Source organism: Somniosus microcephalus, chromosome 3, assembly GCF_052327205.1.
Source record: "Somniosus microcephalus isolate GS21.2 chromosome 3, FLI_Smic_1.0, whole genome shotgun sequence".
Lineage (NCBI taxonomy): Eukaryota > Metazoa > Chordata > Chondrichthyes > Squaliformes > Somniosidae > Somniosus > Somniosus microcephalus.
Genome location: NC_140989.1, coordinates 346,908,318 through 347,052,496, shown reverse-complemented (window position 1 = coordinate 347,052,496; position 144,179 = coordinate 346,908,318). Strand labels below are relative to the sequence as shown.

Sequence of the window (144,179 nt, the reverse complement as noted above, 5' to 3'; positions counted from 1 at the left end):
TCCCGAGGCTCTTCCCCCCCCCCCGCGATTTCCCGAGGCTCTCCCCCCCCCCCCCGCGATTTCCCGAGGCTCTCCCCCCCCCCCCCCCGCGATTTCCCGAGGCTCTTCCCCCCCCCCGCGATTTCCCGAGGCGCTCTCCCCCCCCCCCCCGCGATTTCCCGAGGCTCTTCCCCCCCCCCGCGATTTCCCGAGGCTCTTCCCCCCCCCCCCCCCGCGATTTCCCGAGGCTCTTCCCCCCCCGCGATTTCCCGAGGCTCTCCCCCCCCCCCCCCCCGCGATTTTCCGAGGCTCTCCCCCCCCCCCCCCCCCACCCGGCGATTTTCCGAGGCTCTCCCCCGCGATTTCCCGAGGCTCTCCCCCCCGCGATTTCCTGAGCTCTCTTTCCCCCCCCCCCCCCCGCGCGATTTCCCGAGGCTCGCCCCCCGCGATTTCCCCAGGCGCTCTCCACCCCGCCCCCGCGATTTCCCGAGGCTCTCCCCCCCCCCCCCCCGCGATTTCCCGAGGCTCCCCCCCCCCCCCGCGATTTCCCGAGGCTCTTCCCCCCCCCGCGATTTCCCGAGGCTCTCTCCCCCGCCCCCCGCGATTTCCCGAGGCTCTCCCCCCGCGATTTCCCGAGGCTCTCTCCACCCCGCCCCCCGCGATTTCCCGCGGCTCTTTTCCCCCCCCCCGCGATTTCCCGCGGCTCTTCCCCCCCCCGATTTCCCGAGGCTCTTCCCCCCCCCCCCCGCGATTTCCCGAGGCTCTTCCCCCGCGATTTCCCGAGGCTCTTCCCCCCCCCCCGCGATTTCCCGAGGCTCTTCCCCCCCCCCCGCGATTTCCCGGGGCTCTTCCCCCCCCCCGCGATTTCCCGGGGCTCTTCCCCCCCCCCCGCGATTTCCCGAGGCTCTTCCCCCCCCCCCGCGATTTCCCGAGGCTCTTCCCCCCCCCCCCCGCGATTTCCCGAGGCTCTTCCCCCCCCGCGATTTCCCGAGGCTCTTCCCCCCCCCCCGCGATTTCCCGAGGCTCTTCCCCCCCCGCGATTTCCCGAGGCTCTTCCCCCCCCCCGCGATTTCCCGAGGCTCTTCCCCCCCCCCCCGCGATTTCCCGAGGCTCTCCCCCCGCGATTTCCTGAGGCTCTCTTTCCCCCCCCCCCCCGCGCGATTTCCCGAGGCTCGCCCCCCCGCGATTTCCCCAGGCGCTCTCCACCCCGCCCCCGCGATTTCCCGAGGCTCTCCCCCCCCCCCCCCCCGCGATTTCCCGAGGCTCCCCCCCCCCCCGCGATTTCCCGAGGCTCTTCCCCCCCCCGCGATTTCCCGAGGCTCTCTCCCCCGCCCCCCGCGATTTCCCGAGGCTCTCCCCCCGCGATTTCCCGAGGCTCTCTCCACCCCGCCCCCCGCGATTTCCCGCGGCTCTTTTCCCCCCCCCCGCGATTTCCCGCGGCTCTTCCCCCCCCCCCGATTTCCCGAGGCTCTTCCCCCCCCCCCCCGCGATTTCCCGAGGCTCTTCCCCCGCGATTTCCCGAGGCTCTTCCCCCCCCCCCGCGATTTCCCGAGGCTCTTCCCCCCCCCGCGATTTCCCGGGGCTCTTCCCCCCCCCCCCGCGATTTCCCGAGGCTCTTCCCCCCCCCGCGATTTCCCGAGGCTCTTCCCCCCCCCCCGCGATTTCCCGAGGCTCTTCCCCCCCGCGATTTCCCGAGGCTCTTCCCCCCCCCCCGCGATTTCCCGAGGCTCTTCCCCCCCCCGCGATTTCCCGAGGCTCTTCCCCCCCCCCGCGATTTCCCGAGGCTCTTCCCCCCCCCCCCGCGATTTCCCGAGGCTCTTCCCCCCCCCCGCGATTTCCGAGGCTCTCCCCCCCCCCCCCGCGATTTCCCGAGGCTCTCCCCCCCCCCCGCGATTTCCCGAGGCTCTTCCCCCCCCCCGCGATTTCCCGAGGCTCTTCCCCCCCCCCCGCGATTTCCCGAGGCTCTTCCCCCCCTCCGCGATTTCCCGAGGCTCTTCCCCCCCCCGCGATTTCCCGAGGCTCTTCCCCCCCCCCCCGCGATTTCCCGAGGCTCTTCCCCCCCCCCGCGATTTCCCGAGGCTCTTCCCCCCCCCCGCGATTTCCCGAGGCTCTTCCCCCCCCCCGCGATTTCCCGAGGCTCTTCCCCCCCCCCCGCGATTTCCCGAGGCTCTTCCCCCCCCCCCCGCGATTTCCCGAGGCTCTTTCCCCCCCCCCGCGATTTCCCGAGGCTCTTTCCCCCCCCGCGATTTCCCGAGGCTCTTTCCCCCCCCCCGCGATTTCCCGAGGCTCTTTTCCCCCCCCCCGCGATTTCCCGAGGCTCTTCCCCCCCCGCGATTTCCCGAGGCTCTTCCCCCCCCCCCCGCGATTTCCCGAGGCTCTTCCCCCCCCCGCGATTTCCCGAGGCTCTTCCCCCCCCCGCGATTTCCCGAGGCTCTTTCCCCCCCCCCGCGATTTCCCGAGGCTCTTTCCCCCCCCCCGCGATTTCCCGAGGCTCTCTTCCCCCCCCCCCGCGATTTCCCGAGGCTCTCTCCCCCCCCCCGCGATTTCCCGAGGCTCTTTCCCCCCCCCCCCCCGCGATTTCCCGAGGCTCTTCCCCCCCCCCCCCCCCCCGCGATTTCCCGAGGCTCTTCCCCCCCCCCCCCCCCCCGCGATTTCCCGAGGCTCTTTCCCCCCCCCCCCCCCCCGCGATTTCCCGAGGCTCTTTCCCCCCCCCCCCCGCGATTTCCCGAGGCTCTTTCCCCCCCCCCCCCGCGATTTCCCGAGGCTCTTTCCCCCCCCCCCCCGCGATTTCCCGAGGCTCTTTCTCTCCCCCCCCCCCGCGATTTCCCGAGGCTCTTTCTCTCCCCCCCCCCCGCGATTTCCCGAGGCTCTTTCTCTCCCCCCCCCCCCCGCGATTTCCCGAGGCTCTTTCTCTCCCCCCCCCCCCGCGATTTCCCGAGGCTCTTTCTCTCCCCCCCCGCGATTTCCCGAGGCTCTTTCTCTCCCCCCCCCCCGCGATTTCCCGAGGCTCTTTCTCCCCCCCCCCGCGATTTCCCGAGGCTCTTTCTCCCCCCCCCCCGCGATTTCCCGAGGCTCTTTCTCCCCCCCCCCCGCGATTTCCCGAGGCTCTCTCCCCCCCCCGCGATTTCCCGAGGCTCTCTCCCCCCCCCCGCGATTTCCCGAGGCTCTCTCCCCCCCCCGCGATTTCCCGAGGCTCGCACCCCCGCGATCTCACGAGGCTGTGTGGTGGCGTCACGGGGGCCGTGCGCATGCGTGCCGGCGTCAAGGCATGCGTGGTTGACGTTTAAAAAAAAAGCCAGAGCGGGCTCTCGCGGGCGGGCGGCGCATGCGCGGTCAGTGCCAGCACCGCGAGGCGGCACGCGGGGAGTAGGCAGGGAAACCCCGCGGGCTGGCGGCCGTTAGAGCGGGGAGTAGGCAGGGAAACCCCGCGGGCTGGCAGCCGTTAGAGCGGCTCACTTCGGGCCCCGACACCGTCAAACCTGAGAGGGGGAAGTAGAGAGGGAAGAGGAGAAGGAGAGAGAGAGAGGGAAGAGATAGAGAAATTTTTGGAGCTTCAGGCCTGCCTGCAGCGGGCCTGGAGACCAGCACCGAGTCCCCCCTGCGCGAGGGTGAGGAGGAGGGAGGGGGGGGGTTGCTAAACACAATATAAAACTGAAATAAATTGTTAATTAATTCCCTAACACATAATTCAAATATTTACGTTAGTTCCCTTACACACAGAAAGTGTGGGGGGAAAAATTGTGGAAAATCAAGATGGCGGCCACTCACCTCGGTTCAGAAGGATAAGGCCCGCCCACACACGCACCGATTGGTCGACCGGTCAGGTCACCCAAGCGTAGGATTGGTCAATCGTCGAGTCACTCGACACTCAACAGTAGGAAGACCTCGACGTCACACGGTCGCTAATGAGCGGAACGCTGAACGTTTTTGGGATACCGCGGGCGGGATTTTTGTCCGGCCGAAAAGTAAATACGCCGATGACCGGTCCGGAATCGCAAGCTTTCTTTTGAGGCGACGCGCGCGTCGGTACGCTCTGTAACTTCCAAACGCATCGAGACCAGGCGGACAGACAGAAAGGCAGACAGACAGAAGAGCCGCTTTATATATATAGATAGATAGATAGACTAGCTGGGGAGCCCTGCGTTGCGAGGGCAATTTTGGGGCGCTTGGGCTCCCTGCCCCTGTGTGTCCCCCCTCTCCCTGTCATGTCCTCTCCCTGTCCTATCCCTCCCTCCCCTCCCCTCCTCTCCCTCCCCTCCCTGTCATGTCCTCTCCCTGTCCTCTCCCTCCCCTCCTCTCCCTCCCCCCCTCCTCCCTCCCCCTGTCTCCCTCCCTCCCCCCGTCTCCCTCCCTCCCCGTCTCCCTCCCTCCCCCTGTCTCCCTCCCTCCCCCTGTCTCCCTCCCTCCCTCCCTCCGCCTGTCTCCCCCCCACCCCTCGCCCACCCCTCCCCCCTCCCCTCGCCCACTCCCCCGCTTCCCTCTCTCCGGCCCCTACCCCTGCCTAGCGCCTGAGGTCCGGAGCTAAGGTCCCCCGCGTATCGCGCGGCTGATGGATGGCCGCTGTGGGCGGGCGGGCGGCGCATGCGTGGTCAGCGCGAGCCCCCCGCGATTTCCCGAGGCGCTCTTTCCCCCCCCCCTGCGATTTCCCGAGGCTCCCCCCCCTATTAAATTGTTATTTAATTCCCTAACGCATCATTAAAATATTTACCTTAGTTCCCTAACACACACACAGTGTGGGGGGAAAAAATTGTGAAAAATCAAGATGGCGGCCACTCACCTCGGTTCAGAAGGAGAAGGCCCGCCCACACACGCACCGATTGGTCGACCGGTCAGGTCACCGAAGCGTCGGATTGGTCAATCGTCGAGTCACTCGACACTCAACTGTAGGAAGGAACCCGCCGTCCGATTGGTGGACCTCGACGTCACACGGTCGCTAATGAGCGGAACGCTGAACATTTTTGGGATACCGCGGGTGGGATTTTTGTCCGGCCGAAACGTAAATACGCCTATGACCGGTCCGGAATCGCAAGCTTTCTTTTGAGGCGACGCGCGCGTCGGTACGCTCTGTAACTTTCAAACGTATACAGAACGGACGGACAGACAGACAGACATCGGGACAGACATACAGAAGAGCTCTTTTATATATGTGGTAGCCACTTGGCAATGTTGTTTGAGGGATCATTTTGTTTTAAGACACCAGGGGAACTTACTGCTCTATTTAAGTAGTGGCATGGGATCTTTTTGTCAACCTGAACAAGCAGTGGGAATTTGGTTTAACGCCTCATCTGCAGAACAGCACCTCCAACAATGCAGCACTCAGCCAGTGCTGAAGTGCCAGCGCCGATTGTGATCAAGTCCTGAAGTGGGACTGGAACCTACAACGTGCTGAGAGGGCTACACATAAAGCAAGCTAATACTTGGCCGTGCAAATCTATTTGAAATTTGAGTAATTTGGTACAAAGCTCCCACCTTTTACTCCTTTGTGGTAAACCACTTTTATCGTTCACTATCGTTACACTATAGTTATCACTGTTCACACTGTTGTATCACTATACGAGGTCGCCTCTTGTCACGCTGCTATACCTGGGCTGACCACTGCTGACTCCGCCCATGACTCCACCTACCTGCCCGGGTATAAAGGTAGTCGACTGGCTGGCATTCCTCCTTGTTGTATCCGATCACCCACGAGGGTGGGCTCTGTTATTTAGCCAATAAAAACCTATAGTTACTTTCTTAACTCGTCGCTTTTCATTGGATGAATTGATAGGTATATCAATTTTATTGGCTAAATTTTAAAATGTCGACACCTGAGCAGTCAAACGACCAGCCAAGCGACCAGCCAGACGCCCAGCTACAACAGCCACAGCAGCCGGCCTGGCTGCGAGCCCTCAGACCACTGTACCTGGATCTAAACCCACAGGCAGCAAACTCAGCCCTCGACTTCGAACACTGGCTGAGCTGCTTCGAAGCCTACCTGGGAGAATCCGGCGTGCCTCAGAAATCCATGCTAAGAGTTCTGAACGCCCAAGTGAGCCCTAAAGCATTCGCACTCATCCGGGACCTTAAAACATACGAGGACGCCATCAACCGGCTGAAAAGACAGTACCAAACCCCGGTAAATTCCATGTATGCCAGACACCTCCTGAGATCCCGCCCGCAACAGCCAGGAGAGCCCGTGGAGGAATTTTTACGGGTGCTACAAGCACTCGGCAGAGACTGTAACTTTAAAGCGGTAACGGCTGCAGAAAATACTGAAGACAATGTCCGCGATGCCTTCGTGAAAGGCCTGCGGTCCGACTACTCACGGCAAAGACTACTGGAAGCAAGGGACCTCGACCTGGACAAAGCTGCAGCCCTCGCTCTCTCTCTAGAGGTGGCCCATCGGGACCTCGAGGCATACTCAAGGTACTGTAACTCGCGACCCTGGGACTTGGGACCGACCGCGATACCCCCCGCAGCAACCCCCCTGGGACCTACCTCAGCGTCGGCGTCCCGGACCCGATCGAGACCGCCACCCCCGGTACCGGCTCCGACATCGGACCCCCGCGATCGGGCCGCCGGCTGCTTCTTCTGCGGCCAGGCGAAACACCCAAGGTCGCGCTGCCCAGCCAGGAACTCTACCTGCTCTAACTGCATGAAGAAAGGCCACTTCGCTAAGGCCTGCAGAGGTGGATCATCAGAGGCCAGCAGTGCCTCATGCGAGCTGTGGGGGCGGCCATCTTCCTTCAAGGCAACAGAGGCCAGCATCCCCACATGTGAGTCATGGGGGTGGCCATCTTTGATACAGGCAACCGACACCTGCAGTGCCTCGTGAGTTATGGGGGCAGCCATCTTCTCCGCCATTTTGTCCAACCTCGTGGGAGACGCCATTTTACCCACCACGCCCGACCGCCACCGTGCCTCTAGACCCGACTACCGCCTCAACCGCAGACTACAACAACTCGCTCAGCTATACACTAGCCTCCGTCACACTGGACCAGGCCCGCCCGCATCACCTGTCCAAGTCGATGATGGACATCAAAGTAAACAGCCACGCCACGACCTGCCTGTTCGACAGCGGAAGCACGGAGAGCTTCATCCACCCAGACACGGCGAGCCACTACTCCCTCCCTGTCCTGCCAACGCGCAACCGGATCTCGATGGCATCGAGGTCACACGCCACAGACATCAGCGGCTACTGTGTTGTGACCCTGTCGGTTAAGGGTACGGAGTATAAAAATTTTACACTCCTCGTCCTGCCCCAGCTATGCGCTGCCGTCCTACTAGGCCTAGACTTCCAATCCCACCTCCAAAGCGTCACGCTAGCATACGGCGGACCCCTCCCCCCACTCACAGTCGACAACCAGCAGATTTTAAACCGCCCACCGCGTAACACCTGCGGCCTATCCACCCTCAAGGTCCCGCCACCTTCCCTGTTCGCTAACCTCACCCCCGACTGCAAACCCGTCGCTACCAAGAGCAGGCGGTACAGCGCCGGGGACAGAGCTTTCATTAGCTCTGAGGTGCAGCGTCTCCTGAAGGAGGGCATCATCGAGGGGAGCACCAGCCCCTGGCGTGCCCAGGTCGTGGTCGTTAAGACCGGCAATAAAAACCGCCTGGTCATCGACTACAGCCAGACCATAAACAGGTACACCCAGCTGGACGCATACCCCCTTCCCCGCATATCTGATACGGTCAATCAGATTGCGCAGTACCGGGTATTCTCCACCATCGACCTTAAGTCGGCCTATCACCAACTCCCTATCCGCCCTGAGGACCGCCAGTATACAGCCTTCGAGGCGAACGGCCGCCTCTACCACTTCCTTAGGGTTCCCTTCGGCGTCACCAACGGGGTTTCAGTCTTCCAAAGGGAGATGGACCGGATGGTTGACCAGAACGGGCTGCACGCCACGTTCCCCTATCTAGATAACGTCACCATCTGCGGCCGCGACCGGCAGGACCACGATGTTAATCTGGAGAGATTCCTCCGTACGGCCCAACGGCTGAACCTCACCTACAATAAGGATAAATGTGTGTTTAACACCTCGCGCCTTGCCATCCTCGGCTGTGTAGTAGAGAACGGAGTCATCGGCCCCGACCCCGAAAGAATGCGCCCCCTCATGGAGCTACACCTCCCCCACTGTCCAAAGGCACTGAAGAGAACCCTGGGGCTCTTCGCCTACTATGCCCAATGGGTGCCCAATTATGCGGACAAAGCCAGACCCCTCATGAAGTCCACATCCTTCCCCCTTACGGAGGAAGCGTGCGCAGCCTTCTCATTAAGGGAGACATTGCCAAGGCCACTATGCACGCAGTGGATGAGTCCATCCCCTTCCAAGTCGAGAGCGATGCATCCGACTTCGCCCTAGCCGCCACCCTTAACCAGGAGGGGAGACCGGTGGCCTTCTTCTCAAGGACCCTACAGGGCCCTGAGATCCGACACTCGTCGGTCGAGAAGGAGGCCCAGGCGATTGTGGAGGCGGTACGACGCTGGAGGCACTACCTGGCAGGCAAACGATTTACCCTCCTTACCGACCAACGTTCGGTCGCTTTTATGTTTAATAACAAGCTGAGGGGCAAAATCAAGAATGACAAGATCTTGAGGTGGAGAATCGAGCTCTCCACCTACGATTATGATATCTTGTACCGGCCAGGTAAGCTGAACGAACCCCCCGATGCTCTGTCACGAATTACATGCGCCAGCGCGCAAAGTGATAGACTTCAGACCCTCCACAACGACCTCTGCCACCCCGGGGTCACCAGACTTTACCACTTCATTAAGGCCCGCAACCTGCCCTACTCCATCGAGGAGGTCAGGACCATGACCAGGAACTGCCAGACCTGTGCCGAGTGCAAACCGCACTTCTTTAGGCCGGACAGAGCAAGCCTGATCAAGGCCACCCGCCCCTTCGAGCGCCTGAGCATCGACTTTAAGGGGCCACTCCCGTCCTCTGACCGTAATGTGTACTTCCTCAACATTGTTGATGAGTACTCCCGTTTCCCCTTTGCCTTCCCCTGCCCAGACATGACCAGTACCACGGTCATTAAATGCCTGAATGACCTCTTCGCCTTGTTCGGGTTCCCAAACTATATACATAGTGACCGGGGCTCCTCCTTCATGAGCGAGGAACTCCGTCAGTTCCTACTAGCGAGAGGTATTGCAGCAAGCAGGACCACCAGCTACAACCCCCGAGGGAACGGCCAGGTAGAAAGAGAGAACGCGACGGTATGGAAGGCCGTCCTCTTAGCCTTAAAGTCTAAGGGCCTCCCAACCTCCCGCTGGCAGGAAGTCCTCCCGGCAGCGCTGCATTCCACCCGGTCACTACTTTGCACTGCCATCAACGCCACCCCCCATGAACGAATGTTTGCTTTCCCCAGGAAGTCGACTACGGGAACCACGCTACCAACCTGGCTGACCTCTCCGGGGCCCGTCTTGCTGCGAAAGCACGTGAGGGCCCATAAAACGGACCCCCTGGTCGAGAGGGTGGACCTCCTGCACGCCAACCCCCAGTACGCCTATGTGGCATACCCAGACGGGTGGGAGGACACAGTCTCCTTACGAGACCTCGCACCCTCGGGCACTCCGGAGACACCGCCTTCACCCCCCCCACCACCCCCCCAACTCCAGACCAGGTAGACGGCATGCCGGAACCCCACGAGCCTTCGCCGACCACGCAGACACCAGCATTAACACCGGATAATGCAACACCGCCGCTGCGACGATCAGAAAGGCTTACGAGGCCTCCGGACAGACTGACATACCAGAACTGGTAGTACACTTCACCCCGCCGGACTCAAATCTAAACAAGGGGTGAATGTGGTAAACCACTTTTATCGTTCACTATCGTTACACTATAGTTATCACTGTTATATCGTTACTCTATGGTTATCACTGTTCACACTGTTGTATCACTATACGAGGTCGCCTCTTGTCACGCTGCTATACCTGGGCTGACCACTGCTGACTCCGCCCATGACTCCACCTACCTGCCCAGGTATAAAGGTAGTCGACTGGCTGGCATTCCTCGTTGTATCCGATCACCCACGAGGGTGGGCTCTGTTATTTAGCCAATAAAAACCTATAGTTACTTTCTTAACTCGTCGCTTTTCATTGGATGAATTGATAGGTATATCATCCTTTAGATTTTTTTAAACTTCCATAATGCTACTTTTTTTAGTATGCTCAGTAATACTCTGCTACTGCGCCCACTGCTCAAGACATGAGACCGTGGCTCAGAATGAGACCAGGAAGAACACTCATGGTAAAGCTGTGTGACTGTTGCTTTCTGCTGTATCATGGGAATTTTCTGATTGCATTTAGAGCTGAAGAACATTCCAGATAAGGAAAACATACCTGGGGTAGGTAATCTAACTTTACACTATTGCATTTTTATTACATTTCACAGTATTCGTGCACATCGCATTTTATAGATCGGATATGGGATTATAAAATACTCGTTACCATCAAGTTCTTTTAGGACCAATGTATAAATAGTTTTTGTGCTTTGGATTCTTGTACAGTGAAGCCCATTTAATGGGGTTTGGGTTCAATGCATGCTTTTTCAGAATCCAGATTCTTTTGTCAGTAGCTCAATGTTAAATATTTTTGTTAACTGGACACTGGTTTGAAGCACATCCTGTTTAAGGGCACAGATTCACACTTCACCATTGCCCCATGCAGACAGGTACGCCGTTTAACATAAAGCATTCAATTGCTGCAGACATACCTTCTTGTATGGTTAATAAGCTGAAGTGGCAGCACACAATAACGTTTCAGTCGCAATGCTTCTAGACAATTGCTTGAGGTGTGGGCACTCATCCTGATGTACTGAAAGCCTGCTTTAAATGCAGACCATGTAAAATTTGAGTGTGCAGATCAACAAAAGGATGAATGACTATTTAAATCTAAGTCATTAAATGTATTCTTTAAACTGTACTAACTTTATATCTGAGATACACATTCTTGTGTATGTTTAACGGCTCAAGTGAGGTGATCTATTCCACTTGATTAACACTGTCTTCCTCTCATCTGCTGTTGCTGAATATGCTGTTTTAATAGCGCGCTTTCTATATCCGGATCTCACCGACATGTCCTGGATACTATCGTATTCCCCCATTTGTATTTGAGCATTTCCTGATAAACACCACATGTTCTTCAGAGTCATCATGGGTGTGACTCTACCAGTAACTGCAGAACGAAAGAACATTCATTTTACCCACAAAACTGAGAGCAAAAAACCTTGAAGTAACTTGTCACGTTACCTTTTTCAGAGTGTGATTTTCATAAGAACAAAAGGTTGGAGCAGGTACTAGCCCTTCTGTCTGTCAAGCCAGCTGAAAATCTGAGTGCCTAGTATGGGTGCTGCTATTTTCCTTGAAATTGAAGTAAATTCACTTACTGAGCACTCACTGATGGCTACTTCTGATGTATTGATTACATGTCGTAGAATAGTAGAAAACCATATCACCTCAACTACCATCAAGACCAACTTACGCTTCTTTCTGTTGCCTTGTAATGTTACTTTGAGATTGGTACCCCTCTGTAGCCAGTAATGTTTATATTGTGTGAATTTATCTGAGCAATCCCATTTTAGTTCTGGGGATATGTACCAATTTTCACAACACTCTTAATAAATCTGCATTTGAAAAAACTATATTTATGCTATGACATGCCAAGAGTGTTGTATGTAAGGTGCATTTATTGGATTTTTTTCTCCAAGCAAAATAAATGTTCTTTCATTCTGCGGTTACCAGCAGAGTCACTCCCCAATGATTTTGTAGAGCATGTGGTGTTCATTAGCAAATGTTCAACTACAAATGCCTAAATATAACAGTAGAATGGATGAGTAGACTGACAAAATGCATATAATGTACAACAGCTTGTCATTTGCAAATCCGAGGGATTTAGGACATGCTGTTATGGGAAAGAATTGCGAACAAATACGTGTTTTTTAATGTATGCGTGAGTTGAGTCATTTCCTTTGACTGTTAAAATGATGCCTTGTCTGTGCCTTACTGTCAAAGCGGTTTATCTGTGTTCTCGCAAGTCTTTCATAGCAAAGCGCTATAGATTATTTAATTACTTTAAAATGTCTGTGCTACAATCTCTGACAATTCTTTTATGGCAGAAGAATCCCAGGAGCCATTGAACTTCTTTGCTTTTGTCGCTGGCCTTTATTAAGAGTACAGAAGAGTGCCTCTTTTCTGAGGTAATGATACAAGTCCAATTTTGTTTTGTCTATTGGATATATTTCAAATATGCGGGAACAGCTTTGAACATTGTAGAGTTTGCATAATAACTTTTTGTTGCTATAGAGTTTTGTGGGTGTGAAAAATGATGGCTCTTTCTATTGGTGTTAACACTGATGAAAGTAGGACACTATTTCAGTTATGATTAAACCTTTTGGAACCAGTCCTAGGCATAGCGGTGTTTGTCCCAGTGTGTGTTGTAGTAATGGCGACTGAACAAACACAAAGGGAGGTCATTTACATGACTTCTAAGTATGTGCTTAAGAGTTTGCATTTTGTTTTTAAAAATGAGCACTTATTTAGCCTTGACACGGTTTTCCAAAAAAATGTAAACTAAATAGACGCATGCATCCATTGGTTTCATACTGATTAGAAGTTGTTGTGCATTGGATTTGGTGACTGACTCAGAAGTGCATCTTTTGGGTTTGTCGTCATCCATGCTACATGCTGAAGGAAATCGATGAGGGAGGCTGCAGTATCTGAATTAGTGTGACTCAAGATGGCGGAGGCTCAGCGTGCCTCCCTTTCTGTTTTGTTGTTTTGAATCAAAACTATATGAATCGGTACGTTGGCAGCTGTTGTAAGCGGTAAAATCAATCTGTAAGCAAGTGCTGGACCTAGGGTAATGTGTTGCGGCATGCAATACATCACTTGGGGCCAGCAGTTTTTTTCCCAGCTACCATCTTTGCTTGTTAATTCAATTGAAGCATGCTAGGAGGAACAACATATTACTGGCTCCTGTTGAAAGTGTTTGAATGACAGAAGTGGAGGCTGGAGATATGTTCTGCTAATGGTCTTCTCCCGATTTGTTGGTGAAATTCAAATGTGATTGTGAATATCTAAGTGGAATAAATACATCTCACCTCAGTGGGATAATTTTTTAAAGTTTGATTCGTACATATCTTAAACCTGTATATGTATTTTAGATTGTGCTTTAAAACAATTTGTTCATAAGCGTTTGCGAATTAGGATGCATTTGTAGCAAATACAGTGCCATGAATTTATTACTTAGATGCTACTACGTGGTATGTGAAGGTGTAATTTGCATCCAAGATTTCTTCTGACAAGAAACCACCCCCAACCCTGAAGATTCAATGGCACCACCATCGCCACGTCTCTTATCACCAACATTCTGGGGTCATCATTGACCATAAGCTTAATTGGACTAGCCACATGAACACCATGGCTACAGGAACAGGGCAGAGGCTGAGTACTCCATGATGAGTGACTCACCTGACCCCTAAAGATTCTCCCTTCCTTATTAGGGTTAAGTCTAGAGTATGATGGAGTACTCGCCACTCGTCTAGATGGGTTCAGCAGCAACAACTCGAAGCTCAATACCTTCCAAGAGGGAGCAGTCTATTTGTCGATGCCCCTGACGCTACACTCTGTATCCACTTCCACCACCACTGGTGCACTGTGGCTGCAGTATATTTATGTACTATATAGAGGATGCACTGCAGCAGCTCACCACACTTGTTTCAACAGCACCTCCAGCCTGTAACACTGAGAAAATATTACAGGAACACCATTAACTCCAACTTCCACTCCAAGTCACACACCATCCTGACTTGAACATGTATTGCTGTTCCTTCATCATTGCTGGGTCAAAATCTGGAATTCTCTAACACTATTATGGGTCCACCATCAACACAGACTACAGTGCTTCAAAGTGGTTTGCTAGAAATAGCAAAACACAAGATATATTTGGAACTGTTTACAATGTTGGAACAACACATTGGAACATAGCAATTGCTAGACAAAAAAACCAAGGTCCATCTAGTTTGCCGTCTTCCATTTTCATAGTCACATGATAGTGATAATGGAGTTGTTGACTAATCATAGCAATCCATCTCTATCAATCATTTTCCCACAGACCCAGCCAGGAGGCGAGGGAAAACTCCAGTGGTGAAGAGATTTGGGAACCCTAGGCCCAAAGTCATCTGTTCCTCCCAAGCATGCTACACTTATCACATGTCATGGCTCAAATTACTCCTACAGTATCCCAAAATGTTGTTTTCTGAAAGAAATCTATCTAATTTGCTTTTGAATGACATGGCGACAAAGGAAATCTTCCAGTGTCTCCTAAATAACGAACTGTGGAACCAGCCAGAGAGATTTATGATATTATTTCTATTATCTGACAGGCTATCTACCTTAAAGGCAAAAACAAACCTAATCTTGCTTGTCTTTCAATAGCTGACAAAGCAATGGGCATGGGATCTGACCCAGTAATACAGGAGTGTCTTACTTTGACTTTCCAGCTGAAGGAGCTGTGGTCATGGATTGAGGAAAAGCTTGTGGTTTCTCCGGGTCCATAGCTGTTGTGCCCACCCCCACCACACTTTTTAATGGAACTGCTCCTAGATGCTCACCCAGTTGGCACTGGCGTCGCCAGGCAGGCAGTGAGATTGTACTCGAGTTTTCATGCTGGAAAGTTCATTGATATTTAAAGTGGGTTTAGCACTTGTTTTTCTAGAAAAAAAAGGTTGAGCTTAGAATTAGAAGATTTTCCTTCTCTAATGAGAGCTAAAAATCTTCAATTTAGAAAAATATTTGGAATGTTAATCTCAAAACATTCAACTAAAAAGTGTGGTATAGATTAAATATCAGACAGCATAGGACTTAAGCATGTTTACCTTGGTGAAGTACAGTACTACCAATTGCAGTTGCACTGATCTCGGCCCATTTGCGATGACATTCATTGTCAAATGCAACTTCCTCTTCTGCCTTTTGAGATTGTCCATGCCTGTGCTACTGTGTCTCTGTTTTTCTACCACACCAAGCTTTCTAGAAGCTAGAGTTTCTGTAGAATTAAATTTTGTATGTTTATTACAAAGCCGTTACACTTGCACAGATGTGATGTGGTTTCAGATGCACATTGATGTGAGTCGGTATAATGGGAGTCGGATCCTGATCACAGAGGTCAGGAGATCTGGGGCTGCTTCTAATTGGCAATCTCAATGTTAGGCTTCGACTGGGTTTGGTACGATTCAAGGCTGGTGTGAAAGCACATTTTTAAATACTAGACTAGACCTCTTGGGTACTTGATATAGTGTCTTTTTTATAGTGGGTAAAAGTGGATGCTCCTGCTGCATTTAAAAATTAGGAGAGGAGCTCTGTGCATGCATGATGATGATTTGTTGTTGGAAGTTACTGCAACAAGCAAACGGCAGTGTAATTCAGGACTGTTGTCGGAACATTGTACAGTGCAGTTACTGGTCCGAGTCCAGTATCTATGGTACATCAGTGGCCTTGTATCAATGAATTTTTTGATATTATATGATGTGCCTCAATAATTCCGAGACTCGAAGTTAGCAGAACAAAAACAAGGCTTTTATTAACTTAGAAAGTAAAACGTAAGAGAGAGAGATGTCTTCCTTCTGGAGACTGAGGCCAGACTGAAGCTAGCTTACAAACGGGGCCAGGTATGGGCGGAGCCCTACACACAGCACATTCCAGTATACAATACAGCACATTCCAGTACACAATACAATGAGGTCTGGGGGAAGGGAAATGACACTGAAACCGATCTCAGTCACAGGCAGTGGTGAATGGAATATTTCATCACATTCACCCCTTCTATAGATTTAGTCTGTTCGGGGGTTTGATAGTCCTCTGCGACCGACGTGGCTGTTGCGGTGCCGCGGGTGTCGGCTGGGTGTCCCCGGTAGCCTCCTGGGTCTCTGCCGGGGGTGCCGCCAGGGTTGTTCGAGGGGTAGTTGGTGGGGGTGCCGTTGGTCGGTGTTCTTCCGGGGGTGATGAAAGAGTAGTGGGTGGGTAAGAGTTGCTGTGATCGTCGCTGCCGCTATTGCCGTGGTTGCTGTCGATGCCGGCTGGGGCGACGTCTTTTATGGACACGGTGTCCTCCCTTCCGTCGGCGTGCCGGACATATGCGTATTGGGGGTTGGCGTGGAGTAGGTGTACTGGCTCCACGAGAGGGTCCGTCTTGTGGCCCCTCACATGCCTTCGCACGAGTACCGGACCTGGGGTGGAGAGCCATGACGGCATGGATACGCCTGAGGTGGATTTCCGGGGAAAGACAAACATTCGTTCATGAGGCGTGGTATTAGTGGCCGTACACAATAGCGACCGTATCGAATGGAGCACATCCGAGAGGACTTCCTGCCAGCGGGAGATAGGGAGGCCCTTGGTCCTTAGAGCTAGAGTGACTGCTTTCCATACTGTCCCGTTCTCTCGCTCCACTTGGCCGTTACCCCGGGGGTTGTAGCTGGTGGTACGGCTCGTGGCGATCCCCTTGGACAGCATGTACTGGCGTAGCTCTTCACTCATGAAGGACACTCCCCTATCCGTATGGATGTAGCTCGGCATACCGAACAGGCAGAACAGGCTGTTGAGGCATTTAATGACCGTGGCGCTGGTCATGTCTGGGCAGGGGAAGGCGAATGGGAACCGGGAGTATTCGTCCACAATGTTCAGGAAGTAAACATTGCGGTCGACGGACGGGAGGGGGCCCTTGAAATCTAAGCTGAGCCGCTCAAAGGGCCGTGTAGCTTTGATTAAGTGGGCTCTATCTGGGCGGTAGAACAGAGGCTTGCACTCAGCGCAAGTGCGGCAGTTCCTGGTCAGAGACCGAACTTCCTCAATCGAGTAGGGTAAGTTACGGGACTTTATGAAGTGGCACAGCCGCGTGACCCCTGGGTGGCAGAGGTCGTTGTGGAGGGTCTGTAGCCGATCCCCGGTGGCGCTGGCACACATCCCTCGTGAGAGGGCGTCAGGGGATTCGTTAAGGGCCCCTGGCCGGTAAATGATGTCGTACTCGAAGGTGGAGAGCTCGATCCGCCACCTAAGAATCTTATCATTTTTAATCTTCCCCCTCTGTTTATTATTGAACATAAACGCTACCGACCGCTGGTCGGTAAGTAGGGTGAAGCGTTTGCCGGCTAGGTAGTGGCGCCAGTGGCGCACTGCCTCCACGATGGCTTGGGCCTCCTTTTCCACGGAGGAGTGTCTGATCTCGGGCCCTTGGAGGGTCCTCGAGAAGAAAGCTACGGGCCGCCCCGCCTGGTTGAGGGTGGCCGCCAAGGCGAAGTCAGACGCATCACTTTCCACTTGAAATGGAGTGTTCTCGTCCACTGCCTGTAGCGTGGCCCGCTCAATATCCTGCTTAATGCTTTTGAAGGCGGCGTGGGCCTCAGCAGAGAGCGGAAAAGAGGATGCTTTCAAGAGGGGGCGGGCTTTGTCGGAGTAGTTGGGGACCCATTGGGAATAATAAGAAAATAACCCCGGCACCTTTTCAGGGCTTTGGGAGTGTTGGGCAGGGGCAGCTCCCGTAGGGGGCGCAATCGGTCGGGGTCTGGTCCGATTTCCCCATTCTCCACCACGCTGCCTAGTATGCAGAGGCGCGTGGTGTTGAAAACGCACTTGTCCTCGTTGTAGGTGAGGTTGAGTTTTTGTGCAGTTTCCAGGAACCTCTCGAGGTTCGAGTCGTGATCCTGCTGATTGTGGCCACAGATGGTGACGTTGTCGAGGTAGGGGAAGGTTGCCTGCAAGTGGTGGTCATCGACCATGCGGTCCATCTCCCTCTGAAAGACCGAGACCCCATTCGTCACCCCAAAGGGGACTCTGAGGAATTGGTAGAGGCGTCCGTTCGCCTCGAAGGCGGTGTACGGGCGGTCCTCTGGTCTGATAGGGAGCTGGTGGTACGCTGACTTGAGGTTGATGGTGGAGAACACCCGGTATTGGGCGATTTGGTTCACCATTTCTGATATGCGGGGTAGCGGGTAGGCGTCTAGTTGGGTGTACCTGTTGATCGTTTGACTATAGTCGATCACCATCCGTTTCTTCTCGCTACCCCTTACCACTACCACTTGGGCGCGCCACGGGCTGTTGCTGCGTTCAATAATGCGCTCTTTCAGGAGCCTGTCTACCTCGGTCGCGATAAACCGCCTGTCCTCCCAGCTGTACCTCCTGCTTTTGGTCGCTATTGGCCGGCAGTTAGGGGTAAGGTTCGCGAATAGCGAAGGCGGCTTTACCTTCAGGGTAGCCAGACCGCACACTGTGAGGGGCGGCTGGGACCCACCGTACTTGAGCGTGATGCTTTGGTGGTTGCACTGGAAATCCAGGCCCAAGATCACGCTCGCACATAGGTTCTTCATGATTAATACTTTAAAATTATCATATACAGTTCCGTTAACGCACAATTGTACCGTGCAGTAACCCAGAATGGTCGATGTCTGGGTTTTGTCAGCCATAGAGATGGTACCCTGAGTAGGGACCACCTTTAGGGAGAGTTGTTGTGCCAGTTCTGGGTGGATAAAGCTCTCCGTGCTTCCACTGTCAATTAAGCATTTAACCCGGCACCCGTTTACCTCGATGTCCACCATTGATCTGGATAGCGGGTGCGGCCTGGTCTGGTCCACTGTGACCGATGCCACTGTAGGGCCCTGATCGATACAAGATGGCGTCCACGCTGTCTGCTCACAAGATGGCGGACCCCACGAGGTCGGGCAAGATGGCGTCCAAGATGGCCGCTCCCACGGCGCACACGCGGCGGTGGCGGGTTTTCCGGCGGTTGGTTTTCCGGCGGGGTTCCCTCTGCACACCTTCCCGAAGTGCCCCTTCTTACCGCACTTAAAGCAGGCGGTGCCTTTCGCCGGGCACAGGTTTCTGGTGTGCTTTGGCTGCCCGCAGAAGTAGCAGTTGGGTCCCTGACGCGTCGCGGCTGTCGTAGGGCTTCTGGGGGGAGAGCGGGGCCCAGCCGGTGTCGGGCTGTCGGGCGGGGAAGATGCCTTCCAAGATGGCGGCGCCCTCGGTGCACACGTGGCGGCGTGGACGGCGCGGGCTGAAGAGTAGGCGTCCGAGTTTCTCTGGGCCACATCCAGGGATCGCGCGGTGTCCGCAGCCTGTTTCAGGTCCAACCCCGTTTTTTCCAGCAGTCTTTGCCGGATGTAAGTGGAGCTGAGGCCTGTGATGAAGGCATCGCGAACAAGCTCGTCAGTGTACACTGCGGCTTTTACATCTCGGCACTTGCAGTCTTTGCCAAGCATTTTCAGGGTGCTTAGGAACTCCTCCACCGATTCCCCAGGTCGCTGTGCGCGGGTAGCGAGCAGGTGCCTAGTATACACCTCATTCGTAGGCTGCTGGTAATGCGCCTTTAAGATGTCGCAGGCGGCCAGGTACGTCTCGGCGTCTTGGATGAGGGGGTAAACCCGGTGGCTTACCCAATTCCGCAGAATTCCGAGTCTCATCCTCGCAGCGTCCGTAGCGTCTTTGACGGCTGCGGAATTGTCCAGGAGGAATTCCATACACTCAAACCAGTGTCCGAAGCGTGCTGATGCGTCCGGAGCATGTTGATCCAAATCCAAACGTTCGGGTTTCAGGAGTTGATCCATAGTGTTGAAAAATAAGTTAATAAAATTGATGTGCCTCAATAATTCCGAGACTCGAAGTTAGCAGAACAAAAACAAGGCTTTTATTAACTTAGAAAGTAACACGTAAGAGAGAGAGATGTCTTCCTTCTGGAGACTGAGGCCAGACTGAAGCTAGCTTACAAACGGGGCCAGGTATGGGCGGAGCCCTACACACAGCACATTCCAGTATACAATACAGCACATTCCAGTACACAATACAATGAGGTCTGGGGGAAGGGAAATGACACTGAAACCGATCTCAGTCACAGGCAGTGGTGAATGGAATATTTCATCACATTATACATGCTGATATTTTTGAAATTTAGGTTATTGGGATAGTAATTAAGTTGCACATTTACTGAGTGAAATTTCAGTAATTGCCAGTGCACTTGCAATATCATATTGCCCTAGATATCCGTATCACAACATGGCATATAGCTAGAGCTTTGTTACCACTGAGCTGTTTGTGTTTTTTTTCATTCTGATGAGCTAATTTGTTCAGAATAGAGAAATCCTATTGTGAACAAATTTTAAAAGCTTACAATTATATTCAAAATACAGTATCTAGTTCATATCAGAATATTTTGTAAGAGCCTTTATTCCATTTTCTGGCAACAAAGAATACACTCCAAAAATACTTCATTGGCTGTCAAGCACCTTGAGACGTCCGGTGGTCGTGAAAGGAGCTATATAAATGTAAATCTGTCTTTCTTTACTTCCTTTTAAACCTTGGGATGGAAACCATCTGGTCCTGGGGATTTGTCACTCTTTAGTGCCATTATTTTCTTCATTATTGTTACTTTGCTTACACTAATTTTGGTGAATCCCCGTCCCTGATTCAATATTATTTTCCTTGGGATGTCGGCATACTACGCTGTTCCTCTACTGTAAATACTGATGCAAAGTAATTATTCAACATGTCCGCTGTTTCATTTTCATTGACTACCACCATAACCAGTTTTCAGGGGGACCACATCGTTTCTGACCACCCTCCTTTTTCCTAATATTGTTTAAAAAAAAAAAAAAAAATTGTGTTGATTTTGATATCCCTTTCAAGTTTCTTTTCATACTCCCTTTTTGTAGCTCTTACTATCTTGTTTTGTCGCCTTTTGTTCTTTGTATCTCTCTGTTGGCAGGATCTGTGCTATTTTTTCCATTTTTGTATGTTTTTTCTTTTCGTTTTATAGAATCATAGAATCTTACCTCTTTAGTCATCCATGGCTGTTTTATTTGGCAAACAAAAGTATGCTGCCTCAGCTTATAGCGCAGACTAATGCATGTTTCAGATGAGCAACATAATCCAAATAGTATTCGCTCAGTTTTTTTCCTTTAGCACATGTAGATCAAAAGCAGTTTGAGGACATAGACCTGGAACTGGATTAGTTACAGCACAGAGAGGAGCTGTATTTTCTATAAAGACTTTTCACCATACTTATTTTTCATTACTCAGGCAGGCTGATAGTGTTAACTGCATCTTCTGGAGTGCAAGTTCAAACAGTTGATTGAAGGAACAGGAATTTTCCTAATTTTGGTCTAGAATTTAAAATTTGTGTTTAAATCCCTCTATTACCTTGCCCCTCACCTACCTGTAATCTCCTCCAGCCCTACCACCCCCATCCCCTCAAACTCTGTGTTCCTCTGACTGGTGTTCCTCTTGTGCATCCCCGTCCCTTTGCTCCACCAGTGGCAGCCGTGTTTTCAGCTTCTTAGGCACTGCACTTTGGAATTCCATAAGAACATAAGAAATAGGAACAGGAATAGGCCACTTGGCCTCTCGAACCTGCTCTGCCATTCAATAAGATCATGGCTGATCTTGGGCTCAAAGCCACTTCCCTGCCCGCTCCCCATAACCCTTCACTCCTTTACCTTGCAAAAATCTGTATCTCCACCTTAAATGTATTTAATGACCCAGCCTCCACAGCCCTCTGGGGCAGAAAATTCCACAGATTTACGACCCTCGGAGAAGAAATTCCTCCTCATTTCAGTTCTAAAAGGGTGACCCTTTATTCTGAAACTATGCCTCTGAGTTCTAGATTTCCCCACAAGGGGAAACATCCTCTCTGCATCTACCCTGTCGAGCCCCCTCAGTATCTTATGTTTCAATAAGATCACCACTCATTCTTCTAAATTCCAATGAGTTTAGGCTCAACCTTTCTTCATAAGTCACCCCCCTCATCTCCGGAATCAACCGAGTGAATCATCTCTGAACTGCCTCCAATGCAAGTATATCCCTCCTTAAATAAGGAGACCAAAACTGTACGCAATACTCAAGGTGTGGTCTCGCCAATACCCTGTACAGTTGTAGCAGGACTTCCCTGCTTTTATACTCCAACCCCCTTGCAATAAAGGCCAACATTCCATTTGCCTTTTTGATTACTTGCTGTACCTACCTGCATGCTAACCTTTTGTGTTTCATGCACAAGGACCCCCAGGTCCCTCTGAACTGTAGCATTTTGTAATCTCTCCATTTAAATAATTTGCTTTTTTATTTTTCCTGCCAAAGTGGATAACTTTGCACTTACCCACATTATACTCCATCTGCCAAATGTTTGCCCACTCACTTAGCCTGTCTATATCCCTTTGCAGATTCTTTGAGTCCTCTGCACAACTTGCTTTCCCACCCATCTTTGTATCATCTGCAAACTTGGCTACATTACACTCGGTCCCTTCATCCAAGTCATTAATGTAGATTGTAAATAGTTGAGGCCCAAGCACCGATCCCTGTGGCACCCCACAAGTTACCGTTTTGCCAACTGGAAAATGACCCATTTATCCCGACTCTCTGCTTTCTGTTAGTTAGCCAATTTTCTATCCAAACTAATATATTACCCCCAACTCTGTGAGCTCTCATTTTATGCAGTAACCTTTTATGTGGCACCTTATCGAATGCCTTCTGGAAATCCAAATACACCACATCCACTGGCTCACCCTTATCCACCCTGCTCCTTACATCCTCAGAGAACTCCAGCAAATTTGTCAAACATGATTTCCCTATCATAAAACCATGCTGACTCTGCTTGACTACATTATGATTTTCCAAATCCCCTGCTACTGCTTCCTTAATGATGGACTCCAGCATTTTCCCAACGACAGATGTTAGACTAACTGGTCTATAGTTTCCTGCTTTCTGTTTCCCTCCTTTCTTAAATAGGGGCGTTACATTTGCGGTTTTCCAATCCACCGGGACCTCTCCAGAGTCCAGGGAATTTTGGTATATAGCAACCAAAGCATCCACTATCTCTGCAGCCACTTCTTTTAAGACCCTGGGATGCAGGCCATCTGGTCCAGGGGACTTGTCGTTTTTTAGTCCCATTATTTTACTAAGTACTTTTTCCTTAGTGATGGTGATTCTCTTTAGTTCCCCTGTGGCCCCTTGATTATCCATTATTGGGATGTTGTTCGTGTCTTCTACCATGAAGACAGATACAAAATATTTGTTCAGAGTCTCTGCCATTTCCCTGTTCCCCATTCTCACCCTCTAAGGGACCAATGTTTACTTTAGCTACTCTCTTCCTTTTTATATACCTGTAGAAGCTCTTACTTTCTGTTTTAATATTTCTTGCCAGTTTACTCTCTCAATTCATCATCTCTCTTATTTTTAGTCATCCTTTGCTGGTTTTTAAAATTTCCTAATCCTCTGGCCTTCCACCAATCTTGGCAACATTGTATGCCTTCGTTTTCAATTTGATATTATCCTTTACTTCCTTAGTTGGCCACGGATAGTGCTCCCTTCTCTTAAAATCTTTCTTTCTCACTGGAATATATTTTTGTTCAGAGTTATGAAATATCTCCTTAAATGTCCACCACTGCATTTCAACTGTCTTACCTTTTAACTTATTTTTCCAGTCCACTTTAGCCAGTTCTGCCCTCATGCCATTGTAATTGCCTTTGTTTAAGATCAGGACACTGGTTTGAGATACAACTTTCTCACCCTCTAACTGAATTTGAAATTCAACCATGTTATGATCACTCTTTCCTAGAGGATCCTTTACTATGAGATCATTTATTAATTCTGTCTCATTACACAGTACCAGATCCAAGATAGCCTGCTCCCTGGTTGGTTCCATTACATACTATTCCAGGAAACCATCCCGGATACACTCTATGAACTCCTCCTCAAGGCTACCATGGCCAATTTGATTTGTCCAATCAATATGGAGATTAAAATCATCCATAATTATTACCGTACCTTTTTTACAGGCCTCCATTATTTGTTGATTTATACTCTGTCCAACAGCATTGTTACTGTTCGGGGGCCTGTAGACTACGCCCACCAGAGACACTTTCCCCTTATTATATTTTATCTCCACCCAAACTGATTCTACATTTTGATCTTCTGAGCCAATATCACTACTCACCACTGCACTGATCCCATCCTTTACCAACAAAGCCACCCCACCTTCCTTTCCTTTCTGTCTATCCTTCCGAATTGTCAAATACCCTGGAATATTCAGTTCCCAGCCCTGGTCACCTTGCAACCACGTCTCTGTAATGGCAATCAGATCACAGCCATTTGTATCTATTTGTGCCATCAACTCATCTATCTTGTTACGAATGCTGCATGCATTCAGATATAGAGCTTTTAACTTTGTCTTTTTACTATTTCTCCTTGTTTTGGCCCCATTTTCTGTTGCACTCTTATTTTTAAACATTCTGTCCCTTCCTGTCACACTCTGGTTATTATTTCCCCCCATCTCTATCCTGCTCTATTTCCATCTCCAAAACCTGTACACCTTTCCAGCTTCCACACTTCCAGACCCTCTTTAAAGCACAAGGGTAACTTTCAACTTTGACGGGATAGAAAACGAGCAGTATCGGATCAGCTGATTGTTATACACCCTACCTGATTGTCGTTTCCTTTCACTTCAATGGAAATAGAAAATCCGGTGGAGTGCATAATGGGTGGATGATCCGATCCTGCCAGTTTTCTGCCCGCGCCGAAGTTGAAAGTTAACCCTCATCTAAGGATGGGCAATAAATGCTGCTCTGCCAGCATCGCCCACATCCCGAGAACAAGAAAAAAGTTGATATTTTAATATCATAGCCGTGAAGCAGCAGAGTAAAAGCTGTTGTGATTGCACTGATATGGTGTTTCTACTCTGTCCACTGCCTTCGGTGAAATTGCTTTACTTGAAGGGACACCTGAAGGATGATATCACCAGTGTGTATAAGACTCTTCCCATTTCTTTCACCCTCTCCATACACACTTTTAGCGCCAACAGAATTTCTATTCTTGTACACACATATATATGGTAATTAGGTAATGTTGGAAACTCAAGAACATTTGGATTTGTGCTGTATATTAACAATTGAGATTTATGAATTAAAAACAAAGTGCTTGTCTTATTGACAAAATTTAGAGGAATGCAACGATTCAGTCAATTGGCTATCTTCGAATATTGTATTTGCATTTTTGTATTTTTAATGGTCCGATTGATTTCTTATATGATCTAGGATGTGTAGATGCTGTTTCATAAAGTTTACAATCTGTTTACCCAAGTACTCAAATCATCAAAATAATTCCAGCCACAGTAATTTCACCATGATGTCAGCAAATTGATGTGAGAAGTCACACAACAACAGGTTATAGTCCAACAGCTTTATTTGAAATCACAAGCTTTCGGAGCGCTGCTCCTTTGTCAGGTGAAGTGAAGAGATGCATATAGGCACAGCATATATAGTCAGAGAACACTGCCAGATGATTACAGGTAATCTTTCTAACTGCCCTTTATTACACCTTGGCCGAGGTGTGATAAAGGGCAGTTAGAAAGATTACCTGTAATCATCTGGCAGTGTTCTCTGACTATATATGCTGTGCCTATATGCATCTCTTCACTTCACCTGACGAAGGAGCAGCGCTCCGAAAGCTTGTGATTTCAAATAAAGCTGTTGGACTATAACCTGGTGTTGTGTGACTTCTCACATTTGTCCACCCCAGTCCAACACCGGCATCTCCACATCAGCAAATTGATCCCAGGCCTCAGTAAGTGAACTGCTTCCCAACAACTTTCTCCCTATGCAGATCCAATTCCTGAATAAATAAGATTGGGGCAAGTATATTGTTTGACCTGGAAAACTAGGCTGGGGGTCTGCTTTGCCTCCAAATATTGGTGTTCAGAGGGATTTGGGTGTCCTTGTACACAAGTCACAGAAAGTTAACATGCAGGTACAGCAAGCAATTCAGAAGCCAAATGGTATGTTGGCCTTTATCACAAGGGGCTTGGAGTATAAGAATAAGGAAGTCTTACTGTAATTATATAGGGCTTTGGTGAGACCACACCTGGAGTATTGTGCACAGTTTTGGTCTCCTTACCTAGGAAGGATATACTTGCCCTAGAGGGAGGGAGTGCAATGAAGGTTTGCTACATTGATTCCTGGGATGAGAGGGCTGTACTATGAGGACAGATTGAATAGAATGGGCCTATAATATCTAGAGTTTAGAAGAATGAGGTGATCTCATTGAAACATATAAAATTCTTAGCGGGCTTGACAGAGTAGATGCTGAGAGGCTGTTTCCACTGGCTGGAGCGTCTAGAACTAGGGGTCACAGTCTCGGGATAAGGGGCCGGCCATTTAGGACTGAGATGAGAAATTTCTTCACTGAGTTATGAATCTTTGGAATTCTCTACCCCAGGGGGCTGCAGATGCTCAGTCGATCAGTATTTTAAAGCCTGCGATCAATAGATATTTGGGCACTAAGGGACTCGAGGGATATGGAGAGAGGCAGGGAAAAGGAGTTGACGTAAAAGCTCAGCCGTGATCTTATTGAAGGCGGAGCAGGCTCAGTGGGCCGTACGGCCTACTCCTGCTTCTGTTTCTTATGTCCTTGTGTGGTATTATCCCAACAATTTACCCGTTTACACTTGAGCAAAACTAGTCGGGCCAAGCTGAACAAACTGTGGGCACTTCACACGGCATTATGATAACTCTGCTAATTTTCTTTTTTGCGGGGGGGAGGGGGTTGGTGAGGGGTGAAGATCTGAGAGAAATGAATCATATGAATAAATAATTTACTGTCATGTGTTGTAAATTGGGCACTCCAATTATACATCAAGCCTGAGGTAGAAGCATATAACCGACTTATTCAATAGTGTTCATACATACTGCAATTTCCCAGAGACCATTGATGGATTTGTTTTTTTGTTAAGCCTTCTGTGATATTTCTGCTATCAGTTGTGGTAAGTTGAGACAAGGGATGTCCCTGAGGTTCTTCTGGCTGAGATCATGTCTTTACTTATTTATGAGCAGCAAGAGAATGGGTTCAATATTAAACTACTGTAGAACATCTTGTCTGGCACAATATGACCTTTGCCTTTCATAGTGTTTCTATAGATCACCTATCAAATATAGTGCAAATAAATTAATCTACTATTACTGTAGTGGATTAGGAAGAAGTCGTGTTGATGGTATTTATTTTTCTTCGAAACCTGTTTGGAAAAAATGAATGTGGTTTATTTGCAAAATAGAGTTGCATCCTGAATAATTAACAATGCAGAAACCTTGTAGCCAATGACTACACAAAGCATACATTACTGGAAATGTGTTTTATTGCACTTTATAAGATACAGACTAAAATACAAGTGCAATACAATGTAAATGTCACACCATAATGCTATAAGATGGTATATTTAACAAATTAGTGGCCAGAAACTTTTTGAAATTGCTGTAGATCTTGTGGAATAAATTGTGATGAAGCTTTGAATGTAAAACTGTAAGCTGAAAATGAAATTTAACTCTTTAACTTGATTTCCTTTAGTCAGAACTGGAAAAGGTCCCATTACTCTTTATGCCTTGCACCATCATCCCTTTTGTCAGTCAATCTCTCCTGCCTTCCAGCCTGTCACAGACCTTCCCTTTGTTCTTTCCTCCTCCTCCCTGCCCCTGTTTAAAAATCTCTCTCTAACCTTTTCCGGTTCTGACGAAGGGTCGTCGATCCGAAACGTTCACTCTGTTTCTCTCTCCTTGATGCTGCCGGACCTGCTGAGTGTTTCCAGCATTTTCTGTTGTTTTAGAGTTGAAACCGAGTTGAAATGGGACCAATTCTCCAAAGTGTAAGTGCTTAACCTTTTGATGCAGGGGTATTAAATTCAATTATCCATCAACTGCATTACCACCGAGACTAGAATGATGCTTTCAGACACAAAAGCATGAGCTCACACTCTACAAATTGAAAGCCTCCATTAGTCAGAAATTAGCACCTCCCTCTGATGGTTTTAGATAGCCTCATAATCCTGCTGTCATTGTCCATGCACAACATATTCATAAAATTAGCTTCATCTTTAGCTTGCAACATCTGCTGTAGTGTAAGTGATATTTGTGTTCCTAAAGACCATACAGTCCTTGCTGAAGCTTGAATTTTAACTCGGTCAGCAGAACAATTTAATTGTGTAATGTAACACCGCATGTTAGCAAATAAAGACAATAAAAGTGAGTAAAACAGCCCTAGAGAGCTTGGTGGTAAAAAAACAAATGTTGCTGTCAGTCAGATTAAAAAGTAGCCATGTCTAGTAAAGGATCGTAAATTGTGTGGTATAACTAATTACCAGCAATGGTATGTTATTTGTAAAAAGAAATGATGCCTGTGAAATGCCCTGATAAGATTAGCTGTCACAGACATAGAATTATTTGAGATTAGAAGATCGGGATTGGATGATGAAATAGGATTTATAATACAGACAGCGCATGTGAAGTTGATTTGCCAGCTAATTACTCGAACCTGAGTAATTGCATCCACTTTGAAACTTTAAACTACAAAATATAGGAAGTTATATACTCCATTATCCAAAATGCAAACACACACGAGATCCTGATTTATTGATTTTTAAATCCAGATATTGCACATTGGAACGCAACTACCAATGAGATTGTGTTGAATAGGATATGCCATACTGAATTAACTTGAAGTTCAGATAAAATGATCAGGATGCCTGTAGAACTGTGAAATAAGCTCACAGGGTGGCTCAGTATGGTTCCAGTGAGTAGCAGCCTTACCAACCAGGAAGATAGGGATATTGTGTTTTTGACACCTAGAGGCAATAACAATTAAAAATCGGTCACTGACATGTGTCAGGAAGTTCAACGTGTTCATATTTTTTTCTACAAACACTGCTTGATCATTATCTGCCCAGCTGAGTGCTATTTGTACTCGAGCTGCTGTGATATGACTCTTATTGGTTAGGCAAATTCTGCATAGTTTGGATTTTAATTAAAAAGCGTGTCTCGAGCTGGCCCATGCTGTATAATGCATGTGGGTTGGATGACTGAAGCATAATTGAGCTCGGCTGTCGTGCCCTTCAGGGTCGTTCTGCATCGAGACTCACTCATGCAGAATGGCCACTTTGGCAAGCTATTGGAGAGCTGCTGGTGCCTGTGGTACCGTACTCCAGCAAGAATCGGTGCCCTTCATAGGGGGCAAAAGGGGAGAAAATTGAAAAGTGCCTTCACTTATTTCCGTCTTCACTCTGGCAAGCTAGGTTTAGTCAGCGTGACTTCCCCTGACCTGACTGCATTTAGTACCTTGAGCCTCTAAATTTGAAATAATTTTAATAAATTATTTCCTAATAAAGAGCTATATATAGTCTCAAAAGGTGGTTGAAAGAGGGGAAAGGGAGAGAAGTAATTCAGACCCCTTCAATAATAATTGCCAACATTATGCCAAAACTTTTCCCTTAAACAGAAATATTTGACCTGCATTTTTGTGTTACTACAAGCACTGAAATGGTGAAATTTAACTGTTCCTTTAAAGTGGACTATTCAATTTGTGTGTTTAGGACTTGAGCACATAAAGCTAGGCTGACACTCCAGTGCAGTGCTGAGCGAGTGCTGCACTGTCGGAGGTGCCGTCTTTCGGATGAGACGTTCAACCGAGGCCCCGTCTGCGCGCTCAGGTGGACATAAAAGATCCCATGGCACTATTTCGAAGGAGAGCAGTGGAGTTATCCCTGGTGTCCTGACCAATAGTTATCCCTCAACCAACATAACAAAAAAAATTATCTGGTCATTATCACATTGCTGTTTGTGGGACCTTGCTGTGTGCAAATTGGCTGCCACGTTTCCTACATTACAACAGTGACTACACTTCAAAAGTGCTTCCTTGGCTGTAAAGCGCTTTGAGATGTCCGTTGGTCATGAAAGGCGCTATATAAATGCAAGTCTTTCTTTAAATGGACTAAATAAACAGTGGTTTCCCCTTGCATCCCAAACTAATGTTCGTATTTCAAGACATCCTGATTGTGGTTTAATCCGCTTATTTGTTTTAGATTTTTAAACCATTTTTTGTGACACTCTCAAATGCTGTTTATGGTGATGGGAAGGGGGGTGGGTGGTGTTTGGAATTTTAATGTATTGTACTTGGTAAAATGAAATGATCCTTTTTCTTGCATGTGGAAATGCACCAGAATTTATGCAGAAAAAATCAGTATTGTGGAGAGCCAAAGAGGTACCCTCAGTACTATTGTCTATCTGTCTGGATCAGGAACTTGTCTGTGGGCATTATGCATGTTTTAACTATTATGTACATTGTATGTCACTGCTAATTGCTGGCTACAGAAATATGCCTTCATCATAGTTGTCAGCTTTAATGTTCTAAGTCTTTAAGCCACAGTAACTTGGTTTCCCTTATCGAAGCTTTTGAAATTGCTGTCCAGTAAAAGGAAACATTTAGATACTATTTGTTGCCTTTTAGATGGATCCTGCTTGAAACACTTGTCTGTTGATACACACAGCATCATGTCAAATATCTTTGAAATTGTTATCTGTTGCATTAGCTCATGCGTCCGTTTAAAGTGTGAAATACATTAATATTTACGTTCCATGTAAAGATCATAGGGACAGCAGTAGGCCATTCATCTCGGGCCTGCTCTGTCATTGAATTAGATTGTGGCTGATCGGCTCCTCCTCTCCATTTATCTGCCTTTGACCCACATCCCTTGATACCCTTACCTAACAAAAATCTATCGATTCTAGTCTTGAAAGCTCCCATTGTCCTAACATCCACAGCCTTTTGGGGGAGAGAATTCCAGATTCCTACTACCCTTTGTGTGAAAAGGTATTTCCTGATTTTGCTCCTAAATGTTCTAATTTTAAAATCATGTCCTTTTAAATTCTTGATTTTCCCCACCAAAGGAAATAGTTGCATCTTTGCATCTACCCTAATGAAAATGGGGAATTATAGACTGGTAAGCCTGACATCGGTAGTGGGGAAAATGCTAGAGTCCATTATAAAAGATGTAATAGCAGAGCACTTGGAAAGCAGTGACAGGATCGGACAAAGTCAACATGGATTTACAAAAGGTAAATCGTGCTTGACTAATCTACTGGAATTTTTTGAGGATGTAACTGGTAGAATAGATAAGGGAGAACCAGTGGATGTGGTGTATTTGGACTTTCAGAAGGCTTTCGATAAGGTCCCGCATAAGAGACTAGCGTGCAAAGTTAAAGCACATGGGATTGAGGGTAAGGTACTGACTTGGATAGAAAACTGATTGGCAGATAGAAAGCAAAGAGTTGGAATAAATGGGTCTTTTTCTGAGTGAAAGGCAGTGACTAGTGGGGCACCGCAGGGATATATTAATGATCTAGACGAGGGAACTAGACGTAATATCTCCAAGTTTGCAGACGACACAAAGCTGGGTGGGCGTGTGTGCTGTGAGGAGGATGCCGAGAAACTCCAGTATGATTTGGACAGGTTGGGCGATTGGGCAGATGCAGTATAATGTGGGTAAATGTGAGGTTATCCACTTTGGTGGCAAAAACAGGAAGGCAGATTATTATCTGAACGGCAATAGATTGGGAAAAGGGGAAGTGCAACGAGACCTGGGTGTCCTTGTGCACCAGTTGCTGAAGGCAAGCATGCAGGTGCAGCAGGCGGTTAGGAAGGCAAATGGTATGCTGGCCTTCATAGCGAGAAGATTCGAGTACAGGAGCAAGGATGTCTTGCTGCAGTTGTACAGGGCCTTGGTGAGACCACATCTTGAGTATTGTGTGCAGTTTTGGTCGCCTTATCTGAGGAAGGATGTTCTTGCCATGGAAGGAGTGCAGCGAAGATTCACCAGACTAATACCTGGGATGGCAGGAATCACGTATGAAGAGAGATTGGGTCGATTAGGCTTATATTCGCCAGAGTTTAGAAGAATGAGAGGGGATCTCATTGAAACATAAAATTCTAACAGGACTAGATGCAGAAAGGCTGTTCCCGATGGCGGGGGAGTCCAGAACCAGGGGGATAAGGAGTAAGCCATTTAGGACTGAAATGAGGAGGAATTTCTTCACCCAGAGTGGTGAACCTCTGGCGTTCTCTACCACAGAAGGCAGTTGAGGTCAATTCATTAAATATATTCAAGAAGGAGTTGGATATATTTCTTAAGGCTAAGGGGATCAAGGGATTTGGGAAGAAAACATGGACAGGGTACTGAATTTGGATGATCAGCCATGATCGCATCGAATGGCGGAGCAGGCTCGAGGGGCCGAATAGCCTACTCCTGCTCCTATCTTCTATGATTCCTTTTGACATTTTAAACACTTTGACCAGATCACCCCTAAATCTTCTATACTTGAGGGAATATAAGCCAAGTTTATGCAACCTGCCCTCATAATTTAACTCTTTCCAACCACGTCTTTGAGACCCTCACCAACCCCACTTCCTTCTGTGTCCGCCCTGGAAAGACAAGTCATTTACAACTGCACTGTCACACTCCCAACTGCCTACCCTTTGGCCTGCCATTTGTCAAGGTAGTTCCGCAGCTGTCAATTTGCTCACATATTCCCTTACCTCCACCTTTGATGCCCTTGTCTTCAGCAAACCCTTTATTCAGTCTCATCTCAGTTGCTCGCCTGGCTTGGCCCCCATCTTCGCTCCCTTAAGTCCAAAGAGCACAGATTTGCATGCACTTGGCGCACAACTGGCTTGAACAGCAGATCTGGATGGACCACAACAAGGGCTATTAGGCTTCACTGTCCTCTGCCAAAACTTCCCACTATACCAGGATCATGCTGGAGAACAAAGCTAATCCCTGGCTTCTCTTCATCACTACCAACTGTGTCCTCAAATCCCTCTCCCCTGTTTCCTCCACTTCAACTTCAGTAACAAATGCAAGAAGCTCATGGGCTTCTTTGTCACTAAATTTGAGACTATCTGTTAGCTGCCTCTCTTCATTTTGCCATCAAGCCTTAGCCCTGAACCCACACCCCTCTCTAGTTTCTCTTCCATCATCCCTCATGCCTTCTGAGTTCTTCTTATCCATGAGTTCCACCTCCTGCTCCCTTGACTTCAATCCCAATAAGCTGATGACTACCCAACATACCTTCCTGGGCTTCATGTTAGCTGACATTGTAAATGATTCTCTGTCCCTAGGTACTGTCCTCCTCTTTCCAAGCCGCTGATATTTCTTCCCCCCCCCCCAACCCCTCCAAAAAAAAAAAACCATCCTTGACCCCTTTGGCCTTGCAAAGACGTGCCTCATCTCTAGCCCCGCTTTCCCCTCCAAAGCCCTTGAATGTGTTTTCGCTTCCTAAATCTTTGCCCCTCTTTTCCCACGATTCCCTTGTTTCAGTCTCCCCAGTGAAGTTTCTATCACTGCCACAGCATCAGAGAGGCCTTAATCAAAGTCACAAATGACATCCTCTGTGATTTGAAACATTATCCTCTTTGGCGTTGTTCCTCTTGCCTATCAATTCGCAGCAACATCGACCATCTCCAGCAACAGCTTCTCTTCCTGCCTCCGCATCATTATCGCTGGTGTCCACCAATGATCTATCCTTGGCTCCTCTTTCTCTTCTACGTGCTACTCCCTGACTATGTCATCTGCATACATGAGGTCAGCTTTGACATTGATGCTGATGACACCTCCCTCTACCTCAACCTAGTCAGCACCTCTCAACCCCTCCACTGTGCCTGTGTTGTCAGACTGCTTATCTATCATCCAGTCTTGGACGAGCCAACATCTTCGGCCCTCACTTCACAGGATCTGTATTATAAATCCCACTTCATCATCCAATCCAGATCTTCTGATTGGTTGAAGAGCCACGTTGTTGCTTTCCCTACTCTCATGCCGCAAATACCCTGTAGAGGGTGCCGTGCTGGATCAGACATCCCATGACAGCAAGTTGCCGCTCAAAAGCCTGCGAAAACTCTGGGAAGCTGTCAGCATAGTGAATGGTGAGCGCTGTTCCTTCGCTGCTGACTGCAGAAATCAGGCCATTGTTTTTTTTTAAATAATGTGATCAACAAGTGAAAGGCCAATAGTCCTATCAAAGCTCATCCTTCTGGTAAGTTATCATGTACATTGTGACATTTATTTCTATTTTTATTGGCCTCTATTATCTTGGTTGATTATTTCAAACATTTATCATTCTATTTTCCATTTATGTCCTCTGGTTCTATTTTCTTGGCTTACTCTAAAGTAATAATGTGGGTTTACCATATCTATCTATCTATTTAATATGCTTTGATAAAGTATAAAGGACATCTTGGTTGAAAATAGAATTATGCATCCCATATGAGAACACAAAATTGCTAATTTGAAGTGAAATACAATTTTTCTAATATAAGAACCACCGTCAATATACAGTGAGATGAATAAATAGGCTAAAGAGACATGCGTATCTTCATTTTCTGAATAGCAGCTATCTCCGGCTGAGAACAATTGAAGAACGATAGTGCTATTTATGATGCTGAAATTGGAAACTCTGAGATGCTGATGTTCATTCTTAAGGTGCTTTATATTGGAACTCTTGCAGTTTGGACCACAGGAGATCGACGTGTCGGGAGTCAATAATTCGGCAGTCTGAATAAAAGAGCTGACTTTAGCAATGTGAAAGCGAGGATCGATGCACAGACAATGCTTTCCTGTGATGCAAATGATAGAACGCCAAACAAAACAGAGACTTTAAAGGGGTAGTCATTTCAAAATCTCCTATGTGGGGAAAAACTCTCTCTTGAATATCTATACCATCAGGAAGTGAACTTAATTTGAATGAGTGCTTCCTATCATGAGTAATTCACCTTTCCATAAAGCCCAAACTAGACAGTCTCTCTGGACTGCAGTCCATTATGATAATGAAACCCTTTTGATGAATAAGAGAAAGCAGTTTGAAGGGATGCACTTGGTATACAAATACTCTTTTTAAGTGGCTTTGAACTTTGCAGGCTTGACAGCAATAGCACGTCCTCTTGAGTAATGCTTGTTACTATGGTGAATGGCTTTACTTTATATAACTGGACCGAGCAAATCTCTTGTTAAATTATTTCATATCTTCAGATACAGACCCATGAGTTGTCACGTATTGAGGAAGAACTTGACTTTATTTCTTTGAATATTTGCACCTCTTGGGTGAAGCCACCTCTGTAATCATGCAGATGTTACAACTGCAAAACCCTCGCTATGTGGAAGATAACCAATTATGTGGATTGTAAGACACATGCATATAGTATTTCAGCACCAATATGGCTAGTTGCATTTCCTTTCTGTAAAATTGTAAGCATTGGTGTTGTATAATTTCTGCCATTTAGCTTCCTCAGTGCCTAATGCCCTTAAAGCAGCTAGTGTGAAGTGGACCAGTCATTCTTTGTTGAACTTTTCCTTCCCTCACTTTACCATGCCTCTGCTCCAGATAGAAATCGGAAGCAAAATCTGCTACCCTCGTATTTTTCATGTATTGTGCTACTATCACTCAAAATGATTCATGCAACTGTCACCTTACTGATGCAGCATTGTTCCCTTGTAAAATAATTCTCCAGACTAAATTGCACGATAAATTGTTGGCGTCATTGGGAGCAGTATTTTATAACTCTTTTTGAAAAACATCCAAGCCTGTTAGTCATCAACATTTATGAGGGTCTTATCCTGGAGTATTCTGTTAATGATTAGGTTCTCTGTGCACTTTCAAGTGGTTTGTGTGCTGGAATAATTCGGAGCTTGCTATTGTCTGTAATTTCACCATCAATGCCTTTGGAAAATCAATGATTGCTCTGTCACATGATAGGATGAGATGATGTAAGAGCACTTATGATGAAAGATGTTATAGTTCTGGAAAATTATGTATCCAATATTCTATTTTTATTGCCTTTTATAGAAGGAAAGAATTTAACTTTCATGAACCCTGGACGTCCTAAATTGCTTCCCTGCCAATTTTGTCCTTTTGAAAGTGTAGTTATGTAAGGAAATGCGACAATCAATCTGTGCACAGCAAGGTCCCACAAACAGCAATGAAATAAATGACCAGATGATCTGTTCTATTCATGTTTGTTGAGAGAGAAATGTTGACCACAGAGGATTCCCCTGTTCTTTGAATAGTGCCATGGTATCTCTGCCATCTACCTGAAAGACCAGATGAGGTCTTGGTTTAATGTTTCATCTGAAAGACGGCGCCTCCGACGATGCCGTACTCCCTCAGTACTGCAATGAAGTGTCTGCATATATTATGTGCTCATATCTCTGGCGTGGGCCTTGAACCCAGAACTTCCAGCAGGGAGAGTGCTACCACTGAGCCAAGGCTGACACCTAATCTTTATCTTTGCTGAGCTAGTCTCATTATTAACGAGCTGTACTTCTGAACTGTGAACTAATGCAACTTACATTTATATATCATCTTTAACATAGTAAAACATCCTAAGGCACTTAACTAATGAACCTAGCACAATTTATCAAAAGTTGTAACATTTGAATAACCGTTGATTGCACCCCATCCTGATTTCAACTCTTGCAGCAGAACCAGGCCCTGACAATTGCTGACAAATGACGTCATAACCGTGGATTAGTTAAAAGCATATGCAGTATAAAACAGTATTTATTCAGTCCTCCTACAGTGAGGCTTATCACTGCCCCCCTTGCTAAAGTGTCTCCATTGAGCAGGTAAGCTATAAACATGTAGTAATACACTGCATTTTTAGTTACTGTCGAGGCACATTCAATTAAAAGCAATTCAAATATTTATTGCAGTTTTAATCAGCATGGCAATATCAGTGTGCTCTATCATAAGGAATTCTGTTTTGTCGTAATGAAGTCTGTGTTTGCCACTGAATTCATTCAGGAGTATAAAAGCATCTCTGCTAAATATTGATTGCTTGTGGGGGAGGGAGTGTGTGGAGGGGAGACTGCTTTTCAGACTACTTGGCTTACTTTGCTGATCTGCAGTTTTCTTGAGGCCAGAAGATAAAAGGATATCTGTGAGCTGGCAGTAGAATCAGTAATTTAGACTTTCCAGTTGATTACAGGAGCAGTTTGTGGTTAAGTGATTTCCTTTCTAGGCAGTCTGTGGGGATGATTTAGATGTCCATGTACAACATGATGGAAACAATTGGTGAGCTGCATTTTTGTATCTGAAATATTACCTTCTGTAACAAAATGCAGTAACAAAACACATAGCTGTATTACATTATAATATTTTAAAATGTAAGATCAGAATAAAAAATTAAAAATATAATTACTTGGTACATCGTGTGTGCTTTAGCAGTTTTCATAGGGGAGAATGAATACTAGGATCACGCATCACCTACGGAAGCAGCCATCCTCTTTGATCATCAAAGGAACAGCGTTGGTGATGGACTTGGAAAGTCTATAGCCCGCACTACTCATCTGAAGACGATTTAAAAAAGAACTTGCGTTTTGTATATTGCCATATTATGGCTTTCAGAAAGATCCCACAGTGCTTCATATACAATTACTTTGTGCAATCATTGTTGTTATGTAGGTCAGTGTAGTAACTATTTTGAGAAAGGCAGTATCTTACAAGCAACAGAGATGAGTGACTTGTGAGTCTATTTTTTGACCTGTTAATCTATTGGTTGAGGGAAGAATGTTGGCCAGGAAAAAGCATAAATCCCCATCTCTCCTTCAAATAGTGCAATAATGCCCACCTGAAGCACCAGAAGAGTGCCATGTTTGACAATATACCTCTCTCTCTCTCTCTCTCTCTCTCTCTCTCTCTACTGCAATGGAACGTCATTTAAATTAAATTTCCTAGTCCCAGCTGTTAACGTGGTTATACCCTTTCTCCGCAATCCCTTTTCCCACTGTTCCCACCTACAGGATCCACCTCCTAATACTCTCGCACCTCCTGAGTGCTCTCGCATTCTGCAACCCCGTCCACACCATCATAGTACTCTTAGTGCTGGAAACTGACCCACCCCCATTACTCCAACACCCCTTTGCTCCTCCCATACGTTATTACCCATCTCCCGCATACCTCACAATAATACCAAAACCCATCTCCCTTACCCCTTCCATGCACCTCTACCTGCCTGCAATCTGGAACATCATCTCTGCTGTGGCATAAAGCATTGAGAGCCATTGAAACAGGTTGTTTCATCAGTGCGCAAACAGTTAACATTACACATAATCTGGGAACTATGGAATGTTTTTCCATATTTCGGGAGTTTATCAGCTGAAGGATTGGAGTTATCATGATGGGAGCTACTTCACTCCTCTTTGCTCCCCATTACCCCAGTCCATTGGACCCTACCCTACTGGCGCGAATTCATGAACTCATTTCCCTTATCTGGAAGGAGGAGAGCATGCCAGGGGATCTCAGCGACGCTGTAATTGTGACCATCTTCAAGAAAGGTGACAAGTCGGAGCTCCGGCATGGCAGGAGAGCCCCAGGTGGGCAGAGGAAACGCTTCAAGGACACCCTCAAAGCCTCCTTGAAAAAGTGCAATATCCCCACTGACCTCTGGGAATTCCTGGCCCAAGACCGCACAAAGTGGAGGAGAAGCATCCGGGAAGGCGCCGAACACCTCGAGTCTCTTCGCCAGGAGCAAGCGGAAGCCAAGTGCAAGGAGCACACATCAACCCAAGCACCCCACCCACCCGCCGTCTGCCCCACCTGTGACAGAGACTGTAGGTCCCGCATTGGACTCATCAGTCACCTGAGAACTCATTTTTAATGTGAAAGCAAGTCATCCTCGGTTCCGAGGGAATGCCTAAGAAGACGACGACCCTATCCTTCAAACGACCATGGATATAATGGCCCAGATATGTGCAGGCGGGGGGGTGGGGAGAGAGATGGCAGGCGGTGGAAGACCCGGGAATGCTGGGAACGCGGAGGTCCTGCTGAATTTAACGGCAGGACCGCATTATCATTTTTTTAACTCCGTTTCCTGCTCGGCAGCTGGACGTGCGGGTCAGCTGCTGGGCGGGAAGGCAGCAGCCGGGGAGTGTTGGGGATGGACCTCGGCAACCTGAAAACATATTTGTTTTGGCGTGTCCGACCAGGAATTGCAGGTTTTTTTTTGGGGGGGTGGGGGCCGGCCGAACGCAGCAGATGATTTGCTTGAGGGGTCGGGGGAAGCGCTCCTCCTGGCCCACAAGCCGTGCTATTAGAAGCCCTTACCTGCTCAATCCGGCTGCTCCCGCTTCACTTTAGTTGCCAGGTTTCCTGAGCTTGGGAAACCTGTGCAGGAGGCATTAAATTCAACTAGCTGACAAAATACCATGAACGAAGCCTCACTTAAATATTATAATTACGGACACGCCTCTCCAGAGCGGGTTAATCAGACGTCTCCAAACCCGCCATGGTTAAAACACAAGCCGGGGCCTTGGGGTCGGGTTTTGCAAATGTATCGTTTTTCTTAACCCACATCCGAACCCCCTCCCGCGTGTCGTGTGGGGGTTTAAAAACACCCCGAATTAGGTTTTAATAAAGATTAAAGCAGACTGTCATTCGTATTGAAATGCGTTATAACAGTGTCATATAAGATTTAACATGGTGTAGGTTATGGTTACAAGTGTTAAAATCTGCAACATATTTTGCAGTTCTTGGAATACATTCGCATTTGGTACTAAATTATCTAAATTTCTAATGCTGAATCTGAGAATTCTATCGACCATAGAACGCCGTAAAATTTTGGAAGGCGGAATAGAAAGTTGAGAGAGGATAATCTAATGCACAGGTTGTTCTAAGTGAACATTGTGAAATGCCAGCTTATGTTAGAGTGGTGAGGGTACTGAATTTGGATGATCAGCCATGATCTCATTAAATGGCGGAGCGGGCTCGAGGGGCCGAATGGCCGCCTCCTGCTCCTAGCTTCTATGTTTCTAAGTTGATAAAATGATAACAAAATTCACTATGATGTGACCCTCTCCGATGAATTGTTATGCAGACATTCATTGTACTGAAAAGCTGTGGCAGTAACTTGTCTTGAGCAGTAGTTTACCTTATTGCCTAAATGGTGCAGTCTGTTTATCTTATTAGATCTGTGTCTTTACTCAAATTTTCCATCAGGTTTTAAAGGCTTATAAGCAAGAAGTATTTTGGTGATGGATCCTGTTCAATCTGCTGGCACCAGTTAATAATAGTGAAAACTATTTCTTTGCACCTGACATCTCTTTAACCAAACATGTTTAGTGTTTCTCCAAGGGTGTAAAAAAAAATGAACATAGTGGATAGTTGCGAAATAACTATATAATATTTCAAATATTAAATGTTTTATTATATTTTAGCTAGTTTAGCTGTTTTACACTGTTGTAAAAAACCTATTTTTATTTATGACCTAAGGAAGGGATCTAAAAATCGCTTTAGTACAAAAATGGGTGAATTTGTTCTGAATTGACTCATTGAAAGGCTTCATTCTGTAACCAAGAATATATTGTCAATCTATTTCTGTCAATATTCTAAATCTGCGTGGAACACTGGGAAATGATTCGGTGGTAGAGGACTTTCAAAGGAATCCTGTTAAATCAGTTCAGTTGAATATGCTAAACGCGTGGTAGCAGTCCGGTTCCAGATTTTTGCAGAAACTTTGTGTTGGCCCTAGACCAAGGCAGCAAAGCCGGAATAAACTGGACAGCGGTGTCATTGTTCTCCTGCTTTACAGATGAAGTCTTTTATATTATTTTGTCCCTTGGCTTCTGATCAAGTGTATCTTACGGGGCAAAGGGTAGATGTTAGTTCAAAATAGTTGAAGTAATTGCACTTGAACTAATTTTATTAATGGTCTAGCTGCCGACACACAACAGTAATGAAAAAATTTGAGACTGAGTCACTGTGGGGTCCTCCCTTGTACCTCCTCGTGATTAGTCACAATGTGGTATTCGTCTTCTTCTTAGGCAGTCCCTCAGAACCGAGGATGACTTAGTGTGGTAGTAATTGTTGTCCTGCCCCCTCATTCGGGTTATGGTGTCTTATCCCCTACAAAGGAAAGAAAATAAACTTTTGTTGGTTATTTTATTTGTGCTAATATTTAGGCATAAATTGATTTTCAAAACATTTTTCTCCCTACAGATTGTGCACGTTGAATATAATTAAAATGTATTTTTCAAGTACAGACCATTATTTTTAAAAGCCTTTTGTGGACAGGATCTGTTGTGTCTTGAATCAAAAGCAAATTCTGCTTGTATAATAATGGTTGCATACCAGAGATGATTTGATTTGTAACAGTAGCAGGGATAAGCATCAAACTGATCAACCTGAAACGAGTGTGCTTCAAAATTTGAAGTTTGAAAGCGAGAATGTGCCTGGAGAGAATTGCTTGACTGTGAGTGAACTCAACTGAGGCTTGTACTCAATACTCTTGTGAAATGACCACTCACGTTATAAATAGGGCATTCCCATTTGAATGTTGCAGTTCAACACAGTCTTATTCTTGTATACATGAGAGAGTGCATTCATCATCAGTACAGTACTGTGATTACATTTTAGAAAACATTGGTTCCTCTCCTAGCACAAGGAAGAGCCCAAAGATTTATCAGTTATGAACTGTGCTTACATTCTGCAAGTAGATCAGATTAAATAGTGAGGTGATGTTATCTGTGAATGGAATTATACAACTAAGGCAAATGCGTAAGTTTATTTTAAGTGATGGTAAATGAACGTCTGATTCATTTTAGAATTTAGTAGTTTCAATTGGGCATTTTAGCACTCAATTTGAGGCTTTTTAACATCTGTAAATATCTGCGTTTTTGAGCTGTTCGAACCATAGAGTCATAGTTATACAGCACAGAAAGAGGCTCTTCGGCCCATCATGTCTGCGCCGGCCATCAAGCCCTATCTATTCTAATCCCATTTTCCAGCACTTGGTCCGTAGCCTTGTATGCTATGGCGTTTCAAGTGCTCATCTAAATGCTTCTTGAATGTTGAGGGTTCCTGCCTCTACCACCCTTTCGGGCAGTGAGTTCTAGATTCCAACCACCCTCCGGGTGAAAAGGTTTTCCTCAAATCCCCATTAAACCTCCTGCCCCTTACCTTGAAACTATGCCCCCTGGTTATTGACCCCTCTACTAAGGGGAAAAGTTCCTTTCTATCTATCCTATCTATGCCCCATATAATTTTGTACACCTCAATCAGGTGCCCCCTCAGTCTTCTCTGCTCGAAGGAAAACAGCCCCAGCCTGTCCAGCCCCTCTTCATAGCTGAAATGCTCCAGCCCAGGTAACATCCTGGTGAATCTCCTCTGTACCCTCTCCAATGCAATCACATCCTTCTTATAGTGTGGCGACCAGAACTGCACACAGTATTCCAGCTGTGGCTTAACTAGCGTTTTGTACAGCTCCATCATAACCTCCCTACTCTTGCCTTCATTAGCCGAGGCATAGAATATAAGTATCCCATATGCCGCCTTAACCACCTTATCTACCTGTCCTGCTGCCTTCATGGATCTATGTAAATGCACACCAAGGTCCCTCTGATCCTCTGTCCTTCCTAGGGTCCTACCATTCATTGTGTATTCCCTTGCCTTGTTAGTCCTCCCAAAATGCATCACCTCACACTTTTCAGGGTTAAATTCCATTTGCCACTCTTCTGCCCATCTGAGTAACCCGTCTATATCATCCAGTAGCCTGAGGCTTCCCTCCTCGCTATTTACCACTCCACCAATTTTCGTGTCATCTGTGAACTTACTGATCATACCTCCTACATTTATATCTAAATCATTAATGTACACTACAAACAGCAAGGAACCCAGCACCGATCCCTGCGGTACACCACTGGACACAGGCTTCCAGTCACAAAAACAATCTTCGATCATCACTCTCTGCCTCCTGCCACTAAGCCAATTTTGGATCCAATGTGCCAAATTGCCCTGGATCCCATGGGCTCTTACCTTCTTGACCAGTCTCCCATGTGGGACTTTGTCAAAAGCCTTACTGAAGTCCATGTAGACTACATCAACTGCACTACCCTCATCCACACACTTAGTCACCCTCTTGAAAAATTCAATCAAATTGGTTAGACATGATCTCCCCTGACAAAGCCATGCTGACTATCCTTGATTAATCCTTGCCTCCCCAAGTGGAGACTAATTCTGTCCCTCAGAATTTTTTCCAATAATTTCCCTACCATTGATATTAGGCTCACTGGCCTGTAATTCCCTGGTTTATCCCTACTACCCTTCTTGAATAATGGTACTACGTTAGCTGTCCTCTGGCACCTCCACTGTGGCCAGAGAGGTTCTGAAAATTTGTGCCAGAGCCCCTGCAATCTCCTCCCTTGCCTCACACAGCAGCCTGGGATACATCTCGCCTGGGCCTGGGGATTTATCCACTTTTAAGCCTGCTAAAACCGCTAGTACCTCCTCACTCAATGCTAATTTGTTCAAATATATCACAATCCCCCTGCTTGATTTCTATGCCTACATCGTCCTTCTCCATAGTGAACATAGATGCAAAATATTCATTTAAAACCTCACCTACAAAATATTCATTTAAAACCTCACCTACATCTTCCGACTCTACACACAGATTGCCACTTTGGTCCCTAATGGGCCCTACTCTTTCCCTGGTTATCCTCTTGCCCTTAATATACTTATAAAACACCTTGGGATTTTCCTTTATTTTGCCCGCCAGTATTTTTTCATGCCCCCTCTTCGCTCTCCTAATTTCTTTTTTAAGTACCCCCCTGCACTTTCTATACTCCTAGGGCTTCCACTGTTTTTAGTCCTTTGTATCTGCCAAAAGCCTCCCTTTTTTTCCTAATCCATTCTTGTATATCCCTTGACATCCAGGGTTCCCTGAACTCGTTGGTCCCACCCTTGACCTTTACGGGAACATGTTGGCGCTTTACTCTCTTTTTGAAAGCCTTCCACTGCTCTGATGTGGATTTTCCTACAAGTAGCTGATCCCAGTCCACTTTGGCCAGATCCTGCCTTATCATATTAAAATCGGCCTTCCCCCAATTTAGAACCTTTATTTCCGGTCCATCTTTGTCCTTTTCCATGACTACCTTAAATCTCACCAAATTATGGTCACTGTCACCAAAATGCTCTCCTGCTGACACTTCTACCACTTGCCCGGCTACATTCCCTAGAATTAGGTCCAGTACCGCCCCCTCTCTTGTAGGACTTTCTACATGCTGGCTCAAAAAGCTCTCTTGGATGCACTTTAATAATTCCACACCCTCTAAGCCTTTCACACTCTGACTATCCCAGTTAATATTGGGGAAGTTGAAATTCCCTACTATTATTACCCTATTATTTGTACACTTCTCTGAGATTTGCCTACGTATCTGTTCTTCTGTCTCCCCCTGACTGTTTGCTGGGAGTGTACTATAGGCCCCCAAAGTGCTTGCCCTCTTTTTGTTTTTATGTTCTACCCATATGGCCTCATTAGAGGAACCTGCAAAGATATCATCCCCCCCCCCCCCATAACTGCAGTAATTGACTCCTTGATTAATATTGCGGCACCCCCTTCTCTTTTACACCCCCCTCTGTCTCGCCTGAAGATTCTATACCACGAAATATTGAGCAGCCAGTCCTGCCCCTCCCTCAACCATGTCTCTGATAGCAACAATATCATGCTCCCATGTGTTCATCAACACCTTCAATTCATCTGCCTTACTTGTAAGACTCCTTGCATTAAAATAAATGCCATCCAACCTTGCCATACTCCCTTGTGCCGTTACATATTTGCTCTGCCTTCCAGACTGACTCGTTTTTTCCTCTATATTTGGCTGTGCATCACCCCCCGCTATAGCTCCACTGCGTATCCCATCCCCCTGCCAAGTTAATTTAAACCCCGCCCAACAGCACTAGCAAACCTCTCCGCAAGGATGTTGGCCCCGTTCCGGTTCAGGTGCAACCCGTCCGACTTGTACAGGTCCCACCTTCCCCAGAAACAGACCCAGTGATCCAGAAAACGAAAGCCCTCCCTCCTGCACCAACTCTTTAGCCACGCTAATCCTGATCCTGAACACTCACGCTTGGTGTTGACTTCTGCTTGCTGAGTAGAAGATTGCTCCGTGTTAGTTTTTAAATGTTCAATGTGAAGCATTTAATTTTAGGTTCTATTTGTTATTGAGGATGCAATGGTCAGGCTGAAGGTTTAGTTATATACTCCATTTTGCGAAGAATTAAGGAAAATTTAAGGGAAAAGTAGTGTCAGTCAAATAATACAAGTAAATTTGTTTATAGGTGCGTTTTTTTATGCTGAGTGTACTATTGATGTCTGCATTGACCATTCCACGGTCAATTATTTCTACTAAAGGTGAGAATTGGCTGCAGCAATTTTCCTTACTGTATGTCAACAGCCACTTGAAACTGTGTACTGATGTACCTGTCTAAAATCATTTTGTTTTATTTCAAGAGTTTCTTGCTGTTTGTGTTGAAGTGATGCGGTGCTGTTTGTGTTGTAGTGATTTGGTACTACAGGTTGAGCGTCCCAAATCCGGAATCCGGACTCCGGGACGATTGGTGGCAGGGGTCCGGAATCCGTAAAATGCTCCAGAATCCGGACACCCTGAGGGAGGCTTACCAAAAACGCAACCTGGGCCCAGGCATTTCCGGACTCGGCACGTGGTTCTGATGTCCGAAGTCCGGAAATATCGCAACCTGGGCTCGGGTGTTTCCGGACTTCAGACATCAGAAACACGTTCCAAAGTTCAGAAAACTGGCTCAGCCTCGGTCCCGAGGTTGCCGGATTCGGGACACTCAACCTGTATCTAAGCATTTGGTTTTTTTATATTTGAGATTTGTCAGCGTTGCACAGCACCAATTTTTTTTTTCCTTTTTCCCCCTCTTACTAGCAATTACTTCTCTGAAAAGACAAAAGCATATCATACAATGTTGCCACATAGTACAATGAAAAATATATAGTTATCTTGCCCTTTCTTAATCTCATACAGTGGTCTCTAAATGCAGTGGCGAACATTAAAAACTTGAGGACAGCAAAGTAAAATTGCAAACCCGAATTGCAAAATTTAGGATAGATTTTTATTTTTGCTGTCTGGGCAGTAAGCCGGTGGAGCAGATCACTTGCCCTATATAGAACCTGCCTGATTTTCATTCCATTGATTTCAATGGCGGGTTCTATAAAGGGTGGATCTGCTCTGCCAGATTACTGCCCAAAGTAGTGAGGATGAAAATCTACCCACTTGATGGCTATAACTGAAGAAACAACCCAGTGATTTGAGGGGTTTTTCATTTATGTCTCTGTGAAGTTCCATGGAATGTTTTTCTATTGAAGGTGCTATATAAATGCATGCAAGTTGTTGTTCCATTGGTGCTGTGTTTGTTTTCTGCTTAGTTTTAATAGTGATTTCTGAAGACTTTATGCTGGTAATTTGCTGGATGGGTTACTGTGCCTGGCTATGTAAAATTAAAGTATGACGGTCGCAATGATAAGATTTCTGAAGATAACCTGAGTTAATTCCCATCTGCGGTCTATTTACAAGAGGTATTTGATGAGGAATTAGGTATATTTACACTGCATGTTAAAACTTGCCCCTCTTAAAAGCAGTTTCCTGGATTTAGCTGCTGATGACTTGCATCCCTGTTTATTTTCCAATGTATTAGGGCACAAACCAGCTTATGTATAATAGGAGCTATTTGAAAGATCCATGAGCAGTTTGGGCTATTGGGGACCTATGAGTTTCTAAAATGTGCAAGGTTTTTTTGGTGCAAATTCAAGCTTTGTACGTTGGAGGAAAAAAAACTGACCGTTTAAAACTTGTACTAGGTACAGGAAACTTTTTTTATGCGGGACCGGCGTGGTTTATCAAAGTCCGGATTACAGAGAGGTATAGTGAAAGGTACGAGAGCTCCGTACACAGCAACAAATCCAGGCTTCCCTGTTGCTTAGCAACAGGTGCAGGAACCCCAGTTACACAGCCACAGATCCAGGAATGGCCACTAATATGAAGTAAAACTTAGCTGAACCTACTCCTGAATTTTGCCGGTTAAGAGATTTCTGGTTATTTAGGTGCCGGTAAATTGAGAGTTTCCTTATAGGGCTATTTTATGCTTGTGCTCATCATTAAATCTGTCTGACTCGTGTCCTGTGGTAAACTTGAACATTCTTGTGCAATGCATAAATGGAAACCGAAGCGGTTTCCAAATCGGCAACATATTACTGTATGCTGTACGTTACTACTCCCCACTGTGTCGCCAGAAGAATCCTCCAAGTAGAACTGCAGCAAATTGTACTGTTGAATAGGATCAGCTGTACCTACTGACGTGACTACATATTCTTAAACTATTAATATTATTGTATTCTGCTGCAGAAAGACTGGATTTTACTGCAGTCCACTGTTAATTTCTGAAGACATTCGAGATCAGTAGCACTCAGTTTTACATTAAGGCTCACAGTGATGACATGGCCAGTGAATGACCTTACTGTATCACTGCAGGTTAATAAGTAATACTGGCAGCCTCTGTTGACACTGCCTTTTCTTTTTGTTTGTACTGAACTACAGTAAGAAACGGCTTCTGCAGTTGTCCCCTTTCCAAGTCTGTGCTATGTTTCTTAGCCAGGAGGAGGGCGAGTCAGGCGAGTCATTTCTATTAGTGAACTTCAACAAGATGTCGGAGTGGCGAGGGAGGGGCCACCAAACAACCAATGTGCTTCAGTATACTTGTAACCGCTCTACTTGACGATAGACGTTTCTGATAATTGTTCAGTGTCTATCTAAAATATTTGACATCTCTATCATGGAAATATTTATCATTAGAAATGGATAGGGCTTTTAAATAATTGCTGTTCAAATTTGTGATACTACTGATGCAACACATTTGAAAAAAATACTTTGTATGTGCCACCTGGTGTTCCTTACTGGAACTTGAAGCTGTTCGATGTGTTTTTGGCACAGATGAGTATAAAATTTAAAGTGAACTAGTCTACTGCTGTGAATGTTTGCCTCTTAAATTTACCTTTCCATTTGCCAAAAACCCATCCTTGGCCCCACAATGTATCCTTTTGGCATAGATTTATGGTAGTGGATGTTTTGGGGCATGCATTAAACATACAAAATTTATCCAATGATTGGAGTAGGTGAATAATTGCAAAAAAAAAAGCCAAGCGAGGTGACCAAGCAAGAAATTTGTGCTGGTAATCAACTCCATATAGGTGCAGTGTAATGATGCTGCATAATATGGGAGGAGTCATCTACCAATGTACAGGAAACTCTCGTTTAAATGGCACCTAAATATCCGGAGTTCTCTATTAACTGGCAAAATGCTCACTCCGAAAACAACACCTCAATAACCGGCAATGTTGCCGAGTCCGAGTCTCCCGCGGTGGCCGAGTTAGTCAGTGGGGGTAGTTCTCCAAACTGACACTACTCGGCTTGGTGAAGTCGGAACACCTCAATACCCCTGTAACAGGAGTCGGACTCTCCTGCGCTGCCGATAGTCTCTTCTGATCCGCCATTTTACAGGGGTACTGTGTGTCTCCCACGCTGCTGGTCGTCATTGCATTACCCTCAACTGGCAGTACTGTACTTGAGCATCTTCCACCATCCATTTAACACAACATTCTGTAGGTGAGTACCCAATTACTGTATACTGCACATTTCTTGCTATTTTTAACAAACAAAAATAAAAAAATCCTCGGTACATAACCCTCTCTGTCATCCGGAATTTTTGATCAACCGGCAACACGCCGGTCGCGTTGGTGCCGGATACCAAAGCGTTTCCTGTAAATTGTTCTCCAGTAACTCTGATCCTATTATCTGCTGCAGTCCAAGTGGTGGCATAAAGAGGAAGTAATTAAATCCATTGCTTCCTGTTCCACATCACAATGGCAAATAAAATGCTTCACACACACTGCTCAATATGAACTGGGGAAAGAAATTGACCAAAACCCCAACCCTTTTTAGTTTTTCCAAGCAGCAATTAACTCTAACTGACGTTGCGCTGTTGTACATGATCAGCATAAGAGGATGACCGCTTTAGAAAAACTAGCTTAAATAACAGTTTATATACATGTTCTTATGGATAATTAATCATATCCAGAGCTTAGATTCAGTTGCAGTATACTTATTGTGGGGTGGGGGGAAGTGGATCTATTGGTCTGTATCTTTGACTGACCCAGCAGAACAATACCTTTCTCATGCATGCACTTGGCAGCTGGAATAAAAAGGTGAAGAATAAACATTGGCTAACCCAGTCCAGCAAACCATTAGAAACTTTATGTAGCTAGGAACTGCTAACTGTGTTGTGGGGTTTAATATTTCTGAAGTTTTATGATTTGAGTCTTCTCTGGTACTGGTAACTAAAAGTTAAATAATATTCATCAGATAATCTTGGAGAAAGATGGTGTATGCTTGTTGATTGGTGAGATAGGAGTACCTGAACTTTAAATGTGCTCCTGATTGCACCATACAATGTACTTTAAAAAAAAAAAAAGTTCTCTGCCTCACAAGTCTTGACTGCCTTTGCCTTCTTTCAGATTGGATAGTCCACATTCTCTCCTTCTCCTTCACCCAGTGCAGCACATGATCACTCTGTTGTTGAGCAAAGCAGTGAGAAGGTCTTGGGTACTGCTCCTCTAGGGAAAAATCAGTGTTTTCGTTTCAAATTGAATGTTGAATTTGAATCAAAGTAAAGTATTATTTTGATGTTTTAGCTTTCAGGATGGATTATAATTCTCCGAATAGCAACTTTGGGGTATTTTTATTTTTACAATTTCAAATCCTGACTCCTATTTTCTGATAAACACTAAATATTTTCTTGGCTAATATCTCTGATTAGATCCCTTTGGCCAGTACTATAATGTAGGCTTGGTTCAGGTCGTTCTGCAGAGGTTTACTGTGATGGTAAAGTGTAACTTTTTAAAATAGTTGTTCCCTCATCTTCCAGTGGAACTCCCTCAAATCTGTGCTAAAAGAAAGTTACTTTTGGGAGATACAGGAAAGTTTTGCATTCAATCAACTTTTAGTCACATTTTAATGCGAGACTTGTTATTTCACGTTTTATTCAGTCCCTAATATAAAAGAAGAAACTGTAAACATTACAAAAAGTTTGATAAATAATGGCACTGATTTTTTTTTAATGACTTTTTTACTTGATGCTGGGTTTGTTGGGGAGCTCCTAGACTTTGTAATGGTCTCTAACTGGTGAGAAATTTTTCATTTTCAATTGTCAGGACGATCAAGAGTTAAAGTCTTGAGTGAAAGTCTGTTTTACTATGCTTGATCTTAACCAAAAGGCCAAGACACAATGTTTTAGACCAGTATAGAACTGGCCATTGCCCTTAAGTGTTTGTTGATTAGCCTACTATGCTTAATGTGTATGTACAAATTGGAAATAAGTAGCACAAATTTAATGCATTATTATCAGTAATGTAAAAAATGGTGCATGATTTTTGATAGAAATTTGATATCAACAGTGTTACTACTTTCCAGTCCGGCCCATTGCTCTGTTGCCTGGATACAGCAAAAGTAGGGTACAATTTGTCACTGCTCAGCAGAATATAGTATATTTTAGATACCTTACATTGACTTTGCTAGTGACAAGTGTGAATAATGTTAAATGTACACTTGTTGCTTCTTTCCACATTATATTTTCCTGGCTGTTCAAAATCTGAATATATGCTTTGATTCACTAAATGATTTTTTAAATTCACATTTGGCAAAGCTGAGAACATGTATATGAATCTAATCCATTTATTATATAATGACTAATACCTCTCTCTTTCTTATAGGATCAGTTTGACAATATAGAGAAACACACACAGTGGGGAATTGACTTCTTGGAAAAATATACTAAATTTGTGAAAGAGAGACTAGACATAGAACAAAGCTATGCAAAACAATTAAGGTAAGACGGTCTGCTTAGAAACCAAACAATTTTGTCATCCTTCGTCACGTAGGCCAAAATATTTCTAAAGTAACCTTCATAGGTATTTGGTATTTGTAGTTTTAGTATTTTCAAAAATCAGTTTTTAGTTTTTAAGTATTTTAATCTTTTGATCATAAGAACATAAGAAATAGGAGCAGGAGTCGGCCATCTGGCCCTTCGAGCCTGCTCCGCCATTCAATAAGATCATGGCTGATCTTCTGCCTCATCTCCACTTTCCTGCATTATCCTCATCCCTTGATTCCCTTAATACAGGAAACTCTCTTGGAAACTCTCTTTTAACCGGCACCTAAATAACCGGAAATCTCTGTTAACCGGCAAAATTCAGGAGTAGGTTCAGGTAAGTTTTACTTCATATTAGTGGCAGTTCCTGGATCTGTGGCTGTGTAACTGGGGTTCGTGCACTTGTTGCTAAGCAACAGGGACGCTTGGTCTGTGGCCGGAGTTCCTGCACATGTTGCTAAGCAACAGGGAAGCCTGGATTTGTTGCTGTGTACGGAGCTCTCGTACCTTTTAAACAATACCTCTCTAATACGGACTTTTTGATAAACCGGCACCACGCCGGTCCCGTTGGTGGTGGATAATAAAGAGTTTCCTGTATTGAAAAATCTATCGATCTCTGTCTTGATCCATATAGACACATTTGATATTTGGCTGCACTGTTGAGTGCTTTCTTTGTACAATTTTCCAAAAAAAAAAAAAAAAAAATTGCAGTACAAACCCAAACACTAATAAAACTAGAAAGGAAAAAACATTAGTAATATTAAGGCGGCAAATCCATTAGATGCACTGCCTCTTTATGAAAGTCATTATTGAAAATGATTCAAGTTTAAAATTGAGGATGTAGGTGGGCGGACAGTATGATTGGTGTCTGGAGAGCTGGTTAGACTGGTAGTTGGCAACAAAGGTGGTTTATTACAACAATGCAGAAATGTGAGTAATTGATACAAGATTGACTGTGTAGGTGCAGATGCAACAGGACCACCTTTTGTGAAGTTGGAAAACCTGACATTAAGCCTAAAGAAGGGCTTTAGGGAGAGCATGAACTGGGGTTAAAGATGGAAATCCAGGGGAAATAGATGATGCATGCACTGCGGGATAGGCTAGGGGTTCGCCCAGATCGGAGAGGCGAAACGCAACTTTCTTGGTGTTGTCCCCACAGAGCTAATTCCTGCATTTTGCAGAAATCTATAAGTGAGAGCAAGATAGAATGGAGCCCTGGCCCAGGAGATGGGAGAAGTGTATAAATGCGTTTGCATACAATCCCGGAAACCACCTCCCTCCAATGTGAGATTCATCATTTGTGCCATAGAAATGAGTTTGGAGAAAGGACCACTCGGATGTTGAACAATAAATCTCCCATAGCATCTTCACTGATGCTTCTGATGAGATTATAGGCTGTTTGGACTGGACTGCTGTAGAAGAAGGAAATGCGACCCTTCTGCTCAGGGAAATAGGTCCTTTCTATCCACTTTATCTAGGCCCCTCATAATTTTATACACCTCAATAAGGTCTCCCCTCAGCCTCATCTGTTCCAAGGAAAACAAACCCAGCCTATCCAGTCTTTCCTCATAGCTAAGATTCTCTACTCCCGGCAACATCCTTGTAAATCTCCTCCGTACTCTCTCTAGTGCAGTCACATCTTTCCTGTAATGTGGTGACCAGAACTGCATGCAGTACTCTAGCTGAGGCCTAACTAGTGTTTTATACAGTTGAAGCATAACCCCCCCTGCTCTTGTATTCTATGCCACAGCTAATAAAGGCAAGCATTCCGTATGCCTTCTTAACCACCTTATCTACTTGGCCTGCTACCTTCAGGGATCTGTGGACATGCACTCCAAGGTCCCTTTGTTCCTCTACATTACTCAGTGTCCTACCATTTAATGTGTATTCCCTTTCCTTGTTAGCCCTCCCTAAATGCATTACCTCACACTTCTCCGGATTGAATTCCATTTGCCACTGTTCTGCCCACCTGACCAATTTATTGATATCTTCCTGCAGTCTACAGCTTCCTTCTTCAGTATCAACCACACAGCCGATTTTGGTATCATCTGCAAACTTCTTAATCATACCCCCTATATTCAAGTCTAGATCATTGATATGTACCACAAAAAGCAAGGGACCTAGTACTGAGCCCTGCAGAACCCCACTGGAAACAGCCTTCCAGTCACAAAAACACCCATCAACCATTACCCTCTGCTTCCTGCCTCTGAGCCAGTTTTGAATCCAACTTGACACTTTGCCCTGGATCCCATGGGCTTTTAACTTCATGACCAGTCTGCCATGTGGAACCTTATCAAAAGCCTTGCTAAAGTCCATATACACTCCTGATGCATTCCTGATCTGGAAACAGCAACAGAACTCGAGAGCAAGAAAGCAGCTTTACAGACGCCTGAAGGCCGAGGTCCAACAAAAAACTCTCAACCTAAAGAAAGATGGTGGGTGGAGAAAGCGCAGGAGATCCAGCAGCTAGCCGACAACCACGACGTGTGTGGATTCTTCACAGTCAAGACCATCTATGGCCCAAGCACCCAAGGTCCTACGCCACTGCGGGCCAAGGACAGAGAGGCAGTCAGTGCCCACTGGAAGGAGCACTTCGAAGATCTCCTTAACCGAGACTCTGTCTTCGATGCGAGTGTCCTCAACTCCATCCCGCAGCATGCTACCTGCCACCATTTCAGTACAACCCCAGCCCGGCATGAGGTTGAAAAGGCAATCCGACAACTGAAGAACAACAAGGCCTCAGGAGCAGATGGAATCCCCACCGAGGCACTAAAGCATAGCGGAGAAGCACTACTGGCGCGAATTCAAGAACTAATTTCTCTTATCTGGAAGGAGGAGAACAAGCCAGGGGATCTCAGAGATGCCGTAATTGTGACCATCTTCAAGAAAGGTGACCAGTCTGATTGCGGTAATTATAGAGGAGTCTCCCTGCTGTCTGCCATAGGGAAAGTCATCGCAAGAATCCTCAATCGCCTTCTCCCAGTGGCCGAAGAGCTCCTCCCAGAGTCGCAATGTGGATTCCGCCCACTAAGGGGCACAATGGACATGATCTTTGCTGCAGTTACAAGAGAAATGCAGGTAACAGCACCAACCGCTGTACATGGCCGCCTTTGATCTCACAAAGGCCTTCGACACTGTCAACTGTGAGGGATTATGGAGTGTCCTCCTCAAATTCAGCTGCCCTCAAATGATTGTCACCATCTTCCGCCTGCTTCACGACGACATGCAAGCCGTGATCCTGACCAACGGTTCCACCACAGACCCAATTCACGTATGGGCCGGGGTCAAGCAAGGCTGTGTCATCGCACCAACACTCTTCTAGATCTTCCTTGCTGCATTGATCCATCTCGCCCTCCGTAAACTCCCCGCTGGAGTGGAGCTAATATACAGAACAAACAGGAAACTGTTCAAGCTCCGTCGCCTCCAGTCCAGATCCAAGGTCGTCCCATCCTCTGTCGTCAAATGACAGTATGCAGACGACGCTTATTGTCTGTGCTCACTCTGAGGTTGAACTCCAAACCATCGTCAACACCCTCATCGAAGCATACGCGAGCATAGGCCTTACACTAAACATCTGTAAGACAAAGGTCCTCTACCAACCTGCCCCCGCCACACAGTACTGCCCCCCGATGATCAAAATCCACGACAAGACCTTGGACAACGTGGACCACTTTCCATACCTCGGGAGCCTACTGTCAACAAGGGCAGACGTCGACGACGAAGTCCAACACCGCCTTCAGTGTGCCAGTGCAGCCTTCGGTCGCCTGAGGAAGAGAGTGTTTGAAGACCAGGACCTCAAACCTGGCACTAAGCTCATGGTCTACAGAGCAGCAGTGATGCCCGCCCTGTTGTATGCCTCGGAGACATGGACCATGTACAGCAGGCACCTCAAAGCACTGGAGAGGTACCGCCAACACTGCCTCCGCAAGATCCTGCAAATCCATTGGCAGGATAGGCACACCAACGTCTGTGTTCTTGCTCAGGCCAACATACCCAGCATCGAAGCTTTGACCACGCTCGATCAGCTCCGATGGACGGGTCACATCGTCTGCATGCCTGATATGAGACTCCCAAAACAAGCGCTCTACTCGGAGCTCCGGCACGGCAAGAGAGCCCCAGGTGGGCAGAGGAAACGCTTCAAGGACACCCTCAAAGTCTCCTTGAAAAAGTGCAACATCCCCACCGACACCTGGGAATCCCTGGCCCAAGACTGCACAAAGTGGAGGAGAAGCATCCGGGAAGGCGCCGAACACCTCGAGTCTCTTTGCCGGGAGCAAGCGGAAGCCAAGCGCAAGGAGCGCACGTCAACCCAAGCACCCCACCCACCCACCCCTTCAACCACCGTCTGCCCCACCTGTGACAGAGACTGTAGGTCCCGCATTGGACTCATCAGTCACCTGCGAACTCATTTTTAGCGTGGAAGCAAGTCATCCTCGGTTCCCGAGGGACTGCTTAAGAGAAGACACTACATCAAACGCACTACCCTCATCTACCCTCCTTGTTACCTCCTCAAAAAATTCAATCAAGTTTGTCAGACGCGACCTTCCCTTAACAAATCAGTGTTGACTATCCTTTATTAATCCGTGTCTTTCTAAATGAAGATTTATCCTGTCCTTCAGAATTCTTTCCAATAATTTTCCCACCACCGAGGTTAGGCTGACTGGCCTGTAATTACTCGGTCTATCTTTTTCTTCCTTTTTAAACAAGGGTACCGCATTAGCAGTCCTCCGGCACCACACCTGAAGCCAGAGAGGATTGAAAAATGATGGTCAGGGCCTCTGCTATTTCCTCTTTTGCTTCACTTAACAGCCTGGGATACGTTTCATCCGGGCCTGGGGATTTATCCACTTTTAAAGCTGCTAAACCCCTTAATACTTCCTCTCTCACTGTTTATTTCATCTAATATTTCACACTCCTCCTCCCTGAAGGCAATGTCTGCTTCACCCCTCCCCTTTGTGAAAACAGATGCAAAGTATTCATTAAGAACCCTACCGACGTCTCCCGCCCCCACACACAGATTACCCTCATGATCTCTAATAGGCCCTACTCTTTCTCTTACTCTTGATATATTTATAAAACATCTTTGGGTTTTCCTTGATTTTACTTGCCAAGACTTTTTCATGCTCTTTGCTTTCCCAATATCCTTTTTAATTGCACCCCTGCACTTTCTGTACTCCTCCAAAGATTCTGGAGTATTTAGCCCTCGGTATCTGTCATACGCCTCCCTTTTTTTCTTTATCCTACCCTGTATGTCCCTAGACATCCAGGGGGCTCTAGATTTGTTAGTCCCACCTTTTTTCTTTAAGGGCACATGTTTGGTCTGAACCCTCCGGATCTCCTCCTTGAATGCCTCCCACTGCTCTGACACTGATTTACCTTCAAGTAGCTGTTTCCAGTCCACTATGACTAAATCCCCTCTGAGCTTAGCAAAATTTGCTTTTCCCCCAATTTACAATACTTATTCCTGGTCTATCCTTGTCCTTTTCCATAACTACCTTAAATCTAACTGAGTAAGGAGCCTAGTTGGCTGAAGGCTTGGCCACCAGTAATTGGGCAAAAGAGGGTACAAAGTCAGAAGCACGGAGAGTTTGGGGGTTTGTACAGCTGATGGAGGTTACAGACATGGGGAGGGGTCAGACTATGGAGGGATTAAAATACAAGGATGAGAATTTAAAATTTGAGGTGTTGGGGGACTGGGAAGTCAATGTAGGTCATTACGACAGGGCTGATGGTGGGTGGAACTTGGTGCAGGATAGGATATGGCCAGCAGAGTTTTGGATGAGCTGAAGTGTACAATGGGTGGAGGATGGTTTAATCAAGTTTGGAGGTGACAAAAGCATGGCTGAGGGTTTGAGCAGCAGATGGACTGAGGTAGGGACAGAGGCGACAGATGTTATGGAGGTGGAAGCAGATGGTCTTTGATGGAGAAGAAATCGGCGGAACAACAGATGAGATAGCTGAGACTACAAAAAGATGAGTGCTGCTGAGTTCTCATGAGGGGTCCACAAGTGATGGCCTTAGACAAAAGCTGGATGAGAGGAGGAGATGGTTTTGTACATGGAATGTGTTACTTAGATATCCTGTTGTGGCTTAATTGTTGAGTTCCTCCTGGAGACTGTTGCTTTGACACTTAATTTTCCCTCTAAGAAGGAAGCCCTCATTTATTGTATGAATTCCAGTAGGGTTAAGTATAAATAATGTTATAGTAATCTTCATGCTTAATTAATCGTCCAACCCACCTCCACCCACTCAAAGCTGCAGTGCAGCTATGATCAGAAAATCAGGCCTGCTCCAATGCTGTGGCGGCACATGTTGATGTAAAGCATGGTCACACCACAAAGATCCTTCGTAGTCAATTCATAAAACTGTTTGATCTGTGCACTCTTTTTATCAGCCCAGACTACAAAAGCTGCTGGGGAAGGCATTAATAAATGTGTTTTATCTCTTGTTTTAGATAAAATGGGTGTTATGAATGTTGGTGGATGAAAAACGTTGAGTTAAAATCCAGCAGTTCTATAAACGGTAACAGATTGAGAGATGGAGATTTCCGAGGCTGCATACAGTCAGTAGTTCTGGAAAGTGGATAGTTGCCTAGTTACAGAATAGTTTAGTGCCTGTAGATGCAGCGCTATGCAACTGAATTGGGCTTTGTTTTTATTGGTGTGAAAGAAAAACTGACTTGAATACAAATGTGGGAAAAAGATAATAAATTTTGTAGAGAGAAAAATAAAGGTGCCACATAGGATTTCTCAAAGGAATACTATCTCAAACATCGTTCGTCTTGAAGATTGATTCAAATAGCAAAGGTTTGGGCGAAATGGTTATAAACAGTCAACCATTTGAGGACTAACCATTGCAACCACTTCATTTCTATAGTGATTAAATGTGCAAAAAAAGTTAATTACAGAATAAAAACTGCAGATCGGACTGGATCTTGCAGGAAAAATAATGGCGCGTTAACGACACACGGCGTTATTAACGCACAAATTGGCCAGCAGGTTCAGGGAATTAAGAGATACGCCATGAGTTCTGAATCTCCAGAACTTACTGGTCAATTTACGCCGCTCCGCTGTTTGCTTCACACAAACGGCATCTCGCCCTTAGCCTCCCTGTTATTTTTAAGAACCTGCTGGATTTGCACATTAATTGCCCATTACACTCGCATATAAAGAGTGTAAGTATCACATTTTAAATGTTTGAATTTTTTCTTACTTTTCCGTCTCCAATCTTTCTTTCCCTCTCTCTCTTTCTGTACCTGATTTGACTCTAATTCACCCTCCTTCTCTGTCGTTTCTGTTTCTTTCTCAATCTTTAAATCTTATTGGTTCAGGAGATTCACTGGTCCTGCCGTTCACTGAGGTCCCAGGTGCCTCGTTACCCTCAACACTTCTTTATCAGCTGGCACTTCCAGCAAGTTGTGGCACATACATTTCTTGATCTGAAGGGTGCAGAAAATATTTTAACCCCTATTTGCTCTATACTTTGGTGCCAGAGATAACTTAGCAAAAGTATGATCCTATAAAGCTGTCAAATGTGATCTCGGTGAGATTGCCTGAAGGTGCACTGGTAGTGATGCACCCTAATTACAGTATTAGTGCAGAGGGAGTTTCTTCCTATATTGGCCATACATTTTTACTGTCTTTGTCCCCTCTCTCCCAAGAGACTGTGACTGATGGGGCAGATTGATAATGTATAAAGCTGCACCATATGTGGAAGAGGTGGGCTGGATGGACCAAAGTGGTCTTTTCCTATCCTTCATATGTTTGTATGTAACTGCACAGTGTAATCATTATCACGGCACTAAGAAATTGAAATATTCTCCGTTATTTTGCAAGGAATATTCATCAAACTGTGACAGAAATCCACCACCTGGTAAATGTGCTGTTTGATTTATACATATATAATATGCTAAATGAGAATATGATGAGTGCACTTGTTGATTACATAACTTTTGGGACCCCAATCCCCTGAAAGTGTGGGCAAGTAGTATAAATGCACATTGTCCATATGCAATGCTATCAAATCTTTAATGTGGTGGTTGTAAAATATACCATTCTGGGTGGTGGTATTTGTTAAAAGTCGAATACTCTATTGATACCTTTTGCCCAGTCCAAAATTGGACAGAGGTAAGCGCTTAAGCACGGAGATAACTTTTTTTATTGTACTTTTTTCCGTATAAATTTTTTCTTCCACACACACACACACACACACACACACACACACACACACACACACACACACACACACACTCTCTGCCTCTCTTTCTGTTTAGCATCATAAAATAAAGTTCACACATCCCCCCCCCTTTAATATCTTGTATTTTACACCAGTGATTTTCAGCTTGTTCTATATATGGGACCCCCTACACACATTAAGCTTCCCAGGGGCCTCTGCTTTATACTTCATATATATAGTGCCCCTAATTATTAGATAGCAAATTCAAAATTATCTGCAAATTGTCTAACTCTGGTTGCGGTTAATCTATAAACTCCTGTTTGCAAACCTTTTGCAGCTACCCATGCCATCTAAAGAAAGAAAGGACTTGTATAACACTTTTCAAATTTCCAGACATCCGAAAGCACTTCACAGCCAATGAAGCATGTACTGATGTTACATTTTTGTTTGTTTGCAGAAATCTTGTTAAGAAATATGGTCCCAAACGTTCCAGCAAAGATGAAGAACCCAGGTAAGGGCATGACTAAGAGCAGGCTTAATGTGTGATCAAATGATTTGAATGCACAGATGCTTGTTAAAAAAAATAAAAATGTTTGTTTGAACAGAAAGGTATGGAGCCCAACTGTTATTTAAGGTTGAGTCACAGTCCTGGGAATGCCAAGCAAAAGGCAGACACAATTCCACAGAGCAGAGGCAGGAAACATTTGAGGTTATCACCTCTGAAAGCAAGTGGCCTGATTGGAGAAGGAGAAAAGCACTGAAAAAGAGGAGAAAAATATATTTTAAAAGAGAAATATTGAGCTATAGTAATAGACATATTTTATACAATTTTGTCAACCACTTTGGACCTATATTAATTAGATGGCCCAAGTCCTATTCCCAGCCTTGCACCAATGCTGCTTTGACATTGGCTGCCATGAGGTGCATGAGACCTTCCACTTGATGGCATTATGTGGAGGATGACTAACATGAACTCTCACCTCACCAACTGCCTGGGCCAATGTGTTAGGCTCCAATGCAGTGTGTCATTATTTGGCATGATTCAATGTTAAACAATTAATCTTAACTGTCATATTTGTTTTGTACGTGGAATTGTACTATTTTGTTTTATTAGTGGATCTTAAGAAATACAGCTGAATCCTTAGAAAAACATCCCTGCTTTTTCTTTGTTAACTTGCCTGTAGTCACCATTTCCCACGTATATGACCGAGATTAGGACGTTTTGATGTTTTAATTGAAATATTCTAACTTTAATTGGAAAAGCTGCCTTTTAGTGTAATTTATGCAATTGACCAAGTTGTCCTTATTTAGTATAGAAGTACATTTTTAAGTTTAGGGAATAACATTAAACCTATACCAGTGATTCCTATAGACTATTTTTGCAAAGTAAATATGGGGTTGTCAAGTAAATAAGAGAAAATGGGTAAGTTAAAGCTCGCATCATCGAAGTCTGCATTGTTTATCCTAGGAGTGAGAATTAGCCCTTGATCCTTATTTAAGATGTAAAGGAATTAGTTGAACTTTACATCTGTCATAAAGGTTCTTGCAAAGACGTATCCGTGTTAGAAATCCAGTTTGTTTTTACAGATTAGTTTTATTTTTAGCAGCTGCTGCAACTAAAGAGACACAATTTCCTTGTAGAACTGAGACACAAATCAGACACAAACTTAGCGGGAAGGTTACTGGTGGCATTGATGAGGCATTATAATATAAATCAAATTACAATTAACATTGGAGAAGATTTATACTAAGTGGCGCTTTTTACTCCATGCGCCTAATGGAAACTGGGGGGATGGGCAGTTAAAATCGTTACAACAACAACTTGTATTTGTATAACACCTTTAAAGTAGTAAAATGTTCCAAGACGCTGCACAGGAGTATTTTGACACCGATCTACATAAGGATAAATTAGGGCAGGTGACCAAAAGCTTGGTCAAAGAGGTAGGTTTTAAGGGGTGTCTTAAAGGAGGAAAGAGAGGCGGAGAGGTTTAGGCAGGGAATTCCAGCGCTTAGGGTCTAGGCAACAGAAGGCCCAGCCACCAAAGGTTGAGCGATTATAATCGGGGATCCTCAAGAGTTGTGGGTTGTGGAGCTGAAAGAGATTACAGAGATAGGGAGGGGCGAGGCCATGGAGGGATTTGAAAACAAGGATGAGAATTTTGAAATCGAGGCGCTGCTTAACCGGGAGCCAATGTAGGCCAGCGAGCACAGGGGGAATGGGCGAATGGGACTTGGTGCGAGTTAGGACACGGGCAGCCAAGTTTTGGATAACTTCAAGTTTACGTAGAGTAGAATGTGGGAGGCCAGCCAGGAGTGCGTTGGAATAATCAAGTCTAGAGGTAACAAAGGCATGGATGAGGGTTTCAGCAGCAGATGAGCTGGGGCAAGGGCGGAGACAGGCGATGTTTGAGGTGGAAGTAGGTGGTCTTTACTTACCCACCCTGGAGGCTAAAGTTACTTACCCGCCCTGGAACCGCCAGGTGCTGACAAGTTCAGATTTCCACCTGTTCTCCTGAGCAGGCGGCAAGGATACATGCCCAAAGCCAGTGGAGTCCTTTTCAACACATGCACGTTGTGTCCTGATGATGACATTGGGACCCGACTGCAATTTTTACCAGGTGCCATGAGTGGGAGGCGGCAGTGAGTTTCCCACCACGCCAAACCCCGCAACGAAAAAGAGACCCAAAAAGATGAGATCCGGCAGGATGTAAATGAGAACCTGGCTGTTAAAATCAGCATGGCCTCATTCTGCTGCAGGCAGATGGGAAATGAACTCGCCGGCCTGTCAGAAACATGCTGGAAGTTCAAATCCAGGCACTAGATACATTATTCTTTGGGTTTTTTTTGTAACTTATTGTCTCTTATCTGACCTTATACATCCTTCTTGTGAACTTTCTTATATACCAACCTAGAAAACTAGTAAAAGCTGGCCACCAGCTTCAAAATAAGTGACACAACCTATAAAGATTACTGATCCACACAGACTTATTTGGCAGGCCTGGCTTTATTACAAAGAAAACTAATAGATCACAGTGACGGGTAAAACTAACAGATCAAAAAGATTCATACAGAGCAATCCATTGCATCTCCCACCTTGACTTTAACATTTGTTGGACGCTTTTAACTGTAAATAACTACAGATACAGCATAATATACTCCTGTAAGTATATTATGTTTGTTTATGGTATAGCAGAAGTTCCCAAATGGGGGTGGGGGCGGAGGCGTGGTGAGCGCGGAGAGGGCAGGCTGGCCGAGAAGGAGATCCACCAATGCAACCTTGCAAAGCCAGAGGAGGTGCATCAAAACTCTTTTTTTTTAAGTTTTAAAGAAACTTGTAGTGTATGTAACCTGTACCACCTTAAGAGGATACCTTAAGGTGATGGACTACTTTTTTGATGGCTCCTGTACATTGTAGTACCGGTGGTGACCACACCGGTATATAAACCCTGCGGAGCAAAGTTGTATCCCAGTTCAGCCTTGACCCTCAATCACTAAAGACCTGTTTAATTATTTCTGTAGTCTGTGTCCCGTTATTCAGCATAACTACATTTGAAAACACAGACTCAACAGTGGCGACGAGTCTGATCTTACCTAGCGGCAGTTGCATCAAAGGAAGCTTCGCCCTCTGAAACGGGCGTCGAACAAGGACATCCACCCTCAACATCCTGCTGGGCACTGCATCGCACGGGAGGCCATCGGGAACCCGGGTTGGGTTCTGGCCACGAAGTCAAACATCAGTGAACATCCCTTCGACGACAGCGGCGGGTAAGCCCGATCGAGCGGCACGGGGGGGAAGTCGGCCGAGTTGTCAGTAAGAGAAGGGGAGGGTAACGACGAAAAAGGCGGAGAACACGACCACAGCCGGTGTCAGGGGCTGGACTGCAATCGGGGCAGAGACGCGCAGCAGCCAGGGAAGCGTTTATGACCGCGGGAGCGGCGGGGAACAAGAGCAGCAGCGTAGGGGAAAATAAAGGACCGCTGGGAGGCGAGAACGGCAACAGCGCGGTAATCGCCATTTTGAGTCGGCGGGGGAAGAAGACAAGCGCGGGAAAAGCCGCCATTTTGAATTTTTTTTTTTTTAAATAAAATAATAATCATATCCGAAGGAAAGGAAACTCAACAAGGATGCCAAAAACAGGTAACATCACTGCTTTTGATAGCGATGTAGAAGATTGGGCCACTTATGTGGAACGCATCGAAGTTTACTGTACAACGAATGAGGCACCGGAGGGTAAGAAAGCACTAACTCGGTGGGTGCGAAGACGTACGGGTTATTAAGAAACCTTGTAACACCAGATAAACCGGTAGGAAAGAGTTTCGCGGATATTGTTACTATCCTGCAAGAGCATTTAAACGCCACGCCGCTGCTGATAGCGGAACGATTTAAATTCTACAAAAGAATTCAGCTTAAAGAAGAAAGCAACGCTGAATTCTTAACCGAACTGCGCAAGTTATCAAAGTACTGTCAGTTCGGTACAGGACTAGCAGACGCACTGCGAGATAAGTTTGTGTGTGGGCTCCTAAGGGAAGGAACCCAGAAGCGACTGCTAGAGGAAAAGGATCTTACGCTGGACAAAGCTTTCAGCATTGCAGCATCGCACGAGGCAGCAGCACGAGGCGCTGCAGAGATACAGCAAAGGCCATTGGAATTCAGCACCAATGAAATGGCATTGGGCGCAGTAAAGTGCTATCGTTGCGGAAGGACAACGCATGACCAGAACCAGTGCTGGTTCAAAGATAAAGAATGCAGGCAATGTGGCAAACTTGGTCACATAGCGAGAGTATGCCGGTCAGGAAAGAAGACCAGCAGCAAAAAGTCGCCGCAGGAGAAGTACAAAAAAAGTACACAAGGTGACAGAGAACAGTTCGGATGAACAGAAGATGGATTCAGACTCCAGCAGTAAGGAACTGGGTTGTCTAAAAATACATAATGTGGGTAACACAGCAGACCACCAAACTATCTGGGTCATGCTTCGGATAGCAGGAGTCCAAGTGAAGATGGAATTGGACACTGGATCGGCATTAACAGTCATGAATAAGCAAGATTACAAAAGGTTATTCTCGCACATTCCCCTGAGGGATACGGAGATTGTATTGAAAACATACACGGGGCAAATAGTATACCCCAAAGGAAAGATAAAAGTAAATGTGGTCTACAATGGTAAAGAAAGTCAGAACATGGACTTGTATGTGTTACCTGATGGAGGTCCGCCACTACTGGGACGGGAATGGATCCGGAGAATAAATGTGGACTGGCATTCCATACAAGCACTGACTGTAGATGCCTGTAAAGAGGACGACGTCAAACCTAAATGACTGTCCAAAATATTAGACGATGCTAAGGAGGTGTTCCAACAGGGACTGGGAACACTGAAAGGAATTACGGCAAACATCAAGGTTGAAGAACATGCAAACCCAAAATTTTCCTTATGCGATACGACCTGCTGTGGAAGCAGAGCTGGAAGGGCTAGAACGTTCAGGAGTACTGTCCAAGGTGGACTGGAGCGAATGGGCCACACCCATTGTTCCTGTCATGAAGCGTGCGTTGAGCAACAAGCCGGGGGAACCTGGGAAGGTTCGCATCTGTGGCGATTTCAAGATCACTGTTAATCCGGTTCTTCACACTGTGCAATATCCGCTTCCGCGGATTGAAGATATCTTCGCTTCGCTGTCTGGCGGGAAACACTTCACCAAGATAGACCTGGCGCAGGCGTACCTACAGATGGAAGTGGATGAAGCGTCACGCCAGTATCTCACGATCAACACACATAAAGGCTTATATCGGTATAATAGACTGGTTTTTGGAGTGGCATCGGCTCCAGCGATTTGGCAAAGGGCCATGGAACAAGTATTGCAGGGAATTCCAGGCACACAATGCTACCTGGATGACATCCTGATTACAGGAGATGATAAGGATCACCTCGCGAATTTGGAGCAGGTGCTCACCAGATTGAAAGAATATGGGCTCAGAGTTAATCGCCAGAAATGTGAGTTCTTTCAAAAGCGAATCTCGTACTGCGGCCACGTCATTGACCAGGAGGGGCTCCATAAGTCACCTGACAAAATCGAAGCTGTTGTGAAGGCTCCTGCTCCGGAAAATGTATCCCAGTTGAGGTCGTTCCTTGGGTTGGTTAACTATTACCACAAGTTTCTTCCAAATTTATCCACGGTGTTACACCCGCTGAACATTCTTTTGCAAATGGGAATACCATGGAAGTGGAGCGATGATTGTAAGCGGGCTTTTCAAAAGAGCAAGGCACTGATCACCTCTAAGGAAGTGTTGGCTCACTTTAACCCAACGCTGCCTATTCGCTTAGCTTATGATGCTTCTCCATATGGTATCGGGGCAGTGCTCTCACATAAGTTTCCAAATGGCTCGGAAAGGCCAGTCGCGTTCGCATCCAGATCATTGACCTCCGCAGAGCGCAACTATGCTCAGATAGATAGGGAGGCTCTCGGCCTCGTGTGGGGGGTTAAGAAATTTAACCATTACGTGCAAGGCCAAAAATTTACGCTGCTGACAGATCACCAGCCGTTGGCTTCCATTTTCAACCCTAAGAAGGGTGTTCCGGTAATGACGGCGCAGAGGCTTCAGAGATGGTCCCTTTTCCTAGGGGCACATCAATATGATATCGAATTCAAAGGTACAAAGCAACATGGTAATGCTGATGGGCTGTCGCGCCTGCCACTACCTACAGCGGAAGAGGCACCGGCAATTGACCCTGTCGAGATATTTCACTCGACCATCATCGAATGCTTACCAGTCACCAATGCGGGTATTGAGAGAGAGACCCGAAACGACCCGACACTGTCTCGGGTCTACGACTTGACAGTGAAGGGATGGCCAGCACATGGCGACCCACTGTTACCAGCATTCTCAGCCAGACGAGAACAGCTGTCCGTATGTCAAGGAACATTGATGTATGGAACAAGGGTGATTATTCCTCCTAAATTAAGGGAGAGAGTTCTGAAGGAATTGCATGAAGGTCATCTGGGGGGGAGTCAAGATGAAAAGCCTTGCTAGGGCTTATGTGTGGTGGCCAGGTATCGACAAACAAATAGAGGATCTGACTAAAAGCTGCTCAGGGCGCCAAAAAGTTCAAAATGCACCTCCAATTGCACCGCTGCATCCGTGGGAATGGCCTTCAACCCCATGGCAACGTGTGCATATCGACTTTGCAGGTCCATTCATGGATTCCATGTTTTTGATAGCAGTAGACGCACATTCTAAATGGCCAGAAGTGATTAAGATGTCGACCACTACCTCTGAGAAGACGATCGCAGTTCTAAGAACCATATTTGCAAGGAATGGGTTGCCGGAACACAAATGTTCAGACAACGGACCACAGTTCGTGTCAGAAGAATTCCAGAAATTCATGAAAAAGAATGGGGTGAAACACTATACATCTGCCCCATATCATCCGGCTACAAATGGGTTGGCCGAGAGATTTGTTCAAACGTTCAAAAAGGCGATAAAGGCCATGAGCGAAGACCATATTCCACTACAACACAAGGTGGACAATTTCCTGATGGCATATCGAAACGCCACGCATGCAGTGACAAATCAAAGCCCTGCCATAATGTTCTATAACAGGAGGTTGCGGTCCCGGTTGGATTTGTTAAAACCCAATGTGCGAAGGGAAGTCGAAAACAAGCAATTCCAGCACGTAAATAACAAGGCCACTCGGAGTTTCGAAATAGGACAACCAGTGTTGGCCAGGGACTATAGGGATGATAAATGGCAATCCGGAACAATTCGTGCCCGACAAGGACCCTTGATGTACACGGTAGACGTTGGAGAGAACGTAATACGATGTCATGCTGACCAACTCGTGGAATCGAGAACAAGGGTCGACCCCATGTCTACGGCAGAGACACCAGTTGAAGAAGTTATTGAGCCTGTAGCATCTACCTCAGACTCAAACGTACATGATGATGTTCAATCCATAGGAGATCAAATGGATGAGTCACCCCAGCAACGAGAACCAGAGACCCCTGAAAGGCGTTATCCGGCCCGGATCAGGAGGCCTCCTCAGAGACTGAATCTTTGAACAGTTTGTGTGAAAATTGTATATATGTTATCCATGTAATGTTTAATTTGGGGTGTACACTGTTAAGCTAAAAGGGGAGGAATTGTAGTGTATGTAACCTGTACCACCTTAAGAGGATACCTTAAGGTGATGGCTACTTTTTGATGGCTCCTGTACATTGTAGTACCGGTGGTGACCACACCGGTATATAAACCCTGCGGAGCAAAGTTGTATCCCAGTTCAGCCTTGACCCTCAATCACTAAAGACCTGTTTAATTATTTCTGTAGTCTGTGTCCTGTTATTCAGCATAACTACATTTGAAAACACAGACTCAACAAAACTGAGCAAATTTTATTTTAAATTCAAAGAAAGTCTCCGTCGATGCAGCCTTACATAGGGCGATCTCGGCACAGTGCAAGTTAGATTAATCAGAACTGTTTCTGGTGCACGGTAATTGGTTGCTCTGCACCAGAAGCAGCTGTGTTTGGTTTTGGTTCAACTTCAATTTTTAGAAATTGGTGGGAATTCAAACATCCTTACATAATTTAGCGAATAATTTCCTGAAAGAGATGCAAATGAACTGCAGGATTTACCTGGGTTCAAAATCCACCTTTTCCGTAGAAGCCAAGGTTGCTGTGAATTTGAAAATTTGATCGACAATTCTGGTGACTCTGCTTTGAGAATTTTTAAGTCCTGTGTCTTAACCAGCTCTAGCTCTCAATTCTCAGTTCAAAAAGAGCTCCCCGAATTATCCCAAAGAGCAGTTGAAATACTTGTTCAGTTTGACTCAAACTATCTGTGTGAAGTGGGGTTTTCTTCACTTCTTTACATCAAAAACATGCGTAGAAGCAGCTGATTTGCGGTTGAAACTCTCCAGAATCAAACAGAGATTCCCCAGATTGTGCACTAGCAAACAGGCTCATCCTGATCACTGAGATATAGGTGAGTCATCAAATGTTTTTTTATACGAATTAGGAGGAGGAGTAGGCCACTCGGCCCCTCGAGCCTGCTCTGCCATTCAATAAGATCATGGCTAATCTGATTACTCCACATTCCCGCCTACCCCCGATAACCTTTCACCCCCTTGCCCACCAAGAATCTATCTACCTCTGCCTTAAAAAATATTCAAAGACTCTGCTTCCACCACCCTCTGAGGAAGCGTTCCAAAGACTCACGACCCTCTAAGAAAAAATGCCTCCTCATCGCTGTCTTAAATCGGCGACCCCTTATTTTTAAACAGTGACCCCAGTGGCGGGGGAGATGCACCTGGGGCGTCTCCAAGGGAGTGGGGAAGGAGAGCGCAGCAAAAAAAAAAGTTGGAGAACTTTTGTGATAAAGTCTATCATATTATGACTTTAGTTGTCGCCATACAAAATCACTTTGTAACTGAATGATGCATTGGGTTTCATGCACGCAGATTTGTGATATTTTGCACGGACTAACCTTCCTGGATCACGGCTTAATACCTTGGTGTTTTGGGTGTCTGCATCACTATTCTTGGAGTTTAATTTCTGCTTTTGGCACTAACAGCTCTCATTTATGAGACTTCTGCTTCCTTGAGTTAGTGTTCCACCTGTTCTCATCATTGTGTAGGTTGCGTGACAGGTGGATTAGATTGCAGAGCAGCTTTCACTTGCAATGTTATGATGCATCATTGGTTCTGATGTAGTAAAATCTTTAACGCTTTCTGTACCACCTTTCTTCAAAAATTTTAGAAGTTTTGTTGCTGAATCATATTCCTGCGTGAGCTGGTTGTTTTGGAGACACTTGTGCATAGTTTTTGGATCTTTCACTTCTGGCTGGAGCTTTTTGAGATTGGATGTAATGTGATCTGCACATACCTCTCAGCAAGACCATTGGATTATGTATGGTGTACATTGGCACAGTTCCGCAAAGTCTTTGAGCTCAGCGACTGTATTGTGGTCCACTGTCTGCAGTCATTGAATTAAACACACTATGCCTTGCTATGATTACATTCATCCCATTGATGATGGTGATTTCATTATGTCTGCCAAGAGTATCACTTGAAAGTAATGGCTGTAATAACAAATAGGTTATATTGTTACCCATGAACAAATCTGAAGGGAGCATTTGCCACATCCTTTTTGTTTTTTCCTGCAATATCACTCACTCTTTTTTGTGGTTTCTGGTTTTCCTGACTCACTATGCATGACTGTACAACCTCCTGAATGTCTCCACTCATGCCAGGCCCATTGACTCCTGGCCCAGCAATGCTTCAGATTTAAAATGATCATCCTTGTGTTCAAATCTCTCCATGGCCTCGCCCCTCCCTATCTCTGTAACCTCCTCCAGCTCTACAACCCTCCGAGATCTCTGCTGCTCCAATTCTAACCTCTTGTGCCTCCCCAATTTTCTTCACTCCACTATTGGTGGCCGTGCCTTCAGCTGCTTAGGCCCTAAGCTCTGGAATTCCCTCACTAAACCTCTCCGCCTCGCTACCTCTCTCCTTTTAAGACGCTCCTTAAAACCTACCTCTTGGTCAACTGTCCTAATATCTCCTTATGTGGCTTGATGTTGGATTTTGTTTGATAATATGCCTGTGAAGCGCCATGGGATGTTTTACTATGTTAAAGGTGCTATATAAATGCAAGTTGCTGTTTTTCCCTGTTTCATTGTTTAGCTGATAGGTTCTTGAGAGTGAGTCCGTAACTGGAATTTCATTCCCAAGATTTTGCTGGACATCCAAGTTGTGCATTTGAAGTTTAAAGATCACGCTCTACAGTCATGGTGGTGCTGCAGATAATGGCTTTTTCATGATGCTGTCAAGGAGTTTATAGTCTGTTTCCACTAATATGCCTGTGAAGCGCCATGGGATGTTTTACTATGTTAAAGGTGCTATATAAATACAAGTTGCTGTTTTTCCCTGTTTCATTGTTTAGCTGATAGGTTCTTGACCTCGCACAGAACGGTTTGGAGTCCCTCGTCGTCCAGCGCTTGCTGCTTCAGTACAGAACTGAGTAGTTTTCTTACGGTGCGTATCTGTCTTTCCCAGACACCTCCGTGGTGGGATGCAGCCGGAGGATTGAAGATCCACTTAATTCCTGTTTGCATCATGGCTTCCTGTATTTTAAGCTGATTCCAACCTTCAATAGCTTCCCGTAGTTCTCTCTCCGCTCCGACGAAATTAGTGCCATTATCAGAACGCATAATGGACACCTGTCCTCTTCTACAGACAAAGCGCCGCAAGGCGTTAATACAGGAATCAGGGTCAAGCGTGTGTGCCACCTCAATATGAACTGCTCTGATGGTCAAACAAGTGAAAAGCACACCATATCTCTTGACAAGGCTCCGTCCTCGCTTTACCTCGAAAGGCCCGAAATAGTCCACCCCTACGTTTGTAAATGGGGGCTTGTCTGGTAACAAACGGTCTTCAGGCAGGTCTGCCATTTTCTGCTCCCCAGCTCTAGCGTGTAACCGTCTGCAAACAATACATTCAGAGAGTATTTTTCTTACGGAATTAGCTCCTGGAATCCAGTATCTTTGTCTTAGCTTCGCAAGCACGTGATTCCTCCCACTGTGTCCAATACTCTGGTGTATATGCTGAAGAATGAGAGTAGCAACCCGGAGGTCCTTAGAAAGGATAGCAGGATGCTTGGCCTCCTCTGGCATAGCAGATTTGTTTAGTCTCCCTCCCACCCTCAGTACTCCATCTTGCAGTGTAGGGTCCAGCTTGTAGATATGACTACCTTTCTTGATTGGAGTATTTTGCTGTAGAGCTTCGGCTTCTTCTGGGTATCTTTGTCTTTGACTGAAGCAAACTATCTCCTTCTCAGCCTTGGCCAAATCCTCCACGGTCAATGAATTCTTGCTCAATGTGGTCTTGTGCTGATGCATATACTGCTGTAGAGGCATTCTCTGCTTATCAGGGTTACTTTCAGACTGACTGATAGTGGCTCGGTACTCTTTTCTCTTACCGCTCAGGTGTAGCAGCAACTCTTTCAACCTTAGAAACCATGCAACTGCTTTCCTCAACTGGTGCCATCCTGAGAAATGGTTAACAAGCTTGTTCACTGTGTCAAAGTTCTCTTTCGTAGTTATGAAATTTACTGTGACTGATCTCTTGACTTCGACGTCGTCTTCAGTAATCTGACTTGGCATATCTGGTCTTTCTGGCCATGATCTCTCTGTTTCCAGCAGATAACTTGGGCCTTGTATCCAAGTTTCACTCCTCATGAAGTTTTCAGCCTTCAATCCCCGTGAGGCTTGATCTGCTGGGTTTAATGAGGTGTTTACATACCTCCATTGAGATGGTTGTGTAGCTTCTCTAATGGATGAGATTCTGTTTGCTACGAAGGTCTTGAAGCGTATCTTCTCATTCTCTATATACTTCAGCACCGTCGTGCTATCCGTCCAGAAGACAGATTCTTCTAATGGGAGCTGTAACTCTTTACGCATCACCTGGTCAACTTTAACTGCAACAACCGCTGCCATCAATTCCAGTCTCGGGATGGTGACCTGCTTCAGCGGAGCCACCCTGGATTTTCCCATGGGGAAGGCACAATGTTTCTGGCCCTGTTGATTTGTCAGCAAGAGGTAGGTAGCCGTGCCATAGCCGTCCTCACTGGCGTCCGAGAAATGATGTAGTTGAGCCGTCTTTGTAACTCCAAAACTCGCGGGCTTGATGCATCTACTGACGTTGAAGCTAGAAAGTTGTTGCAAATCTGTCAGCCATCTGTGCCATCTCTGAGCTTGACCTTCTGGGATATCTTCATCCCATCCTCTCTTGTCTCTACACAGCTCTCGTAGCATCAGCTTCACCGGCAGAATGAGTGGTGCCAGGAATCCGAGAGGGTCGTAGATGGAACTGACCACGGAGAGAATCCCTCGTCTTGTGGATGGTCTTTCGTTCACCATTATCCTGAAGTTGAACGTGTCTGACTCGATGCACCATTGTACACCAAGAGCTCTCTCGATAGGAAGGACATCGTGGCTCAGGTCCAGATCTTTGACTTCAGTGGCTCTTTCCTTTTCTGGGATAGAAGCTAGAACTGCTCTGCTGTTGCTTATCCACTTAGTCAGATGGAATCCTCCATTCGAACACAGAGTTCTAAGGTCTCTTGACAGTGCAATGGCATCGTCTTCTGTTGACACGGACTTCAGACAGTCATCGACATAAAAGTTTCTGAAGATTTTCTCCACAGCCTCGGATGGTGCTTTGCCCTTGCCATCTTCTGCAGTTTTTCTGAGAGCGTAGCTTGCACAGCTGGGAGATGATGTGGCTCCAAACAGGTGTACGGCCATTCTACATTCCACCATCGCTTCACTAACGTCGCCATCTGACCACCAAAGGAAACGCAGAAGATCAGCATCTTCGTCAGGGATTCTGACTTGGTAGAACATTGATTCTATGTCTGCCATCATGGCAACGAGCTCTTGTCTAAACCTAGTCAAGATGCCAATGAGGGTATTAGTAAGATCAGGACCTTGAAGCAGCTGGTCATTCAATGAAGTTCCTCTGAATGAGGCGGCGCAGTCAAACACTACACGGATCTTTTTCTTCTTTGGGTGATACACCCCGTGATGAGGAATGTACCAGACCCTTCCATCGTCTCTGTTCAACTGTTCTTCGGGCACTTTTACAGCATAGCCTTTCGCTATGATGTTTCTCATGAAGTCTTTGTAGTCTTCGTGAAGGTCGGGGTTCTTGTTCAGCTTTCTCTTTAGATTGATGGCGCGTTGCTCTGCTATGCAGCGATTGTTCGGCATCTTCACGGTCTGTCTTCTCAGTGGCAAACCAATGTGATAGTGGCCATCAATGAACTGTGTAGACCTTGTCATCAAACCCATGAACTGATGGTCTTCTTGTGACATCTCTGTCTTTTCCTCACAGCTGCGTTCTGAGAAGTCTGCGTTGAACTGCTGTATCAACAGCTCTTCAATGCTTGCGATAGAGATGCGATTAACTGTGACGTTTTGTCGTTCCTCCTTGTTCGACTTGTGGCCATCATCTCTCCTTACCGGTCCATTGATTACCCATCCAAGGGCTGTCCTGACGGCGTAGGGTCCGTCATCCTTGCTGTTTATCACCTGCCATGGCTCCATAGTTTTGTAGGCATTGGTTCCAATTAATAGGCCAATTTCTGCTTCAATGTATGGGAGACACACCTTTTCTAGGTAGGGCCATCTATCCACATCCTTCTGCAGGGCTAGGTTCCCTATTCTAACAGGAATCTCCCTCTGTGTGAAAACATTAGGCAGGTCTATGAAGTCCTTCTCTTCAAGTCCACACACTTCTAGGTCTGACAGGATATAGCTTTGCATTGGCTTCTCATGACCCATGGTGCGTAATAGGATTTCTGTTCTTCTGCCTCTAACGTTCAGCTGTCGCATGAGTGATTCTGTGCAGAACGTTGCTGAACTACCTGGATCCATGAAGGCGTAAGTCTCCACAACCTTCTCACTCCTCTTAGACTTGATCCTTACTGGTACGATGGCAAGAATACTGTCACCGGCCCCAGTGAGTCCACAAGTCTCTGGTTCTAGCGACACCAGAGCACTTGAAACAACCTTCTCGTCGGTATTGTTTTCTTCACTCTTCTTAGAGACTTGTTCTTCTTTATGGATATGCAGCAGACTGGGATGTTTCCGAGTGCACTCTCTGCATGTTGTTCTTTGCTTACAGTTTCTACTCGGGTGCCCCTGAGAGAGACATCCAAAACATAGGCCGTTGTACTTCAGGAATTCGATTCTGTCCTTATGTGGCTGTGCTTTGATGTCGCTGCAGAAATCCAATGTATGATTCTTCTGGCAGAATAAGCATGGCTTCTGAAAGGCATTAGCAGGCGTCACTGTGCTGCTCTTTGGGAGATGAGTTCTGGGGCCTTTCTTCCTCGGCCTGAGTGACGATAGTTGCAAAGCTGCTTCCCCTGGAACCACCTTTCCTGAGAGTCTTTGATTCAGCAGGCTTGGCTTTCACTCTTCCATTGGTGGTCGGGCTGACATCCTGGATGTTTCCAAACAATGGGTCCCTAGCAATTTTAGCCTGTTTGTCTATGAAATTCACTAAGTCTGCAAACCTGGCTCTACTTTTCCGTCTCTCCATTATCTCAAAGGCTGTTCTTCTCCATTGTTCTCTCATCCTGTAAGGAAGCTTAGAGATGACGATTCTCATAGTCGTAGGATTGTCCATCTCTTCCATGAATTCAACATCCTCCATGGTGTTGCGACATCCTATGAGGAAGAGAACATATGCGTTCAATGCCTCTCCGTCTTCCGATCTGATCTGTGGTCACTTGGTAGCCTTTTCGATATATGCAGTGGCTATCTTCAGCTCGTTACCATAGTGCTCCTGCAGCAACTTCCTGGCTTCTATGTATCCCCGGTCCGGTCTCATGTGTTCACAGCTTCTGACCAGGTCTTGTGGTTTACCACTGGTGTACTGTCCCAGGTAGTACAACTTATCACTGCTGCTCTCTGTCTTGGAGTCAATGGCTTGTTCAAAGGATCTGATGAAGGGCTTATACTTGAGTGGGTCGCCTTGGAACGCTGGTATGTCTCTTTGAGGGAGTCGAAACAGATTCTGTTGTTTTACAAGCATCTCTGTAATTTCGTTCTGACGTTGCATCACTCGGTATAGGCTTCTCCCTGTGTCTTCAGGCCTCTGGTGGTCATCAGCAGGGTCTAGTCTAGACCGTCTGACGTCTGGGGTAGCATCACGTGCTCCTGTTAGTGGAGAGGCCACTCTTCCACGCTGTAATGCCGGGGAATTGCTTTCGGGCTCTGTTGTAACTCTTGAAGGTGCCCTGGATCCAACTCTATGTGGCAACGTTGACTGGCAGTGGCTCCCGCCGTCCCGTGAGCCTTCATAATCTTCGTACGCACTCAACCTGGCATCTGAGACCTCGATAGCTGTTTTCATCTCCAGCCGTTCTTTCTTTGCCTGCACCTGGGCCCGCTGGGCCTGCACTTGGGCCTGCAGTTGGGCCTGTTGGGCCTGCAGTTGAGCCTGCAGTTGGGCCTCTTGGACCTGCAGTTGGGCCTCTTCCCGTTCAAGAGCTTGCTTCTCATCTAAAGATGCTGCGCGCGCCATCAACGCCGCCCGTTCAGCCTCCGCTCTCATGCGTCGCGCCGAGCTTGTGGTAGAAGCGACTGACCTGCGTCCAGAAACAGAGCTACCTTCTTTTCGATTTTTGCTCGATCTGGCGGAAGTCTCTGAAATGCTATCGTCTGGTCCGACTTCATCGTCAACCTTATCTTTCTCTGCTGTATCAGCATCTTGACGAATTTTTAACATCCACTGCTCCGTGGCCTTGATATAGTCCTTAATGCTGGTTAATTTAAGATCAAACCAGTCGTGCTGATCAGTGTTTCCCTCTTCTTCAGACAGAAGTGCTAATACATCTTCATTGAGTATATTAAATTCTTCATGCAGCTTGGAGAAATCGTAATACATCATGTCTTCAGCTTTCTTAATATTAGCATTATCTTCCATGAGACGATCAATTATCTTCATTTTTCCAGTTATCTGAACTAATTTAGCCTTCCTTGCACCTATGCTTCTATGTAACTTCTCTTCCCTTGCCTTTGGGGTGAGCTTTATTTCCCTCTTTTGGCCAGCAATCCTTCTGGCTGGGGGAAGCTCCTGGCTCCTTAAGGCCTCGGCCATTTTACCCGCAGCTCTTACTTGCTTTGTTCATTCTGTTGAGAAGCTAAATAACAGTCACTGTACCTTCGCTTTCTTAAATTGTCGTCTGGCTCCGTGACCATTCATGTATACGTTCGCCGACGATTCCGTCCCTACCTTCTTAGGGAGCTAGTTTTTGACTAATGTCGTTACACTATAGTTATCACTGTTGTATTGTTATCACTGTTCTCACTGTTGTATCACTATACGAGGTCGCCTCTTGTCGCGCTGTTATACCTGGGCTGACCACCTCCGACTCCGCCCATGGCTCCACCTACCTGCCCAGGTATAAAGGTAGCCGACTGGCTGGTATTCCTCCTTGTTGGACCCGATCACCCACGAGGGTGGGCTCTGTTATTTAGTCAATAAAAACCTTTAGTTACGTTCCTAACTCGTCGCTTTTTATTGGACGAATTGATAGGTATATCAATTTTATTGACTAAATTTTAAAGATGTCTACTACTGGCCAGCCAGAAGCCCTCCCAGAAGCACAGCCACAGCAGCTTTCAGACACCGGGCTACACCAGCCGGCTTAGCTGCAAGCCCTCAAACCACCGTACCTGGATCTAAACCCACAGGCAGCAAACTCAGCCCTCAACTTCAAACACTGGCTGGACTGCTTCGAATCCTACCTGGAAGAATCCGGCGTCCCTCAGAGATCCAAACTAAGAGTTCTGAACGCCCAAGCGAGCCCGAGAGTATACGCACTCATCCAGGACACGACTACATACGAGGCCGCTATCAACCTACTGAAACAGCAGTACCGGAGCCCGGTAAATTACATGTACACCAGGCACCTCCTGAGATCCCGCCCGCAACAGCCAGGAGAGTCTGTAGCTGAATTTTTACGGGCGCTAAGAGCACTCGGCAGGAACTGTGACTTTAAAGCGGTGACGGCTGTTGAAAATACAGAAGATAATATCCACGATGCCTTTGTGAAAGGCCTACGGTCCGACTACTCACGGCAAAGACTGCTTGAAGCTAAAGACCTCGACCTGGACAAAGCTGAAGCCCTCGCTCTCTCCCTAGAGGTGGCCCATCAGGACCAGGAGGCGTTTTCCAGGTACTGCTCGCGACCCTGGGACTCGGGCCCAACCCCTACCGCAATACCCTTCGCAGCGCCGCCCCCGGGACCTACCTCAGCGTCGGCGTCCCGGACCCGACCGGGACCGCCACCCCCGGTACCGGCTCCGACATCGGGCACCCGCGATCGGGCCGCCGGCTGCTTCTTTTGCGGCCAGGAGAAGCACCCGAGGTCGCGCTGCCCAGCCAGGAACTCTACCTGCTCAACCTGCAGGAAGAAAGGCCACTTCTCTAAGGCCTGCAGGAGCGGATCTTCAGAGGCCAGCAGTGCCTCATGCGAACTGTGGGGGTGGCCATCTCCTTTCAAGGCAACTGAGGCCAGCATCCCCACACGTGAGTCATGGGGGTGGCCATCTTTGATCAAGGCAACCGACCCCAATAGTGCCTCATGTGAGTTATGGGGGCAGCCATCTTCTCCGCCATTTTGTCCTACCTCGTGGGAGACGCCATTTTACCCACCACGCCCGACTGCCACCGGGCCCCCGGACCCGACGACCGCCTCGCCCACAGACGACAACGACTCGCTTACCTACACACTAGCCTCCGTCACTCTGGATCAAGCCCGCCCACACCACCTGTCCAAGTCGATGATGGACATCAAAGTAAACGGCCACGCCACGACCTGCCTGTTCGACAGCGGAAGCACGGAGAGCTTCATCCACCCAGACACAGTGAGCCACTACTCCCTCCCTGTCCTGCCAACGCGCAACCGAATCTCGATGGCATCGAGGTCCCACGCCACGGACATTAGCGGCTACTGTGTTGTGACCTTGTCGGTTAAGGGTGCGGAGTATAAAAATTTTAAACTCCTCGTCCTCCCCCAGCTCTGCGCTGCCGTCCTACTAGGGCTGGACTTCCAATCCCACCTCCAAAGTGTAACCCTAGCATACGGTGGACCCCTCCCCCCACTCAGTCGACAACCAGCGAATGTTAAACCGCCCACCGCGTAACACCTGCAGCCTATTCACCCTCAAGGTGCCGCCACCTTCCCTGTTCGCTAACCTCACCCCCGACTGCAAACCCGTCGCTACCAAGAGCAGGCGGTACAGCGCTGGGGACAGAGCCTTCATTAGCTCTGAGGTGCGGCGCCTCCTGAAAGAGGGCATTATCGAGGGGAGCAACAGCCCCTGGCGTGCCCAGGTCGTGGTCGTTAAGACCGGCGATAAAAATCGCCTGGTCATCGACTACAGCCAGACCATAAACAGATACACCCAGCTGGACGCATACCCCCTTCCCCGCATATCTGACATGGTCAATCAGATTGCACAATACCGCGTATTCTCGACCATCGACCTTAAGTCGGCCTACCACCAACTCCCTATCCACCCCGAGGACCGCCAGTACACCGCCTTCGAGGCGAATGGGCGCCTATACCACTTCCTTAGGGTCCCCTTCGGTGTCACCAACGGGGTCTCGGTCTTCCAAAGGGAGATGGACCGGATGGTTGACCAGAACGGACTGCAGGCCACATTCCCCTATCTAGATAACGTCACCACCTGCGACCGGCAGGACCATGACGTGAATCTGGAGAAATTCCTCCGTACGGCCCAACGGCTGAACCTCACCTACAATAAGGAGAAATGTGTGTTTAACACCTCGCGCCTTGCCATCCTTGGCTGTGTAGTAGAGAACGGACTCATCGGCCTCGACCCCGAAAGAATGCGCCCCCTCATGGAGCTACCCCTCCCCCACTGCCCTAAGGCACTGAAGAGAACCCTGGGGCTCTTCGCCTACTATGCCCAATGGGTGCCCAATTATGCGGACAAAGCCAGACCCCTCATGAAGTCCACATCCTTCCCCCTCACGGAGGAAGCGTGCGCGGCCTTCTCCCTCATCAAGGGAGACATAGCCAAGGCCACAATGCACGCAGTGGATGAGTCCATCCCCTTCCAAGTGGAGAGCGATGCATCCGACTTCGCCCTAGCCGCTACCCTTAACCAGGAGGGGAGGCCGGTGGCCGCCTTCTCAAGGACCCTACAGGGCCCCGAGATCCGACACTCGTCGGTCGAGAAGGAAGCCCAGGCAATTGTGGAGGCGGTACGGCGCTGGAGGCATTACCTGGCAGGCAAACGATTTACCCTCCTCACCGACCAACGTTCGGTTGCTTTCATGTTTAATAACAAGCTGAGGGGCAAAATCAAGAATGACAAGATCTTGAGGTGGAGAATCGAGCTATCCACCTACGATTATGATATCTTGTACCGGCCAGGTAAGCTGAACGAACCCCCTGATGCTCTTTCACGAATTACATGCGCCAGCGCGCATATTGATAGACTTCAGACCCTCCACAACGACCTCTGCCACCCCGGGGTCACCAGACTTTACCATTTCATTAAGGCCCGCAACCTGACCTACTCCATCGAGGAGGTCAGGACCATGACCAGGAACTGCCAGACCTGCGCCGAGTGCAAACCGCACTTCTATAGGCCGGACAGAGCAAGCCTGATCAAGGCCACCCGCCCCTTCGAGCGCCTGAGCATCGACTTTAAGGGGCCTCTACCGTCATCTGACCGCAATGTGTACTTCCTCAACATCGTTGATGAGTACTCCCGTTTCCCTTTTGCCTTCCCCTGCCCAGACATGACCAGTACCACGGTCATCAAGTGCCTGAACGACCTCTTCGCCTTGTTCGGGTTCCCGAACTATATACATAGTGACCGGGGCTCCTCCTTCATGAGCGAGGAACTCCATCAGTTCCTACTAGCGAGAGGTATTGCAGCAAGTAGGACCACCAGCTACAACCCCCGAGGGAACGGCCAGGTGGAAAGAGAGAACGCGATGGTATGGAAGGCCGTCCTCTTAGCCTTAAAGTCTAAGGGCCTCCCAACCTCCCGCTGGCAGGAAGTCCTCCCGACAGCGCTGCACTCCATCCGGTCACTACTTTGCACTGCCGTTAACGCCACCCCCCATGAACGAATGTTTGTTTTCCCCCGGAAGTCGACTACGGGAACCACTCTACCAACCTGGCTGACCTCTCCGGGGCCCGTCTTGCTGCGAAAGCACGTGAGGGCCCATAAAACGGACCCCCTGGTCGAGAGGGTGAACCTCCTGCACGCCAACCCCCAGTACGCCTACGTGGCTTACCCAGACGGGCGGGAGGACACTGTCTCCTTACGAGACCTCGCACCCTCGGGCACTCCGGAGACACCACCTTTACCCCCCCCCACCACCCCCCCAATTCCAGCCCAGGTAGACGGCATGCCGGAACCCCACGAGCCTTCGCCGACCACGCAGACACCAGCATTAACACCGGATAATGCAGCACCGCCGCTGCGACGATCGGAGAGGCTTACGAGGCCTCCGGACAGACTGACATACCAGAACTGGTAGTACACTTCACCCCGCCGGACTCAAATCTAAACAAGGGGTGAATGTGGTAAACCACTTTTATCGTTCACTATCGTTACACTATAGTTATCACTGTTGTATTGTTCTCACTGTTCTCACTGTTGTATCACTATACGAGGTCGCCTCTTGTCGCGCTGTTATACCTGGGCTGACCACCTCCGACTCCGCCCATGGCTCCACCTACCTGCCCAGGTATAAAGGTAGTCGACTGGCTGGTATTCCTCCTTGTTGGACCCGATCACCCACGAGGGTGGGCTCTGTTATTTAGTCAATAAAAACCTTTAGTTACGTTCCTAACTCGTCGCTTTTTATTGGACGAATTGATAGGTATATCACAGGTGGATTAGATTGCAGAGCAGCTTTCACTTGCAATGTTATGATGCATCATTGGTTCTGATGTAGTAAAATCTTTAACGCTTTCTGTACCACCTTTCTTCAAAAATTTTAGAAGTTTTGTTGCTGAATCATATTCCTGCGTGAGCTGGTTGTTTTGGAGACACTTGTGCATAGTTTTTGGATCTTTCACTTCTGGCTGGAGCTTTTTGAGATTGGATGTAATGTGATCTGCACATACCTCTCAGCAAGACCATTGGATTATGTATGGTGTACATTGGCACAGTTCCGCAAAGTCTTTGAGCTCAGCGACTGTATTGTGGTCCACTGTCTGCAGTCATTGAATTAAACACACTATGCCTTGCTATGATTACATTCATCCCATTGATGATGGTGATTTCATTATGTCTGCCAAGAGTATCACTTGAAAGTAATGGCTGTAATAACAAATAGGTTATATTGTTACCCATGAACAAATCTGAAGGGAGCATTTGCCACATCCTTTTTGTTTTTTCCTGCAATATCACTCACTCTTTTTTGTGGTTTCTGGTTTTCCTGACTCACTATGCATGACTGTACAACCTCCTGAATGTCTCCACTCATGCCAGGCCCATTGACTCCTGGCCCAGCAATGCTTCAGATTTAAAATGATCATCCTTGTGTTCAAATCTCTCCATGGCCTCGCCCCTCCCTATCTCTGTAACCTCCTCCAGCTCTACAACCCTCCGAGATCTCTGCTGCTCCAATTCTAACCTCTTGTGCCTCCCCAATTTTCTTCACTCCACTATTGGTGGCCGTGCCTTCAGCTGCTTAGGCCCTAAGCTCTGGAATTCCCTCACTAAACCTCTCCGCCTCGCTACCTCTCTCCTTTTAAGACGCTCCTTAAAACCTACCTCTTGGTCAACTGTCCTAATATCTCCTTATGTGGCTTGATGTTGGATTTTGTTTGATAATATGCCTGTGAAGCGCCATGGGATGTTTTACTATGTTAAAGGTGCTATATAAATGCAAGTTGCTGTTTTTCCCTGTTTCATTGTTTAGCTGATAGGTTCTTGAGAGTGAGTCCGTAACTGGAATTTCATTCCCAAGATTTTGCTGGACATCCAAGTTGTGCATTTGAAGTTTAAAGATCATGCTCTACAGTCATGGTGGTGCTGCAGATAATGGCTTTTTCATGATGCTGTCAAGGAGTTTATAGTCTGTTTCCACTTTGACACTATGACTGCGTATATAATGATGGATTTTTTTCCAACACCCTTCACAGTAACAAACATATTTATTTGTGTACGATTTATTTATTTTTGGCTTTGGTGTGAGATTTATTTCACAGGTTTGGCATGTTGGAGGATCATGGCATCTATATTGGCCTTTGTGTCAACTCGTGTGACCTCTTTCCTCTAACGCTAGCCCTTGAAATTTTGAGATTAGTTTTTGTTTCTTTGAAAGCTTTATCAAGGTTTGCATCTCATTTGAAAAGTACATTGTAGTCCGTCACCACTTTAGTCTTGGAGCAAATTTCATAAGTAGTTCAATTTACCCATGAAATAAAAACAGAAAATGATGGAAATACTCAACAGGGCAGGCAGCATCTGTGAAGAGAAAAACAGTTAACGTTTCAGGTCGATGACCTTGCATCGGAACCATGGTTCTGTGACTTGCATTTTCTCCTATTGAGCCTCAATCTTTTATCTTTGCAGCTCTGAAGTAGTGTTCTGAGATGCTGGCTATTTGTCATGTGCATTTGTATAGTTTGAACAACAAATAGAATTGACTTTAGTATGATTCACTTGAGTCTACAGCTTCATGAATTTTTTGCTGGAATACTTCCTGTACTGTTGAGGCTATAAGTGGTATGCATGTGAATCATCATTGACTAAGTGGGCTGTCAAATATGGTTAGCTTACTGCTGTCCCCATCAATTGTTGCCACTGGGTAAGAGTGTCCACATGATTGCTTTGTTTAAGTCTTTGAGATCGATGCATACGTAAACCTGATTGGAATTTTTCTTATCAACCATTATTGCAAAGTTAAAGCATGGTTTTGGTTCTATTACCTTTTTGATTACACTCATGTTTTCCATATACAGGAAACTTTGTGCTATCCGGCACCGACTGGACCGAGCTGTTGCCGTTCCCTCAAAACTGCCGGACACACCAGCGTTAATGTTGAAGCATACGGAGCTTTTCATCTCCGTATCTGACAACGAACACTGTTGCTTAGCAACAGCTTCTAAACAGTCGGCCCGTACCTTGGAAGCGTCTCTCTGAAGCTGTTGCTAAGCTACAGAGACTTTGCAGAGCCTGACTGTTGGAAAAAAAAAAGCCATGATAGGAAAAAAAAGCCACGAGAAGAAAAAAAACCTAACAAAACGGCTCCTGATTTTTGTCGGTGGCTCGAGCTTGCCGGACATTTAGCCTCCGGATAACACAAAGTTTCATGTACTCCAAAATGTAATGCTGGGGTGCTCTCCTATGTGTATGGACTACAAGTGGTACTTTTGGATTTAACTTCATTTATAATCCCCTAGTATGTGACAGAAAACATCAGTCTTATCACTGTACTCTTGAGTATATTTGTAGGTGAAGTATTGGCAAATTGGTCTGTTCTCACATTTCTTGTTACCAGGTCTTTTACCACACACACATTCTTACAAGAATCATGCTTCGCCATTTGAAGGATTGAAACAAACTTGCTTCCCTAAATGGATGGCAGCGTTTCTTTCATCCACCTTTTGCGTTTAATGAATTATCCCAATTTAATAAACGATGGCTCTAATGACTTGTTCTTGAGCTACATTTTCTTGTACTGTTCCTGTGTTATGACATTGGCTTGTGCACCACTGTTGAGCTTAAAGCTGATTTTAGTGCTAAACACGATGCCCCCATTTTGTCACTGCTGGATTCCATCTATAGATGCTGTTGACTTGCGGTGTTCATTGATGATCACGCTTTCAGTACTGACATTTGCTGTTTTGTAGCTTCTTTCTGATGTATCTGCATCATTACCATCTCGGGTTCACATCTAACTGCAGACTTGCAGTCGAGGCCTATCTAGCATTTCCACTGCTAGTTTCTCTGATTATTTCTTCTTTGGACACAACTCTCCTGTACTCCCAGCGTTCAGCTAATCTAAATGCTCTGCGGGCTCTCTCTGTATGATGTTACCTTTCATGAGATTTTTATCCTTTCATACATCAAATTTTTCTTGATGAGTTGCCCATCGACTTTCTCTTTGCTGTATAATGCTTTTTACTTTCATCATCTGTCGGGTTGAACAATGCCAGAATATCCTCTGCTTTATCACCCATACGGTAAATCAGCATGTTTATTTGTTTAATTTAATCTCCTTCAACTAGTCCTGACACAATTCTATAATATTTTAATCTCTCTTCCAGCTTGGCCATTCTTCAGGCATGGAGAAATTAAATTTCACTGGAGGAGCTACAGTAATTAATTTAATTTAGCTTGACTTATCTCTCATTTGGGAACATTTTGATAATGTTTCCATCTGCAGTACAGGTGTTTGCACCAACCGATTTATTTTCTCACATATCGAGAACTCTTCAACTTGGATTAATAGTTTATATAGGTTCTCACTGCCTTTCATTTTGCATTTAGTGGATATATTATCAGACTTCTGACACCCATGTAAAGTTTAGTTATCTGCACAGACACTGATTTTGTCCGGCAGACCTCGAGGAGAAAAATGGTTTTATTACAAGGTAAACTAATACAGGAAACTTTGTGATATCCGGCACCGACGGGACCGAGCTGTTGCCGTCCCATCAAAACTGCCGGACAAACCAGCGCTAATGTTAAAACATACGGAGCTTTTGAGCTCCGTATCTAGCAACAAACCCTGTTGCTTCAACAGCTTCTAAACAGTCGGCCGTAGCTTGCAAGCGTCTCTGTAGCTAAGCAACAGCTTTAGCTAGACCTTGCAGAGCCTGACTGGTGGGGGAAAAAAAAGCAATGAAAAGAAAAAAAAACTTACTGAACCGACTCCTGAATTTTGCCGGTGGATCAAACCAAAGTTTCCTGTAGAATATAAATTCATTGCAAGTCCCCAAAAAGCTATATACAGAAACAGCCTTGAATATAATTGCATGAATACGTCCCAACCTACAAAACCCAGAAAAGCAATGAACAGCTTCAAAAATAGCTGACTTGATCCTAAAAATGCTGACAATTCAAAAAACAACTTGCAACTGAAAAAACAGCCATGATAAATGGCTCTGGTCAAGGCCACCAAATAATTGAACTCTCTAAATCGGATCTCAGGAATTACTGTTTTTTTTATGTAAGTCTTTAAAAAAAAAAAAAAAATCAATTGTTTTAATGGGTGCATAAAGAACGTGTCATAAGTTAAACTGCAGCTAGAGGAAGAAAGAACTTGCATTTATATAGCACCTTTCACAACCTCCGGATGTCTGAGGTTTGCTGCCAATTAAATACTTTTGAAGTGTAGTAATTGTTGTAATGTAGGGAAATCTTGCAGTCAATTTGCGCACAACAAGGTTCCACAGAGAAATGAGATGATGACCAGATAATCTGTTTTGGTGATGTTGGTTGAGGGATAAATATTGGCCAGGACACTAGGAAGAACTCCCCTACTCTGCTTCAATAGTGCCATGGGATCATTTGCGTCCATCTGAGAGTGCAGTCGCGACCTCGGTTTCGTGTCTCATCCGAAAGACGGCACCTCTGACAGTCCGACTATGGTGTCGGGCTGGATTATGTGCTCAAGTCTCTGGAGTGGGACTTGAACCTGCGACCTTTTGACTCGGAGGCAAGAGTGCTACCACTTGGAGGGAAAAAACGAAAGTATGCCAAGGTGCAGTTTTTGCAGTGGATTTAGAAATTGTTGACGGGGGAAGTGAGTCCTGATCGTGTAAAATGTTTCCTGGGGGGAGGGGGGTTATGAGTCCATGCTTTCCAGAAAAGTTTGATTTTTTTTTGGTGCAGATTCCAACATTTTGAGATATATTGTGATTTGGAGCCAGAAGGAAATTATGCTTCAATAGTTTTTTTATTTATATATAATTGGCATCCATCCTTTTGATTATGCCTCTGTGAAGCACTTTGGAAACTTTTTCTATGTTAACGGCATTGTATAACTGCAAGTTGTTGTGGTTGTTACAAGTCACAGTTGACTTGATTTTTGCACCATAAGAAGGTAATACTCAAAGAAAACATAACTGTGAATCACGTGAATATAAGAATAATGAAATCTGCACAAGGCACACGCCAGTCCAAGGAAATGCAGAGCTGTGCATGATCTCCTCATTGTAATTCTTTGCGCCTCAGACTTGTGCTCATGAAATAGGTGACGTCACTATCTGACCTATGTAGCTGGAGCGGACTGGTCAAGTTATTAGCAGTCTTGGATTTTAGTGGTTCTGATTGTGTATGCTCAAAACAGTTGAGCAATTTCTTCGTGTAGTTCTTGAATCACCTTATCCTAGGCCTTGTAGGGTTTGAATCGCAACATTCAAGACCCCGTGTCTGTCTTTGGTGTCTTGGCTCCGACTAAACAGACCTGGCTCCTTAATCTCGGCTAACCTGGCCTATATATCTAATCCACTTGGCCCCTCAGTTTAGGAATTTGACCAGGTTCCCTGCTTTAAAAGAAAAGAATATTTGTATTGCAGACCAGATTGCTAGTTGGATGCTTTTAGTGAGGACAGGCCAGCTTCGTCTGTTTGCCAGATCATGAGTCTGTGATCAAATTAATTTCAAAGCAGCTTCATTTGGACGATTTGGCTCTCTGATCCACGTGCTTCATCTTTAAAGAAAAGAAAGACTTGCATTTATATAGCGCCTTTCACGACCACCGGAAAATTGGCTAATAACTTCATGACGACGTGCAAGCCGGGATCCTGACCAACGGTTCCACCACAGACCCAATTCACGTGCGAACCGGGGTCAAGCAAGGCTGTGTCATCGCACCAACGCTCTTCTCGATCTTCCTTGCTGCAATACTCCGTCTCACCCTCAGTAAGCTCCCCACTGGAGTGGAGCTAATTTACAGAACAAACGGGAAACTGTTCAACCTTCGTCGCCTCCAGTCCAGATCCAAGGTCGTCCCATCCTCTGTCGTCGAATTACAGTATGCAGACGACGCTTGCATCTGCGCTCACTCGGAGGTTGAACTCCAAACCATCGTCAGCACCTTCACCGAAGCGTATGAGAGCATGGGCCTTACACTAAACATCCGTAAGACAAAGGTCCTCTACCAACCTGCCCCCGCCACACAGTACTGCCCCCCGATTATCAAAATCCACGACAAGGCCTTGGACAACGCGGACCACTTTCCATACCTCGGGAGCCTACTGTCAACAAGGGCGCAAATGTCGATGACGAAGTCCAACACCGCCTTCGGTGTGCCTGTGCAGCCTTCGGTCGCCTGAGGAAGAGAATGTTTGAAGACCAGGACCTCAAAACCCAGCACCAAGCTCATGGTCTACAGAGCAGTAGTGGTACCCGCCCTGCTGTATGCCTCAGAGACATGGACCATGTACAGCAGGCACCTCAAAGCACTGGAGAGGTACCACCAATGCTGCCTCTGCAAGATCCTGCAAATCCATTGGCAGGATAGGCACACCAATGTCAGTGTTCTTGCTCAGGCCAACATCCCCAGCATCAAAGCTTTGACTACACTCGATCAGCTTCGATGGACGGATCACATCGTCCGCATGCCCAATAAGAGACTCCCAAAACAAGCGCTCTTCTCGGAGCTCCGGCACGGAAAGAGAGCCCCAGGTGGGCAGAGGAAATGCTTCAAGGACACCCTCAAAGCCTCCTTGAAAAAGTGCAACATCCCCACTGACACCTGGGAATCCCTGGCCCAAGACCGCACAAAGTGGAGGAGAAGCATCCGGGAAGGCGCCGAACACCTCGAGTCTCTTTTGCTGGGAGCAAGCAGAAGCCAAGTGTAAGGAGCGCACGTCAACCCAAGCACCCCACCCACCCGCCCCTTCAACTACCATCTACCCCACCTGTGACAGAGACTGTCGGTCTCGCATTGGACTCATCAGTCACCTGAGAACTCATTTTTAGTGTGGAAGCAAGTCATCCTCGGTTCTGAGGGACTGCCTAAGAAGGGAGAAGATCAAATGAATTTCAAAGCAGCTTCATTTGGATGATTTGGCTCTCTGAGCCACGTGCTTCATCTTTAAAGAAAAGAAAGACATGCATTTATATAGCGCCTTTCACGACCACCGGAAAATGCTAGTTATTTTACAAATTAATAATGGTGTGCAACCTTTGTGCATTATTTTGATAGACTGGGCTAGAAATTGCTGTAAAGTTGTGCTATCTATAAAATGAACACAGTACAGGGGAGTGTTGCTCTACGGAATTCAGAAAATGCAGGAGCCAATTTGCGCACAGCAAGCTCCCACAAACAGTAATGTGATAATGACCAGATAAACTTTTTTTTAGATGTTGATTGAGGGAAAAATATTGGCTAACTCCCCTGCTCTTCTTCATAATAGGATCTTTTGCGTCCATCTGAGAGAGCAGACGGACGGAGCCTCGGTTTAATGTCTCATCCGAAAGACGGCACCTCCGACAGTACAGCACTCTCTCAGTACTGCACTGGAGAGTCAGCCTAGATTTCTGTGCTCAAGTCTCTGGAGTGGGACTTGAACCCACAACCTTCTGACTCAGGCAAAAGTGCTGCCACTGAGCCACAGCTGATTAAAATGGTGTCTGGAAGGAAGAAAAGTTTTTCTGAGTTCCATAGAGCAAAACTCCCCTGTACTGGGTTTATTTTATAGATAAACTGTGCCAGAATTTGCTGTAAAGTTGCGCTATTGGAATGATGCATAAAGGTTGCATGCCATTAATAATTTGTAAAATATCTAGCAATTTGCCGTGTGAAAGAGATGGATGATTTGCACTGCTCTGCCATGAGCCTCGCCAAAGCTGATAAAAGTTCACTCTCGCCTTGAGGCTCCCCGTTGAACTTAATGGTGATCATAACGTTGCTGGATTTACGACATTACTACGAGTTATTCTCACTGCAGCCATTTAGGGCTGGTAATTAATGTTGTAGAAGATGCTAGGAATTATGTAATTTATTGTCCTGGCATGACACTCGACGTAAGGGACCAATGAATCTGTGGAGTCTCACTCCAGCAGGTAGTGAATTATTCCTAGAGGTTTTATTTTCTTTATCTGGCGTGGCAGTCTTGCCATCCGTACTCTTGTTGGTGTCAGAAGGCAATCATTTTCAGCATGCAAGAGGGTCATTGAATCAAACGTAAATTAGATAGATTTCTTTCAGAAAACAACATTTTGCGCTACAGTACATGAGTAATTTGAAACATGACGTGTGGTGAGTGCAGCCTTCTTGGGAGGGAAAAGGTGACTTTGAACCAATGGTTCCCAAAGCTCCCAACCACTGGGGCTTCCCACGTGTCATTTCTGGGTCTGTTGTAGACTTGTTGATAGAGATTAATTGCTATAATTAGCCAACAACACCCTTATCATTGTATCATGCAACTACCAGGATGGTGGAAGGCAAACTAGATAGGCCTGGGTCCTTTTTCGTCTCTCAATCCTGCGTTCCTGTGAAAGCAGTGCAATGGGTGTTCCACCGTTCTTGATCACGATGGGCGAGGCCGCTGGTTCTATACTTCATGGGTCAAGAATGTTTTTACACTTTTCACACCTACCCTGCCATTCACTCATTACCTTCTCAAGGACCAATACAGCAATTTCCAAACACAACTGGGTTACACTGTCCTCTGATTAGAGCAGATGGGCTGAGGATAGGGGTGGAGGCAGGCAATATGACGGCGGTGGAGAGGATTTGTATTTTACTTTTCTGATCAAGTATCTCAACATTTTATTTGCATTTTTAATTGCTTCTCCATTATGTCTAGACCTTGAAAGTGACATGTCTACCACTACTCCCACCTCTCCTTCCCCGTTTTGCCCTAATTCTATACTCTTCAGTGTACACTTAATGTTGCTCAGATTTCACCCAATTTCATCCAATATGCAACATTTTACATTTAAGTGTTAAATTTAATTTCCCATTTGTTTGCTCAATTACATGACTAATCTATGTTCTTTGACCATTGGCAGATTATCCAAACTATTTGTTGTCTAAGATGTGATTTTCCTATATGGCTGATGCTGCTACCATCCTGTATTAGCAATTTATGGAGACATTGGTTAATTCAAGAGAGTGTAGCAAGGAACACACGTTTCTTATTAACTGAGTCAAAATTTGACTTAATTGATTTTGATTCTTTACATTTTTGTTGTATAAATTGGTACCACTTTCTATACCCAGCAGAGCCACTAGACAATACTTCTGGATACACTAATTCTAATTATTGTATTTTTCTGCAGATTTTCCTATTGTCAATCCTTCTTTCAAGTTCTCAATGAACTCAATGACTATGCAGGCCAACGTGAAGTTGTTGCTGAAGAAATAGGCCACAGAGTCTATGGAGAGCTCATGAGGTATTCTCATGACCTGAAAATGGAAAGGAAAACAGTGAGTATTCCCTCATTTATATTCATCCTAATCTGATGCAATGTAGACTTCAAACTAATGTCAGCTTCTCCATACTTTCTTGATCTACGCTTATGTGGAAAGGAATGCAGAACTGGGACTGACACTCTGATTGCAATAGGCGGATAAACTAATGTATATCTTTCACCTAATAAAATCACAAGATAGTTATGGATGAGGGAGACCATGCAGCCCATGCAAATTCATCTCAGAATCACAGAATCTACAGTGCAGATAGAGGCCATTTCGGCCCATCGAGCCTGCACCGACACATATCCCACCCTATCCCCGTAACCCCACGTATTTAATCCCCTAACACTAAGGGTCAATTTATCATAGCCAAATCAACCTAACCCGCACATCTTTGGACTGTGGGAGGAAACCAGAGCACCCGGAGGAAACCCACGCAAACACGGGGAGAATGTGCAAACTCCACACAGACAGTCGCCCGAGGCCAGATTTGAACCCGGGTCCCTGGTGCTGTGAGGCAACAGTGCTAACCACTATGCCACCGTGCCCCTATCCTGATAGATCCTAAAGAGTCTCCATTGGATCGTCTAATTGTTTCTAAAATGCTTTGAGGGTATTTGCATCCACTCTTAGCTGCATCTCCATACATTGATTACTCTTGATATTAGTACTAAATGCATTTTTTTTACTAATTTGAATCTGCGTTCCCTTGCCCTATTCTCACTAATTTACAACAACAACTTATGTCCCAAGGCGCTGCACAGGAGTATTTTAAGACAAAAATTTAACACCGATCTACATAAGGATAAATTAGGCCAGGTGACCAAAAGCTTGGTCAAAGAGGTAGGTTTTAAGGAGCGTCTTAAAGGATGAAGAGAGGCGGAGAGGTTCAGGGAGGGCATTCCAGAGCTTAGGGCCTAGGCATCAGAAGGCACGACCACCAAAGGTTGACCGATTTATAATCAGGGACGCTCAAGAGGGCAGAATTAGAGGAGCGCAGATATCTTGGGGGTTGTGGGGCTGAAGGATATTACAGGGATAGGAAGGGACGAGGCCATGGAGGGATTTGAAAACAAGGATGAGAATTTTGAAATAGAGGCGCTGCTTAACCGGGAGCCAATGTAGGTCAGTGAGCGCAGGGGTGATGGGCGAACGGGACTTGGTGCGAGTTAGGACACGGGCAGCCGAGTTTTGGATGAACTCAAGTTTACGTAGAGTAGAATGTGGGAGGCCGGCCAGGAGTGCGTTGGAATAGTCAAGTCTAGAGGTAACAAAGGCACGGATGAGGGTTTCAGCAGAATTTAAAATAATATTCTGGGTTTACCGTTCTGTATTCCTTTAACAACCTTGTATACATCCATAATTTACCTCTCAGATGCTGCCTTTCTAAGTTGAAAAGCACAGGTTTATCCAGTCTTTTTTCAAAACTCAGACCATTGACACTAGGATTCATCCTCGTGGCTCTTCTGTATACTGATTCTAGCATGTAATAAGGTTATTGTTCACAGAGCGAAATGCACATTTTATTTAACATTAACATTGGAAAAAAGAATGCTCTTTAGTTATGGCTCTGTGACCAACAATAAAACTGCTATATTTGTAGGGCTACACTCTCAAGTGTTCAACCTAATTGCTGCATGGAGAATTATTCCCTAGGTGGCTAGACATTCAAAAGAGTTTAGGGACAATTTTCCTGAACTATGTCCTACATCCCTCCTCCGGAACACCCTTTCCGCAGGTGCAACGGTCAGGATTCCGCCACTTTCACATTGTGCTTGGATCTCTGGAGCTTCCTTGGTGGTTTGGTGCGGGGCAGGGTGATGGCGTTGGGAGGAGGGGAGTGGAGTGGGGGGGTGTAGCTGGGCCTCTACCAGCTGTTCTGCAGGCATATAAGCTTGACAAATATTGGCCAGGAATGCCCAATGGAAAATAATCAAGCTGTAGGAAAGGAGCAAAAAGCAAACCTCAGTCTCTGAAAAAGATTTGATTGGTTTGTTTTGTGATAGTTACTTGATAGCTTTGAGGAGAAAAAAATGAACAAAAATGACGATTGTGTCCTGATCCGACCTGCACTTTTGCACTTTCCAACAGGAGTCTTTTTAATGATCAGGAGCAGGAACCCAAGCTGATGTTTTCTTCCATCCCCTCCTCCCTTTATCTTAAACTATGGACATAGATTTAATACACAACAACAACAATGACAACTTACATTTGCCTAGTGCCTTTAATGTAGGAAAACATCCTTAGGCACTTAACAGTAACGTAGACACAAATTGGCACAGACCCAAAGAAGGCGATATTAGGAGGGATGACAAAAAGCTTGGTCAAAGAGTTGGTTGTAAGGATGGTCTGATAGGAGGAGGGGTTGGAGAGGCCGAGTTTAGTGAGGGAATTCCAGAGGTTCGGGCCTCTTGGAGGTACGGCCATGAACAGTAAGGCGAAAGGAGTGGGAGATGCGTAAGCGACCAGAATTGAAGTAACGTAGCGTTCTCGGAGGATTGTAACGTTGGAGGAGGTTATAGAGACAGGGAAGGGTGAAGCCCTGGAGAGATGTAAACACGAGGGTGAGAATTTTAAATTTGAGGCTTTGGTGGACTGGCAGCCAATGTCGGTCATCAAGCACACACAATGAGATGGGTGAGTGGGACTTGATGCGGGATACAGGCAGCAGAGTTTTGGATGGGCTCAAGTTTATGGAGAATGGGAGGCTGGCCAGGAGAGTCGAGTTTGGAGGATGAAGGTTTCCATATCCGGGCCGGAAATGGCAATGTTACGAAGGTAGAAGTAGACGGTCTTTGTGATGGAGAGGATATGGGGTCAGAAACTCAGCTCAAAGTCAAACAGGACGCAGAGGTTGTGAAGGTTCTGATTCAGCCCGAGACGGTGGCCAGGTGGTGAGGGAATGGACTTTGTGGTCGGGGCTGAATACAATGGCTTCAGTCTTCCCAATACAGTCCCTGCCACTTGCACTGTCCAAGCTGCCTATATCGGGCAAATAGCGCTTACCATTGCCATGACCATAGGAATCAATTACAAAGGTGCCGTTTATAACGTATTAAGCAGGCCAACTATTTTGGGCAGTTCAATAAGTATTTGATTTACCTGTATTTACCAGTTGAAAAAGCTGTGCTGATATCAGTCATATCTTCAAGCAGTTTCAATCAGCTGTTAACACCTCATTAAAGTGCAATTACCTTACTGATGAGATTCTGGATGCAACTGCTAGCAATTAAAAGAAGCTGTTGCTAAGTGGAGATTTCCTGTTTTAAAAAAAAAATGTTGCTTACCTTTCTGGTTTTACTGTCCACTGTGTATAGCAGGCAAATCACGTTAACACCAACGTTCCTGTTATTAAGTGGTGGGAACTGTATTTGACTGCAGGAAATTGCGGCTCATGCAGGACTGGATGTCAGAAAAACAGGCTGACAATGCAAAATCAGTAGAGGGGTCGAGAGTGGTGGTGGTGAGGTAGAGCTGGGTATCGCGGCGTTCATGTGGAACCCAACGTCATGTCTTCAGATGATGATGTCGTCGAGGGGCAGCATGTAGATGAGAAGTAGGAGGGGGTCCAAGGGTAGATCCTGGGGGTCTGCAGAGGTAATGGAGTTGGGTGGGAAGAGAAGTCATTGCAGGAGATTCTTTGGCTACACCTGGGTAGGTAAGCGTGGAGCTCGGCGAGGGCACGGACGAGAGGCGTTGGAGGAGGATTGACCATGTCAAAGGCTGCAGAGAAGTTGAGAAGGATGAGGCGAGAGAGTGCACCACGATCGTAATCATAAAGAATGTCGCTTGTGACTTTGATTAGGGCCGTTTCAGTGCTGTGGCAGGGGCGGAAACCTGATTGGAGAGGTTCAAACATGGAGTTGCTCACTGTGTAACAGTATAAGACAGCATGAAATGAGAGAAGACCATTCAACCTCTCTAATCCACTCTCTCCTGTATTGCTACCTCAGTCCGATTATGTAAAGTAGCATTTTGCATTCGCGGTACAAAAGCTGATACCAAGGAATTTTCCTTTGACTCAGCAAATGCACATTTAAATGTAGTCTTATTGATAAACTCTCATTTCCCAATGGCGCATAGAATTGATTCTGTGAATTGTCGTTTTTATACAGTCAAAAGAATGTTCCTGGCCTGTGGTGAATTAGGCAATCTTATGCAGGGTGTGCTGGTAGAGGCCTACAGTTAGCCTCAGTCGCCTGGGTTTCTGCTCCTGATAGCTGTTTAGTGACCTCTGCTGGAAGTGTGTGTGTGTGTGGATGTCCGGTAAGATCAGGATTGGGCTTACCTTTTTTTGTCAAGTTGCCTCACTATTGAGACTTGCATGAATTACATCCACTTGAGTTAGATTAAAGAGGATGTAAAATAAAACCCTAGGCATTCACTGGCTTCAGCAGTGGAGGCAAGGAACTTGGTAAAAAAAGCAAAGCTCTCCGCAAAACACTGATGCAAAACCAATCCTGACATATTGCGAGATTTATGAGCTTTTGAGGTCAGGAGAAATTATAACTGAATACTAGAAGAAATCAATACATTTCTAAATTCAACTTTTGTCCAGAAAATCTTTAGAAAAGCAGTGCCCAAGGACACCTTCATAATTGTAATATTTACCAGCCTCTTGCTGGATTGTAATGGATACTTGTAATGGATACTTATAAACAGAAATGTCAGTCCTTGTCCTCTATATAATGTGCCAAGAAACCAGTTGATGCCTGTTGTAAAACTGAACAATAAACTCCATATCGGTAAATACCTGATACGGACACAGGCTTACAGCGTACCAAACTACACCCCATTCACCTATAGTCTGTAGAATTCTTGTTGAAAGCATGAGCATAAAATATTCCCAGTCCAATGGTTTTAAATGCTCAGTAAACTTTTTTTTTAAAGTCACAATTGCCATGCTACAGCTAGAGATGAGTACATCTAAAGATAATGTTTGGTATAGTATGTTTTCTATTATACAGTAGAGTTTTGATGCATTGGACTTTGATGAAGTCAATGGGAATCAGGGTGAAAACTCTCCACATGCTGGAGTCATACCTAACACAAAGGAAGATGGTTGTGGTTGTTGGAGGCAATCATCTCAGCACCAGGACATTGCTGCAGGAAATCCTCAGAGCAGTGTCCTAGGCCCAACCATCTTCAGCTGCTTCGCCAATGACCTTCCCTTCATCATAAGGTCAGAGGTGGGGATGTTCACTGATGATTGCAGTGTTCAGTTCCATTCGCAACTCCTCAGATAATGAAGCAGTCCGTGCCCGCATGCAGTAAGACCTGGACGACATTCAAGCTTGGACTGATAAGTGGCAGGTAACATTTCACGCCACACAAGTGCCAGGCAATGACTATCTGCAACAAGAGAGAGTCTAACCACCTCCCCTTGACATTCAATGGCATTACCATCGCAGAATTCCACATCACTAACATCCTGGGGGTCACCATTGACCAGGAACTTAACTGGACCAGCTATGTAAATGCTGTGGCTACAAGAGCAGATCAGAAGCTGGGCATTCTGTGGCGAGTGACTCACTTCCTGACTCCCCAAAACCTTTCCACCATCTACAAGGCAGAAGTCAGGAGTGTGATGGAATACTCTCCAATTGCCTGGATGAGTGCAGCTCCAACAACATTCAAGAAGCTCGACACCATCCAGGACAAAGCAGCCCGCTTCATTTGGCACCTCATCCGCCACCTTAAACGTTCACTCCCTCCACCACCGGCGTATTGTGGCTGCAGTGTGTACCGTCTACAAGATGCACTGCAACAACTCGCCAAGGCTGCTTCGACAGCATCTCCCAAACACGCGATCTATACCACCTAGAAGGACAAGGGCAGCAGGCGCATGGGAACACCGGCATCTGTAAGTTCCCCTCACATCATCCCGACTTGGAAATATAGCACCGTTCCTTCATTGTCGCTGGGTCAAACTCCTGGAATTCCCTCACTAACAGCACTGTGGAGTACCTTCACCACACAGACTGCAGCGGTTCAAGGCGGCAGCTCACTACCACTTTTTCAATGGCAATTGGGGATGGGCAATAAATGCTGGCCTTGCCAGCAACGCCCACATCTCGTGAATGAATAAAAAAAATTGCAGTTTTCATTTGGTCCTGGTCTTCTGCATAAAATTCCATTAACTTTTACTTTGATATGTTGAAATAATATATTATCTGTCAAAGTAATTTTGTGGTTCCAGTCAACTTTCCTCATTATTCAAGCACTCCAGTCTGCTACTGATATACCTGCACATTGTTTAAAACTGGCCAGACTGTCCCAGTATAACTGAGGCGATGCTGCTCAGTGCCTGTCTGTGGCTGCTCTCCTCTGACACTTGATCAGCTTGCAAAGCAGTCAGCACAAGATCAGGAGTTGGAGCAGTCAGTACTAGTGCACTTTGTTACTGAGATTGTTTCTTTGAATTTACTGGGCTTACTATAATAGGAGTAATCCTTTGGCTTTGTGTTAGCATTCCCGCCTCCGAGTTAGAATGGTTGATATTGGATTGAAGCCCAGCGGGGGTACTTGGGTCTGATGGGAGTGGGAGAGCACCGCCCCCCCCCCCCCCCCCCCACCAATTGTAAAGGGTAGGTGGGGCTCTTTTGCCTTGGTTGCAGCCCACCTGGGAGGAGGTACTCTGAAGATAAAAACCGTAAGGAAGGCAACAGGAAACCACGCCAGCTGCTCTTCCTAGTAAATGGCTCAAGAATTTCAAGTGTGAGGCTTCAGTTAGGACCTGCCTTAGAGAAGAACACAACTGATGGACAGACTATAATAGGAAATATCAGGTCTCAGTACTGCTCTTTCATTGGTGGATAATGTGCATGGAATAGAATTAAAAACTAAATTCACAAACCTGTAAACAAAATTGAAAGAATCGACTGATGCACCCAATTTAATCTCGTGCAGAAATATTGGGATGACAAGAGTTGCAACACATGCATTAGTATTGCTTAAGTAATTGTCTGAGCTCATGATTGAACATTTAGAGCTTGCTTTTTTTTTTGCAGCATCTTCAAGAAGGACGCAAAGCCCAGCAGTACCTTGATATCTGCTGGAAACAGATGGATAATGTAAGTTTAATTTTTTTACTCTCTAAACTGAATTTTGTAGAGAACTGCTTTATAAGTTGAACAGTGATTACAGAAGTGCACCGTACAAACCCCTCAGCCGTGGCTCAATTGGTAGCACCCATGCCTCTGAGTCAGAAGGTCGTGGGTTCACGTCCCACTCCAGAGACGTGAGCACAAAAATCTAGGCGGACACTCCAGTGCAGTACTGAGGGAGTGCTGCACTGTTGGAGGTACCGTCTTTTGGATGAGACGTTAAACCGAGGTCCCCTCTGCGCTCTCGGGTGGATGTAAAGATCCAATGGCACTATTTTGAAGAAGAGCAGGGGAGTTATCCCTGGTGTCCTGACCAATATTTATCTCCCAATCAACATCGCTAAAAACACAGATGATCTGGTCATTATCACATTGCTGTTTGTGGGAGCTTGCTGTGCGCAAATTGGCTGCTGCGTTTCTTACGTTACAACTGTGACTACGCTTCAAAAGTACTTAATTACAGGGAACTTTGGTTTATCTGGAGGTTAACTGTCCAGAATGCTCGAGCCACCGGCAAAAATCAGGAGCCATTTCGTTCGTTTTTTTTTCTTTTTGTTGCTTTTTTTTCCACCAGTCAGACTCTGCAAGGTCTCGCTGAAGCTGCTGCTAAGCTACAGAGACGCTTGCAAGGTACGGCCGACTGTTTAGAAGCTGTTGCTAAGCAACAGGGTTTGTTGCTAGATACGGAGCTCAAAATCTCTATGTTTCAACATTAGCGCTGGTTTGTCCGGCAGTTTTGATGGGACGGCAACAGCTCGGTCCCGTCGGTGCCGGATAGCACAAAGTTTCCTGTAGCTGTAAAATGCTTTTGGACGTCCGATGGCCTTGAATGGTGCTATATAAATGCAAGTCTTCAAGTAGCAAAGTGTGCTAACTTCAGACACTGATATTAATCATTAATTTATTTCAATATGAAGATATTCCTCTCCTCATCAAATAACAAGTTCAGATCCTCCCTGGTAAAATTCCAAATCTAAATGGCGCTGAGAAGCAGAAGGGTTAGGAGCGATGACCAAAAGCATGAGTGAAAAAAGGAAACTTTTAAAGATGCGGATAGATGCAGCAAGATGGGCGAGTTTGGTAGAGTTGTGAAGTAGGTGACAGAGGATGCACATGGGACTCAATCAGGAGACCGAACAGTACAGGCTGTAAGAAGTTCAAGCATTAAGATGCGGCGAATGATTGGATGAATTGTGGGTGAAGATTTTGAATTTAGTGTGTTTGCGAACAGGGAGCCAATGGAGGTTGATGAGGACAGGATGACTAGGTAAGAAGGACTTGGAGCAGGGTAGGGTGTGAATAGTTTAGGACAAGTTGCAGTTTCTGTATGGTACAGCTTGGGAGGCTGAAGAGTCTTTTGGAAAAAGTAGTGTCTGCAGGTAACAGAAACAAGGGTTTCAGTGACAGTGGGGATGAAGTCTGCTTGTAGGCAGGTGATGTTGGGGAGGTGGAAGTAAGCAGCCTGAGTACAAGATAAGATAGGATTTAGAGCTCACCTCAGGGCCGATCATAACATCAAGGTTTTGCACCATCTTATTGAGCTTGGGTGAGCAGCTAGAGAGAGCGTTGGAATTGGGGGAAAAGATATTTTTTTTGCGGGTGGTGAATAAGGTGAGTGTGGGCTCCAATGGTTCACATGGAGAAAGTTATGGCTCGTCCATGACTTGATGTTGGGCAAACTGTTTGACAATACAGAGATAGCCATAAAGTTGAGAGTGGTGATGGAGAGAGAGAGACCTGAGCATTATACATGTGGAAAGTGACTGCTTCCCTATGACTACTGTTGCTGAGGGGCAACATATAAACAAGGAAAAGGAGGGGACCAAGACTGGAATCTTGGTAGTTAGAGGTAATTGTATGGGGGTGGTTGGAGAAGGCATTGATGGTGATGTGCTGGCCATATTGGAGCAATTGGGAGTGGATCCATGCAAATACATTCCTGCGGAGATGGACCATGGAGGAGAGGCTTGGGGAAGGCTGGAATGATTGACTACATTGAGTCCCACGGTGAGGCCAAGAAACAAAGATGCTGTTTATTATATTCAGTACCTTACATTTCTAGTTTTATACAGAAAGGAAAATAACTCAAAATGTAGGTGCAAGCACATTGAATTTTTTGGATGACTGTACATCAGTCAGATTAAAACAGCCACCAGGGTCTAGTTAATAGTAGTTCGTCTTCCTTGAATTTGTTTTTGGATGAGCCGTTTAACTATGCCCCAATTGCCATTATTAGGCTTTTCTTAAATACATTATAATGAAACAAGAGCAATCTTTGCATAGATTAATGTAACTGATATGTTGTAAAATGGCTTCTTAGGGAGAGCTCTTTAACAAGATGCAGAGAATACAGAATATTTATTATTTTTAACTGAACTTGTATTTTAGTAAATTTTTTCTAAACATAAGTGGCAACTTAACCTGTGTATTTAAAAAAAAAAAAATCTAGTCATCTTGCTTGATGGTTTAATTATAGATATAAACCTAAAAAGGCCCTGTACTGCCAGGGTAATGCTGTATCATTCACATATAACATTTAAATAATTTTGTCCACACTTAGATTTTTAAAATAAGTCAAAAACGAATTCTAGAGCTCAAGTGCATCATGGTGATGTATAATTGAAATGATTTAGCATTTTCTGATCTTGCTTTTTGAAAATCTGCTACATTTTTAGCTTTTCATTAAGATTTGACAGTAGTTCCAGGTAAGTATCGATCTAATGATTCTTCCAGTAGGTTCCAGTTATTGACTTGAAGCTTTGAATTGGAAGAGTGGTCATCACATTTTGGTCTTTTTTCCTTTCAGAGTAAAAAGAAGTTTGAGAGAGAATGCAAAGAGACTGAAAAGGCACAAATGAGTTACGAGAAACTAGACTCTGACCATAATGCAACAAAGGCAGATGTTGAGAAGGTTGGAGATTTGTTGTCTTCTATAAATGTAGACTGTTTAAAACCATTTCAAAGATGGATTTTCTTTTGAGCTTATAGATTTGCTGGTTGTGTTTGTTGAATAATAGGATTTACTTCAATGAAGGGTGGAGGGTCAGGGATTGGTGAATTTAGAGGAAGTAAGATTAATACTGTGAATTTAGCATTAAGAATGTTTCCTGCATTGCTGAAGTCGTGCAGGGGCAGGTTAATTGACCAGTAGTTTTCTTTCAGAGTTGTAACATGAACATGTTACAAACTTTGACACTTTATTTTATTGGACAATATTCCACATGCAAATTAAATAACCATACCTGTGTAAAACTATGTTTAGCACAAGTGAGCACATAATTGGCTTTGAGATTATGTTCTTAACTTACAATTTTATACGTAAAAGAGCCATTTTGATTCTTGGAGAAAGGAAAGTGTAAAGGGAATACTTTCTTTTCAAAGTACAGTATTGTACTCTCCCTTTTTACAGCAGAAGGTAAAAGTCAACTGTAAAATTCTTGTTTTTTTTTTACTCAATTTTGTTGCTGGCATAGAGTTCTAGTTGTAGGGTCTCCTGTTAAGTTGTTTTGGTGGCATCAGTCACAGGAGCTTGGGTCCATTGCAAACAGATTTCCTCACCTGTGGAGCACTTTCCCATGGCTCAGCTTGCAGGCTGGTGTGAAGTCATACTCCTGCTATTTGCAATGGAACTGCTCTAGATACCCCTGCACAAAAAAGTGAGACTGCCCTCAAAAAAAGTGAGACTGCCCCTGCAAAAAAAAAAGCGAGAGACTGCCATATGTTTAAAAAGTGAGGCCACTGCTGTACAAAAATGTGAGACTGCCCCCATACACACAAAGTGAGACCCTCCCCCACACACAAACAATGAGACCTCTTTTCCTCATGCAGAAAAATTCCAAGCCCTTCCCTCCATTCCACTCCCCTTCGCCATCCCATCGCCCAAAGCTTGAAAACTGAGAAGCTTCATTCTCAGCAAAAAGGCAGTTTCTATTAAACTTCCTGAGCCACAGTGGATTTAACAAACTGAAGCTGAGCAGAAGTTAAAATTGGCTTTGCATGGAAAGAAACCAGCTGGGGCTTTTTGGGCTGCTTTTGGCCTGTGGGCCACCTCTTGGACAGCCCCATCTTATACCATTATAACAAAGTTGGGACCTGGTAATTGGGGTCTTCATACACACAGTTACTACCAATGTCACTTTAATCCTTATAGGCTGACAAGAAATATTCTGCTTGGCTCAGTTTTTTTTCTACATACTAGTGATGTACCACTACCACTTTCCATACCTCGGGAGCCTACTGTCAACAAGGGCAGACGTCGACGCCGAAGTCCAACACCGCCTTCAGTGTGCCAGTGCAGCCTTCGGTCGCCTGAGGAAGAGAGTGTTTGAAGACCAGGACCTCAAACCCGGCACTAAGCTGATGGTCTACAGGGCAGCAGTGATACCCGCCCTCCTGTATGCCTCAGAGACATGGACCATGTACAGCAGGCACCTCAAAGCACTGGAGAGGTACCACCAACGCTGCCTCCACAAGATCCTGCAAATCCATTGGCAGGATAGGTACACCAACGTCCGTGTTCTTGCTCAGGCCAACATCCCTAGCATCGACGCTTTGACCATGCTCAGTCAGCTCCAATGGACGGATCACATTGTCTGCATGCCCGATACAAGACTCCCAAAACAAGCACTCTACTCGGAGCTCCGGCACGGCAAGAGAGCCCCAGGTGGGCAGAGGAAACGCTTCAAGGACACCTTCAAAGCCTCCTTGAAAAAGTGTAACCTCCTCACCAACACCTGGGAATCCCTGGCCCAAGACCGCACAAAGTGGAGGAGAAGCATCCGGGAAGGCGCCGAACACCTCGAGTCTCTTCGCCGGGAGCAAGCGCAGGCAGCGCAAGGAGCGCACATCAACCCAAGCACCCTACCCACCCGCCCCTTCAACCACCGTCTGCCCCACCTGTGACAGAGACTGTAGGTCCCGCATTGGACTCATCAGTCACCTGAGAACTCATTTTTAATGTGGAAGCAAGTCATCCTCGGATCCGAGGGACTGTCCAAGACTGGAGAGAGACTAGTGATGAACATTGTCAATTAGAAAATGTTATAGCACTGCCCATTTAATTAAAATAGAAATGTGAAATGCTAAGATCCATTCTTTGCAAAATAAGATCTACACTGATTTCCTTAGTTAACATTTTGATAGTGGATTGAGTATATTTCGTTTTAATGTTTTTTCCTTTTTTTAAAAAAAACGTAATTGTAATCTAGTTTGAGCAGCTGTGTCATGGTTGACCTAGTACCTTCACACTATTGCATTCTTGGGTTCAAATATCTACCATCAGGTGCTGGAATCTGCCAGCAGCATGTTTTGAGTTTTATTAATTTGTAGCCGACACCAAGCCGGGAGGTTTGCTGAAGTGAAACCTGTCATGTGGATAGAAGGAGAAACCACCTCCAATTGACCACTTTCACTACAGCTGACAAGGTGATTGCAGAAAAGCCCTCAAGCTTCTCTATCTTGGTCACTCCAACGTAAAGCAAATGTGATAATGATTGACAATGAAGGGAGAAAAACAGGAACTGTGACAAGTAAGCAGTTTGGCTAACAATTTTTATCTTTTGAATCCCCAGGCAAAACAACAACTAAACTTGCGAACCCACATGGCCGATGACAGTAAAAATGAATATGCCGCTCAACTGCAGAACTTCAACAGTGAACAGCAGAAGCATTTCCAATTCATCATGCCTCAGATATTTAAGGTAATTTAGTTGCTTTACATTGCCTTTCCCAGATTGTTGTGGGCCACCTTTGTAAAATGCAGTTGTGTGTACCTTTCTCTGCCTTCTGTGTTGTGGCTTGAACATGTTAAAAGTAGGAGAAAATTTGCAGGTCTGTAAAATTCAATTCAATCGTTAATAGATTAAAGTAGGCAGTTATTCAGTTTTTAATGGAGGCTTAAGTCAGCACAGGAATTAAAACTATTTTTAAGAAGCATATAAGTAAAGATGGTGCATTAGATACACTGCTGCATTACTGTCACCTTGGCAAAGAGTGTCCAGTTTCAATCCCAACCTCAAATGACTGTCCTACTCGGGCTTGTCTTGGAGAGCGTGTTGTTCAATTCGGCAGTTGTCAATGGTGTCAACTTTTCTTCGCAAAAGCAAACTGGTATTATGGATGAAAATAATTTTTAGCTGGACTGACCGTCCTGTGTGTGAATACAGCTGGTTGAGAGGCCTAGAAGAAGGGGCCATAGATACAAGATTAAATGCGAGAGATTTAGGACCGAGAGAAGGAGAAACTTTTATTAAACAAAGGGTTGTGAGGCTGTGGAATGTACTGCCAGAGCTAGTGCCTAAAGCGGAGACGATGTCAACATTTAAGAATAGGTTCGATAGGTGGTTGAAGGAAAGGCGAATAAAGAAATATGGAAACCAAGCAGCACATGGCATTAGAGTTAGTGCTGATGTGGAGAATAAACACCATAATGGACTCACTGAGCTGAAGGGCATGTTTCCGTGCTGCAATTTTTATGTATTTCTATATAGGTGGCTTATGTAGAAAATTAGAATGTGAACTTTTATTTTCAAAAGCATCAGTACTTAAAGTAAATATAAACTAAGTATGATTCGTAGAAGGGTTGATACCATGTCTCTGCTGAATTAGTGGCTCTCACCAACATAGTGATAGGGGTGCTGCAATTCGCTTCAGCGCACCTGGGCAAAGGAGGGGGAATTTTTTTTTAATGTATCCATGGGATGTGGGCATTGCTGGCAAGGCCAGCATTTATTGCTCATCCCTAATTGCCCTTGAGAAGGTTGTGGTGAACCGCTGCCTTGAACTGTTGCAGTCCAAGAGGTGAAGGTATTCCCACAGTGCTGTTAGGGAGGGAGGGAGTTCCAGGATTTTGACCAAACAACAATGAAGGAACAGCGATATATTTCCAAGTCACGATGATGTGTGACTTGAAAGGGAACTTGGAGGTGGTGGTGTTCCCATGCGCCTGCTGCCCTTGTCCTTCTAGGTTGAAGAGGTCGTGGGTTTGGGAGGTGCTGTTGAAGAAGCCTTGGCGAGTTGCTGCAGTGCATCTTGTAGATGGTACACATTACAGCCATGGTACGCCGATGGTGGAGGGAGTGAATGTTTAAGGTGGTGGATGGGGTGCCAATCAAGCGGGCTGCTGTGTCCTGGATGCTGTCAAGCTTCTTGAGTGTTGTTGGAGCTGCACTCATCCAGGCAAGTGGAGAGTATTCCATCACACTCACGACTTGTGCCTTGCAGATGGTGGAAAGGCTTTGGGGAGTCGGGAGGTGAGTCACTCGCTGCAGAATACCCAGTCTCTGACTTGCTCTTGTAGCCACAGTATTCATGTGGCTGGTCCAGTTAAATTTCTGGTCAATGGTGGACATTGATCAATCAGCTGGGGTTCCTGCTTCCGATCACTATCCAGTTACCACTATGGAAAGTGCATGACACCCTAGTTGAATAGTTGAGAACCACACTCTAAGACAATCCTGATGGCGATAGTCAGTTGAGTTGGTGACTTTGATGCCATCATGGGTAGCAGGTTAAAGTATTTAGCCATTGAGATACTCCCTGTTTTATATTTTTGCTGTTTTTTCATAATTAATGTGGATGATTTCTTAGTGTTTCATTAGTACTGTCTTGTAATATAACATGCCCAGAATTCCTGCACCAGCAGAAATGGTGACCCGTGCCCTTGAACCCCAATATTTTTTTTAAAAACTTCTCTCCACCCTTGCCTCCCCTCCCACTTGAGGATGCTGACATGCTGCAGTACAAGTCCACAGGTGCTAGACTCCTTCTGGTAACTTGCCCAGGGTGTCATTCTTCCTGCCTTTGACATCACTGACTATTCCATTGTCCCTCCTCTACAGTGCACCTCTCTCTCTCTCTTCTCATTACGCTTTTAAACTGTCATGACGCAGGCGCAAATTTCATCCAGTGGCTTCTCCTTTGCTCGAGCGGTCACCTCTGGTGTACTCTAGGAATCCATCATCTATACGCTACTCCTTGGCATCAACATCAGGAAGCATAGGATAATCTTCCACAAAAATGGTGACAATATTAGCTCTACTCCTCTGTTTCCTCCATTAATCCAAAGGCTGTTGCTACACTCCCGTGTACTTGCATAACATCAAGACTAGATGACCCAAAATTTCCTTCAGTTCAATGTCAGCGAAGCTGAAGCCCTCCTGTTTGGCTCCTACCAGCACCTATGTGCCTCTGGCCTTGATTTAGTCAACTCCCCAGCTCGCCTTGGGTTGAGTCAGGAAGTGTGGAACTTTGATGTATTCAGTCAATATACTCGAATCTTTCCCTACATCTGCTCCATTATAAAATCACTTTTCAGCTCATCAACATTGCCCATCTCAAGGTTTGATTTCTCTATAATGCTCTCCTGGGCAGACTGCCTTTTCTCAACACGCCACAGGGATTGGCTCAGTCAAAACACTGCTGCCCAAGCCCTCGCTCCCATCATCCCGTCCTCTCCCAGCTGCACTGGCTCCCCATACCCCAACAAATTCATTTCAGAATTCTTGTACTTGCTTTCAAATCCCTCCATTGACTTACTCCACCCTACCATAGCGATTTCATCTTGCTTTAAGTTCCTACATGCACCACTTGATCTAATCCTGGACTGCTTCTCATCTTCTGCTTCTGCGATTGGTGGGCATTTGTTTAGCAACTATACTCCTGCCCTCTGGAATTCTTTGCCCGTTTACCTCCTCATTGCCACCTTCCTTTTTAAAATGCTTGGACTGTATCTTTAGTTTCTTCCTACACAGTCATCTCAACTTCTTCCTTTACTCCTCCTGCTTGATGTCTGCTGTTTTATCCTTTTAATGTTTAAGCTCTTTGAAACATCCGCGTGCACATGAAGAGTGCTACAGAAATGCAAGTTATCTGAAGAGTTATGATTTATCTCCAGAGTTACACCCTTTAAACTACATCTCAATAAGTGATTTGTATAATGGTGTGAAAGTATGTTTACAATGTGACATGAATCAGTCATTCATGAAAGAAAGACTTATGAAATAATACTGAGCAGCCTACGGGTGGCGCTGTCCAGGGAGAGTATAAATACTCGGGCACGGGCCCAGCTTGCGCAGGACATTCTTAACAGGAACTAGTGAAGGACACAACTAGACCTCCATGTTGTAAAACAGTTGATTAAAGCTTTGTTTAACGCTTAGACCGAGTGCCTAGTAGTTTTCTTACGTCACAATGTATTCTAAATGCAAACTTAATTTTACAGAATCTACAAGAAATGGATGAGCGAAGAATCATCAAGTTAAGTGAGTGTTACCGAGGATTTGCAGAAGCTGAGCGTAGAGTTGTTCCAATTATCAATAAATGTTTAGAAGGCATGATCAGCGCTGCAAAATCTGTGGATGATCGCAAAGTAAGTATTGGAATGAGCTACAAAGAAAAAGTATGTGAAATAACTAAAATCTGTGCCATTATTTCAATGTCAGTTCATAGAATCATAGAGGTTTACGGCACAAAAGGAGGCCATTCGGCCCATCTTGTCTGTGCCGGCCGAAAAAGAGCTATCCAGCCTTTCCCACTTTTCAGCTCTTGGTCTGTAGCCTTGTAGGTTACGGCACTTCAATTGCATATCCAAGTATTTTTTAAATGCGCTGAGGGTCTCTGCCTCCACTACCCTTTCAGGCAGTGAATACCAGACCCCCACCATCCTCTGGGTGAAAAAATTTCTCCTCATCTCCCCTCCAATCCTTCTACCAATTACTTTAAATCTGTGCTCCCTGGTTATTGACCTCTCTGCTAAGGGAAATAGGTCCTTCCTATCCACTCTGTCTAGGCCCCTCATAATTTTATGCACCTCAATTAAATCTCCCCTCCGCCTCCCCTGTTCCAAAGAAAACAACCCCAGCCTATACAATCTTTCCTCATAGCTAAAATTCTCCAATCCCCTCTCTAGTGCAATCACATCTTTCCTGTATTGTGGTGACCAGAGCTGTATGCAGCACTCTAGCTGTGGCCTAACTAATGTTTTATACAGTTCTAGCATAACCTCCCTGTTCTTATATTCTATGCCTCAGCTAATAAAGGAAAGTATTCTGTATGCCTTCATAACCACCTTATCTATCTGTCCTGCTACCTTCGGGGATCTGTGGACATGCACTCCAAGGTCTCTCTGTTCCTCTACACTTCGCAGTATCCTACCATTTATTGTGTATTCCCTTGCCTTGTTAGCCCTCTCCAAATGCATTACCTCACACTTCTACAGATTGAATTCCATTGGCCACTTTTCTGCCCACCTGCCCAGTCCATTGATATCTTCCTGCAGTCTACAGCTATCTTCCTCACTATCAACCACACGGCCAATTTTGTCGCATCTGCAAACTTCTTAATCATGCCCCCTATATTGAAGTCTAAATCATTGATAGATACCACAAAAAGCAAGGGACCTAGCACTGAGCCCTGCGGAACCCCACTGGAAACAGCCCTCCAGTCACAAAAACACCTGTCGACCATTACCCTTTGCTTCCTGCCACTGAGCTAATTTTGGATCCAACTTGCCACTTTCCCTTGGATGTCATGGGCTTTTACTTTTCTGACCAGTCTGCCATGTGGGACCTTGTCAAAAGCCTTGCTAAAATCCATATAGACTACATCAAACACGCTACCATCATCGTCTCCTCTTGTTGCCTCCTCAAAAAATTCAATCAAGTTAGTAAGACATGACCTTCCCTTAACAAATCCCTGCTGACTGTCCTTGATTAATCCGTGCCTTTCTAAATGATGATTTATGCTGTCCCTCAACTTTTTCCAATAATTTTCCCACCACCGGGGTTAGGCTGACTGGCCTGTAATTACTTGGTCTATCCCTTTATCCCTTTTTGTATAACGTTAGCAGTGCTCCGGCACCACGCCTGTAGCTAGAGAGGATTGAGAAATGATGGTCAGAGCCTCTGCTATTTCCTCCCTTGCTTCTCTTAACAGCCTGGGATACATTTCATCTTGGCCTGGCGACTTATCTACTTTCAAAGATGCTAAGCCCCTTAATACTTCCTCTCACTGTTTATTTAATCTAATATTTCACACTCATCCACCTTAACTACAATGTCTGCATTGCCCCTCTTGTGAAAACAGACGCAAAGTATTCATTAAAAACCATACCCATGTCTTCCACCTCCACACGCCAGTTACCTTTTTGGTTGTTAATAGACCCTATTCTTTCCTAGTTATCCTCCTGCTCTTTATGTATTTATAAAACACCTTTGGGTTTTCTTGATTTTACTTCCCAATAATTTTTCATGCCCTCTCTGCTTTCTTAATTTCCTTTTTAATTTCACCCCTGCACTTTTTATACTCCCCTCGCCTATCAGCAGTATGGAGCTCTCGGTACCTGTCAAACGCTTCCCTTTTTTTCCTTATTCTACCCTGTATGCTCCTTGACATCCAGGGGGCTCTAGATTTGGAAGTCCCACCCTTTCTCTTTGTGGGAACATATACTGGCTAAAAAAAAAGTTCTCCTGAATGCATTTTAAAAATTTTGCACCCTCTATACCTTTTGCACTGATTTTATCCCAGTTAATATTAGGGTAGTTGAAATCCCCTATTATTACTGCCCTATTTTTGCACTTCTCAGAAATTTGCCTACATATTTGCTCTTCTATCTCCCTCTGATTGTTTGGGGCACTATACAGTAGTACACTCCCAGCATTGTGATTGCCCCTTTTTTGTTCTTTAGTTCAACCCATATAGCTTCATTTAATCCTTCTAACATATCATCCCTCCTCACAGTTGTAATTGTTTCTTTAACCACTCCCCCTCTTTTTTTATCCCCCTCTCTCATCTGAAAACCCTGTAATCAGGAATGTTGAGCTGCCATTCCTGCCATACTTTAAGTCATGTTTCAGTAATAACTCTAATATCATACTTCCACGTGTCTATCTGTGTCCTCAGCTCATCTGGCTTATTCACTAGACTCTTTGCATTGAAGTATATACCATTAAGTACTGCCAAACTCCTTTTGTTGTCGATTTTCTAGCCTTTGTTTCTTCTGCCTTCCAAACTTGCTTACTAATTTTCTGCTTTCCATTTCCAGGTTTGCTTCTCTCCCTATGCTATGGTTCCCATCCTCTTACCAAGCTAGTTTAAACCCTCCCCAACAACACTAGCAACTGCTCCCAATGCCTCAGGAGTCTAGAGCCCTCCCTCCTGCACCATCTCTCCAGCCACGCATTCATCTACTCTATCCTCCTATTTCTATACTCACTAGCTCGTGGCACCGGGAGTAATCCGGAGATTACTACCTTTGAGGTCCTGCTTATTAATCTCTTTCCTAGCTCCCTAAAATCTGCCTGCAGGACCTCATCTACCTATGTCATTGGTGCCAATATGGACCACGATCTCTGGCTGTACACCCCCCCCCCCCCCCCCCCCCCATCAGAATGTGACATCCTTGACCCTGGGACCAGGGAAGCAACATACCATCCTGGAGTCACGCCTGCGACCACAAACGCCTGTCTGTTCACATAACTATTGAATGCACTATCACTATTGCTTTCCTGCCCTTCCTCCTCACTGCCTCTTTTTCTCTTCCCCCCCCCCACCCCCCCTGTGCAACTGAGACACGCATGGTGCTGTGGACTTGGCTCATGCTGTACTCTCCAGAGGAGCCATTGCCCTCTCCAGTATACCGGTTAGAGAGTGAGATGCGCTCAGGGGAGTCATGCACTACCTGCCTGGGTCCTTCTTGCCTGTCTAGTGATCACCCATTCCCACTCTGCCTGCACACTCTTAAGCTGTGGGGTGACCACTTCCTGAAACGAGCTATCCATGCAGCTCTCAGCCTCGCGGATGTACTGCAGTGACCCCAGCCTTTGCTCAAGTTGTGAAACCTGGAGCTCGAAAGTCTCCAGCTGACGACGCTTCCTGCACACGTGATTGTCCAGGACATGCGAAGCATCCTGGAATTCCCACATGGCACAGAATGGGGGAGAACTGGCGGCAGAGAGTCAGTGAGAGTGGAGCGAGCAAGCATGAGGGGAAACAGTGCGAGAGGACAACAGTTAATTGCACAATAGGTCTAGTGTTGAAAAGCCTGAGCTAGACTGATTTACCCTCCAGGTTGCAGGACAATTTTAAAAACTAGTAGCTTGTACAGTGGGGGTGGGGGGTGAAGAGAAAATCTAGCAGGAAATATAAATGACATAATATGAAATTGCTTTAAAAAAATCTTACACCTGTCAAAGTGCTGTCATTTATAACCTTTTTAAATTGCATGTTGTGACAGATGTGTTTCCTGCCATAGACGGCAGACAGCTGACCGATTTATAGAATCTGACTTTTAAATGAATTTTATCTACATGTGCTGTCACAATGAGATGGGTGGGCTAATTTTTTTTCCAGTTTAGCAATAAATGAACAAAAATAAATTTGCAGACAGGGAATCTTAATCTTAGACATTGAAATGGGATAAAAGTCCATGTTCTATTATATTTAATGAAGAGAAATTATAAAATGAGGCTTTAATCAAAGGCCTGTACCTTCCGATAGTTGATGATAAATGTAGCTTTGTTCTGTCGTGTATAAATTTTAAAAATCTGATCAACTGTAATTTGCACTGAATCTGGATTTTGTGGGTTTTTTTGCTTGTAAATTTTTTTAAAGTTCTGCTGTTGTAAGAAAGAAATACTGAACATGTATGCATTATGCTTTTCCCTAAGGGTCTGATGGTAGCTCCCCCAGTGGGTCAGTTGGTAAAAGCAACGTGCAGCAAACCAGAAGGTTCCAATTTCGATACCCAGTCTGTGTGGAGTTAGCTGACGTCCGCTGTAGGAGTGCCTCAGTGTCCCTGGGGTTTCTGCACCTAATCATTAACCAGTGGGCACTGCAGGGCATATGTGGACGTTGTGAGGGGACCAGGTCAGGATTGGGTTTGGCTTTGATGCCCCCATGGTAGAAAAGGCTGCCCATACTGTCACACACTCACGTGAAGAATGGCCACTTGAGTGTAGTGCCTGTGGAATTGTCTCCCAGCAGGACGCAATACCTTCAGGATTGAAGAAAGTTGGTAAAGAAAGCAAAGATGTGTGTGCTTAATTTGAGCGCTACTTTAATTAGAAAGCTACTTAATTTGAACTTTTATCTTCTTAGGACTCTCTGATAGTGGTAGAATCCTTCAAATCTGGTTTTGACCCTCCTGGAGACTTTCCATTTGAAGACTTCAGCCAGAATATTTATAGGACAGTATCAGACGGCAGTCTGAGTGCTCAAAAACAAGAGATGAGGGGAGACCAGAAGTACACAACAGGAAGAAGCAAAGGAAAGCTGTGGCTTTTTGGCAAGAAGAACAAGGTAAAGTTGTGTTTCCTTTTTTTGCAGCAAGCAGTTTGTATAATTGTAGCACTGTAATCTGTCTGAAACCAAAAACAAAAGTGTTACTACTCCACTATTAAAGGAGGGAGGGATGGAGAAACCAGGTAACTACAAACCTGTCAGTTTAACATCAATTGTGGGGAAGTTACTGGAATCAGTCATCAGAGACAGAATGACCGAGCACTTGGACAAGTATCAGCTGATCAGAGAGAGTCATCATGATATGTGAAGGGTAGGCCATGTCTGACTAATCTAGTTGAATTTTTTGTGGTCACTAGCATGGTGGATAGAGGAGTGTCTGTGGATGTTGTCTATATGGATTTCCAGAAAGCATTTGTTAAGGTTCTGCACAAGAGATTATTAACAAAAATGAGAGCGCACAGAATTTTATTTAATTAATTCTCGGGACGTGGGCATCACTGTCCAGGCCAGCATTTATTGTCCATGCCTAGTTGTCCTTCTTGAACTGCCACAGGCGGTATGATACAACTGAGCGGCTTGCTAAGCCACTTCAGAGGGCAGTTAAGAGTCAACCTCGTTGGTGTGGGACTGGAGTCACATATATGCCAGATCGGGTAAGAATACCAATGAACCAGTTGGATTTTTATGACAATCCAGCAGCTTCATGGTCACTTTTACTGATTTTTTTTTTTTTAATGCGTTTATAGGATGTGGGCATCGCTGGCAAGGCCAGCATTTATTGCCCATCCCTTAAAAAAAAAAAAAAAAAAAAAAAAAAAAAAAACTTTTACTGATGCCAGCTTTTATTTGCAGAATTTTCAAACTGCCATGGCGGGATTTGCATTCACATTCTCTGGATTAGTAGTACAGACCTCCAGTTACTAGTCCAGAAACGCAACCACTACACTACAGTACCCCCTGTTGGAGGTAACCATGTGACATGGGTTGGTAATTGATTAGGAGCTAGGCGACAGAGTAGGGATAAAGGAAACGTTCTCTGATTGGCGAGATGTGACAAGTGGTGGTCCCCAGGAATCTGTACCAGGGCCAAAGCTTTTCATTGTATATATTAATGACTTGGATAAAGGAATAGAGAGTTATATATCCAAGTTTACAGATGACATTAAGTTAGAAGCCAAAGTAATTTGTGTAGATGGGAGCAGGAAGTTACAAAGCACATAGACAGACTAATTGAGTGGGTAAAGCTATGGCAGATGAAGTTCAATGTGGGGAAGTGTGAGGTCACCTACTTTGGATCTGAGAAAGACAAATCAGAGTATGTTCTTAATGGTGAGAGACTAAGAGCTGTGGATGGGCAAAGTGATTTAGGTGCATAAATCACTAAAAGCTAGTGCACAGGTACAAAAAATAAAAAAGGGCCATCTGTAGTACTGCGTTGTTTGGGCACCACAACTCAGGAAAGATATATTGGCCTTGGAGGGTGTACAATGCAGATTCACCAGTATGATACAGGAAACTTTGTGATATCCGGCACCGACGGGACCGAGCTGTTGCCGATCTATCAAAACTGCCGGACATACAAAGTTAATGTTGAAGCATACGGAGGTTTTCATCTCCGTATCTGACAACAAACACTGTTGCTTAGCAACAGCTTCTAAACAGTCGGCTGCAGCTGCAAGCGTCTCTAGCTGAAGCTGTTGCTATAGCTACAGACCTTGCAGTGCCTGACTGGGGGAAAAAAAAGCAACGAGAACTAAAAAACACTTATAGAAAACGGCTCCTGATTTTTGCCGTTAGATCGAGTATTCCGGACATATAACCGCCAGAGAAACCAAAGTTTCCTGTACCAAGGCTTAAAGGGTTAAATTATGAGGACGGTTTGAATAAACTTGGTTTGTAGAAGGTTGAGTGGTGATCTAATTGAAGTGTTTAAAATGATAAAGGGATTCGATGGGATAGATACTGAGAAATGGTTTCCTCTGGTGGAGGAACCCAGAACATTAGGGCTAGGCCATTTAGGAGTGAAATCAGGAAGCACTTTTTCCACACACAGGGTAGTGGAAATCTAGAACTCTTCCCCAAAAAGCTGTGGATGCTGGGTTAATTGAGATTTTCAAGACCAAAGTTGGTAGATTTTTGCTGGGTAGGGGTATCAAGGGATATGGAGCAAAGGTGGGCAAATGGAGTTGAGGTACAGATCGGCCATGATCTAATTGGTGGAAGAGACTTGCGGGGCTATTGTGTTCCGATGTTCTTTGTAGTTCCCTAAAGTACAAACTTTCAATAGATTATGGTGTAATATTGTTTAGTAAATGAGAACATTTCACATTGAACAATAATAAAAGTAATTCTGATCAATAAAATATTTTGTTTTGTATAGATTTAAGTGATGCATAATTCCTGCTATTGATAATTTACTGTTCCCTTCCTGACTCCCATGTTATCTGATATTGTTAATTTGCTCTCCTCGGGTACTGCTCCCCTCTCCTTCAAATCTGCCGTCATCATCACTCTCCTCAAGAAAAACTAACCCTTGACCTCTCCGTACTTGCAAACTACCGTCCCATCTCCAACCTCCCTTTCCCCTCCAAAGTTATTGAACGTGTTGTCGCCTCCCAAATCCATGCCTATCTTTTCCGGGACTTCACGTTTGAATCCCTTCGATCAGGTTTCTGCCCCTGCCACAGTGCCGAAACGGCTCTTATCAAAGTCACAAATAACATCCTATGTGACTGTGACCGTGGTAAACTATCCCTCCTCGTCCTTCTGGACCTGCCTGCAGCCTTTGACACGGTTGACCACACCAACCTCCTCCAACGCCTCTCCACTGCCGTCCAGCTGGGAGGGACTGCACTCGCCTGGTTCCATTCTTATCTATCTAATCGTAGCCAGAGAATCGCCTGCAATGGCTTCTCTTCCCGCTCTCGCACCGTTACCTCTGGGGTTGCCCAAGGATCTATCCTTGGCCCCCTCCTATGTCTCATCCACATGCTGCCCCTCAGCGACATCATCCAAAAACACAGCGTTGGTTTCCACATGTATGCTAACGACACCCAGCTCTACCTCATCACTACCTCTCTCGACCCCTCTACTGTCTCTAAATTGTCAGACTGCTTGCCCGATATCCAGTACTGGATGAGCAGAAATTTCCTCCAATTAAATATTGGGAGGACCGAAGCCATTGTCTTCGGACCCCGTCACAGACTCCGTTCTCTAGCCACCAACTCCATCCCTCTCCCTGGCAACTGTCTGAGGCTGAACCAGACTGTTCGCAACCTTGGTGTCATATTTGACCCTGAGATGAGCTTCCTACCATATATCTGCGCCATCACTAAGACCGCCTATTTCCATCTCCGGAACATCGCCTGACTCTGCCCCTGCCTCAGCTTATCTGCTGTTGAAACCCTCATCCATGCCTTTGTTACCTCTAGATTTGACTTTTTCAATGCACTCCTGGCCAGCCTCCCATGTTCTACCCTTCGTAAACTTGAGATCATCCAAAACTCTGCTGCCCATGTCCTACCCTCACCAAGTCCCGTTCACCCATCACCCCTGTGCTCGCTGACCTACATTGGCTCCTGATTTAAGCAATGCCTCAATTTTAAAATTCGCATCCTTGTTTTCAAATCCCTTCATGGCCTCGTCCCTCCCTAGCTCTGTAATCTCCTTCAGCCCCACAACCCTCCGAGATATCTGTGCTCTTCCAATTCTGGCCTCTTGAGCAACCCCGATTTTAATCGCTGCACCATTGGTGACCGTGCCTTTAGCTGCCAAGTCGCAAAGCCCTGATATTCCGTCCCTAAACCTTTCCGCCTCTCTTTCCTCCTTTAAGACGCACCTTAAAGCCTACTTCTTCATCTGCCCTAATATCTATGTGGCTCGGTGTCAGATGTTGTTTTGTAACGCTCCTGTGAAGTGCCTTGGGACGTTTTACTACATTAAAGGCACTATATAAACACAAGTTGTTGTTCTTGCACTCAGTTACTTTTTTGCTAAAACTAATGACAATTTCACCCCCAGAGTGGATTGATTTTTATCTATATTTTACTAAAGTTTTTTTCTTTTTAACAGTAGATAATCATATCAGTTTGAGCTTCGACCTGTTTGTAGTTTCACTTGTGATGTTACAACATGTATTGTTTCTATCTGTGTGCTGACATACATGATATAGCATAAATGCCAGTGTGTTACCATGTGTAGGCTGATTGCTTCATGAGATCGGGACATGTGCACAAAGTAAAGCTAGTTTCCCCCTTTTAGATTCAGTAGCCCATGACACTTCTATGCTCTGTTGATATTTCCTTTTATTTGATTTAAAAAGTATGTGCTAGTAAAATTTGGAAAAATGGGAGTCCTGTTCTACATTTGCTTTCTATTTTTATTGTCACTTTAGGTCAATAACCAGGGGGCAGAGATTTAAAGTAATTGGCAGAAGGATTAGAGGGGAGTTGAGAACTTTATTGACCCAGAGGCTGGTGGGTGTCTGGAGCTCACTGCCTGACAGGTTGCTAGAGGCAGAAACCCTCATTGCACTTAAGAAGTACTTGAATATGCACTTGAAGTGCCGTAACCTGCAGGGCTACGGGCCAAGAGCTGGAAAGTGGGACTAGACTGGATAGCACTTCTGCAGCTGGCACAGACACGATGGGCCAAATGGCCTCCTTATGTGCCATATAAATTTCTATGATTCTATGCACATCCCACTTCAGTTGACCACTGATAACAAATCATAAAGCTAAGTATAGATGAGGGACACCATTCAGCCCATGTGGTTTATCCTTTCATAGAAACCTACGATCCTCTGGCACATGTTATTGCACATAACTTCTGAGCAAAACGCCTAACTCAATACAATTAATGTGAGCACCTAGAACCATTTCTCTTGGCTCTTGTGCCTCTTGTCTTCATTTCTTTTGTTAAGTGTGTAGTTCATTTTTTATGTTTTTTGTTTTTATGTTAGCTGCCATTCCCTCACCTCTCCCCCACCAGTTCTTGCTCATCCTCTGTTCCTTATGGGCCCCAGTCTCCCAGGTTTTCCAGGGATCCACTGTCTTACTGTATGAATGAGCTAAAGACAGTGAAACCCAGAATTCCTTCTTTCAAGGATTTCAAAAGGGGGGTAAGTTGGTTTATTTTGAACATAAAGTTTGCAGCTGTTTGGATTGCAGCATGTGGCTGATAGATGTGCAGGTTTCAACAAGGGCTTCCATGGTTAGTTCAACAGGTAAATAAAAAATGGTATGGCCATAATCATTAGTGGTCAACATTTACCCACCAGCTGCTCTGCCACATTTAGATGTTGCTCCTCCAAAAAAAAAAGGTCCTTGGAACTATGTTAGGGTTATGACCTTTTAGCCTCAAATTACAACTACTTATATTTGCATCATTTGCTTTTATAATGGACACGTGCAGTGAAATGCTAGTAACTGTTCAGATTTCACTGCTAACCATAAAAGCCCTATTTTATTTATGACTCGTTGGTTTCAAATGTAAAAGCGAGTTAAGTGTGATTCTACTGTGATTTTGTTTTGTGCATCTTTGTATTTTATGAAATAATAATGAAGTTGCATGATTTGTGCAGAGGGCATTTACTACTAGAATGGTTCACAATATGCTTTCCTGAGTACAGAACATAGATGGAGAATAAAACAATATATAACACACAGGCATTTGCATTATTTCATTTGCTGGTAATTTAGATGTAACATGCCTTACCCCATACCTCTCAACTTGTGCTATGAATGGTAGCAGAAGTTTTTTGACTGTCATATTTTCCTGTTCTGCTCATGTGCTGTAAAGCATTAGCACCAAACTCGCCAAAATTCATATTGGCTCAATATCTTGCTGTGGCCTTCACCTGATGGGTTACGGCAGCTCAAAAAGAGTGACAGATAAGTGTTTCTTTTTCTCTTTTTGTATGTGTACTCCATCTCTGTAGCAATCTAGAGGGATGTGTATGTCTGATCATCCCAGGTAAGGAATCCTTTGTTATCAGAGATAGACAAAGAAATCATTTTTTTATGTCAAGGTAATATTCCTATTACATAGTATTTACAGCACAGAAACAGGCCATTTGGTCCAACAGGTCCATGCCAGTTCCTGTTATGTTTTCCTGGTTGATATTACAACTGTGAAACATGAGTCAAAGTGACCTCTGTATTTAGTGCTTTTTATTGTGATAGTTACTGTCCAACAGCTGCCTTCACTGAAGCTATATTTAAAAGGACAGAAGAACTGTTTTACTTGCTGTATGTGACTACATGGTAAGAGGCTGTGTATTGAAAGCTTGCATGTGGTTTTAAAATGTGCAGTGCTGAATTTTGTGGCATTTAAAGTTGCAGCATCCCTTTCTAAGTGATCCAATGTAGACAATATTTCAACCTCTAAACAGTAACATGTATGTGTATCAGTGATTTGAGGATCGGTATTTGAATTGAAGTACAAGTCTTTTTCTTCATCTGGCCTGTTCTTAATTTGGTACATGTAAATAAAGAAAGTACTTGCATTTCTATAGCACCTTTCATGACCTCACTATGTCCCAAAGAGTTTCGCAGCCAGTGAAGTACTTTTGAAGTGTTGTAATGTAGGAAACATTAATTTGCGTGCAGCAAGGTCCCACAAACAGCAATGTGATAATGACAAGATAATCTGCTTTAGTGATGTTGGCTGAACGCTAGACAGTGGCCAGGACCCCGCTCTTGTTCGAAATAGTGCCTTGGGATCTTTTACGTCCACCTCGGCAGATGTGGGCCTCTGTTTAACATCTCATCCGAAAGACGGCACCTCCGAAAGTACATGACTCCCTGAGAACTGCGCTGGAGTGTCTACCTAGATTTTGGTCTCTGGAGTGGGACTCGCAACCTTCTGATTCCGAGGCGTGAGTGCTACCAACTGAAGCCACAGCTATTGCTGTTTCATAATATTGTAGATATTGAAGAATATTTTTGAAAGTGTTCAGAAGATGCAAAAACCAGAGATTTAAATTTTTTAAATATAGCGGCCTAGAGTTTCCGCTAGTTAACGCGATTTGCCTGAAATCAGCCAAACCAGCGTAAAAGATCTCGGAATTTTAAGCACAAGTTACGTTGAGAGTAAATCAAGTTTCCGTGATCTTTAACACAGGTTTAAAAAACATTGTGCTGGAATCTGGCCGCGCCCCCAGATCAAAACATTGGGCATGGCGAGTTTCTGCTGATTGTGCCCATTTGCGACTGTTCAAGGTGGCTCTTCAAATTGGCGTTTTTAGACGCAAAGGCTCAGAAACTGAATAGTGTACACCACTCAAACTAGTAAATGGTTCGGTCGTCTTTTTTAAAGTAATTTTCTATGATTTAAAATCAGGTTAGTCACAGGTGGGGGACTAGACACTCTTAAAAATGCTTATTTTTTTGATAAACCTATTATCCGCTGTATTAATAAAACTGGTTACCACTCTTAAATACATCAATGAATATTAATGCAAGGGAGGGGGGGGGGAGAAGGCTGGTCCATGGAAGATTTTACATTTGTGATTATGCAAATGAGTTTGAGCGGAAACTTCAACCATGCCTTCACTTCAGAAAACCAGCGCAATTTGTGCCCAGATTGCCAATTGCGCCCAAAGCGGAAACTCTACCCCAGCCACTGTTGGCTTAAAATGTTAATTAATTGGTTAATCTGAAGCCAGCTTGTTTTGTAAAAGTATCAATTTTACTGAGCTACTCTCAAAGTTGAAAGTCCGCATTCAGTGAACGCTGTATTTGTTTCCATTACAGTCAAGTTAAAGATGGCCTGCAATTCAAGCCGGAACCCTGTTATAAAGTAAATATATTTAGCTTGGAAGATTGATTTTGGCTGGAATTGAATTTATTTTTAAAATGGGAGGGAAATGAAAAGATCTGTCCGTGTTAACTTTTCATGTAAAGTGACAGTGAATCTCTTTACTCTCTTATTACCACTTTTTTATCCTCCCATCCTCTACTGAAGGATGGGTACAGTTTGGTAGATATCCTCTGGTTCCTTTTTATAAAAATAAAAAATCAATCTCAGGATGTCGGTGTCGCTGGCAAGGTCGGCATTTATTGCCCATCCTTAGTTACCCTGAGAAGGTGGTGGTGGGCCGCTGCCTTGAACCACTGCAGTCCAAGTAGTGAAGGGGATCCCACACTGCTGTTGGCTGGTGAGTTCCAGGAATTTGACCCAGCAACGATGAAGGAATATAGCCAAGTCAGGAAGGGAGCTTGGCATTGATTGTGTTCCCATGCACCTGCTGCCCTTGTCCTTTTGGGTGATGAAAGTTGAGAGTTTAAGAGATGCTGCTGAAGAAGTCTTGGTGAGTTGCTGCAATGTATCCTGTGGATAGTACACGCTGCAGCTACAGTAAGCCAGTGGTGGATGTTTAAGCTAGTGGATGAGGTGCCAATCAAACAGACTACATTGTTCTGGATGGTGTTGAGTTTCTTGTGTTGTTGCACTTGCACCCATCCAGGCAAGTGGAGAGTATTCCATCACACTCCTGACTTGTGCCTTGTAGGTGGAGAGGCTTTGTTGAGTCAGGAGGCGAGGTACATGCCACAGAATACCCAGCCTCTGACCTGCCATGGCATTTATGTGGCTATTTCAGTTGAGTTTCTGGTCAGTGGAGAGCCCCAGGATGGTGGGGGACGTTGACTGTGATGGTAATGCCATTGAATGTCATGGGAATGTGGTTAGGCGCTCTCTTGTTGTAGATGGTCATTGTCTGGCACTTGTGTGGCGCAAATGCCACTTGCCGCTCACCAAGCCTGGATGTTGCCCAGGTCTTGCTACATTTGGCCATGAACTGCTTAATTATCTGAGGAATTGGGAATGGAACTAAACATTGCATCGTCACTCAACAGCCCCAGTTCTGACCTTGTGACGAGGGAAGGTCATTGATGATGCAGCTGAAGATAGTTGGGCTTGGGACACTGCCCTGAGGAACTGCTACAGCGATATCCTACAGCTGAGATAATTGGCCTCCAACAACTCCAACCATCTTCTTTTGCACATGGTATGACTCCAACCACTGGAGAGTTTTCCCCCCCGATTCCCAACTGGACATTATTTGTGTCTGAGACCGAGTGTCAATTACAGAGTGGGTAGGCCTCTACAGATCAACCCCGTCACCCAGCAGCACCCACATGTGTGAACTTTCAACAGTCTTGATAGCTGTGATTAAGGCAGGAACCCTGATTTATTTTCTGCTCCCTAATCCAGGGAAACCGAGGCCCCGCCTTGATCATTATCCTGGCTGAGATCAGTCACAAAACTGGGGGTCGAATGCGGGATCTTCTGGCTCTGTATAAAAGTACAGCCAACTTGCTTTCATTAAAAATTTGATGCAGTATATTGTGGAGAAACTGGAGTGTTCAAGTCACATAGGGATGCAGCAGCTTAAATGCATTTGATGCTGTTTATACGCCTGTGCAGTACTATAGTTGGTGTAAGTGTAGAACATTTGTAATGATTCCTTTCTCTTTTCATATGAACTGTGAAGCTTTCAATAAAGCTGGTAAGCGTCACTTTGAACCAAAGATTTCTCTTTTAACATCTGTTATTTTTGTGGAAGTGTTTATGGTTGAAGTGTCTTTTAAGCAAGTTAAGCTTGATTGAATTGTTTTTCATATCTATTTTTAAGCAATTTTGGGTGAAGCTTATACCTGAAACGTACATGCTCAATTGTTAATTTTACATCAATTGCTGGAAGTCTATTTGTAGAATTGTTTTGCTTTCCTTCCTTTAACAACTTAATGGTGTAAATTTTCAGCTTGCCGCCCAGGCAGTGGAAGTGAAAATTGGGCAGTTTCTACAATGGGCGGCCGATCTGTAATGGCAGTTTTATGGCCGGGCAGCAAGTTGAAAATTTACCCCAAAGTGTTCTCCGACCCCATCCCCATCCCAAGCATGTTGAAAAGGTCTGATGCATTTTTTGGATGTTGCTTTATTATTGGGCTAATGCACAGTATGTGCGTATGTTTAAAAACACCGTCCTTTAAAATGCATTTTCATTCTTTCCCCTTTTTCTCACCCCACCCCCATCGTCCATCACCAACATCACTTATTATCATTGAACCCCTAATGGCAGTGAATCTAAGCTTTGGTACTTTTCCTGGTCTCCTTCGCTGCTGCTCCATGGTCACTTGACAGAAATTTGAGTAGGGCATAATGGATGCTGTCATTTCTGTCTTCACTCTCTTACCCCCTTCCTTCAGGATAAAAAAAAAAACTTCCTGCATGTGAGATGACATCTAGCACCCTGGCCAAGAACTGTAGGAAACCTCGAATGAAAGTAAGCCAATGCAAATGACAGCTGCAGGACTCAAACCCATGACATTCTGATTGGGAGTCAAGTCTGTTGTCCCAGCTGCATATGAAGTAGTAGTCTGGAAAACATCTGCATAGCTCACAAAATGTTCTGTTTCACTGTTCCAATTAAAAATGTGTGTGTGGATTTTGTGTTATTGGCCAAAAAGACTTTTGTCCTTTCTAGCCCCCCTACCTTACAGAACTGCAACTAAAGTAGTCAGACTTGCACTTTGTCTTCAGCTTACCTCTTGTCTCTTTCTATCCCTTCCCACTCTGTGCTGCATCAACATTCTCAACAGTTTTTGAGTACACTTGAAAGATGCATCAATAATCTGTGTGTATCGACATATTACTGCTAATTATTGGGATCAACGCATACAACATATGCTTTTTGCTTTTCTCTAACATATTCTACAATACTTCTACACAACAGTTTATTGATGGGTTACAATGCAATACTGCTATGACCAAATGAATGGATATGTGGACATGATACACCTGCGTCTTAAGGCAAAACCAAGTATTTATTTTAAAAAGGTGACCTTAATGGGGAGAGCAACCTTTGAAAGACCTGCAGTACTGCCCAAGAATCATCATGTCTATAAAGCAGTAGTGATTGCATTGAAACATTTTGGAGATGTACGAGTGCCATAATAAATGTTGCCTTTGAACTGGATGTCTTGTGTGTTCTATTTTTTAATTAGAACATGTGATTTGTTGTGGCAAGCGATCTATTAGCACATTTTCATTACCTACAGAGCTTTTAGGTAAAATCGTGGTACTCTAGCAACAATTCTCACTACACGTGGTTAAGTGTAGAAACTTGCAGGATTTGTCATGGCATGTTGTGCTGCACCAAATCACTTGCCCTAAGAATCATATGTTAATCTGTAACATTTAAGCTTTGCATTGGATGTCACTGCTTCTGTATTTATACAAGGCAATTCAGCGCCAAGGTACGGAATCAATGTTAAGCACACAGTAACCATTGGTTCAATCTTTGTTTCAGGGATCTGCGTCAGAAGACTTTAGTCACCTGCCACCAGAACAGAGGCGCAAGAAACTGCAACAAAAGATTGATGAACTTAACAAGGAATTGCAGAAAGAAATGGACCAAAGGTCTGAGGCTCACTATGTTGTACTTTTCTGGGAGGTGTCAGTGTAATGAAAATTGTAAATCACATGTATAATTCTGAATGATTGAATCTGATTCTAAACAATGAACACCACATCCAGACAAACCATGAACAAAACAGTCAGTGCAGTATTAATGAGGTTAAATGGTAGTTTAAACACCTTATTTTGAGCTGCAACAATTAATGCCAGAATATGAAGCTGTAGATGTCGTCGTCTTCTTAGGCAGTCCCTCGGAACCGAGGATGACTTGCTTCCTCATTAAAAATGAGTTCTCAGGTGTCTGATGAGTCCAATCCGGGACCTACAGTCTCTGTCACAGGTGGGGCAGACGGTGTTTGAAGGGGCCGGTGGGTGGGGTGCTTGGGTTGACTTGCGCTTGGCTTTCGCTTGCTCCCGGCGAAGAGACTCGGTGTTCGGCGTCTTCCCGGATGCTTCTCCTCCACTTTGTGCGGTATTGTGCCAGGGATTCCCAGGTGTCGACATTACAAACAACTGACCAGTTTACTTTTAAGTTTAAAAACAGTCCAAAAGTGGCTTTGCATGTTTCTGACTCTTCGCAAGACAAGCTAAAGTGGCAGGAGAACCGCAATGTTTTTTGTTCTTTAAGAATATATGAAGTAAACAAAAGATTGACATTATTTTAGGATGTGATTGGTAAAAGGAGTAATTTTACTTTTTAAAATTAGTTTTAAAAGTGAATTAACTTTATTTTATAATCTGAGTTCACGCGCTTAAATAGAGCATACAAACTTCCATGATGGCTTAACAGGGACCAATGGGAGGACGTGCAAGGAGTGGTTGTTTGTTTGCAGGGCTTCTTTGTGTCAGTGGCATTGGTGGGCGGGAAGAATGTCCGTTGCGTGTGCTTCTGACATTGTTCCACTGGTGAAACCTAAGTGAACCTTTCATTAATAAGATCTGCGGTTAAAGGAGGCAACAATTCGATAATATAAGAAATAGGTGACCGTGGTCATCCAGAGCAGGATAAAACTGCCGGATAGAGCAAAAAGTAAAAGGATGGACCTTCTGCAATTCCTCATCTCCGGGTCCTTGACTTTCTCAACATTGCTGCAGTCTCGGAGGCTCCTCCTGGCCCGACTGGCCACTAAAATGCGTCTGACGGTGAGAGCGTTAAACAATAAAATCAAACAGAATGCAAGCAATGGGGTCAGCAGCTGTTCAGTCCAAGAAAATGCTCTCCATGAGGGTAGAGTATAGAAGTTTGACGATACAAGGCAACCCTGCCGTATATTGTTAAGTGTCACATAATGAACATAAACATAACACAACGGTCACGAACTGATGGTTAAAAACTTGAGTCATTTTCTGCTTTTGTGGTGGTGGCGCAGAGCAGTGCATTCTGGGAGCACACCAGAACATTGGCAGGGCTGCATAAGGATTATGTGATCCTCGAAGCCCGATATTCCAATATGTGCTTGTGGTGTGCATTGTAAGAGCACTGCCTAATGCAGAACTAGGCCATATTGTCCACAGTGTCTCCCATTTGCTCCTTGGTGTGTGCTGGGTTCGGTGGTGTCCACTGGGGCAGCAATTAGGGTGCTACAGTCGGACTCAGTGCCTCTGGACTAGAGAGACTAACAGCAGCCAAGATTTCTGCTTCTGATGGCTATTTAGTGATCCCTGCTGAAAAATGAGTGAATGCCAGTTGAAGACTGGATTAGGTTCAGCGGTGATGACCCGTGTGGTTAAATAGCCAGCCCGTAGAGACTCGCATGAAAAATGACCACCCTAGTAAGGTACGAGCCGACTGCTGGTGCCTGTGGGACTGTAGCCTAGCAAAAGTCCTCTGTCGGGAGAGAAAATTGGCAGGAAAAGTTTAGAATTTACTTATGGGCTATTTAGAATTTACTAACTAGGGAATTCAATGGGTTGAGTTCATAATTGAAGAGACCATCCATATCTGTGGAAGGAGTGGGCTTGATTGACCGTATTGCCTTTTTTTATTCCATTATATAATTGTTCTTTATAATGAGAATTAACTCAAGAAATTACACACAGAATTGGTACAGCATCAACCTCCAGCATAGCTGAACAACATTTTTTTAAATTTATTCGTTCACGGGATGTGGGTGTCACTGGCAAGGTGTCATTTATTGCCCATCCCTAATTGCCCTCGAGAAGGTGGCGGTAAGCCGCCGCCTTGAACTGCTACAGTCCTTGTGGTGAAAGTACTCCCATAGTGCTGGCATAATAGAGGATACTGCAAAATGACCTGCCTTCTTAGTTATTAGGCATTACTGAATGAACCCAAGTGTAATTAGAGATGCCAGTTTGGCAGAGCTGTTTTGGCCTTTACTTGTAGCTCCTGGGAAGTAGATTACATTGCGAGAGTGACCCATGTGTGTGGAGTAGAACAAATGTCAAAAAGGCAGATTATTCACAAGAGGAATAGTAGTCCAAGTGCTCTTACAAGGAGGTAGTAGTTCATGCAGCAGTAAATGACATAGGGAGAAATAAAATCAGTGTTTTGCAGAAAAGGCGAGTAATTCAGATTTAGGTACAACTCAACTGAAAATTAGACTAAAGGAGGAAACAAAAACTGAGTGAGCTGTTAGAATGCTAGGAAATGAGGGATGTAGAAAATACTAGCTTAATTTTTAACCAATTGAAAATTCAATTTGCCTTTGTAATTTTGGAATTTTTGTCCATTCACTTCCTACAGCTAAATCAAGCAATGCTTCTTTCCTTGTTGGACTAGAAACATACTGCTCTAGGAGGCAGTCCTGATGTATTCTATAAATCGTTCCCTACTTTGACCACATGCATTATCTTTATTCCGATCTATCTTGGGATATTTTAAATCACCCAGTATTATTGCCCTGTTCTTAACCTACGTCTCAGAAATGTCTGCAGATCTCGCTTTCAATTAGATCCCTCCACCGGCGTCCTGTAATGCACACCAAGAATTGTACCATTTCCCTTCCTATTTCGTAACTGTAACCACATGGATTCTGTCTTAACACAAGCCCTTAGGACATCCTTACATTCTAGTGTTATGATATAATCCTTCATTAATACTGCCATCACAACAATTTTTTTACTTTCGTATCTCACCTGTAAATGTTAGAACTGGAATATTAAGTTCTTGGTCCTCTCCAAACTTAAACCATGTTTCCTTTATAGCTACTGTATTATTGCCCTGCATAGTTATTAATGCTTATAATGCTTGTTTTGTTTCAAATGCTTTGTGCATTCATATACGTACCACTCAATCCTCACTCCATTTTTTTGGAATTTTGATCCTTATTCTTTTGGTTTTCTCATTTAATTTTTTGATATCCTTTGTGCCTTCTATAATTTTTTTTACCTACCTCCATAGCCTCTTTCCTGCCCCTTCTCCCCAATAGTATTTTCTCACTATTTCAGTTTCTATCTTCTGTTTCTATCCCAATAGCCGTATTAATCCTGCTCTCCGTCTCTAGTCTCAAACCTAGATTTTCCCCATCCCCGCCATGTTAGTTTAAATTCTCTCCCAATGCTGTATTTATATTGTCCACAAGGACACTGGTGTTTTGTTTCAAGTGAAAGCCATCCATTCAGCATAGGCTTCATTTGTTCCAGAAATCACTCCAATGCCCCAAGAATGTGAAGCCTTCCCTCCCGCACCAGCCCTGCAGCCACGTGTTGACCTTCCTGATCTTCCTTTCCTCAACTTGTCCAGTGCCTAACAGGAAGCAATCCAAAGAGGTCTTGTTTTTCAGTCTAGTGCCTAACTCCTTAAACTTCCTCTGTAAGACTTCACACGTGCTTCAACTATTGCAATTGGTTCCAACAAGCATAAGAGGAAACCTTTCAAAACTAGTGCAGTGAGGCTTCATAAATGGAAAAGAAAACTAGATTACCTGAAGAATGTTAAACTTTGGTTAAATCTGTTTATGAAGTGCTAATTAAAAATCCAATTTTAGACTCCTTTGTACCACACCCAATTGAATGATTCATTCAGCAATTCAATTGAAACAAAAATAGACACATTCAACTGACAGGCAGGTTATACTACAGTTTACATAGATAGAGCTGTGTAATATAGTGATGGGCCTTCAATAACCACAAAACTAGAAGTTATAGACTTAAACAAGTTGGTTTTTAATCACTAAGATCAGAGCTAACATCTCAACACGCCGACTGGTTCACAGGAATGAGTCATACATATCCTGGGATCTTTATGTAAGAGAAGTCAGGGGCGGAGCCAAGAGCCAAGACCTGGAACCTCCCAGGTTAGTCGGGAAAGAGGAAGTGAAACTATACACAGTGGGGGAGGGTAATATACATGAGTGCAAAACGAATACAGGATCAAGACAAACAGATTTCATTACATATAGCTGAGGAGTGAAGTTGGTCACATTCTAGCAAGGTATGTGTGGCTGCCTTAAGGGTAGTGGTTTTGCACCACTTTGGCTTCACAGCTGCAGTAAGACCACAACTGGTGCCAAGTAAATTGAAAAAAATTCCCAGCTAATTATTTGGATCATCTGGGAACATTTTAAATCCCATTTTTAACCTCTTCAATGTTGGCAAAGTGTCGACTGTTCCTTCAGATCTTGCTTTATAATTTTTTTTTGCCAAGTACATGTATTTGGATGCCAGTGAGCTCCACATTACCTGCCAAGAGAGTGAAACTAACAGCTTAGTATTGCTCTAAGCTGGTACCTGTAGGATAATGGCACTGTGAAACATACTACACGCAAAATCAATTAGACTTTAATAGACTATTGTGTCTAGGTGAATTTTGGCATGGGTTTTGATAAAATTGGAAAACTGAATTGAATTCAAATGTGTTAGACAGTCTGAGGCTTTTTCAAAATATATTTTAAACTGTTCATTCTACATGCTACACTAAAGTAATACCTAGTCTTAAAATAGGGGTGTAAGTGTGGGGTGGGAACAAAATAAGACATACTGACCTCATCCTGCCTTGGATACAGACATTCACTGGATTCTTAATGAGGAGTGCTTTACTCTATTCAGGAAACATGTACCATTGCTTTCCCTGCATATTTGTTGAATTAGCCTTGGCAAATGCTGTGTAACAGTTTAAAATTTCACTGAATTAATTAAGAATGCATAATTAACAATGGGGCTTCTTGAACACTTTAAGATACTGCATTAATTTAAGTTGCAGGAAACTTTGTGCTATCCGGCACCCACGGGACTGAGCTGCTGCCGTTGCCTCAAAACTGCCGTACTCTCCAGAGTTAATGTTGAGAGATACGGAGATTCTTATCTCCGTATTTGACAACAAACACTGTTGCTTAGCAACAGCTTCTAAACACTCGGGTGTGGCCCTAAAGCTCTGTAGCTGAAGCTGTTGCTATAGCTACAGACCTTGCACAGCTTGACTGTTCAAACAAAGCAAAAAAAAAAAACAAAAAGAATAAAAAACGGCGGCTGATTTTTGCCGGTGGCTCCAGATTGCCGGATAGCTCACCTCCGGATAGCACAAAGTTTCCTGTATATAGATTTTGCAATTAAAAAATAGGATTTGGAAGTTTAAATGTTATTCTGACAGCAAAAATAAAATTGCAGACCTACCTGTATTTAATGCACTTTGCATGAAATAACCAGATAACTCCGGATTATATTTTTATTTTGCCAGAGATGCCTTAAACAAAATGAAAGACGTTTATGAACGAAATCCCCAGATGGGTGACTCTGGTAGTTTGCACCCAAAGATATCCGAGACCATAAGCAACATTGACAAACTACGTCACGAGATTCAAAAGAATGAGGTAACTTGGAAAACAATATATTTATTGTATAAAAGATATTGGTGTTGTGCATTCCTCACATACTTCTAAGAATTGGGTATGCTAGGAACTGTGTGACACATCTAATTTTGTTGATTGATTTATATTTGCATATGAATGTGTCAATTCAGCTTAAAAATATTGCATGGTGTAGCACTAAGCCATATAGACATGAAATCCCAGATTTGATTCCTGGCCAGAGCTGAGTTAGCTCATCTTCAACTCGGTATTTGGGGAGCTACAGTTGCCCTCTGACTCTGGACTAGGGAGGGGAAAAACAGCATAGCTAGAAAGTGTAAGAGTTTCAACATTGGGTGAGTACATTAGCAAAATACTGTGGATGCTGGAAATCTGAAATAACAACAGAAAATGCTGGAAACACTCAGCAGACCAGGCAGCATCTGTGGAGATGAGCTAACTCAGCTCTGGCCAGGAATCAAATCTGGGATTTCATGTCTATAAGGCTTACTGCTACACCATGCAATATTTTAAAGCTGAATTGGCACATTCATATGCAAATATAAATCAATCAACCCGTCAGGCGAAGGGTCCCAGACCTGAAACGTTAACTCTGTTTCTCTCTCCACGGATGCTGCCTGGCCTGCTGAGTGCTTCCAGCATTTTCTGTTGTTATTTGGGTGAGTACATGATTGGGATCAATTAAGGTTGCTCTGTGTAGGTCGACTAATCTTCTAACATTCACCGTCTATGCTCACAAATGAAGAATAGTAACTTGGATGAGCTACTGAAGGGCTGCTGGAATCAGTGAAACCATACAAGTGTAAGTACATTTCGGAGAGACGTGCAGGAGATGGGAGTGGGAGGTATGAAGCCAAATTAACCAGTTTCACCCAACAGAATTTTCAGTAACCTTGTAGTTCCAGGGGCTATCATTCAGTACCGTGGAACTGGGAGCATGCAGGACCAAGCCCCACTCTGTTTAATTCCTGATCTAACCTGCATTAAATGAGGTATGGACTGGCAGCTGTAGTATTTCTCTGCTGGGAGGAGGGTGGGGGGCGGCGGGCAGGCGGCAGAGGGAGTTGAGGTAAGAGGAAAAGTAAGAGAGTGTGATGTAGCCCCTGGCACTTGTTAATGTCTGATTATAAGGAGCACTCAGAGCTACTTGGGATTACACCGTGTATCTACCACAAAAGCAAACTACTGCGGATGCTGCAAATCTGAAATTAAAATCGAAAATGCTGGAAACACTCGGCAGGTCAGGCAGCATCTGTGGCGAGAGAAACAGAGTTAATGTTGCAGGTCAATGACCTTCCATCATAACTGGAAGAAGTTGGAGATTTAACAGTTTACAATGGAAATCCCGTCGGAGAGAAGAGCAGAACTTCTTCAAGGTGGGTATTCCTGCAAGAGATGTGGCAGTGTATTAAACACTAAAATAAAAGCAAAATACTGTGGATATGTATCTGCCATCTGGGTTGTTAGGTGTTGGGCCAAGCGGATAAAGGAAAGCAGAATTACAAAAAGGTGTGGAGAGCAGGAATTAAAACCTTTTTTGGGTTAAGCCACTGTCTGGTGGTTCCCATACAAAAATGAATGCACTGGAAGCTCTGCACACTTGTAGATGTGTGTCTGTTAATTCAGACTTTTCACCTCAAGTGAGTTTGAAACACTGTTTGATTTTGACCTAAATCCAAAGTACCAAATTCTCTTTAGGTGTTGGTATGTTCTGCATTTTGGAAGCTGTTTAATTTTGTGTATTTGCAAACCAATTTTTTAAAAGGCATCTTCAGTTTTAACATTTGGAGATGTCTTAAGTTGTGATTTGGATTAAAAGTCCATAAGATAACTGAAGAGGGAGAAATGCCTTCTTTGTACTGTCATGAAGACTAAAGGGGAAGTAAACTCCAGGGAGAGTATTTTTAGTACTCCCCTTTTTGTCGAAGAATATAATTTTGCTGTAAATTTCAATTTGCTTGTTGACATGGAAACCTTCTACAGGAGTATGATCTCCCTTCCTGCCAAGTCACTCGGGTGATGTGGAGTACCTGGAGCAATTCCAATGTGAACGGTGAGGGAATGGCTTCAAACTGGCCTGAGAGCTGCTCCACAGCCACTTGGCCCCAGGAAACCTCACAACGAGCTGCAAAATCTGCATAACTGCATTTTATTTCCATATGAAATCAGATCAAAACCGCACATTCACAAATGGCAAGCAAAATACTGGTTATAGGCAGGGTGAGTGAAATTAGCACAAAATTGCAGGGCAGTTGTGGGAAACTTTTTACTGTAGGTGTGAGTCAGTCCCAGTCAGTTTCTTCCCTCCCTGGCACTTCAATTATAATCAGGAGTGTATTTTAAAGTGCTGGTACTCTGCCGCTTTCTGTAGAACAGTGAAGGAGCTAGCCCCTGCTGCAACAGCTGGTTTTATGGTAGTGAGTTGGCGCTCGGCTATAGATCAGCATGGTTTAGAATTAGTCTGAATTAAAGAGCCAGTGAGTGGAGTAAGACTAAGCATGTGCCGCGCCTCTCCCAGGAGACTGCATGGCTTGATGGTATGGGGGGAGGAGGGGGGCCATGGTATGCATAAGTTGTACCATGACCGTATGAGACGGGCTTGATGGACCAGCTGGTTTTTGTATGCTCGAGTCTATAGAACCAGCTGATTCTGCAGTAGTTGGTACGCACTCCACTCTGCACACTGGCTCTTTAATTCAGGCTCTATATTTCAGACTCTAATTTTAAACGGTGCTGGTGAATGATTGTAAAGTTGCTGATTATTGTTCCAGCGAGAAACTTGCTTTACTATTGGGCGGGGCAGAGTAATACAGGACACTGGCATGTTAAAGCCATGCTCCTGCACTATAGACTGAAAGTAGTGGGATTTGTCTCCGGGTCTCTCATTGCAACAAGTTACATAGGTTTAGGCAATCTAGATCATTTGCAGAGGAACTTTGAATAATGGTGGAGGAGGAGGACAGGGAGCCTCCATTATAGCAGATAATTGAGGTTCCACTCTAGAATATATTTTGAGATAGCATGGGCTAAAGTATTCATTTATTTAATTGAACCAGTTCATTTTTTTTATGATGAACTAGACAGTGTTAAAGTAGACTCTTGTGAACAGAAGCCATAATTAGTTGATTTGACTGTAAAGCTGATAATACGCCAATCTCTTTAAGGCATGGCTTTCTGAGGTTGAAAACAGAACATGTGGAAGAGGCGATAGGCGGTTAAGTGGTGGTGCTGTGTTCGAACGTCCTACTGAAATTAACCATCATGGAACACCTGGAAGAGAGAGGTATGCATTCAACCACTGTAGTTGTTAATGGAGTTAGAACATCATTCACAGCTTAATGGACCTTATATAGTTTGTCAATTGGTTTTTAAAAGAAATCAGCACTGAATTTAATTCATAGAATCATAGAAATTTACAGCACAGTTTACAGACTTAAAATTCACATGCTTTAGTTGCATTGAGGGGTTATCTTTCTTTGCACTATTCTGCAAACTAGTCAACTAGTCAGTTGAAAAAAAACAGGTATTTGAACAAGAAATTATACAGTAAAGCTTTAAATTGACTCCAGTTACAAGCTTTTGGTAAGCGTTCTCCAAATCAACAGAAGCCGGATAATTAAAACTGCATTATAGAAAGAATCACACAGCACTGAAGAACATCCGATTCAAAATGTGTAACACAGTGGTTAATATCCAGTAGAGTTCTTGTAACATTCAAGTAGTATGTAAGCATATTGAAGCATCTGCCATTTCTAGCACGAAGCACATATTGTGGCATAAATACAGGGTACACTATGGCCCGTCATTTCCGATCGGAGGCTTCCTGCGTGCGGATGCCACCTATCGGAAAAAAATCTACAAACTTACATGAGGGCTTCCGAGGTCCGGACACTTCCGCTCCTGGGCCTCTCCAAAGTCGAAATGCGCAGGGCCCACGTATCCCAGGGGCGCATGTGGTTCGCAAGCATCCCTGGGATCACGTGGGCCAGGCCAGCCAATAGGCGAAGGGAATCTCCCTTCATACACTTGACAGAAAGACCTGTCAAATATATGAATGGAGATCACCCCAAAAAGACAGTAAAACATTAAGTAAATTTGTTTTTAAATCACATTTTTAAAATTAGTTAAAATTACAATAAATTTAATATTTTAAACAAAAATGTAATTTTTTGAAAACAATTAAGTTTTTTACGGGACTAAAAATAAACTCACCTTTCTTAAAAGTAGTTTTAAATTATAAATGAGTGGAATTAAAAAAAATAAAAAATAAAAACTTTTTTTCAATTCTTATGCTGGTGAAAGCAGGCCTTATGGCTGCTTTTACCAGGCGTAAGATTTCTAAGGGTTTTCAGCGGGCGGAGGTTCTGCAGAAAGCGGAACTCCGGCCCCACAGAGGCCCTTCTCCCGGGCAGGTGTCCAATCTGTCAAGGGCATTCTTGACAGATCGGAAATGCTGGTTTTCAGCGCATGCACTTCACATGCCCGAAACCGGCATTTCCGATGTCCCTACGGTGTGTACACAGCCTGTACACACTTGTAGGCATCGGAAAATACGGGCCATTATCCCAGTAATAGATGGGGAAATAAAACCTGTTATCACCTTGCTGCAGTTCGCATAATGTGATTAGATTTTGGGAGCCTGTGTTAGCTGTGACGTCCATTGCTGGTGTAAACATACTACAGTACTCCAAAAAGAATTAGAATGGTTACTATGGACTGTAAATATTATAAAGAGTAACATTTTAGGGAGTGTGTTACAAGGCAGTAACACATTGATAATGTCAATTAGCTGCCAAACATTATTTCTTGTAGTTGATATTATCTAACCCCTTGATGTATTGCTTTGTAGCACTCCAAACCTGCATCTTGTCCCTTATTCACTGGAGAATATCAAAACTTTTTGAACTATGTGGACGGCATAACGTTTAAAACCTATAATAATGTTGAGCGCCTCAAAGCTCAGCTGATTGAGCCATACTGACAAGGAAAGTCCCAGGTTTGATCCCTGGCCTGCTGAGTTAGTTGAATCAACTTGAAGTTGAATTCTTGCCAGTGCTAATGTTGATTTCTTGCATGAAGGATGGACACTTGAGCAAAGAACCAGCGGGCGACTGGCATAAGTGGACCTGTACCCCAGTGTCAGTCACTGCCTTTTTCAGGGTGTCTGGCTGAAGAAAATTGTGAAATTTATTTAAAAATCAGTGTGATGTTACTGGCGCCGATCCAAACAGTAATTTAAGGTTCATCCTCTCAATGCTTCCCTTCCACAAAAAGCCTAGATGAATAAAATACAGGTGAAGAAGTAAATTTGATGCTACTGGTGAAGATTCCATGGGTCATTAAAGTTATGTGTCCTCCCATGAATAACCTGTTACCTAATAGTTACATTTAAAATGCACCCAGTTACAGTTGAGTCTAAATATTTATGGAGAGCATGGTTTCAGATAAGTTTCTTATCATTTAATAATTCTTGTCGTCTGATTTCACTACCGTCAGCCCTGAAGGGAGCTATACAGATGATCCAAACCAAGAGCAGAGAACGCACCAGAGATATCCAGAACCACATCGTGCGGCTGAGTTTGATGATGAATTTGAAGATGATGAGCCTCTACCTGCTATTGGCCACTGCAAAGCTCTGTACCCATTTGATGGTAAGATCTTCAGTTCCGTCTGAATTTTATGTGAGCTTTATTTTTAAAACCCAACGTTTTCCATAAAAGATGGCATTTATTTGATCTGTATTGCTTCTGGAAATTCTCAACACCAATCCTATCTGCCAAGAGCAAAGGCATTGCAAGAGCTATTCTGAATTACTTTAATAGAATTTAGAATTTATTTCAAGGTAAAATATATTTTGCAATTAGTCATTACATGTTGCAATGAAGTATCAATTTAAGAAATAATTTGCATAAATTCTAATTATGTCTAGATTTAATAAATTACTTTGTTCTCCTTCATGAGTTATATTTGATGACAAAATGGAGACGAAAAAATATTCAATGAACTGAGCCAAGATCTGAGAGTGTGGGAGTGGGCGAAGAGGAGTTAAAGTGGAATGTAATGTGGTATCCAACTTAATGATCTGGAAAGTGAGCCTGCGAGATTGTAAAACTCCAGTTCAAGTGTAACATGGCGCATTTTGGTAAGAGGAATAAGGAGGCCACCTACTCCTTGGAAAATGAGTCTAAATGGGATCTAGGGATACAGATTCACAAATCATTAAAAGTAGTGAATGCAGGTTAACAAAGCCATAAAAAACAGCACTGGGGTTTGTTTCTAGAGGAATAGAATTGTATAGAACCTTGGTTAGACCACACTTAGAATACTGTGCACAGTTCTGGTCTCCATATTACAAAAAGGATATAGAGGCACTGTAAAAGGAGTAAAAAAATGATTTACTGGGTTGATGCCAGAACTGAGAGGTTATAATGATCAAGAAAGACTGAACAGGATGGGGCTCTTTTCTCTAGAAAAGAGAAGGCTGAGAGATGATCTGTTAGAGGTCTTTAAGATTATGAAGGGGTTCGGTCGGGTCGATGTAGAGAAGTGCACACTGGTGGGGAGTCAAAAACTAGCAGCCATAAATATAAGGTAGTCACCAATAAATCCAATTCAGGCAAAACTTCATTACCCAGAGAGTGGTTAGAAGGTGGAACCAGCTACCACATGGAGTGGTTGAGGTGAATAGCGCAGATGCATTTTAGGGGAAGCTAGATAAGTACATGAGGGGGAAAGAAATAGAAGGATATGTTGATAGGGTGAGCTGAAGTAAGATGGGAGGATCCTCGTTCGGAGCATAAACACCGGCATAGGCATGTTGGGCCAAATGGCCTGCTTCTGTGCTGCAAGCTTTCTGTAATTTTATGGTGTCGGTATATCTGCTCTAGTTATTGCCTCTTGTATAATATTGTCACAGATTATTTTCTGAGTACGATCCTATAATCATTTAGAAACCAGAATGTGAATCTTTAAAAATTACAAATTCCTGATCATATAATTTCTGGCAGTAAATCTTGAGTTTCAGTCTCTTTTCGCATGAAAAAAGAAGGCTGAGGGGTGACCTAATAGAGGTCTTTAAAATTATTAAAGATTTTGATAGAGTAGATACAGAGAGAGTGTTTCCACTTGTGGGGAAGAGCATAACTAGAGGCCATCAATATAAGATAGTCACCAAGAAATCCAATAGGGAATTCAGAAGAAACTTCTTTACCCAGAGAGTGGTGAGAATGTGGAGCTCGCTACCACAGGGAGTGGTTGAGGCAAATCGTATAGATGCATATAAGGGGCAGTTAGATAAGCATATGAGAGAGAAGGGAATAGAGGGTTATGCTGACAGAGTTAGATGAGGAAAGACTGGAGGAGGCTCGAGTGGAGCATAAACGCCGGCATGGACTGGTTGAGCCGAATGGCCTGTTTCTGTACCGTATATCCTATGTAAACCATTTATTTTCTCAACTTTCCACATAAAATGAAAATGCTGTAGTGTAGTGAGAGTTGGATCTACATAGGACCTGTCTTCAAACTGTATATGTAGCTCTTCCAATAGCTCAGTTGGTAAAGGCAATGTGCAATTCTTTCTGGGAGAAAGTAGTCATTTCAGCAAAGCAATGCCTATCATGAGAGTAGAAAACAGCAGGGTTCATTCAGAACAGCTGAAATCTTAACATTATCAATAGATGACTAGTGCAAGCACAACTTTGCAGTATTACTAAAGAATCATTACGATTTCCACCATAAATTCCTCAGTTTTTTGGGTAGTGAATCAGTCAAAACCTATTTCTTTCCAAATTTGCCTCTGAAAATGCCAAAATGACCTGTCAATTTCCTACCTAAAATCGGGTCCAGCGATACCTGCACATTGTGCACTGTGCTGATACCGTGCTCAGGATTGTGCACTGTGCTGATACCGTGCTCAGGACGACTGCACGTCTCTAGACCTGCTTTTCTGCAAAAAGGAGCTGATTTTCAACACTCCATGCTTATTGTGCGTTTTCAGTGGTAACCCGTGAATACCATTCCGCTATAATCCATCGATCATTTGATATCAAACATACTTTTGTACAAGGCCAGCCACACTTGGACAGTGACAATTATAGGTGTATAATAATGCTTGCTATTTATCTGTACATTCTCCATTATTATGGTGGCTTTTTAAATTTGTGCAACTGTGGTGATGTAGAATTCTGATACAGAAATTGCTACTTATTAAAATCATGTCTATCCAACTTATAGTCAGGTTAAGGAGGCCATTGAGGCTCACAAAAATGGTGTTCATGAACTGTGTAAATAATTGTGAATTGTCCTTTTGTTTAACAGTCTCTTTATTTTAAACACTTGTTTTCTTGAGTTTAAGCAGTATCCCAAATGAAAACTGATTCCTACTGACTTTGTTTGAATTTACCAGGTGTCAGTCTTGGCTCAGTGGTAGCACTTTCGCTTCTGAAACAGAAGGTCGTAGGCTCAAGCTCCACTTTAGGACGTGAGGCATAATCTAGGCTGATATTCAGTGCGGTACTGAGGGAATGCTGCACTGTTGGAGGTGCAGTTAAACCGAGACCCCGTCTGCCCCCTCAGGTGAATGTAAAAGATTCATGACACTATGCAAAGAAGAGCAGGGGAGTTCTCCCAGTGTTCTGGCCAGCAATTATTCCTCAATCAGCATCACTAAAACAGATTATAGGTCATTTCTATCATTGCTGTTTGTGGGACTTTGCAAATTGGCTGCTGCATTTGCCTACATTACAACAGTGACTCCACTTCACAAGTACTTCATTTACTGTGAAGCACTTTGGGGTGTCCTGATGTTGTGAAAGGTGCTGTATAAATGCAAGTTCTTTCTTCACCTGGGTTTTTTGGAGCCAGAACAGCATTAGAAAGACTATGGGCTGGATTTTGTCAATGGAGGCGGGACTCCCACTTTTTGGGTTGTTGTCCTGCCTCCATCGACTTGTGGCCAACCCACGCTATTTTCCCTTGATTGACCTTGTTAAGCCCGCCCAGTGGGCTCAGCAGGCCAATTAAGGGAATCCTGGTTACTGGTGACGTCAGCGATTGACATTTCATCTGTCAAGAGCTTTTGACAGATGAAAAATCAGCATTTGACAGCTGTGTGAAGCTGTCAAACACTGACGATCTGTCTTCTAACTTGAGTCCTTCCGCTCAGACTCAGTTAGAGATCTCTCCAGACCAGAAAGCAGAATGCTGCAGCTTTTGATAGTTCAGCGGCCATTCTGCTTTCTGTGCCGGTGAACTGAGGGGGCTCCCGAGAACTGAAGGGAGGAAGCCTGCAGGAGAAAGTAAAGGTAAGTAAAACTTAATAAAACACTTTGCACACACCTCACACACTTACCTCTGCACACATGCACTTATCACTCACCTGTACAACGGACATCTCGACCCCTCCAACCCCTTCAGACCGGCGGTCCACCTCATTAACTTGGCGTGGTTCGGAGCCGTCGGGAAGCCCACACTTCAGGGCTAAAAATAGGGATTAGGCGAAAAACTGCCTGTTAACTACCTGTTAACAGGCAGTTAATTGCCACTAATCCCCTTCCCGCCTCGGGGAGGCGGCTCCCAGCACAGGTCGGATACCCGCCTCCTGGGACATTGGCACGGGGGCGGGATGGGTTCCTGCCCCCCGATTCTGCAATTTACCCACCTCCACGGGGCTTGGAAATTCGAGCCCTATATTTGTCCTGCTCGTGCCATGGGGTGGATCTAGGATTTTCCATTGCCAGTGATGAGGTTTTTTTGTGTACTGCCACTTTAAGGCTACATAACCTTTAATGCTATGTCTGCCATTCTCAGTCCCAATATCGTCATTTGCCCCTCTCATTGTCTGTATTAGTCACATCCGTAATGCTGTCACATTGGTGAGAAAAGTTATAATCGGAATATTCAAGAGTAACATTTGGAAGAAAATCAATACTCCATTCAAAAGTGATAATTTCACTCTGTGACAAAAACCTCTCATGTAATTTGATACTCAGATATCCAAGTCTGAGTCTATGTGAGCGATGAATGGATAGAGGAGTTGGATGTTGTCATCCATATCTGTTTTAAACAACAACAACTTGCATTTATATGCGCCTTTAACATAGTAAAACGTCCCAAGGCGCTTCACAGGAGTGTTACCAGACAAAATTTTGCACCGAGCCACTTGAGATATTAGGACAGGAGCTTGGTCAAGGGCGTAGGCTTTAAGGAGCATCTTGAAGGAGGAGAGAAAGGTGGAGAGGTTTAAGGAGGGAATTCCAGAGCTTCGAGCCTAGACAGCTGAAGGCATGGCGATAATGGTGGGGCGAAGGAAATCTGGATGCACGAGGCCGGAATAGAGTTCTCTGAGGGTAGTAGGGCTGGAGGAGGTTAGAGATAACTCAATTTAAGTAACTCAATATATAATATAAAAACAGAAAATGCTGGAAATACTCCAAGTCATGCAGCATCCATGAAACAGAGTTAACGTTTCAGGTCGATGCCTTTTTGTCAGAAATGGAAGAATTTAAAGCTGTAATAGTTTTTAAGCAAGTGCAGAGGCAGGGAAGGGTGGTAGGGGAGGAAAGAAAAGGGAAGGTCTGTGATACAGTTTAAGTAACTCAATTGTTGTTTAAAAGAAAAATGGAAAGTGTGCAGAGAGCAGGACAGTGAGGAGCAGTTCTGGATTGCTCCAGCAAAGAGCCAACACAGACACATTGAGCCAACTGGCCTCCTCCAACTCCTGTGGTTCCTTCTATGCTTCTGTGGCCCTACTTTGTCTCTCATGACTTTCAAAGTGTTATTTGAAAACTCGAGCAGATTCTTGGGTATCGGGGCTATAATATCGATGCTGGATAGTCTGGTGTTCAACAATTTCAGATCATAACCTCGGCCCCTATTACATTTTTACTTATAATTTTTTCCACCCCTTTGTTTTGGGTCTTCCTTTCCTTTTGTTTCTCTCTCCCACCTGGCAGCTGTCTCTTACCTGCCAGTACACTTCACACCTAATCTCGGCTGTCTTTTGTCTCCACCGGCTTATTACCATCTCGTCTGGTTTCGAATACCTTTTGTTGTCTCTTTTACTTCTTTTGTTCGATCGCAGCCCTGCCTTCGATCTATTTTCTTTTCTTTCCAGTTTTGAAAAAGGGTTTCGACCCGAAACGTCAACTCAAATTTCTCTCCACGGATGTTGCCTGACCTGCTGAGTTTTTCCAGCATTTTCTGTTGTTAGTCCGGTGGAGTGTTGCCCCACAGAGAGAGGAAATGATAATGGGAGTATCCATGATTGGCTGCAGATTTTCGGGGCCCATGACCCTCGAGAGCTGCAGCATAGTTGTGTGCCACTGGTGTTCATGAGGTGGACTTGTCAGCTTTATCAGGTCTAATCACCCGTTCTCAGACCAGTCCTGCGATTAGGATCTTAGGACCTGAAATGTCGACTGACTTCTTTTGCTCCACAGATGCTGCCCGATGATCTGAGATTTCTGTTTTTGTTTTCAGATTTCCAAACGGCTGCATTAACCTGTAGGTTTCCTACATGTATGCTGAGAACTTCATCAGTTGTCCTACGTATAACTGACTTTGTCTCCATGGTTTTCCATAAACAGCCACAAATGAACAAAAACGTTCTGATGTGAAGGACAAATTTGCAGGATTATGGGGAAAGAGCGGGGGAGTGGAACAAGTTGGATAGCTTTATCAAAGAGCCAGTACAGGTGCGATGGGCCAACTGGCCGCCTGTGCCCTAAGACTGAGTGAAGGACGACAACATTGCAATGAGTACATTTCAAACTTGTCTTTCTTTTCCTCTTGCAGGACAAAATGAAGGGACGTTAGTAATGCAAGAAGGAGAGGTATTGTATGTTATTGAAGAAGATAAAGGAGATGGCTGGACAAGAGCACGCAAACAGAATGGACAAGAAGGCTATGTGCCAACATCATATGTAGATATTACTCTAGAGAAAAGCAGTAAAGGTGCAGTGACCTATATATAAATATAAGCTGCAGAAATCCAGTTATACTCATGGGGGAAATGTATTAATTTAAATAGCTAAAGGAATAGTGGAGAAACATTTAACAGTATGAATTCTTACACTTTCTGTGTTCCTACTGCATAATTCTCTGTTCACCGTGTGAGCTGAACTTATTAATTGATATTTTGTTCTTAAAAGTTAGATTTTGTGCAGGAATGCAGACCCTGGGTTATTCCATGTCACAGTAGTGTATTTGGAAACAGTTTAACTCTAGTATTGTTACATGATATCATTAATCCTTTCTATCCTTCTTGATGCCTTAACCTTTGTATATATGTATATAGGTGGAGGTTCTTGGTGTTTTATATTTTTTTAATCGATCATTGAAACCAAGGTTTTCAGACTTTTTATTGGAATATAAACTTTTAGCTTTAGAAGTATTAATCTAGATTTATAAACTAACGGTACTTTTCTTTATTTGTAACTTTCAAGCAATTTTTTTAAGTGATTCACAATAAATAACTTTTGAGTACTGGTGGTGGGGGTGGGGTGCATTAAAGCGTTCATTACATTCATGTTTCATTTTTTTTTAATGGAAACTTATTCTGCATTTTACCCAAGAAATGTTCTGTTATTACTTGAGTGTTATTTTGCCAATTACCAAGATGAAAATCTGACTTCAACTAATTTAACTTAACATCTTTCAAAGCTTGGGTGCAAGTGTGGTACTTTTGGGGTTTCATGGTTAAAGAGTTTTAGCTAAAACTTGTAGAGTTTCTCCTGTTACCTTTATTTATAATTTGTTTGTCCCAGCTGAATTTAGTAATGGTGCTTTCTTTCTTTCCCCCCTGGACTGCAGGTTCCTGAATTGGTGTGTGGGTTCTTGAAACTTTGGGCGAGGCATTGAAGGAGGTTGCATGCAGCTGTTTTCTGGGGTGGGGAAAGGCACTTGCTGAAAGATTGAGGCTGGTAGCTGAGGAGGGAGGAGGAAACTGCATGTTTGATTTTGGTTGATTTTGCCACTAACACTATTAATACCATTCTAACTACAGTTCATATGGTACCTGGTGAATCAACAGTACAGTATTTCATAGGTCTTAATCAATGCCAAAGGTTTATCTGACCCAGGTGAAGTACATTCAAAATGGCTTCACCATCAGATGGTATTTTTAAAATATAGTGCTGTCTGCCTGTGCCATCCTACATGCTCGCCCTAACATGCTGTTGCATGCTTTCGTAAATCACACTAAATATTCACTTCTAGACTGTACTGTGGTTGGCCTGTTTTGTTGATGTGCAATCCCCATGTTATCTAGCATAATCCCTTCTAAACGTTTCACATTTGTAGTTCCATTCCATTTTTCATTTGTGCTGCTACCAGTACTGCATGGTAATAGTGGCGTGTTGATTGCCAGTGTTGAAGAGCTCTGACAAAACAGTAGGTGCAACTTTTCATTGTTGTCTGTGTACACTTTATGAATTCTCCTCCCTCCTTGCTTTTGGCCTGCATATTTTTTTTTTCGAGTATTGGATTAATCAATGAAGACTAAGAGTCAATGGAAACGCAACTGAAAAACAGCATATGGCTTCAGGAAAACAAACCTGGCTCACGGTGGAGAGAGACAATTGGGCACAAGCCATGAGATGTGCATCGTGAGCTCTGTGAAGACGCATCAACCGTTTATTTTGCCACTATCTCACTAGACAGCTGCTGCCTTAAATCAACTGTTTTAACAGAAGAGTGCCTAAATCTGCTGACTGCCATTGTTTCCAGTAGTGTCTCTCAAGGCTTACATTTGTTGCAGGCTCATGGCAGCTCATCAATTTTGATTGACTTATGTATTCTCTCGGTACTCCAGCTGCTGATGTAGTCATACCTAGTATATAAATATATTATAATACTGTACCAGAGGAATTGTGCAACTAAAATTTCAGTCAATATTTATATTGTTTTTAATACTAAAGATTTGTATTGGTTAATGAAATTGATTTGAAATGAATGTTTTTTCATTAGAATTTTGTAATTTTTGTTTCATTCTGGTCGACTCTTAGGAATAACTTTTTTGTTCATACAAAGCTCTGTTTGAACAGAATAGCTGTGCAGGTGCTGTAATCTAGTGTGGCCTCAAGTCAATGTGTGGATATGTTGACTCTTGTGGATATTGTATGTAATCTAAACCATGTGCACTTTTATCTTGTTGAGCAGTAACGCAAGTGCAGATGTTTTTTCCCCCCCCGAATACTTTAAGCTGCATGTAATGCAAACTGTGTTCTTGCGCTGAAGTCTGTATTCAACCTATGATCCTAACTGTAGTTCTTTCAGTGCGGTAATAAATATATAATCTCTACCCAATTTCAAATCCAGCAACCGTGGAATTGCCCACCCAAAATATTCTGCAAATTCAAGAGTTTTGATTTTTGGGCCACTTGAAATGGGAGTTTTATCAAATGGCAGAAAAATAGCCAAGTGTTCTCAGCAGTAGCTTTTGAAATGAGCTAAATGATTTTATGATTTGAAGCCCAATTTAATCTATGCTGCAGAGGGGACTAGTTGTTAGTTTGAAAAATTGACCTTTAGGTAAAACTGAGCGGAAGTGTGGTGAACTATGTAGATATAATTTGGTGCTTTGGCCCAAATTTGTGTGCTACCATCCGGTTCAGTTATCTGTGTAGAAATTACAAATGTGAAACTATCTTCTGTCTATATCCATTGTATTAATTGCTGGAAGCAATATATTTACATTTAAACTCTAGTATAACAAAATATTTTACAATGTTTCCAAACCAAATTGCACATGCCGACCACATAAAGCATTGTCTGACTATTATCTGCCATTTACAAAGGTTAAGATGAATAACCATCATAAATATGTGCAAACCTTTCATTGCAATAAAAAAGGAAGACATTGTGCAACAGAAAATTCTTCCTTTTTCATTGTGAATTCCTGGTAAGTGAATATAATTTCTGGCAGAGTTAACAAAAATGAGCTGGAATGACCTTTAAATGTTCAGGAGAATTTGGTTTAAATGATTTTAAAAAGCTCTATTTAAAAAAAATTAAAACAAATTCTGAAGTAAACATGCTTCCTTGTATTAAGTGTGTGTATTTTTAAAGTGTAAATTCACTATAAATTGGCAGTCTAATTCCCTGCAACAAGGTGGCACATCATCTTGTTTATTGTACATTATTGAAGTAAACCACTATGAAAATATTGGCAATGCTATGTAGAGTAATCTCCCCAAGTAGGCACTAAGTATGATCTGAGTTGTCTTAATTTTTTACAGCGATTTAACTGTGAAAGTGCTAGAATGTAATAGAAAAGCTACTCTTTCCATAGCTGTATATCTGCAGTTAGGTAACTGGAGCAGACTGTGATCCAGTTTGTAATGTTGTAATGCTTTTGCTTTGTATGTAATTTTAGATCTGCTGCTTTTTGTGAGGAAAATTTCAAATATGAGTAAAGAGGCAAACGATTGAAGGAGGGTTTTTTTCTTGCACATAAAATTTTTCAAGTTGTATACAGCGTGTGAGGATCTGGTTAAAGTTGTAACTGGCAAGTTGTCAGGCAAAGTAGAATGTAGGGTGAAAAGCAGCCAAGGTTTTGAATTAATGATCTTTATGCACACGTTGATTTTTGATTCTTGTTTTTAAAAACACTGTTGAGATACTGTTTAAAATACTTTGTTGAGAACTGTTTAAATAAATTAATGTATTCCACAGAGTTTTGTCATATTTAAGTATCTATTATATTAACTAATGTTTTTCTTTTCTTTTTTGAAATTAAACCAGTTTTGATAATACTCCTAGAACCTGTTGACAGAAGTTACTGTGTTTGTGTAAGAGGTTTGCTTGTGGTATTGGGTGTGCCTGGTCTTACATGCAGACCCACCCAAAGTTTCATAGAAAAGTGCTGGTCAAAATAACTCTCCTTAAACCATTTCACTTAATTTGTAAGTCACAAACTAAATGTGGATGAGACAAGCCATTCATTCCACCATTC

The 144,179-nt window shown here is 44.7% G+C and overlaps 1 protein-coding gene across 1 annotated transcript; it reads left to right on the top strand.

The window, feature by feature from the left end:
• The first annotated feature begins 58,270 nt into the window (after positions 1-58,270).
• Positions 58,271-143,898, top strand: fnbp1l (formin binding protein 1-like). The gene is made up of 15 exons (XM_085978232.1): positions 58,271-58,347; positions 59,215-59,268; positions 89,562-89,709; positions 96,708-96,770; positions 99,610-99,714; positions 102,374-102,502; positions 106,024-106,170; positions 110,898-111,098; positions 116,065-116,160; positions 122,356-122,465; positions 128,098-128,230; positions 131,392-131,510; positions 133,724-133,878; positions 140,021-140,179; positions 141,038-143,898. Exons 1-15 carry the CDS (start codon positions 58,271-58,273, stop codon positions 141,043-141,045), a joined length of 1,704 nt encoding a protein of 567 aa, XP_085834358.1. The 3' UTR covers positions 141,046-143,898.
• The last annotated feature ends 281 nt before the right edge of the window (positions 143,899-144,179 follow it).

What these genes read in the sequence shown, in the direction of transcription:
- fnbp1l (XM_085978232.1), top strand. Translation starts at nt 58,271, where the DNA reads ATGTATAAAGCTGCACCATATGTGGAAGAGGTGGGCTGGATGGACCAA. An exon ending in GCTGGAAACAGATGGATAAT is followed by an intron (nt 96,771 to 99,609) that starts GTAAGTTTAATT and finishes TTTTCCTTTCAG; the next exon opens with AGTAAAAAGAAGTTTGAGAG. An exon ending in TCAAGGATTTCAAAAGGGGG is followed by an intron (nt 116,161 to 122,355) that starts GTAAGTTGGTTT and finishes TCTTTGTTTCAG; the next exon opens with GGATCTGCGTCAGAAGACTT.